The 144,179-nt window shown below is 35.5% G+C and overlaps 1 protein-coding gene across 1 annotated transcript; it reads left to right on the top strand.

Moving 5' to 3' along the window:
- The first annotated feature begins 23,652 nt into the window (after positions 1–23,652).
- On the top strand, positions 23,653–133,597 carry Rerg (RAS like estrogen regulated growth inhibitor). Its single transcript, XM_076852700.1, has 5 exons — positions 23,653–23,733; positions 27,147–27,319; positions 122,280–122,336; positions 131,621–131,694; positions 133,190–133,597. The coding sequence occupies exons 2-5, from the start codon at positions 27,259–27,261 to the stop codon at positions 133,595–133,597; spliced, it is 600 nt and encodes a 199-aa protein (XP_076708815.1). The 5' UTR covers positions 23,653–23,733; positions 27,147–27,258.
- The last annotated feature ends 10,582 nt before the right edge of the window (positions 133,598–144,179 follow it).

Raw genomic sequence — 144,179 nt, 5'->3', positions numbered from 1 at the left:
TCTTATGCTGTAAACAACGTATTTATGAGAGTTTATCTGGTCATTGGATAAATTTCTGACTGAGTTTTCATGTTGCAATACTCTGGTACAGAGGCAGGAAGCAATGTATCTTTGGAATAAAGGATCAGTAACAAGAAAGAATATTTAAAAATGAAAAATCATAAAAAATAATGGAAGTATCCACCAATCAGCCCCTCTCTCTCTTTCTCTCTCTCTCTCTCTCTCTCTCTCTCACACACACACACACAAACACACATACACACACACACACACACACAACTTGCTACCGAGTAAAGAGTACAAAGAATTGCACAGAAATACTTATTGAGGACCTGCCACAACCCTGTTGGTTTCCTGTTGATGAGAAGTGAGAAATTGGATCTCAAAATGCTGAATGAGTTTTGACAAGCTTGTGAACTATGTCAGAGAATCAAGGTGGCAACTATTTAGATGGAATTGCACTAGGAAAGCTGAAACTAAAACTAAAGCTATTTAGTTTCTAATTAGATGGAGACACAGGATTATGGGTACTGGTGTTTCACGGGCATGCAAGAAGTGCTCTGAGTGGAGGACTCCCGTGGATAAGGATCCCTGCCCATAGTGATGCTTATGACACTTAAAAAGGACATAGATCTTTAATTGAAGGATACTTGCCTTCCACATACAATACACAGATGTAAAGTTTACGATTATTAAATAATCATATACAAACATATTGTGATTTTTTTCTGTTTCTTTTTATATTAACAGTACTTATAGAATGGTTATGAATTTCATATAAAAAATGTAACATTTCTTGATTTCCTGAAATCAATTTAAATACAACTCTATGCTCCTACACTAAATCCTTAACATTCCTCAGAATTGTGCAAAGGTCCTGAGGTTTTATGAAAGGTAAATATTTGAGAAAGCTCTTCTAGAATGGGATCCACATTGGTCTCTGCTCAGATGCCTGCTGGTTCTAAGCTCTCACAATCCTTTAAAGTTTTGGAGCTCCTTTGGAGACTGTGTTTATGGTGAAATTCAGATGTGAAAAGCCCCTGTCTCCTTCCCCAGGGTCCTATCAGAAAGCAGAGCAAGTCTCCTTCCTCTTGCCCATTGGGCTCCATCGTCTTTCCACCTGGGGAGATGCTGGGTCCCTTCTTTTCTTTCTGTCCCCTGCCCTCCTTACATTTTACCCACAAAGATGATTCTTTCCTCCATGTCCTAGAAGCACATGTAAGAATCTTTTTAATAATTTTAGGCTTTTATAAAACACAAACATGATTAGCCTCATGTAGTTCCTACCATCTACCAGTTCAGTCACAAACTACCAGCTTGTTTGTGGAAGAAGATGACTTGCCATGGTTGCATCGTAGATAGAGAAAGGGAGAACACTGCATGCTCAACACACCAGCAGGTCCAGAAATGCTTGGTGAGAATAGGAGAAGTGGAAGGGACATGCCATCAGCTCATCTGGACCCTATGACAATAATATTTGACTCAAGGTCTGTGTATTTTTATGAATCCGCTCATAATAACCATCACTATAGCCCTTACCCTTTAAGTATTTTTTTATTGTTTTGTTTTGTTTTGGTTGGGTTTTTTGAGGTTAAGGGTAGGGATGACAGATAAAGGAATCATTCCAAGGACAGCCGAGGTGAGTTTTAGAGAAGGAATGGGAAGGCCACAGAGAGGTCATATATCCCGTTACTGCTACTCAGGCCCCAAGATGCTGTTACCATGGCTGTGAGATTGGAAAGCTTGCTTGTATTTTTCTTCTTTAGCGATTCCTTTTCAGGAGATAAATGGTAAAAAAAAAATAAGAGTGAAGTGATAGATAGAATACATAGAATAGAAAAGATTATAAAATTAGAGGATGTCAGAAAAGCAATGTTGTAATCTTTCCAAATCTTGTAAAAACAAAACATGAGCTCTCTTATAGACTCTTCCTCCTCCCTCTTCTTTCTCTCTTTTTCTCTTCTTCATTCCTGTCCTCCTACATGCACACACACACATGCACACACATAAAACATATTTTCTTAACCTGTACAATTCTAAATGCATTCTGTACAATTCATGCTGTTGTTGTAACAAAATCAATCAAATTGAACAGATGTAAGGGCTCAACATCTCTGAATTTTGTTGTATTATTTTTTAGACAGATAGATTGGCATATTTACTCTATGTAGAAGAGAAAAATAACCCTAACATTGACAAAAAGCCAAATGTGATTGCAGGAAAAGCAGCCCTTCAGTTGATCCTTAACAAGGCATTTTCTCTTTGGTATATATTGAACCACAACAATCAAACTGAGATAAATCCAAATTGATTTTAATTTATCTTCATTTTTTTTTAATTAGAAGGAGAATTTCCAACAGATTGCACTCAGAAAAATGTGTAACATTATCATTATAAAAACATTCTATTTCTGTTCCTTGTGATATTTGCTTTTCCTAATGCAAATGGATTCATTAATCTCCCTGAACAATCATTTTGAAGAAAGTTCTTATACAAAGTGTGAAATGAATGATGTGTAAATAAAGGCAAGTAATTTCATTATAAATGGTAAAGAAATTTAGGAACAAATCAATAGGGCCTAAGACTGTTATTGAGAATCATGATCCGTGGTGGGCCAAAAAAGCATTTACATTTAAGCACTATAATATAGATTCATTTGAATTCAAACAGCAATTCAAATAACGTAATTGACAAAAGCCATGGTGGTTGACGATGTTGTGATGAGGAAATTGATCAGGTAGGTGGGTAAGGAGTAGGTGCATATAGTTGGATCGTGTGGAAAGAGAACATCAGTGGGAGGGAGGGTAAATTATCACCTAAGAGAACTGAAGTTGTGGAGTTGATGTTTATGCACTTTTTACAGGAAATTTTAGGCAGTTTATAGAGAATATATAACATATGCCAGGGCATTGATTTTTAAAACTACTTGTGATAAAAGGCTGGCTTCCCCCCACTTTCTTTTCTTTTCTTATTGTTTTCTTTCCTGTCATGTTTCCCCTTCCTTCCTCTCTCTTTCCTTCTTTCTTTTCTTCTTACTTTCCCATGCTATTATGGACTGTTTCTTCTGAAAAGACAATAAGAATAAATTACTAGCAAAATGAAATAAAAGCAAGCTGTCCATTCCCTTTTCAGGGATGGTGGGATGCCAGGGCAATGACAAATTGCTCTCGATGCATACCTTCTGTATTTATTCTGTCATGGGCTGTGCTTTAAGTAGCACTCCAACATTCATACATGGATTAAAATAAAAGAAAACCAAGCAAGCAAATGAAAAAGAATCCATAGAACCCAGCCAGCCACATGTTAGAATAGGAGGTGCCAGAATAGGCTGTGGTTCCGAATGACATCACTCTGCCACCCTAGCCTCTTCTTACCACAGACCTAGAAAAGTAACAGCCAAGAAGAGCAATGGTCTTCCATTCAGAGAAATGGGAGCTACAAGAGTGACCTGGGCTGATGGGATTGGGAAAGGAGCCGGACTGAATATAGGGTTAAAGTGTTCAGGTAAATGAGATTCAGTCTTAGAAGCTGAATGAGACCAACTAACCAAAAGTGACAGAGAACAAGGGGGATCAGGCTGAAATATTGCTCAGGGAGACACTACTTAAGAGTAAACAGTTTAGCAACTTAAGAGTAAATAGTTTAGCAACTATTCAAAAAAGGAAAACCTGCTTTATGTTAAAACCCTGTGTGATGTGACACCTTGATTAAATGTTTATGTAATCAATACAGTGGCTTTTATGTTGAAGATTGAAAAGGGGCAACCATAGATATAAGGAAACCAATTAGGGATTATTGTAGTGTGGTCTGGGTAAAAGATGAGTGTGCCCTGGACAAGAGTTAAATAATGATGATGGATAGATGAGGATGCTACATATTTTGCAGTCAGAATGAAGAGGGCTTGTTAAAATAGTAGACATGTGGTGGGTGGAGAATGGAGCACTGTTGGTTTTCTGGCTTTGGAGAGTGGGTGGATGGAGGATCTTGTCAGGGCATGGGGAGAGCTTGAAGGAATATCAGATCAGAGCTGAGAGGAGACTAGAATCAAGTGTTGGGTGTGTTAAGTTAGAGATGCCTACAAAGTATCCAAGTAGATGATAAGTGGTTAGCAACATATTTAATTCCAGAGCTCAGAGGAGAAGTCTGGGCTTAATATACAACTGCAACCATTATTTGCAGTTAGAAGGCAGCTTAATAACTTTTTTCAACTTATCTCTAACTCCTTTCTGTTCAATAATTCTTTCTCTCCCCCTAAATAGGGAACTGTCATGGCTTTTCACATCAGTATCAGGCAAATAAAAATCCATGATTGTTTCTAAGTTAGTAAAATTCTAAATGCTCATCCAAATTGGAACCTCTCATCTCCTTTAGTTCTCCTATATTGGACTCTGAGCCTATAGAGAGCTTTAGCTCTCCGTCTTCCAGTAGTTCGTGATGATTCTTGAGTCTTGGCAGGATTCCCAGGGGCTTAAGGGACACAGGAGAAGTAACTGATGAGATATAAATGTGGCTTTGGTGCCCTCCAAGTAGGGCAAAAGTGAGCAGCTAGTGCATTTCTAATTCTTTGCAGAGTCACCCCACCCTTGGCAGAAAGACTTTCTGAGAAGGACATCTTTCAAGATAGCTCTTTGAGACTACACTTATATCCTAGAAAACACACATTTATCCTGAATCTGGTCACTTGGCCACACTGCTTTTTGACAAGGCAGCATATCACAGTGGAAGTGCATGGCAGAGGAGAACTTTTCATCTCACTGTGGCTGGGAAGCAAGAGAGATGAAGGGACCAGGATCCCAATATCCCCTTCAGGGGCATGTCCCCAGGGACAGATCTTATTTCCATTAAGTCCCACCTTTTAAAGTCCCTACCACTTCCCAATAGGCCAGTGGCCTGGCCTTTAACATGGGGACCTTTGAAGGACATAGCAATAGCATAGTATTGTATTGCACCTCAGCTTTGGGGATCTCTGCCCCTGAACTGGGAAAAGTTCAGTTATGATAGTTATATGAACGCAGGACTCATCTGCTCAGGTAACTACAGGGCTTCCTGAGAACATGGAAGAAGCAAGAGAGAAAAGAAAAGAAGATCTCACCTAAGGGCTCTAAGAGGCTCCAATATTTGTAGGTAAGATGCAGGAAAAATCCAGGTGCAGTGGCACTTGCCTGTAATTCCAGCAGCTCATGAAGCTGAGGCAGGAGGATTGTGTGTTCAAGGCCAGCCTCAGCAAAAGCAAGACAGTAAACAAATTAGTGAGACCCTGTCTCTAAATAAAATACAAATTAGGGCTGAGAATGTGATTCAGTGGTTAAGTGCCCCTGAATTCAATCCCTGGTACCAAAAAAAAAAAAAAAAAAAAAAAAAAGCAGGAAAAAAATTGCGGAGGAGTTTAGGATGAGATGAGCATAGGGATAAGGAAAGAAATATATGGTTGGTATCACAGCATTTTGAAGAGAAAAAGTCAAAGCAGCAGCATGCTGGATTCTTCTCTACCAGAGAAATTTGCTTCTGTTGCTGTCATATCTCAACAGAGGTAGATCCATTAGTTAGTGTGGAAATGTACTATAATTTTATAATGAAATTGAAAACATTGGGTTTTTTTTTTTGTTTGTTTGTTTGTTTTGGTACCAAGTATTAACCCCAGTGGCACTTAACCTCTGAGCCACATTACCCAGTCTTTTTTATTTCTTACTCAGAGACAGGGTCGCACCAAGTTGCTTAGGGCCTCACTAAGTTACTGAGGATAAATTTGAACTTGGGATCCTCCTCTCCATTTATGAATCAAAACATAATAAACTAGTCTTTTCGATACAAGTAAGTTGCTTTTATTGCAGTTAATTAGTAACAAAGTGTTACAAATGGAAACAACCATAATTCAAATTTAAAGTTTTGCAGGGCAAGGAGGAGAATTGAAATGAAAACAAAAACAAAAACGGAAAACTACTAAGAGAGCCACCAGTCATTATTTTCCCTCTCATATCAAAATGTTAGAATGTTGCTGGCTTTTTATTTGGTTTGAAAGTTGACATTTGAGCTGAAGCAACTGTTTCTAGGCTGAAGTAGAATAAGCATATTGTATGCTGACATTTTTTGATGTCCAAATAAGTTTAAGATGAATAATTTTAGAAATGTCTGTTTGGCTTCAGTGAATACATAAATTAATTAATTTTAAGAATATATGGAAAGTCAGATTTATATTTTACCACCTGAATTCCAAACAGGACATCAAGGAATGTGGTATAACTTAGCGTAACCTCATGTGCACTACAATTGTGTTTTTAATTACAAACGTTGTTTTGACTTCATAGCTGTTCAAGTTATTTTAACTTCTAATGGGGGCAACTATTATACACATAAGTTTAAAGGAAAATTTACATCTGTTTAGTTGCATTCTATTCCTTAAAAGGATTGAGAGTAAGAAAAAAACTTGAACAATAGGCATCAGTGGAACAGCCTTTATTGTCTGTGAAGCTATTTTTTCATTAAAAGATAACTTCTAGCATTTTCTAAACTGTAGTAACTACTTTAAATATTGGAAACTAGAAATTTCAACTAATGCACCAACTGTTTTTGTATGCAGTGGTAATTAGGACTTTGCAAAATAGGAAAGGGGCTTTTGGGCATAAAGATACGTTTTCTTGATTAAACAAACTGGTAATTATTTCCATTTAAAACTATTTTAAGTTGTTTGCACCTGCTTTCCTGTTTGTGCAAATCAGTTCTGGTCACGGTAAAGCCTGATCTAACAGGATAGCTGGTATAAAAATTACTAATGATTTGCTTCAATAAACATGAACAGGAAAAAAATGATTCTTATTTTCTTTCAATCTTTAATCATAGGAATTCACATTTGCAACTTCATTATCCTTTGTTCTGAAGTCACTCACTTGCCGATCATACATCTTGGATTATTTTTGCAGATTTTCTACATGTGTGCTGCACTGGGACCAGTCACCCAGAAAACCTGGCTAGACTTTCAGTCTTGGGAGAGCAGATCCAAGCACAAGTGGTGAATTTGAAGGGAGGGCTAGTTAGTACTTAGCCAACCTGGATGATTCAACTGCCAGGAAACAGGAGGCAGAACCAGGTCAAATAGTTGCTTATTGACAGTGGGCCCAAGGGTCAATGTTCCCTAAAGTTTCCAGGAGTCAATACAATTTCAAGCCAGAGGAAGTCAAGAAAGATATCCTTGCAGGCTCCACGCAGCCAAAGAACAGTGTGAGTGGAAAGGTCAGCAAAAAAATTCTCCAAACTGGCAGTTCTTAAGGGGCTGAGATGTCTTCAGATCACTTTGTTGTAGTTTTGCTTACATTTTAAAATTTGCACAAGTAATTACAACACACATAATAAAATATTCTAAAGTTATAAATGGGTATATGATGAAGGGGAAGTCCCTCTTCAGTCCTTAGTTCTCTTCTCAGAAGAAACCACTGTACCAGCAGTATGTTCTTCCAGAGATGTTCTGTGTATGCATGAATACATGTCAGCACAATTTTAAAATAGACACACTGCATCATATGGGTTTACCCCTTCATTTCCATTCAACAATGCACACTTTGGTCCATTTCTTATGAACACAGAAAGATTTTATTTATTCCTTTTAATGGCTTCTGTTGCATTTTCATCCTGGTGATTAGGGCCCTCAGCTTAACTCTATTTATCTAACTTGATCTACTTAAAGCAGCTTTTTCTTACATTAAAGTTAGATCATATACATTAAGCATCTAAAAAATACCTGACATAGATTCAGTTCTTCTACTTCTATTTGTGTGTCATTGAGGAAGTAAATTTCTCTAAGCCTAGTTTTCTTATCTGTATAATGGAGATACTATCTACCTCACTGATATAGGCAACACGGTTGGCTGTATTTTAACTCTCTTTCAAAGTAGAGTTATTTCTAGCAAAAGGCTGATCATCTAGGGACTATATTTCCTATCTCTGTTTATATTAAGTGTTACAATTTTTCCAAATTTTGCCAAAAAAAGGAAGAGAAATTGTAGTAATGCATCAATTTCAGGCAAAAGCAATTAAAATACCAACTATATAATAAATTATATAATTTGGATAAATATTAAATAAGGCAAAGTAAGAAAAGTATTAAGACATTGTAAAGCTAAGCAAATGGTATCTATTATTATTAATATTATAACCCAAACTATATGTAGCTTTCCATGTGAATAACCTCTAGTTTTCCTTATACCAACTTTTATAAGCACTCAATACTTGGTGACAAGTTCCAAAGTCAAATGTAAGTCACAGAAGCATTAAGGAACAATATAGATTTTAATCGGGAAATAAAAGAGTGAATTTATATTGCATAATTTGCCGCAAAAAAAATTTAGTAATAATCTCTACTATTTTTTCTTCTTCAACAGGGATTCTTTAGCTACTAATCAATAGGTGTTTTTCTTTCTTAATGTTTTTCCCAGAAATCTTTTAAATTTCTTCTAATGTTCCATCAAATTCAGATTTATCCAAAACTTAGTTGATCTCACCTAAAGAATTACTCAGATAAACTGAGCCTACCTTCCTTAAAAGAAAATTTATCAACACCATTGAGATTTACCTTGCCTGGGGGCCTCAGTTCTTATTTGACCTTCTTAGCAAAATATTCACTCAACAAAAGTAGAGTCTATACCTAGAAGGGGATTTATAAGAAAAATAATCCCTCCCTTCTTATTAATTTCATTGGAATTATCAAGGGGATTCTTACCTGACTCCTAGTTGCATTGAGGAGATGAACTCAGGACAGACTTCACTCTCCAACTAGAAGCCATGTCTTGGAGAAGACTCCGAGGCAAGCCTTCAATCACCCTATTCAAGCACCTGCCAACTTGCCCACCTCCTAGGCCACAGCTGCCCTTTTGAGACTCACTCTGCATCTGCTTCTGGTTGGGTCATATTAGCTGTTTTCAATAGAATGTAGTTTGTGGACTCTGTCCTTGTATATGCTGGATTTGGTCGCAACACACTACTTTTGCCTTTCCTGTTATGAGGAGGTTTTGCTTTTGTTTACTCATTCATATTCACCCGTCTAAGCTTCTTCACTAAAGTTCAACTGCAGAGCCTACTCACTCCACTGAACCCTGGAACACTTTATTTCTGTCCTATCCCCTGGAAACCACCAGCACTCTTTGCGTATATTTTATTAGTCTTAGTTCTTTCCATGAAGTTATCAGTCAACTAAAGGACAACGTATCCTGTTCTACCAATACGCTGTACCACACAAAATGCACTGGAGAAATACCACACCGTGTCTGTGACTGACCACAGGGCAAGTGTGGAGAACTTGTGAAACTTTAACACTTACTACTTGTTTAATAACTGATTGTACCAATATACTGTAAATGATTCAGCTGATGAAACGTGCCTGAATTTTTCCCTGAAGGATCCTTATAGTGCCAACATAGTGCCTTAGATATGTTAGAGACTCAATGTATATTAATGAATAAATGGTATAAATAACTTAGAAGCAAAATATTAAATGGCTAAACATATGTTTTCCAAAACAAAATCTAATTTTGTTACTTAGGAAAGTATTACTAATACTTGATAATAACTACCTTTGTAAAATTAGACAATATACCCTTTGAGGATCAGCTTCCCCTCTAAAATGAAAGTGAAAGGATGAAAATATCACAGAAGTGCTACCTCGATGTTGGAGGTTATTGCTTTTTTCTATATTGGCAATAGAGATTGACATTCTAGAAGAATATTAATCATCTGCATAAGTGTCTATTGCATTATATGAAAAGTGTTAGGTCTCAGTCACAAATTCACCAGAGCTCATCCCCTGGAATGTGCCCTTGATGCACTGAGCACAAAGGAAATCATGTATTTCCATTTCTCAACCTTTAAAATGAGAATAGTGCATGACTATGTGCTAGTTAGATTATATATGACATATGACAAACAGTTCAGGAGTCCCTAACTTACTATGTATAATTTCATTCATCCTAAGACTTTTCTTGCCCATAGAGCGGGAGAGTGATAAAAGAAACTAGAAATTTGATCAGTCTGATTTTCATCTCTGTTCATATTTTAAACTTCGTGTTTTATATCAAAAGGTAGAAAATTATTTTATGAGAATTTATGGCTATGTCACAATAAGCCCTACTATGATATATAAATATACTGTACTAATAAAAACATTAAAAGTAAAATGTAAACTACCAAGAGAAAAAACTCACCAAATTAAAAAAAAAGAGAGAGAGAGAAAATTAAGAGATTTCTCCCCAAGAAAACAACAAAACTAAACAAATTGAAAAACCAACTTTATGGAGTATGTCTACTGCAGGGCTGACAACTCAAAATTAAGTAGTTCTGTATTCTGTTCTTGCTGTTAACATATCTTTGCTATTAATCCTCTAAATAAACTATTCCCTGAACTGAAAATAACACAAGTATGTTGTCACAAAATATTAAAAGGAAAATCCTGTAAAGCAGCAGTCAGCAGTTATTATTCATATAGGCATAATAGAGGATAGATACATCCATGGCTTAATAATTACCTACAGAGTGAAGGTCACATCACTATAACGGGCAGGTTTAGCTCAATAGGCAATGTCTTCCAGAGAGCATCCAAACCTCATGTCCTTCTTAACTTACCAAGGCTGCTAGAGAGTTTTACACCAGTGAAAAGTTTCCCTAATAGAAGGCACTATTTTAGTCAACATTTTCACTGCTGTGACCAAAATACCTGAAAAGAACAGTTTTAGAGGAGAAGAAGTATTTTTGGCACTCAGTTTCAGAGGTCTCAATCTGTAGACCACTGACTCTTGCTCTGTGCCCTGAGATGAGGCAGAACACCATGGCAGAAGGGTGTGGTGGAGGAAAGCAGCCCAGGACTTGGCAACCAGGAAGTAGAGAGAGAGCTACTCACCAGAAACAAAATGTATACCCCAAAGGCACGCCCCCAATGACCTACCTTCTCTAGCCATAACCTACCTGCCTATAGTTAACCACCCAGTTATCCTATTCAAGTGAGTTAATGCACGGATTAGGCTAAGGCTCTCATAACCCAATCATTTCACCTCTAAAATTGTTTTCATTATCTCAAACATGAGCTTTTGGTGGACATCTCATATCTGAACTATAATAGGGACTAAGGAAACCTCCCTAATACACAAGAGAGTGAAAGCTGGGTGGAAAGGAACACCTTGGTCCCCAGAGATGAAAGTTTGTTCTCTATGGAATGTTTCGAAGCAATGAAAAATGATGAAAGCCAAACTCTTGAAAGTTACTTGAAAGTTGGTGATCCAGAAGCATTGAATTATGATTTGGATGAAGTGTCCCCCGGAGACATAAGCCTTTGGTCCCCAGTGCAGCAAAGGTCAGAGGTGGGACTTTTTGGAAGTGATTGGATCAGGAGGGCTCTGACCTTATCAGTGGAATAACAATTTCATGGCATTATTTTGAGGTGGTCAAAACTGTGAGAGATGGGGTCTAGTTAAAGGAGTGGTCCTTGGGGCCTGCCTATGGAGATTACATGTTGTCCCTGGTCAGTCCCTTCCCCGGCTTCCCTGCTGCTGTGGCTTGAGCAGCTTTGCTCTTCTATGCTCTCTGCCATGATGTAGTGCCTTGCCCCAGACTCAAGCCAGCCAACCATGGATTGAAAATTCTGAAACCATGAGTCAAAATAAATTTTTCCTCCTCTAGGTTGTTTTTTTTTTCAGGTATTTTGTCACAGTGACAAAAAGGTGACTAATACATATAGTTTATGTGAAATAAGAGGCAGCGTGCAAAGCCAAGCCTCTGGACAGAGGCTATCAGAACCCGACTCCAATATAGGTTGGAGGATTGAGCACTCTAACCAACCACTGAGATCATCTGCAGACTCTCATAATGTCTGTAGGTCTAATGATGATCTCACAGGTCTATATTTTGAGTAAATCAATGGTCCTATGTTAATAGTGCCTTCTCCTAAAAAAAGGTGGACTTACTAAAGTATGCCATAAAGTGGGAGCAATCTGGGAATAATCATATCACATACACATCATGTATATAGCATTTTTGTGTCTATGGAAAGTTTGGAAATAATGGAAATAATGGTGGTCTTTGGGGATTAAAACTGGTGAAATCTGTATTCGTGCAATAATGAACATAAGAAGAAATCAATAGATTCTCTGTAATTGGATGGATGAAAAAATTTTGAAAAGCATTTTAACTCTAAACTGGATTAGGGGTTTGATTGTAATTTGGGACCAAGCTGCCTAATCAAATTTATTGTTATCTTCTCCAGGCAAAGAAAGCAGAAGCAAAATGAAGATAAAAGGAGAAATTGGGTCCTCTTTCCTGGATGTTTGATAGATTTTAGATATATAGAGAAATCCTTGCCGTTGAATGTGTGCAAATGATACAAATTTCTCAACTTGATGAGTAAAAATGTAAAAACGTAACTAAAAATTATGAAGAAGGAAATATAACTTTCTATGATCTACTCCAGGAAAAATATTTCTTTGTACCATTTTTATATTATTTAGAGTCCTAGTAAATGTTATTTTAACTCTGCAGATATACAAGAAAGAGAGTGATCTGAATGGGAAATACAAATATTTTGGTCACAGAAAATTGATGTACACCATGAAAATTTAATAAATAGACATCTTGAAGTCTATACTTGAATCTCTTGTCGATTTGAGCAATGCATATCAGCTGAGTTCAATCAATTTGGAGAACTAATTCCTGAAAGCCAGGCTATGATTTATTGTAAGGTCAAAAGATACTCCATTTGACTTTTGCTTCTGCTTGTCTTTTGGTCTCTGATTCTTACTTCTACATTTTGACTTTCATAAAAACTACCCCTCTGCCCTTCAGCCACTTCACAACTTTCTAGGATTTAATACCTATGTATTTTCGACTTGGCTTAGTCTGGCAGGTCTGTATAGGCCCTGTCGTTTCTAAGTTTCTCTGGTTGGAGTGAATGGTTAATGACCATTAGGCAAACATTTCTATAGATTTTTGTGGTGTCTTATAAGAGAAGATCAGGTATGCATTCCTCTTCTCTTTGGCCAGCTGAAATCAGCACACTGGAAAGCCTCAAGCTGGTCTCTTCTAGTTGTGCCTTAACCATGTGATGCACAGCAAAAACATTTTAAAATACTTGCAAATTTTTAAATATAGTTTGGATAAGAGGTCTGCTAACTTAATTGGCAGAATCTTAAAACATGATTAGGTGGGGTTTACCTACCTTACATCTTCTGAGGAAGTTCTTTGACTTGAGAGTTTATGATGGAAAAAATATGTAATCTGTGAATGACTGTATTATGGTGCAAACTCAGGGATAATGGCCTAAATTCGCATATGCTACACAGTCGTCTTTTGACATTATTGTATAATTCAACCCAGTTAGAGAACCAGTAAAAGCCTTTAGTGGCAGTTTGGAAGAGAATGAGCTCTCTGCTCATTTGTTCCAGATTTTTTTATATATACAATCCATATTCTATTGACACCTCTTTGCTGGTCCAAGGTTATTCTCGTTCCAGTCTCAGTTGTAACAATCATGACTGTACATTAGAATTGGAGACTTCTCCACTCTTATTAGCTAAAAGCTCCTTTCAATTATAGTTCTTCAGGGTACTATAATATAAGGAAAATTGAGTTCTTCCAATGTTTTTGGTAAAAACCTAGAAATAGCTTTATATCTGTTTATGTATTTTGCCCATCTCTGTAATTTTGAGCTCTGGATATGTTTTAAAATTTAATTGAAAATGTTTGTATTTGTTTTTCAATAAGCTCCAGCAGTGTTATCTCCTTATATTACCACATAGCTTAATGTAAAAGGAAAAATAGAAAGAAACTATATGTGAAACGCACAAGAGGGTACCAACAGCAAGGCAACTAACATTGACTGCACTGAATCTAGTTTAATCCCTTTGTGTAGCTAGCCCGGTGGTGGCACTAATATGCCATGGACCCCCAATGATTGACAGCAGCATGGCTCCCATTCTCAGTTACTGAGTGTGACATGAATGACAGCATCTTTTAATTTACTTTCATGCCTTCCCATCATCACCCTTCATAAACAAGCTGGCTAAAATATTATTCACAGTCACCAGAGAAAAGCATATGAGGCATTTTGGCATGTTCATTTAAGATACATAACTGTACAATCCAACCATTTTACATTTTTGCACTGATGATTTTGCTACAGATGGACCAATTTTCCTTGACAAGCTTTCTCAGCCATCTCCAGAATACATGTACTAATTTTATAGCTGATTTTCTAAAGGATAATATGATTTTTAGTTTCCAACTAGCATAATATGTATATCTTCATCATAAGATAAACTAAATGAAACAGACTGAAACATTACCAGTAAGGCTAACATCCCCATCTACCAACACCAACTCCATCAGTTCCCGGGAAGCTTTTTTATTTTTTTGTTCAAGCATTTACTATGGAGTTGTGTATGTCTCCACATAGAAATTATATAGGTCTTCTTATCTAAGTGGCATCAGATTTTACACACTGCACCTTGTTTATGTGTTGGAGATATTTTCATGTTGGCATATACAGATTTACTGTATTATTAAAAATAATGGCTAATATTTCTAAATTAAAAATATACTCTTTGGATTGTTAAAAAATTAAATAAGTTATGCTTGGTACATAGTCCCTAATACCATGACACAGTTGAAGAAGATGAAGTACATTTATAAGTAGTGATGAGATCTCTAAATAGTGAATGGAAAAAAGAACAATTTATAATCCAATATGCACATTTTTTTAGTATAATTATGGATGTGTGGGTGCATGTGTATATATGTGTGAATACATAGACAAAGGCAGAAGAATATACCCTAAACTCTTAAAGGGATTGGTTTTACTTGGATGTTGGCTTTAGATTTTGGTGTTTGTATGCGTTTTCATCTTTTGTTAATGTCTTATTTTATACATTTTTTACATTTTAGAGAGACTTATCCAGGGACAGCTAACCAGATGAAATATTAAAATAGATGTTACTATGTGTTTATTTATGTGTAATTATCCATGGATTACACATATTTTGTTGTATTTATTTTATTTGACAGTACTGACAATGAGTTAAGCTCCCTCTCTGTGTCAGGCACTATGATAAAACGTGAGTAAATCATGGGCAAAACTGTACCGGTTTCTACCTTCTACAATCTTGCTTGAGTTTGCCGCTGATCTGCATCAGTTGCTGGCTGTTGTTAAACTTTGGAATTTTTTTAGCCAATAAAATATTCTTAAGCTGTCAAGCTCTACTCAGCCACTTTCCTACTGCATCATTGGCTCACTCCAGACCAGAGTTGTACCAACTGGAATCATTAAATCACCTTTTCACTGGCAAAAGAATGGTTTCTTCTTTAAATCCATGATGGATCCAATCCCAAGATGAAAAGTTACCCTGGTTCATACGGTTTCTTAACCTTTTTAACTATAGGTGATAAATCAGATTTTGTAAAGTTTAAAAAAACTGTTCCAGTTTGAAATTGCTTTCATGTTATCATTAAGGCAAATTTAGGAAGTAGAAAACCACATAAACTTTTCTATATAAATAAATTTAGCTTTTCACATTAACCCTGTGGTAGATTGAATTATATTTTCAATGTTATTTCAGGTCCACAAATTTTCAAGACCTTGGAAATGTGTTTCTAATTTCCTGACAGTTTATTATGTAAAGAACACCCAATATAATCTGACCAGTTTTAACTGCCAATAAAATCTATTATTCCATTTGAATTGACTTTTTCAGGATTCCAGATTATATAACTACAGTGTTTATATAACTCTAGTGGTTACCACATTGAATTTACTTGTTGCTGTTTCTACCTCTTTCTCCCTTGCACACTATGAACACACACACACACACACACACACACACACACACACACACACAGAGTATTTGTGAAACTGTTGTACTGCCCACTTAAAAATCATTAAAAGCAATATCAATAACAATTCAAAAATAAATCCAATTCTACTAGGAAAATCTAATCTTTGGTGGTCTGGAAAAATAGTTTAGACAGAGAAGACTCCTGAGAGGTAAATTACATTCAGGGATTAAGGCTGAAAGATCTGTTCAACTAGAAACTTGCTTTTGTAGCATGGGGCATATGCTTTCTTCTCCCTTTCCTAATAAATGGGACTGCAATTATTACCATCTTGCTTACCCTGGGGTGAGGTGGGGAAGGATCCAAGATGAGAATCTGTGCAGAAGAGACATGGAATTCTAGGCACAGGTTACATTTCTCTAAATGTAATTGTTCCTGGTGTTTTTGTCATGCTCAGGTCAGCACCAAATGGGAAAATGAGAATGGTAAAGGAGAATGGAGACAACCAACCGAGGCCAAGCCAAAATAAATCTTACTGAGAGAGATGAACTCCATTGCAAGATAAAAGTAGTGGAGCACAGTAATTACAGATATGTTTGTGTGTGTGTGTATGTGTGTGTGTGTGTGTGTGTGTGTGTGTGTACTAACTTCCATGTACATAATGGTATTGAATGGCACTTAACTGCAGAATTTCTTCTTTGCTTTGGTTAGAGTTTGTAAGTTTATATAACACATTGTTTTCCTTTTTAAAAAATTTTCAGTTTATCTGTGTTCTATTATTTAAAGTGTTTTTTTCTTTTGTAAAAAACACAGTTACATCAATTTTAATCCAGACTGATATATTCTCTTAATTGGAATATTTAGTACATCTACACCAAATTTCATTATTGAAATAGTTGGATTTAAGTCTATTTTATTTTTTTTTTGTCAATTTCCTCCTTTATTCATCCTTTGTTGCTTTTTTAGTATTGATGAAATATTTCTACTTCAGTTGTTTCATTTATTTACTTTATTTTTTAGACTTTTGGATTATTGTAGTATTTTCCTAGAAATTGCAAAATGCCTTCTTTAATTAACAGGCCATCTTAAATTAGTAATTTTAACACATCCCAAACTGTGTAAGAAACTTATAACAGCATAAATTTAAATATATCTCTTACTTTGTTTGCTAATATGGTATGTTTTACTTCCAAGTGTTATTTATATCCACAAGGTGTTTTAATGCTTGTGGCTTTCAATGATCAATATTTATTTATTTTAACCTGGATGTTTACACTAGGTGGCATTACAATTGCTAATATTTTGCTTCCATTTAGAATTATTTTCCTTTTTAAAAAAATTGTTCTGATCTCAAATTTTGTCTGAGAATGATTTATTTCAAGAAATAGAAAATAAATGACATTTAAAAATGTCATTCCATTGTCTCCTGTCTTCCATAGTTTATGTTGAGAGTTTATTATTTGTTCTATTGTTTCTTCCTCAAAGATGATGTATTTTTTTTGTTTTCATGGTTATTTTTAATATTTTCTACCTTGATTAGTATCTGTAAGTTGAGAGTGATGTTTCTAAGTGTAGTTTTCTCTTTTTGCTTTTGAGTTCATAAAGCTTCTTGAATTGGAGAACTGCTATCTTTCATCAGTTTGCCAAATTTTCAGTCATTGTTTTGTCAGCATTACTTTTATTTCTCTATTTCTTCTCTTTTTAGAACACCAATTGTATGTGTGTTATACCAATTGATCATATTCTATATTTATTATTGCTGTTTTGGTCCTTTACTCTTTATTTTTCTCTGTGGTTTCCTCTAGATATTTTCCAACAATATATCATTGAATTTACTAATTCTGTCTTCTAATCTCATAAATTCACTAAATAAGTTCTTAATTTCTTAATTTCAGATATAATATTTATAGTCTAAGGTTTTTATTTGATCATTTTTATACATTCCATTTCTCTGTTGAAATACTCCAAATAGATGAACATATGATAATTTATACTTTTTAATCTATTTTTGTCCTTTATTTTCTCTGTTGGCTTTAGCATAATAAGATAATGCTAGAAACTTTGAAGGTCTTATTTATTTATTCCAGTATCTAATCTTTTGCCTACTTCTATTGATTTTTTTTAATTTCTTGATTATTGGTATTTTTGTGCTGATTTCCAGTAATTTTTATTGTATTATTTACTGAATGTTTGTGTGCATTCTCAATGTTTGTATTTTGTTGCTGTAACTTCCAGAGTCACTGAATTTACATATAGATTCTTTGTTTTTTTAAGTATTTTGTAAGCATATATTTTGATTGTTCATTGAATCTTCCAATATGTTTTGTGCTTTGCAATTGTTTGTGGTAAACAAAAGTAACCATGTATATACAAAAAAAAATGATGCCTAATGGTTCTGATTTTGAAAATTAAAATTTAAAGTAATTAAGTCATAACATTTTGAAATTCAATTTAAAATTTTCAAATAGTAAAAGTCTATAATTTTTGTATTTCCTAATGCATTTTTTAAAAATTTGTTCCTATTAGTTATACATGATAGTAGAATGGATAGGTTATTTACAAAAGTAATTTAGGTTGAATGAAGTTATAAGGATGTACACAGACCAACAGAATTGATGTCCTTACAAAGCAAGATAACAGAAAGCAGCCTTCTCTCTGGACTCTCACAAAAAAAGTTGTACTGGGAGCACAGAATAAAATTAAAGCTACCTACAAACAAGAGAAAAATGCCTCAGGATGTAACCAACTTTGTCAGCACCTTAATTTTGGACTTCTTAGCTTCCAGAAGCCATCCATCCTGTGGCATTTTATTATGGCAGCCTCAGCAGACTATTACAGTGTACTTGATAACATAAATGATAGTTATAGACACTCTGGATCATGTCATCTTTTTCAAGAGTGTTGAGTTTTGCTTTGACAGGCAGATAACTTGCTGGTGGATTAGAGTGTTCAAGGTCTTATTTTAGTCTCTATTATGGATGAGGAATATGTTTAGGATTTACCCTTAATCCTAGGGCATAACCCTTATTCCTAAGGCATGGCCCTCATTCTTAGAATGTGGTCTTTTTGCAGTTACAGACAAATGCCCAGGATGTTTACAAAGTTTTCCAAGCACTGGCTAGGCTGCAACTCCACTGTCTTTCCAGCCTTCCAAGATCTCTGGAACAATCTAACTTTCAGACTCCAGACAGCTGCTGTTCTATTAGGTGTCCCAGAGACTTATTATACAACATGCTGCCTGGAAATTTGGCAAAGTTCAGATGCATTTTCCTGAAAATATCTGGGGGTTTCTGTGACTATCCTTTCTGCCATTTTTACCTTCTGAACCCAGCTGTCTTAGAAGCCCTTAGTTGTAATCTTTTACTGTTATTTGGTATCTACCTTCATGGGTGATGCCCCCAAAGAGAAAATTTGAGTGTATGTTGTGCTAACTTAAGTACATTCCATCAGGGCTTGTAGCTCTGCCTTGGTGGTTTTTTAATGCTACCAAAAGACTATTTTTGGTATTTTGATTATGTTTTATAGTTAGTCCCAGTAAGCAGGAAGTCCAATAATAGGTAAAACAAGACTTGCCTTTGCCTAATATCTAACTAAATAAACAATAACAACCATAAATACCCACCCAACAGCAACAAAATAAGAAAAAAAGTGCCTTTTTTTGGCCATAAAACTTTAAAATTAATCTTTGGAAATAATCAACCATAGTGTAGACATCCCTGTTTTCCAGAAGTAGTACTAATGTCTAATCAAATCTTGAATATTCTTCCTCACCAACTGAGAATGCCTCCATATCTGGAGTCATGTGAACCAAGCAACTATGTTATCGTTTTTCCAACTGAAGGAGAGGCAATAGTGAGTAGTTATAACAGGAATGGCTGAAAGTAAAAGGCTCCAAGAATGAATGGGGAAGCAACCTCAGACCTGAGGAAATCTTTCCTTTGTGGTCCTTACAGTAACTGACCCTGACTGTTTGTTCTAAATCCTAGGCAAGGTCTGTGGTACAACTTCAGAGGGAAAGCAGAGCATGTAACCTATAATAGAGGCTGCACAGAGACTCAGATGACCTGTATCCTGTATCTTCTCATCTCATAAGACAGCAGGCAGAATGCAATGCTTACCTTCAAAATATCACTTCATGGAGAAAATGCACAGGTCTCAGGCAAGGTAGAAATGGAACCGTGCAGAATTCATATAATATATATCATTGTAAATGTGATTTCAAAAAAGAAATCACATAATAATACGAAAACACGCTATGCATAAAAAAAGGAGGAAAGGATAATTGTATGAGAAGTAAGCTAATTGCAAAATAAATTTAAAACAATAAGAAGAAAAGAAACAGGTATTCTAAAGTATACAACAGGGCCTTCTTGAAAGCACTATTTCATGAGGAAATCCAGGGATGAATCATAATAAAGCACCAATAATAGAAAAACCATGGTAGAAGAATTAATTAAATGAATCTGTTCCAGTTAAGTAGAAGACTAAATTTAAATTACTTTGGGTAGGAGAGTTTTAAATGAAATGCAAATGTTGTAAATCTTGACAATGAGCAAATAGTACCTAAGTGAAAATACAGAGGAGGTAAGAAAAAGTCAGAAGCATAATAAGAAATATAATTTCCTCTTTTAAATAGCAAGAAGTCCTTTGATATTGAGTAAAACAAATATGTGTGTTTAAGCATAATGAATTCAGATCCGGTTTTATGTAATAATTTTGCCTTGAAAAATCATTAGGATGAATTATCTCATGAGATGAGTACACAGCTGAAGTTCAGCCATTGTTTTTAAAGATTCATTTTAATTTCTCTATCTCCTACTTAGCTAAGTGTATTTTAAAATTAAAAATGGCATTTGCAGTATAATAGCACTTAGCATATCTGTAAGACATTTAACTATCTGTTAATATGTTTATGTCCTACATTGTCTAGAATGATGCTACCCCTTATGTTAATGATGGGCTCTGGATAGTGTGATTTGTGGGGGATGATTTTCTACTTTGTGTTTTTTTTCCTCCTGTTTGAAGTGTTTATAATGAATATGATTATCTTCTGTACACACCCATACAGTCACACACAGTTTCAGTTTTCTAATGTGTTTTGGGATTTACTCCCTCTCCATCTACTACTTTGTGTTAGAAATTTTAGCATAAGCTTGAAGCGAAGAGACTGACAAGATCTCTCCCCAGTAGGCATACATTATGAAATCATAAGTGTGAAGTGTACTCTGCCCTTTTTACTGATCCATGGGGCAGGTGATGCCAAGGAGGTCGCTGCTTTTTGCGGCTTTTGAGATAAAGGAGCAGTTCCACGAAATATAGAACACATATAGAAGAGATAATATAATGTGTGTCATGCTGCAATATAGCAACTTGATCTTTCTCAGTGCAAGAACTGCAGGTATGCATGACAATGGTGGAGACAGGAGCCCTGGCATATATGGGTTAAGCATGAAAATGAAGAGAAACAAGATTTCCTGACAACTGTTCAAATAGAACCTGACTTGGGCCTTTTTCAATAATTATCTCTTAGATAAGAGTGGTGAGAGGGCTGGGGATATAGCTCAGTTGGTAGAGTGCTTGCCTAGCATGCACAAGGCCCTGGGTTCAATCCCTAGTACCACACACACACACACACACACACACACAAAAAAAAATATATATATATATATATACACACACACACACACACACACACACATATGAATTGTAATGCATTCTGTTGTCATATATAACAAATTAAAATTTAAAAAATACTATAATGGTGGCTATAAGACATTATGGATTTGTTAAAACCTGTAGAATTATACAACACAAAGAATAAATCTTAAAATTATAGACATTAGTTAATAATAATGAGTAGAACTACTGTTATACTACTGTCATGTATAATTAAAACAAATTAAAAAATTTAAAAATGAGATTAATAAAAAAAGAGTGGAAAATGGAAATCTCAACTTAAGTCATTGTAAAATTATATACATATGTGCATATATATATATGTATATTTAAATTGTGTGTAGGATATACAGTATGCATAATATATTATACATAAATATATATTTAATATATTAAATATTTAAATGTGTTAAATTGCGTATAGTATATAGAATATATTCAAAACTAACCTTCCTTGGAACTAATCAACCATAGTATTGATATTACTATTAATATATAGATATTATATGCAGTATATGTATATTCATGAATATTTTTATTAAATACTGTTATGAATACAAGATTCAATGTGGGAAGAAGATAAAGGTGAATCTTGAACACATTAACACCACAAAATTCCATGCAATTGAAATTCTATAAAATTCTATATAATCTGCATGGGCAATTGTTTTTCCATTTCAGGGTTCAAAGATCTAATGTGCCCTGAGACATTTAAAATATCTATCTTGCAAATTTTAGACCCATCTATTCAATTCTTACTGGATATTCTGTCCCAAATTCAGCCCATAAACAATTCACATGTATCCTGCTACAAACTCATTCTTTTCATTCATCAAACAATTACTTTTTTGAATACCCACTATATGCCAGGCTCTACAGAAAATGCTGGGGGTAAACTAGGAATTAGGATACTCATAGAGGAGTGATGTTTGAACTTTCAGAGAAATCCTTGCTCAACTAGACAATCCCTACTTCTAGCACACATCCAGCCACTTAATTCAACCTGGTTCCCAGCTTGGGGCTGCAGTGATTTTTCCAGGCAGAACCAACTTTGGAAACTGCCTCCATAGTTACCTCCCTTTCATCATTGACATTCTTTAGATTGTTCAATTAGCCTTGGGCCCCTGTCTGCTCATATCGCAGTAGTTTTCTGGAAGCCACCTGGTACCTTGGTAAGAATGCCCACATTTGGAATGATAAAAACAAACAAAACAAAATGACAATAACAACAAAGACCGGTAACATAGGTGTTTCTTGCTCCTTTGCTTACAAATTTCATCATCTTTGGGAAATTATTTAACCTCTCTGAAGCTGAGTCCCCCTTCTCATCTGTGAAGAGCTAGCAACTACAATACTAGTGCTTACCTCAAGGGAGGCTGTAAATATTAAATGAGTTGAAGAATGCAAAAACAGGTCTAGGATAGCATATTACTTTTTTGTTAGGTTTTCAGCATGGTGGGGTATGACTCCAAGACAAATCTTATAACACTGGTGTTGTGTGGATGGTGGAAAGCTTTGGAACTTTCTTAGATATAGAAATATGAATTTATCTTTGAATTCAGCATTTATGTCTTTCCAAGCATCTCTCAGCTTCCAATCCAGCCTGGATTTTCTTCCAGTCATTTACTAGCCTTCGACTATTTTTTTTTTTTCCTTTTCTTTTTCTTTTTTTTAATCTTCTCCTTTAGTTTTCACTCTGATATTATGGGGATAAGTAAGTATATTTCCAAGGAATATTGTGAAAATCATTTGAAGAAAAAAGGAATAGAAAACACCACGTAGTGACGCTTTCATACGCAAGGTTTTAATTCAGGAAAGTCGGTCTGCCAGAGCCTGGAGGCCTGGAACTGAGCAAAGGAGAGAAGCCAGCCTTGGGTGCAGTACTTTAAAGGCGGCATCTCAGGCTGTCAAGCTCGGGAGGCAGCAGTGCGGGAGGAGCCAGCCCCAGGCTCCAGCAGGGGGCGCCAAAGCGCCTCACTGCAGCATCCTGGCCGTGGAGCGCAGCGGCCTCAGCCGGGCAGTGCTCGCGTCCTGCCGCAGTCTCTCCGCCGCTAGTCCCAGCAAGCTCTAGGCAGGCGACCCCCGCTGCCTGGCCACCCACACTTGCTACTGTTGCTTCTTCCACCCGGGATCGCAGCTTGGCAAGTCCGAAACGCAGCCTGCAGCCTGGGCGGGTCAGCGCGGGAGGGCCTCGCGGTCTTAGGGGACCGACTACGAACTTGCAAAGGACCGCCGCTCTCCCGGCCTGGAGAGTGTGAACAGGTGAGTGTCACGCACGTGTCTAGGATGCTCATTCGGACGATTCCCTGCAGACCCGTTTTAAGTCCTGAGCCCTCGGCCTCTGGGTCAGTTCTCCTAGTCACTGGGTCTTTGTAGGGTGTCTTTGGAGTTCGCTAAGAGATGGGAACGCCAGCACCCAGGCTTGACAGCACTCTCTGAGCTGAGACTGGGAATGTCCTTTTGATATAAGTGACATTTTTACTCTCTAGTTTGAAAGCCAGTGACCTTCAGTCCACAAGGAGCTTGTCTATGGGTGCAGGATACCTGTTGATTTCAGAGTAACGCCATAGCCAAGGGGCTTGCACAATTATCCTTGTTGCTGTGGGTGCTGCGTGGTGATAAGATAAGGGAAAATTCCTAGTAATGGAACCAGGAAAACTTGATTTCAAAACCAGAGAAGGATTGGCTCAAAGAGAGGAGAATCTCATTCCCACGACCGGACTAGGTTCTTTGCTCCCTTTAAACAGCTGCACTTAGTTAGAAAAATGATTATAAAGATGCTCCCCCCTTCTCTCCCCCCACGCCCCTGAAGAGGAAGTAGAAAGCATGAACCTTGGTAAGTATAGTCTTAGGAATCGTTTACAAGGAATGAAACCTTTTCATAAATAAATAAATAAGGTTCTAGTGACTAATGTCATAGGTCTAAATAGAGTCTGAGCACCTCCAGAGTAGCTGCTTTTGTTTATATATGCTCAATGTAAGTGTGGAATGGATCAATGAATGCATTAGTAATAATACAGAATTTGGAGCTAGGTTTTGCTTTATATTCTCTAAATTTTCTGTTAATTCGTGTTTGTGGGGGACTACACCTTTAATTTGAATATTTAGGACTTTACCTTTAGGACTGATAAGAATTGTAAGTTTTGTCCCTGCTAAAGCACTACCTACCCACATAAGAAGTGAAGGGCAACTTCTAGCCATAGTCAGAATATTTCTGTACAACATTAGAAAAAAAAACAAACTGTTTTCTTAGATCCATGTTATGGAAGGCCTCAAATTATGAGCTTTTGAACATGAGAATCTTGGCAGCAGATTCTTTATTAAAACAATTTATACATTTATCTTTGTTTTCTATCTTGTCAAATGTAACTTTTCATATTTTCATGAGAGAAATAAAATGAACAATCTATGTCAGTTTTGTGTCTTCCTTTAAAGTGATTTTTTTTTGTTCTAACTATACATAAGGTTGATAATAACCAGCTGTAGCTTTATTTGGTTATAAATGGAAAAAAATAACCCACATAATTTTTCTTTCATATGTGAAAGTCCTATGCCTCTGAGGCCATTTGGGAGTTACTGAAGTATGTGACATTAAAAAAAAAAAACTTGGTTGATGGGATTTATGAAGCATTAATCAAATGGACAATTATGTGTCTCTTATATACTTGAGAATAAGCCATTTTTGTGTGGAATAGTCAATTATTTTTATGCAAGTTTTTGGCACTTGTATGTTTCAAAGAAATGCTAACCAGAAACTATTCTCACCTAGAGTTTTTATAGTTAATATTTCTTAATATATTCTGCTTCTGTGATGAAGCACTGAACCTGAAACACAGAGGCCTTTTCTTAATGAATACATGTAAAATGACGAATAAAGAAATCCTTTTATCTTTAGCCAAAAGTATGGGACTGGACAAATTGCAGATGTTTAAGCTTTTGGGTTTTGTACTATTAATGATTACTAAGATTTTTTCATTTGAAAATGAAGTAAACAATAGCTAATGTTAATAGCTTCACTCAGAGAAAGCTCTGGCACTTTGGAAATCAGCAAATACAAAAATTGTTAGGTACAACTTGATGGCTTCAGTGAATAATGTAAAAACAAATATGTTTATGTTGTTTCTTTGTGGAAATAGTTTTTCAGAAGGATTTTTCACTTTTTCTCTCTCTTCAGTTCTTTTTAAAACTTGTAGATGAATAAATGCTGGAAGGAGAAGTTAACACATTTATATTTGTTTCAAGGGTACAATTATAGACTGGAAAATGGGTACATTGTGGACTGTTATGACTAAGTTTAACACAGACAAACTTGAAGTTTAGTATTTGTGTTGAAATCATTGGTTGCAGAAGTTCTGAGTGGGGAAGTTTGCAATACATGTAAAAGATGTGAGCCCTACTGTGAGTGACTGGGCTATTGTACAACTGTGGCATGCAGATAATGGAGAGCAAACCTCTCAGAGAACTTTGCTCTGTCAGTTTCTCAGGTCCCATGTCAAGTAGTGAATACAGTGGAGGCCACAGTGGAGTGATTGAACAGCCAGAGCCACAGGGGAATAGTACATATGGTGAAAGGGGAAGGTGAAAGTCAAAACATTATAAACAAGAAATATCCCATGCTGGAGATCCCACAAAGAGCTGGATAAACATGCTGGAAAGTAGAAGCCTGGAATGGGGCAAAGCATTCTAACAGATGCTAGGCTACTTGAAGAGTTCCAAGGAAAAGAAAAAAAATAGACTTGTTTTGAGCTACTTCATAGACAAAAGTAAGGACATGTGAGAAGAAGTGATAGAAAGCAGATTGGAGGTCGGTAGAAGAAAGATAGTTCTAATTGAAATGGAACAGTTTTTAGATGTAATGAACCCACCTTCCATTGCTGAAAGTAGTAAATCAGGCACAGGATGATTATCTGGACATGCAGACTCTTGCAGTGACTAAAAGATCCCTTTGGCTGTCCTCCCAAGGATCTTTCCAAGTTTACATGTCCTTGGTGGTAAGAACCTAGATGTATTCCAAAGCACCAACCTATATAAAATGTGCTTACACTCTATACAATGTCACATGCCAAGTGTTAGGACAATATTAGAACTAATTTGTTAAGGGTGCCACAAAAAAGAATTTGGAGCATGGTATTTATCTTTTCTCTCTTTCTCTCTCTCTCTCTTTCTTTCTTTCTTCTTTTTGTACTTTTTATTGACTTCATAAACATATATTTCTTATACAACTTGACCATGTGATCTAATGTAAACTGAGATAAAATTTAACCCTGAAATGGAAAATTGAATTGTGTGGCAATGAAGTTGATCATTTATTCATAGAATAAATGTTACTCAAACCAAAGGGAAATAAAGAGCTCCCAGATGACTCCATCTGTGTGCTGGATACTTACAGATGGATGACAAACACACATATTCAGTACTTCAAGTGTTTGACTGCCAAGAAACAATGATATTGAGTATGTAAATGCACCTGTTGGATCAAATGGATTCAAATTCAATCCACCATTAACTAGTTGAGCAGCTTATAAGTCGATTACTATGGCACTCTCATGGGATGGGGATGAAGATAAATTTAGAAAATGTTGGTAAAGTGAATGTGACTGGCATAGAGTAGATATTTAATAAATATTAATTCGTTTTCCAGTCACTTATGAATTTTCAAATCTCTTTTGTCTAAGGACTGTGAATTCTTCCAAGACTTACAATGATACAGTGAATCCAGAGACTGGGACCAAAAACATTTGCTCAGCTCTTTAGTTTTAACAACAGTAAGGTCTACCATCACCCATCATGGCTAAAAGTGCAGAGGTCAAGCTGGCAGTATTTGGGAGAGCAGGAGTGGGCAAGTCAGGTAAGACTCTTGTTGTGGTTGTTGTATGTATATGTGTTTGGGCGTGCGCATGTGTGTATTTGCTACTGCTTCTTATGATTGGACAAGTGGGTGGTAGGCATTTCTCATATTCTCACTGGCTGTTCTTTTATATGAATTTCTTTTTCTTTATCTGTAATTCTTATGTTGTGTAAATGACTGTATGTATGTACCGTTTTTCTTAATAATAAAGTAGTTTTGCTGATAATATATAAAGAAATGGATATATCATAGTTCTTGGTATTCCGAGAGAGGATATTAAATGAACTCCAAAAAAATCAGATTGTGGAAATTGAAAAATACATTTGCTCTTTACTCTCTGTGAGAGCCTAAGGGGTCAGTTTTCTATCTCATTCATTTTGATATTCTCAGAAAACAGTGTAATGTCAAGGATGTGTTCAGTACTTAATAACTGGTGTTGAATGAATATATATTTATGAGAAACAAAATTACATTATGGTCCAACACTTTTAAGCTAGAGGAGGACGCTGAGACAACCATTGCCAATGCTCTGGGATGAATTTTAATTAGTAAATTTTGGCTTGCATTAATAATTCAAAGGCTTTTTTATTCCCCGCCAGAGAAAAGGTTTCCATACCTTTAAGATTACGGGTGAAATGTTGGAATCAAGAAATGTAACTGATATTCAATTTGTACACAATGTTTTAAATTTTATAATAAAAATATACTAACAGAAATGTTGCTAAAATATCAGGAAAACATGGCTTCTCAGAGACCGACTTGGTCTCTTATTGGAGGAAGGAGCCATATTTGACTTTGCACACAGAGTTTCTGGATCTCAGGAAAGGACTCAAACAGGGATCTAGTGAGTACATGTTTGTAGAGGGAAACCCATTTGGAAATAAACTGGTAATCCATGCAGCAGGTAATCCACATGATCTCAAGTACACACACACACATAAGCATATTTCAATTCCATGACTGAATTCTCTTTCCTGACTTACTCTCTAGTTATTTTCAGCAGTCATCTTCCCTATTATAACTCTTATTCTCAATTTTTCTTTTAATTTTCTCATGAGCTTTTGCTTCCACCATGCTTTTCTTCTACTTGCTATTTGCTTTCGCCCTTGGCAGAATCCGAGCTAGGAAAATAGTTGGTGAGGCTAAGAAACTGCCAGCATTCACAAGATTGAAGATAGTTAAACCCCTTCCTCTTAATCTCCACGTTTCCTAATGGTGTGAGAACCTGGCTTCTGTAGCTGTCAGAAGGATCTGGAGAATGGAGGCAAAGGGACAGGAACATGGGACAGGCCTGTGCTGCCAACTACAGCTTGTCTAAGTCCTTGTGAATGAAGGGCTGGGCCCCGGGCTGGCCATGTATTATTTCTTCATTCCACACATATCATAAACAGTAAGGGAAAGGGATTTTTTTAAAAGCCTCATATCACCTATTAAAATAAACTCCACATGGTTTAAAAATATAAATCAGCTGGAAGAACCACTTGATTCTGTGTATACCCATTCCTTTCCCATCTTCCCCATCAGGAAGCACGTGCTACCTCCCTCTATTAAGGCTGATCCATCAAGCCTGAAGTATGACCCCAGCTTTTCTGTCGTTCCATGAATTGTTTCAATTATTCCTGTCATTCTCTCCTAACCTGTTTCCCCTGAGCATGACTCTGTCCACTGTGCCATCTTTGTCTTTTTCTCAAGTGAACTTTTTCCCATCTCCAATTCATTATTTAAAACATAGCAATCTTGAAAAAGTCACCACTGGTCAATACTCAACAAAACTGATGAACGTTTTCTAGTCTGATCTATTTAGTCTTTCTACCGTATAATACAACCACTCTTCTCTCCCTTCCCAAACTCCAAGGCTGCCTGCTTCTTGGCTTTCTGCTCCCTCTCTTTGCCCCTAACAGCTGCCTTCATGGGTTGTTCTTCATCTGCCTTTAGGAAACTGGGTCTTTGCATGCATCCTCTTGTCTTCTTAGTCCATGAGCTATCTCTCTGGATGATTCCTCACAACCATAGCCAAAAATAACACCTGCACCCAGAAGACAACTTCTGCTGATTAGTTTTATTTGATGTAAAATGCTGAGGTTTAAATTGCTCGCCAAGTCCTTTATCAGCTCGAAAATTGTGATTCTTAGTAAACGAACCTTGACCACCTTTTATACATTCACCATTTTCATTTGGGTGAAAATGACAATAATAGACTTCGTACCTTCAACAATTGCCTTTTTTGTCTGCCACCTGTAGAGACCTTGTTTCCATATTTCAACATCAGGCTGTTTGCTTGAGACCTGTCACCACACCTCACATTTGAAAAGTACCACCAGTTTGACTCGCACATGGGAGAAAACTTTTCCTATAGTTCAGTGCCAACAACCTCAGACTATTTCATACCTATCAATTTTGAAAATAGATGGTAGCAGTACTGAATTCATGTTTATTTTTATTTATTTGTAATATGGCTCTATCTTGTCTCTGCCTAGTTATTGTCCCACACTGTCACTTTTCTACTGTAAAGGCTAACTATATCAGTCTCATAAGTAATGTTTGCATTTTTAAGTCTGCAAGAAATTATTCCTGTTGCAATGTACTGCAACTCCTTAGTTACTCATCTCCCTCCCAAGATTGGCCATGATCTTCCCCTGGGCCCTCACAATTTAATTTCTCCCCAAATGGTGTAGGAAGCATCCCTAAGAGAGCGAGCTTGAGATCTTGGGCTGGTAGAAACTGAGCATCTCTGATTTGACTTGGATCTGTGAGAATTGTTTCTAAGGCTTCAAGTCTTACTTGTCCCCCTCCTCTTTTCTCCATACTAAGTTCCAAATTGGTATTTGGGGATTATAAGACCATATTGTCCATTTGCTAATTAATAGTTAGTTGAATAACTGCCATCAATAACATGAGCTCTAGAATCACATGGTATTTGACTCACAGTTTTATGCTTTATTAACTGTCTGAATTTGGCAACTTGTGGCAAGTTACTTCTCAATTTCTTCAGTTATAAAAAGTATATAGTAGTGCCTATGTCAGTTATTAGGATCAAATGAATTCCATACAAGTGTTTTGGCACATAGCAAATGCTCAACTACTAACTTGTATTAGTATAATGTTTCCAAGTATGCTTATTTTAATTTAGAAGTTCTCTGATTAACAAGTATAATCAAAGATATATTCAAGTGGGCATTTTGGTTTTCACAAAAGAAAGTTTATAAGATAAAAAAAAAACAACTTTATCTTTACTTAGCATACCATCAATGTGCTTGCATGCGCACACACACACATACATTTTTCTCTCTTTCTTGAATTCAAAGTCTGGTTAATGTCAATTACAGCTTGGCCACTGATGATTATAATGATCCTTTTTTTGTGGCTTATGTTCAATCTTGGAAAAATAGCCAGAAATATGTTAGTGTCATCAATAAATTAACACCCTTAAATTGGAAAGTGCTTCTGGTATGTATTAGCTGACTTCCTAAGCCATGTGATAGATGGGCCCTCTCTGTTTAAAACAGAATTTAACATTAAGCAGAACTTTTTGGTTGACAGGTTGACCACAGAAGTGTCAGCAGAGGCAAAATTTACTAAGGTGCTAACCATTAAGGAGGACTGATAAAACATGTGAGGGGTGTGCATGTGTATAATATGTGTGTGGCAGTATTTATATGGTCTACTGTAAATGTTCGGTTCTTCCTTCTGTCTAGTTTCACCTTGCAGTTCCATCTTCAAGTGAGCTTGCTGGCTGAGAGGCAGTATAGTGAGCACTGTGGGGGTGCTGCATAGTGTAGGACAGGGTTTTCATCTTCTTCTACCCCACAGGGTAAACACTGACCTTCACTGACTGAGGGCAAAGCTCTGATAATGTGGCATGCAGGCTTACTTATGTGCATCAGCCTGTATTTTGACAGGCTCCAAGTAATTAAAGCGATAAGAGTTGCCAATAAACCTGGAATGCACACATTTTTTTTTTTATTTAAGTGCTTCCTGTATTCATACTATTCAAGTTTGTAGTAAGTGTAGGAAGGCCTGATAGAAAAAAACAACTGAAATTTTAAATTTAGTTTCACAGTTGACATTCTCATTTTAGAATTGAAATTTCGTGTGCCATTGCAAAAATATGTTTCTTGAAAGGGCTAGTCTCAAAGTTAATTGAGTAATGCTATCCTCTAATTCAAAAACTAATTGATGCACTCACCCATGAAAGCTCAAGTTCATACACTCAGATTGTTGGACTATAAATTGGGTGCCCAATAAAACAAACTTGTGATATATTTTTCCCTTGGCATGAAGAGAAATAGTTTAATTTTTCCTCAATTTTTTGGACCATTTTCTTGTTCTTGCCTGCTGTTCCCCTCACTCTCAATTATATAAAAAAATTAAGTTTTTTTCAATTTATTTTCAAATAAGACAGCCTTAATTCTGATTTTAAATGTGAATTTCCCAATAAGTACCAAAAAACCTGTTATAATATATGTGTACCTCATGACAGATATATTTATGAGATCGCATATATATTAAATCAAACCCAGAAATATCAATAGTATTTTGCGAAGTCAGGTTTCTTATATAATAATTTTTTATGTTTTAAAACTTAAGTAGTTCTACCCCAGTTCTTTCCCCTCCTTTAGACTTTATGGTGCAGTACAATGCTTCTTAATTAGTGCTTTCAAAGTATTTATAGTAGAAGAGAAGGATCCAGAGAGCTTTGGGGATGTCCACGTCTCATAATCATGTGATTATTTTGTGAATTTTATTATTTATGTAAAACATATGCAAAATTTAATATTAATCCATAATATTGTTTGAATATAAAAGCAATTGCTTCCTGCCCAGTGAATAAAATGAATTCTTTATGTGTGCTCAAGATGGAGACCAGAACACTGATGAGCACCCTAGACCTGTTTTGGCCTCTCCAGGTCCCAATCATCTTGTCAAGTTTGAGGACATTATTTTCTAAGATTATATAATCTCTTTTTCTTTATCATCAATCATGGCTTTTGAAGTTTTCGTTTTTGACAAATAATTATTGTGTTCATCATCAAATGATCAGAACAGGCTAATTAACATATCCATAACCTTAAATATTTGTCATTTCTTTATGATTAGGACATGTGAAATCTTCCTTGAGATATCCTGAGATCTGTAATACATTAACTTATTAATAGGTCAACAATAAATCGATTAAAGTCACCAGGATGTGCCATAGCTTGTCAGAACTTATTCCTCCTGTTTGAGACTTCCTATCCTTTGACCAAAGTCTCCCCTTACCCCATCCACTCCCATCCCCCACTCTGGTAAACATCATTCTACTGTCTACTTCTATGAATTTGGCTTTTGTAGATTCCTCATATAAGTGAGATCATATGGTATTTGTCTCTGTGCCTGGCTTATTTCCTTAGTTAAAGTCTGCTAGTTCATCTGTATTGTTGCAAATCACAAAATTTCCTGTTTTTCATAAAGCTGAGTAGCATTCTGGTATGTGTGTGTGGGTGTGTATGAGTGTATGTGTGCATGTGTGTGTGCACACATGCATGTTTTCTTTATTTTCCCAGTGATAGCCACTTTGGTTATGTCCTGGTATAGATGTAAGATTATATAATCTTAATGGTAATTTTTAAAAAATGTTAGTCAAGTGTCCTAGCCCCTGGAAATGTGTGTGTGTGTGTGTGTGTGTGTGTGTGTGCGCGCGCCCGTGCATGCGAAGAAGTTTTCCCTAGTTGGTTTTCTAAATTGAAGGATTGCCAGAAATAAGGTCCATTGATTCCTTGTGAAGTTGTTGGTTACAGGAATAGTTAGTTTTTAAAGGATCAGAGCAAAGGAGGGCAACTATGCTTGGGATGTTTTGCTGAGACTAGAAAAAAAATTGTCTTTTTGTTGTCATAAAATAAGGCAATATGGTTACTTTGGTTTCCTAAAATTTATCTTTCTTTACCTGCACATGGAAAAACCAAGAAGAAGCAAATGGCCTAGATGAGATAATTGCTATTTGTTTTGTCCACCCCAAGGGCAATAAAATGGCATTTTCAAATTGCAGATGCCTATAGATAGTGTTAAAGACAGACCTCTAAGTATTTTATCCATTATTGTGGATCTTTCTTGCATGTCCAGCAAGAAAAACAGAGATGAAGAATTGAGGTTAAGAGGATTGGGAAAAGAAAAGAGATGAAATTAAATTAAAATTAGTTGTTAATTGGTGACATGTTAAATATTTTTAGATTGTCAATAATCAATTTTCAGTTAAAGCTTTTCTGTTAAGAATTGTCACAGCTGGCTGAGGGTATAGTATGATGGTAGAGTACTTTGTATTTGCATGTGTGAGACCTTGGGTTCAATCCCCAGCCCTGGGGGAAAAAGAAGCACTATCTTAATTGAAAATAAATAAATACATACATACTTTAAAAATGTCCTGATGGGGCTTGGGGATGTGGTTCAGTGGTAGAGCACCGGCTGGACATGTACACGGGCTTGAGTTCACTCCCCAGCCCTGCAAACAAATGAACAAACAAAAATGTTATGATGGGGGGAAGGGTGGGAGGCTGGTACGAAAAGGAAAAATTAAAAACAAATAAAAAGAAAAATATGTGAGAGAAATAATACTAGAGAACAAAATGAAACAAAGCAAAAAATGCTTTTTCAAAGTCAAAAGGATATATTTCTATCTCTGCTTTTTCAGTTTTAATATATTATTAAAATTTGATGGTCATTTATTTGTATTTGATGACTAATTTATTCATTAAAACATTATTTCTGTAGTTAAATATCCTGCATCTATTGATTCCATTTTGTGTGTTTGTTTTTATTTTTTTATTTTCAGTTATACATGACAGTAGAATATACATACATAGAGTATAACTTATTCTATTTAGGTTCCCACTCTTGTGATTGTACATGATGTGGAGTGCCCTGGTCATGTATACAAACACAAGGCTAGGAAAGTTATGACCAATTAATTCTACTGTCTCTCCTATTCCTTTCCCGCTCCCTTTCCTTTGTTTCCATTTGTCTAATCTAATGGACTTCTATTCTTCCCCTCCCTACTCTCCCTTGTTGTAGGTTAGCATCCACGAATCAGAGAGAACATTCAGCCTTTGGCTTTTTGGGATTGGCTTATTTCACTTAGCATGATATTCTCCAGTATCATCCATTCACTGGCAAATGCCATAATTTCATTTTTTTCTTTATGGCTGAATAATATTCCACTGTGTATATATACCACATTTTCTTTATTCGTTTGTCCGTTGAAGGACGCCTAGGTTGTTTCCATAGCTTGGCTATTGTGAGTTGGGCTGCTATAAAAATGGATGTGGCTGCATCACTGTTTTTAAGCCCTTTGGGTATAGACAGATTAGTGGGCTTAGCTAGGTCAAATGGTAGTTCCATTCTAAGTTTTCTGAAAAATCTTCATACTTTCCATAGTGGTTGCACCAATTTGCAGTCCCATCAACAACGTACAAGAGTACTTTTTTCCCCCACATCCTCACCAACATTTATTTTCACTTATATTCTGACTGGAGTGAGATGGAATCTCAGTGTAGTTTTAAATTGCATTTCTCTAATTGCTGGAGATGTTGAATGTTTTTTCAAGTTTTTTGACCACTCATGTTACAATCTTCTGTGAAGTATTTGTTCAATTCCTTTGCCCATTATTGATTGGGTTATTTATTTTTCTGGTGTTAAGTTTTTTGAGTTCTTTGTATACCCTGGAGATTAATGCCTTATTTGAGGTACTGGTGGTAAAGATTTTTCTCTCAATCTGTAGAATCTCTATACACATTCTTAATTGTTTTCTTTGTTGTGAAGATGCTTTTCAGTTTGATACCATTCCATTTATTGAATCTTTATTTTATTTCTTATACTTTAGGAGTCTTGTTATGGAATTCGGTTCCTAAGATGACATGTTGGAAAGCTGAGCCTGCTTTTTCTCCTAGTAAGTGCAGGGTCTTTAGTCTAATACCTAGGTCCTTGATTCACTTAGAGTTGAGTTTTGTGCAGATTGAAATAGGGGTTCAGTTTTATTCTATTAAATATGGATTTTCAGTTTTTCCAGCACCATCTGTTGAAGGGGCTATCTTTTCTCCAATGTATATTCATGGCACCTTTGTCTAGGATGAGATAACTGTATTTATGTGGTTGTGTCTCTGTGTTTTCTATTCTGTTCCATTGGACTTCATGTCTGTTTTGCGCCAATACAGTGCTGTTTTTGTTACTGTAGCTCTCTAGGATAACTTAAGATCTGGTACTGTGATGCCTCCTGTATCACTTTGTGTGCTAAGGATTGTTTTGGCTATTGTGGGCCTCTTGTTTTTCCAAATGAATTTCATGATTTGCTTTTCCTATTGATGTGAAGAATGTCATTGGGATCTTTATAGGAACTGCATTAAATCTGTAGAGTGCTTTTTGTAGAGTGCATTAAATCTGTAGAATGACAATTTTGATAATATTGAGTCTGCCTATCCAAGAACATGGAAGATATTTCTATTTTCTGAGTTCTTCTTCAATTTCTTTCTGTAGTGTTCTGTAGTTCTCATTGTAAAGGTCTTTTAACTCTTTTGTTAGATTGATTCCCAAATATTTTATTTTCTTTGAGGCTTATGTAAAGGGGATGGTTTTTCTCATTTCTCTTTCAGTTGATATATCCTTGGTATATAGAAATGCAGTTGATTTATTGGTATTGATTTTAAACCATGCTACTTTGCTGAATTCATTTATGAGTTCTAGGAACTTTCTAGTAGAGTCTTTTGGGTCTAGAAAAGACCCTATTTGCAAATAGGAATATTTTGAGCTTTTTTTCCTATTCATATCCCTTTAATTTCTTTCTTTTGTCTAATTGTTCTGGCTAGGGTTTTGAGAACTATGTTGATAGGAGTGGTGAAAGAGGGCATCCCTGTCTTGTTCCAGTTTTTAGAGGAAATGTTTTCAGTTTTTCTCCATTTAGAATGATGTTGGCCTTGGGTTTAGCCTATACAGCTTTTACAATGTTAAGGTATGTTCCTATTATTCTCTAGTTTTTCTGTTGTTTTGAACATATAGGGGTGCTGAATTTTTGAAAATTCTTTTTCTGCATCTATTGAGATAATCATGTGATTCTTATCTTTAAGTCTACTGATGTGGTGAATTATGTTTATTGATTTCCATATGTTGAATGAATCTTGAATCCCTGGGATGAACCCCACTTGATTATGGGGTTATTGATATATTATTATATCCCTATTTGCCCATGCCATTATTCTGTATTTACTTAATATACTTTTGTATGTGATTTGAGAATTTTTATTGAGAATTTTTGCATCAATGTTCAACAGGGATATTGGTCTGAACTTTTTTTTTCCTTGGTGAATCATTGTCTGGTTTTGGTATCAAAGTGATGCTAGCTTCATAGAATGAGTTTGAAAGGGTTTCTTCCTTTTCTATTTCATGGAATATTTGTGTAAGTTCTTCTTTGAAAGGTCTTGTAGAGCTCGACTGGGAATCATCTGATCCTTAGCTTTTCTTTGTTGGTAGACTTCTAATAGTGTGTTCAATTTCATTTAAATGAAATTGAAGACACTATTAGAAATTGATTTGAATTTGAAATTGATTAGTTTAAATTTTCTGTTCTCTTGATTCAATTTGAGTAGTTCATATGTCTCTAGAAATTTGTTGATGTCTTCAAGATTTTCTGTTTTATTGGATTATAGATTTTTAAAGTAGCTTTTGATTATCCTCAGTATTTCATTAGTATCCATGGTGATATTTCCTTTTTCATTGCAAATTTTAGTAATTTGGGTTTTCTCTGTCTTTTCTTTTGTTAGTTTGGCTAAGGGTTTATCAATTTTGTTTATATTTTCAAAGAATAGTGGTTCCATTTTGATCTTGACTTTTTTCTAGGCAACTGACAAGAACTAACGTTAAGGGGAGTGAAATAAATTTTAAATCATCTCTGTAATTTCCCTTTTTATTCCTGGTATTTCTCCAACTTACAGGTTTGGGGAAATCAGCCAAATTTCAAGGTCGTACTGGCCTTGAAGCCAAAATTCCAGTGCAGATGCATGTCTGTTGCCATAGCTGCCTTTGAAAATTGATGTAGTTTCAGAAAAACAACCATAGCTTCTTTCACCCCATTAAAAATAAGAGTGTTATATTGTAAAGGCAAAGCAGTCTGAAATAGGTAATTTCTGCATGAATAAACAGATATGCAAAACTTATATGCATATGTATGAGAGACACCTATTATACAGAGCCTTGGATAGATCACCTTGATGGCCGGTGCTAGGTTCAGGGTTAGAATCCTAGTTTATGACTGTGCAAAGCTATGGCAACTTTTATACTAAATATTTTCATTTTGTATCATGCAGTTCTTTTCCACTTCCTTTTAAACATTTTCTGCCAGGAATGAGATGACCATTGGAATTTTATAAGAACCCTGTAAAACCTGATGTTATGTTTTATAAGAAATCCAGTAATCAGTGAACAACGAATGCATGGCAAAAGCCTCTGGAAGTACCAGACGTGTTGTCAATGATGACTTTTTGCACTTAAGGCCTTCCAGAAAATTAAATGTGGCCCACCCACATTATCCTGAGTAATCTCCTTTACTCTGGATAATGTGGGTGGCATTATCTACAACTACATCTACAAATTACTTCATATTATCGCCTACATTAGTGTTGAATGCAGGCATACTACAGCCCAGCCAAATTAACACATGAAACTATTGCAACAACTCTTCCTGTCGGTTGCTTTAACTTCTTTGGAACCAAAGACTTTTTAGCTTCTCCTCATGGACATTAACTTTCACAGTTTAGAGTCACATAGACATGATAAATCTCTCTTCTTATACAGCCCCTCACATACTTGGAGATAATTAGCATGCCTTCACTCAGGCCTGAGTTTTTTCTTCCTAGTCTAGGGACAAATAGTTACTTCATTTTCTGCAAAGAGATCCTGGTTTCTAGTAACAGCACTCTTCTCCCTGATTCACTCCACCATGCACTCTGTGATGTGTGGGGCCAGGAATGGAGCACAGTCATTGCAGAGGTGGTTCACTCAGAACACATCAGAGCAGAGCTGTGATTTGGCTTCTAGACACTGCTGCTAAGGCATCCTAAGGTCACTGCTGCTTTCAGGGTGACAGGGGATAAGATGCTGGCCCATGGAGAGAGTTTATTGCAAATGAAGGCTTTGGGGCTTGCTGTTTTGTTTTGGTGTGTCCTTTTTGGTTTTTTAATATATGCTATTGCTGAGCCAAATATTCCCAAACCTATACCTAAACAGGGTGTGAGTGTTTAGCCCAGGTGTAGAAGTTTATTTTCATCCTCTTAAATATTGTTTTGTTAGATTTAATCAGTTCTTCTGGCCTGTCAGGAGCCTGTTGGATCCACATATGTTTTTCCCCTCCCTGCTTTCTGTCATCTGGAAGTTTGTTCACTTTGGAACATTATAGAACTTTGATGCTCTTAAATCATAGAATTTTCTATTTTCCCATATTACTTAACTCATTAAAATGAGAAATCCCATTTTTAAAATAACTTATAGCTTATATGGGTTTAAAAAAAAAGCATAGGTCTTTGAGTCTTGGTGTAGGGACATAAACACCATGACACATTATTCCCATGTTTATTAAATAACTTCTGTTTAGGACACATACCATAAAAAATGATATGGGAGGAAGTCTCACAGTAATAATCTATTATTTTTTATTGTCTTTTATATCTCTTGTTTCTGTGTTACATGTTTTTCTTACAACTCAAGGTACATTGCTACATAAATTTTTTATAGTTTTCAAACATTGTTGGCTCAAACATCATTTATATACAGAAACTCATTTTCCACATATTTATTCCAAGATCTGTACTTATTTATACTTCTGTACTGAAATAGATGCATTCATAGATTCAGACCTGCTACTACAAATTAGAGCAGAGTGTGGGCTAGTTTTCTTTATTGGGTTATGGCAATCAATGAAACTTCACCATGCCTCACAATCACCTGGAAGGTTTGTTAGGCTCTGTGTTTCAGAACACTACTTCCAGGGGTACTGACTCAGTAAACACTTCTAGACCCAAGCATTTCAGATAAGGGATACTCAATATGTACCAAATTTTGTAGGTCTGTAATGGGGCCAGAGGATTCATGTTTCTAATGGTTCCCTGGGTGATGCTGATGCCAGTCTAGGGCCCACACTTTAGGAATCCTTACATTGTTTGATTATTTGCTAAGTATTCAATTTCCATTTGCAAAAAAAAAAAAAAAAAGTTCCAACTTCAAAAAAAAGTATCACATATGTAGTATGTAGTTGTTTATGAGTTGTGTGTGATAGACACTGTCAGGTACTGTTGAAGGTACAGATGATAAAGTGATAAATAAAAGAGACACATACTCTGCTCTGTGGTGTTAACTTTATAGGGTGGGAGTAGAAAAAGTGTGTTGAAAATTACTCTGTGAGGCAGATTAAATGTGAGGCTTTTTTGTATTTCTTTAAAATTAGGACTTCTCATTTACATCATAGTAGGGTAAATACTATTTTTTTAAGTGTCCACCACAACATCTGTGACATTTTGAACTTTGAATTTAAGATGATTCTCTGAGCTGTTTGGCAGTAGTGGAGTGGGTTGGGCTGATCTGCAGTGGTAAGTGGCTGAAATAAAACATGTAGTCTGACTAGAATACAGGGTAACCACACCTACTCTGAAAATCTGAACCTGAAATGCTCTGAAATTTTAAACTTTTTAAGTTCTGATAAAGGTGCTCAAATTGTTTCCAATTTGGGAACACTTCAGATTTTAGATTTTTCAGATTAGGGAGGCTAAACTGATAAAGTCTATACAAAATCTGAGGAATTATAAACCTGAAACACTTCTAGACTTAAGCATTTCAGATAAGGGATACTCAATATGTACCAAATTTTTTACTAACAGAAGCTAAGCAGACCACCTAGAAATTGAACCCATAACCTTGAGTTTATTAACAGCATTCTCCATAGAGTTAAGTCTTATGTAGAACTAAAAGTAACAGAGTTGTTCTTTTCTCAATAGTGGAAAAAAATTTTTTTAATTGCTCTTTGATAAGTGATGTTTATAAAACTTATGCAATAGTTGAGTAGAAGAAACTACAGTGTTGAGAAAAGTTCATGGATTTCCGCTGTTTTAGGTGAAAGATAATGTCTTTTTCTCAATGATGCGTTTCCTGTTGTTTAAAAATATTTTTAAAAGTTCTCTTTTGTTTTGTGCCATTGGATAGTAACATAATAGGTAAAGCCAAAATAAAAAAAATTAAAGTAAAAATGGCAAATATTTATTTGTCTGAAAAGTAACTAACTTCTTTTTGCATTTAGAGCCCCATAAATCACCACTGAACCTAAGAGCTAAGCCAGCTTTCTAGTCATTTGGCAACACATGTTAACTTAAATGTTTTAAAGGAAAACTCAGCTGCACATGGTAATAGGAATAATGCTTATCTCTTCCAATGCCTGGAACTTTTTTCCATTCCAATATTTTATATCTTGAATCTATTTTTTATCAGTATTCCAAAAGAGGTGAATTCAGGAACATAGTACATTTAAATTCTTGAGCCCAAAATATAACTCATAATTTTTTATGTCTCCCATTTATCAATTTATAAATATTTATGAAAATCCTATTACGTTCCCAAGTCTTCTGCTCTCTCCTCCATAACCTCTACTGTAAGCCCAATAAAATGCAGATGTTTATAGAGGAACTCCAAAGCACCATGTAAAATTGTCCTTGTCCTCATACCACAGTGTTTTGAGGGACTGTATGGCTTATGATTAAAAATCAGCTAGTAATAGTTTTTGTTCAGCCAAATGAGAGATTTTTACAACTTTTCATCTTCAATTGAGAGAGAGAGAGAGAGAGAGAGCGCAAAGAGACACAAGGAAGCTTTTGGAGGGGATTGATACCCTAATTGTAGCGATGAAATCACTGGCATATGCCTATGTCCAAACTTATCTAATTGTAAATATTAAGTGTATTTAGTTGTAAAAATTAAATGTAATTTTTGTATATAAATTATACTTTAACAAAGTTATATAAGAAAAGGCAAAGGAACAAAAAAAATGATAAAAAGAAGGGAAAGGAAGTAAATGGTGTTAGAGAGGTAGAGAACTTTGTGAGGCTTGTTGACTCAGTCACAGGAAAGGCCCCTTCAAAGTTTTGTGGGGCCAGCTCTTCAACCTCTACCTCCCTCAGTGGCAGGAGCAGGGGTTTGGAATCAGGCCATGATCAACTGGTCAGTTAACTTTAGTGAACCCTCTTCTCTTCTTAGGTAAAATGCCAAATGAAAAAAGCATTTGTTTGTAAGGGCTGTTGTGGACCCAAACCACACTGAGATATAGTATTAATTAACAAATATAATAATGAGGTAATGTTTGGATATCATTTACTATCAGCAAACCACTTCTTATAGGACTTTATAGCTGTGAACTTCCACAACACTCCAGGCCTTCATCCTATTTTTATCCCTTCTCTGCCCATGAGTAGGTTGAGTTCCAGTTGAGTGAATTAGGAACATGCCCAGGATCATAAGGTAGTGATGGGATTTTGGCAGAGTTAGGATTCAAACTCAGACAATTTGGCTCTAGTGTCTGCTTTTATCCCCAGTATTCTAAAAATTTCTTTTAAAATGCATAACTGTAGGGGATCAACGAATGTGTTCTTCCCCTCTGTCTCCCTCTTTCTCTGAGGAACACTCATTTAGATTAAATAGTATCTATGAAAATTCTTTACTTCACTTGAACATTGCTAGAGAAAAATAAGGAACCTGACCAGAAGAAACTGTAATTAAACTACCAAAAGATCTTACAGTCTTAAATTTTTATTCAACTCAGTTTTAAAAATAGTATTCCTATTCCAAATTCTGTCTATGATTTCATGCTGAAACCTCTTACTTGGTTCTCATGGCCCAGCAGTATGTGAAAGAGGTGTTAAGAGAGGAGGATGGAAATTGTAAAGACGAAAAAGTAGAACTTTTAATAAGTAAAAAATGTGCAGTGTGTTAAGTATCCTTACTGGAAAGGGAGGATATATTAAAATTTGACCTGGAAGAGCCCCAGAAGCAAAACTCAGAAGCTTTTGAAAGCACAAAACTCCCAACATTTCAACATTAAGGAAAATATATGGTGAAGTCAACATTTTTAAATGATGATATGTGTTGAAAATATTGGATTGCAAAAAACTTCTTCATTATTCATCACAATAGAAGGGTGATTTTTTTTTTCTTTTCGCTGAAATACAAGATGTTCTTGTGAACCAAATAGATGGAAGAATCAAGCTCCTACACAGGGCAAAATGCCAGAAGTCTTCAAACATGTTATGAAGGCAGATTGGTTAGGATTGGATCCCATCAGATAACTGGAGATCTTTTATCTTCTATGAATAATTCATGATTAATTATTGCTGGAGGTTTGTAGGTCAGTAAATTTTGTTAAAACCATGATGCTTCTTATAAAAGCAAGGGGCCACTGTCATTTATTGTTGCTGATAATTTTTTGATTCTATTATTGGTTATTCAAAATTACAGTATGATGTCTTTTTTTTAAATAAATGATTGACATACACAGCATTTTTAAAAATATAATTATTTTTTAGTTTTAAGTGGACACAATATCTTTATTTTACATTTATGTGGTGCTGAGGATCAAACTCAGTGCCTCAAGCATGCTGGGCAAGCACTCTACCACTGAGCCACAACCCCAGCCCCAAGATGCACAGCTTTGATGGCAAAGTAGAAACTCTATTACATCATTTTCTTGGGTCGTCTTTTTCAGATTCAGAAGAATAGAAGTTTTCTTCAGTGCAAATTAAGAAAGCCCTCAAATTAACCATCATTGAGACAACATAAGCTATTGTAAATGTGTTTTATTGAAAGCATCATGAAACAATATTTTAAAAGTTGTCTCTACGTAATGTAGCATTACCATAGTTTGCAATAAGTCCATATTTTTGTCTTATTTGTCATCTACAGAATATTCATTATATTTTATCAAACACCTTTGTCTCTTGGATCAGCCAAGATTATTAATAGACAGACATGTCTCTTGTTATAATATCATTTCTACTATTAGTATGTTTTGTTTCTAAAATACATTAGTTTGAATGAACCAAAATCACAACACTAAAAAAATTTTTTAATAGGTAAAGAATTTTATTTTAGTAAATGCAGACATACTAAATAAAACAAAGGGATTGTCAAGAAATATCAAGTTCATTTTAATCTTGGAATGCTATATTTATAAAAGTGTATTAACACAGGTAACAATAAAATCGAACTACCCAGGTTCTAATGATACTAACCTAGCTACTAGTTTAAATTATTTGATTTTCAGATCTCTACTGTTATATGATGAATGTGTGTGTGTGTGTTTTGACTTAAATTGCTACTCCAGAAAATCAGAACCTAAACCATCTGTGAATTGTAATGTTTTCAAGACTTTAAATGTGTAGAAAGTTTTGAGATAATAAAAAATTTATTATTTAGTCTTATGTTTAGCTTTTCCCTCTGCACATGGCAAACACTAGTCTAGAATATAATATTTGATACAATGTATAAACTCTAGAAACAACAGCAACTGAAATACTTCAAAACAGCTACACTGTGGGTGGTGTGATAAGGAGAAATGGTGAGACAGGTAACATTACAAGATTTGAGGACCATTCACCAAGAAATGTAGATGTGCTTTGGAAGCTGAAGGAGACAGGGAAATTAGCCCTGTCCTGGCATGTCCAGAGAGATCCTTAAGACCTACATTAGATTTCTCACCACAGAACTGCATTGTATTTTTTTAATAGTTTGTGATAACTTAGATTCTTATGCATGAGAACTGAGCATGGCTCCCAAAAGCTTTGATTTCATACTTATGTCTAAATTAGTAAGGGAAGATACTACAGAGAATGGATATATTCTATACAGAATAAGGTGTCTGTATCTGTACACACTCCTTACCCTGAGGTTCAAATTAGCCTTTGGAATCCCAAGCAGACTTGGGGCTCACCAAATGGAACCAACATCCTGGAATTATAGTTAATTTCCAAAATTTAGGGGATCACATTGAGCTGTCACTAGAGTGAGGCACAGCTTGTTTAGAGCTGAGTCCTCCCATTTAATCTGTTGGTTAAGAAAAGGATGCTGTGACAGCTGTACACATGAGAGAAGAGGTCACTGAAGGTGCTTTAAACTGTGTGGATTTATCAATGAAAACTCTGGCAGAGCCAGAACCCAAACCCAGGTGTGCTTACGCCAAATGCCAGTTCTTTCCAGTTTCAGGCCCTGCTCAGACTTTTCCAGTTGAGAAAAGCTCAATCTCAGCCATTCAGTAATATCAGTCAGAGAACCCAAATGTCTCCCACTTGTTGCACATTGAACTGTGATTTATGATATTCTCACTGGTTTCCAAAAGAGGCTGCATTTTATGATACCATAATTATAATAATTTTACAGTCCAGTAGCCAGACTTCTTGGATGCAAATCCTGGCTCCACTGCTTCCTGGCTGTACTAGAACACATGAGTTATGAAGGGAGATGTGTGTGTGCGTGCGTGTGTGTGTGTGTGTGTGTGTGTGTGTGTGTTTTGATCTATGCAAAAACTCCAGATTAGTGTTTGACATGTTGTAGGTGCTCAAAAAATATTTGAAGAGTAAAAGCCTGCCTCAAGTTGTTATTGTAAGTACTAAGCGGAATAATCCATGAAAATACTTGAGAACAGTGCCTCACACCTAATAAATGCTCAGTCATTGTTAGCTATTATTATGTACAGGATAGATGCCCCTGCATCTGTGACTGAATAGACCTGTGTTCCCTTGAGATGCCAACCATCAGAAGGTTTGCTTATTTTATGATCAGAACCTTCTCTTGTTCCTGGCTTTTCTCCCCTCTCATTCCTGCCTAGGGCTATTTTGTTTCAGTAGTGGCAATTAAGAAGGATTAGACAGTATTTATAAAATATAAGCTATGCTATGAATACTTAAGAATAGCCTTTCCATTCCAGTATAATTATGTATAAAATACCTAGTTTTAAATGAATTGCTGACAGTGATTCAGGAATCATTACTACTTCTAAAGGTCTTTTAAAATGACTTCTCATCCCAGAGAGGTGGCATGGGCTCTGTTTTTAATGTTAATTGAATGCTCCCCAATCACTAACAGTTTCCTTCTTGCTTTTGTGTTTACTTGAGTTGGCTGAGCATATTTTTGTGCAAGGTTCAGTCTTCGGAGCAGAAGACCTCGTTGACTTTCACACCAGGGCTTTGAACTTGACCACTGTTGCTAGTATGAAGCCCCAGCCCAGGTTGCATGTGTTTGAAATACTTCCTCAGGGGCAAAGAATGATTAAGACAAGGTGTCATTTTCTAGCATGTTTATGCCAACCTTGTAATAAGCTGACAATGTTAATTATCTCAGTTTAGGAAACCAGGGTCATCTCTTCAGTCAGAAAAACTGTGCCTGGGCAGAAGGAAAAGCTGTGCCTTTCATCTTTTTATATAAATAAAAGTGCTGCAACCACTTCATTCCATGGGACTGGGCAGGGTTTTCAGTCCTATATATCTCTATTACTGGGCTGCTTTCTCATTGCACTTAAAAAAATAAATGCTTTTCAGCAAATTCTTGGCTAGATAAGCCTAAATCATGCTAACTTATGGAAGGATACAATTCTGTTCTCAACTTGTAAGTGGCCCAAAGGAGAGAAGGAAGTCTTTGGAATATATTCTTCAGGTGGTCAATGGTCTTCGGTTTGCGGGTGCTGTGTTGCATGGGGCATATGTGCAATCTGCGGACTGTAACAGGTGGATTGTTTTGTTCTTTTCACGTGCTTGTCCATGTAGCTTGTAAAGTATCTCAAGGTACACAGAGCCGTCCAATGGAGTGGCTCTTCACTTTAAGTCGTTGGCATATTTGATTCAAACCATGAATTGGAAATAGGAAAATCATATGGGAACTGATACGTGAGGCTTCTGGTAAGCAGGATGACATATTAGCAATGAAGGTATTGAGTGATGCAACTTCTAGGTATCTGCTAGTATTGGTTTTGTGCCATATGACAGCTAATACTGATTCCTTCCCACCTTCCTGTACTGATTTTCTTTTGACCTCTGTTCAGTTTATATAACACAAATAAATTCTGATGGGTTTGGGTAATTAATGGAACCAACAAGGAAAAAGAAAAAATAAATAAAAACAGCCAACCTTGCTGTGTATTAAGAAGTAAGTGGAAATTTTTCATGACAGGTTACAGAACCATTCATGGAGTGAGGTAAAGGCCACCTACTTAGGAAGAAAATGAGTGGGCACAATAGATGGATTAACAATGGCCTCTCTCTGTTACTCCCACTCTCTGTTTCCTAATCAGGCACCCTATGCATTCTGAGCAGCTGCACTGTGCATAAGGGGGAAAGAGATGTAGGGTGTTTGCTCCTCATTTTATTTTGGCACCCTAGCCATGTTGGACCTTACCCAAAACAACACTCCTGGAGGCATTGTGGAAATCTCAACTCTACCATCATCTCTAGGTGTCTAATCAGAATCTTCTCATGTCAGCAGTTATTTAATTAGCCATGACTTTACTGATATTCACAAGGGATTTTCCCAAGCCACTTTGCAAGCATTAATTTGACAGGTTCTTTAACTTTCTGGGTAATAGATTAAACCTTTCCATATGATGTATGTTGGAAGATAATATATGCAGATATTAACAAAACAAAACTCTCAATTGCTGATGGATATGGGGTGAACCCTTGATATAAGCTACCCTGTGTCATTTGGCAAACTGCAAATTGATTTTTCAGAAAGAGGGGATATTGAGATGGTTGTGGAAATAGCACCTAGAAAACATGACATCCCCAGGAAGAATTTCTCTGTGGATTTCATCAAGTTCTCAGTGGTCAGACACAATCAGTTCAACATCCTGCAGCAACCAGAGGGTAAAAAATGGACACAGCATGAGATAAATCCTGCGGCTGTCAACAGAACTGCTCTTAACCGACAAAGAAAATAGAACTGTTTTCTTGGCAACTAAGAACTGGACATCATGTTAAGCATTCTTGGAAGAGATGGGCTCCAGGCTTTTAAACAACACCAAGGCTATATATACAATGCATGAATTTGAGATAATGGAATGCTAGTAAAAGAGGAGCATTCACAGTAGAGAGTGCACTGAATGCGAAGCTTCAGGAAAGTCGGATTGCTTCTAACTTTTTTGTTGTTGTTTCAATTAAAACATTCAATTTCATAAAACTGATATTTAAAAGCACATGTTCTAAGAGGAGAATGTATATATTTTGAGAATGGGGAGCAGCAGACAATATGTGAAATGGTAGGAAAAAAAGTGTTTCAAGAGATCAGTTTCTAGTGACTTCCAAATGATCATTTATGATCATTCTTTAATGTCTTTGCCTTGGCCCAACAGCAAGTCCTGGAATGTGTTGTTGAAGGAAGTCCATGTTTGTTATTTAGAGTCCAGCCTATGAATGTGTGCCATACAAACATGCAAACTCCAGCTGCGCAAAGTCTCCTTTCCACCCTTTAGCATAGGATTTAACATAATCCCCTGAAGGTTTTCAAAACAGGAAAATAATCCTAAATCTTTGCACCGATTTTGTGAGTCATTGTTTTGATTATTCTTGTAAATGTTCTTACTTTTTCCCCCTCTTGCAGGCAAAGTGAGACTTCAGGTTCAAATCCTTTTGTGGGGAGGAGTGGGAAAGTAGAGAGGAAAAGGAAAAGAAACCAAACTTCTTTTCACAGATTCGCTTTTTTTTATAAGGTACTAATAATCAGAATTATTCACTGCCATTGAAATCCAGAAATAGGAGAACATAGAGTAAATGATAGCCTAAGTGGTTTTAGGCTGATTTTTCTCAATTGCAATTCTATTTACAATTTATCTTACTTATCTTTTCTTTCCAAATTAGACTTAGAGTCAAAATGCCATGTGATCAGGAGCATTTCTCAACTCAAAGTTCAGCACTCTTTCTGCTGTATTAAATGGTCATGTCATGACCCATGTACATTCCTAAAATCATCATTTTAGGCTTGTTTTTCTTTGAAGAAAATGGAAAAGGAACCTCCACTGTGGGGAGCATGGAATGGTGCAGAGTTTGTGACATTTTTTCCCACAATGTTCAGAGAGGCAAGTATAAATTCTCTAATAAAAGGAACTCGGGTTCCTTGGAGAAGTGTTTGTTTCAAAAGGCCGAGCATCTTTTGGTGTCAGAAAGTGTCACGAGAGAAAAAGAGAATGGAGGCATGTGTATCAACCTATAAGAACTCCCAGAGGCCAGTGTTGGAACAATCTGAACAAAGAACAATACAAAGTCAAGAATATGGATTAGAACCCACAGAAGGAAATACATATCCCATATGAATAAATAGCAACTGAACAATGTAAGAAAGGGGAAAGAAATAATATGTCTTCCTTTGAAAACAATTCAAATTACTAAATATAGAATGAATGCAGGAAATAGAATAGTAGAACACCAGAGTCATAGTCGCTGCAGTCGACCATCAACGAATTTGGTGGGCGAAATTTAAGCAGAAACTGGATACTGGCATAGCCTCAAAGTATCTCCCTTTAAAGAAACACTTATTAATTGGGAAGATACCATGTTAGCAAAAACTAACAGCTGCTATCACTTGGAATGAGGCTTATGGGCATGAGAATGTGATGCCGTGAGAGGAGCACACCACCCTTGTGACAGGCTTTCCCAGGTGCCACTTCCATCTAATCATGTGTTACCATCAGACACACCCAAAGTAAAGAGCATTCTGAAAAAAGGCTGCTTGGGACTCTTAAAGTGTCAAGGTCATTAAAAACAAGGAAAGACTGAGAACTGAAAAGAGATTGGAGGAGACCAAGGAAACAGGACGATGAAATACAACATGGGATTCTAGATCAGATCCTGGAAGAAAACAAACCAAAACAGTAAAACAAAAATGACAACAACAATAACAAAATGACATTATTGGTGGACCCAAATAAGATCTGCACTTTGTTTAATAGTATTATATCAATGTTAATTTCTTAGTTTTGATAATTACATGATGGCTACATGAGATGTTAACATTATGTGTATCTGGGGTGAAGGGTATATGGAACTCTGAGAACTATTTTTACAGATCTTTTGTCAGTCTAAAATTGTCTAAAAATAAAAGATATTGCATAGACCATATTTTTTAATCTATCTTTCAACACTAAAATATAAATGAGTGTAAGGCACCTAGGTCAGTGTCAAGATAGCTGCTTTCAATAAAACTTGGCATTTGTTTGCTCAACAGCAACTCAGCAGTCACTGGGTCAATCACCATGTTAGCCTCATGAATTTAGCAGCTAACAAGTCAAGCAGGTCCTGACAGGTCCATAAATGCCAGGATAAGGGAATGACATGAACCTATGGGAAAACACAGAGGCAACACTTAACTTAGCCTGCCAGGAATTTAGAGGGCAGTCAGAGATTACAGAGCTGAAAATGAGCATGAATTAGCAAAGCTGGGATTTATGGAGAGGAGATTAGGGATAGGAATGTATTTCATGAAGAAAAAAAACCCAACAACACAGTAGGAGTAGAAGCTAGAAAAAAACATTGGACTTCTGAAAAAAGAACAAATAGTTAACTTGCCTGGATCCTGAAGTTCAATGGGAGGATGGAGAGAGATGAAGCTGGAAAGATGAGCAAAGACTAGATTATGTTAAGAAGTTTGTGACAACATAAGTGTAAAGGGCTTGAATCGGGGTTTGATGTTATCAGTTTTATATTTTGGTAAAATAATCTCTGACTTTCCTTACGAGAAATAGATTATATGGGGGGAATGGGACAGGGACAGAGCAATCACTGTTCCAGCAGTTTCAGCAAGGGATGACATAGCCCGGACACTTTGGCAAGTGCTTTAAAGAGAAAGGGGACAGATTTGAGAAGTCTCAGGAAGATATAATCCACAGAAGCTAATGCTTGATGCAATGAGAATGATGAACATTTAGAATATTCACTTCCACATCTGGAATCTGTTAGTCATTTTATTCTATGCATGCCTCCATGCTCTCTGGGACAGCAGTGGCCTCTCACTGATACATAATTGTCTAAAGATCTGTGGTGATGCTTATATGGGTGTGACAGACACACCCTAACATGGCCCCTAAGGAGTCTGGTCCCCTCTCCTTGAATTCAGGCACAATGTGTAATTTGCTTCTAACCAATAGAAAATAACAAGGGTGATGGTATGCCATGTCTGTAATTAAGTCACATTATATAAGGCTGTCTAGCAGATGGAAGTGAGACCTCTCTTTCTCTCTGAGGAAGTAAATTACCATCCCCTGAGAGGGCTATGTGGTAAGGAATGGTGGGCAAACTCTAGGAGCTGACAGCCAGCCCAAGAATAGAACAACCTCACGGAACTGAATGCTGCCGACAGCCTGAAGAAGTTTGGAAATAGATCTTCCCATGTCAAGCCTCTGATGAGATCACAGTTCCGTCCAAACCCTACACTGCTCTGAGCAAATTTCCTCACTCATAGAAACTGTGAGATGATGAAAGGTGCTGTTTGGAGCCACTAAGTTTGTGACGAGAGAATGAATCCACTTGTTCCACATACCTCTGTTCTTCACTCTTTGCTATTTCCCATGTTTACCTCTGACCATCATCATGCTCTGAAACCAGGGCCCTTCTTTTTACCTATCTTTTAGGTTTTCAGCACTTAACCTGGATATTCCCAATACTGAAATTCTCTCTTTGGCTTTATTTCTCAGAGCTGGGTTGACTTACAAATTAAGGAACACCTTTACCATCTAGAACTATGATGTATATGTAACCTATTGCCAATAATATTTGCTTTCAAATACTGGAGCACCTCAAAAGTGCTTCCCACTGTGTAAAGCCTAAGGACCCATCATAGATCCCAGCTGGCTCCGATACTCTGCTGCGTGCCACAGCCTGCGGACCTAAGGTGCTTTAGGTTTCTGTTTCAGCCTCTTCGTCTACTTTAATTCTTCTGTTTCTTTGAACCCCTCTTTACTTCCATTCTTAAGTCAGTCTTTAATATGAGACCTCAACTTTTTGCTACTGTAGTGTTACTAAGAAAAAATATACTTTTATTTAGTACTAGGTAATAGAGAGTGGATTATGAAAACAGCGTATGTACAGAGTCTAAGAAATAATGCAGGTTTTTTTAATTTCAAGCTGCTTGGTTTGACCCCTTGCTGATATAGGTGATAATTAGGAGGCTCTGGCCTTTGGCTTTTTCATGACTTTTTGAGGACAGATTCACCAAGCTCTTTACTTCTTGGTTCTCACTTTTACTAAAAGTCGTATAAATTCTTTTCCCAGAAGACTAATCTTTCTAATCCTCCAGTTATATAACCATTTATTCCACGAGTGTTTACTTACCACTTATTCTATCTATTATTGTCAGTCTCTGTTTAGGATTCTGGGAATATGATAATTTAACAAGTATAACAAGTGGAATTTGCTTTCTAAAGGTAGAGACATAATAAGGAAATTAATACTTATAATGCATAATATGTCTGATAGGATAGCTATAATAGAAAAAAAAAGTTGGAAATAGAAACAGAGTAGTAAGGGTTGCAATTTTAACCAGTATAGTCAGAACATTTTTCAGTGAGAAGACTGAATTTAAGGAAAGGTCTGAAGAGAGCAAACCACGTGGCTATATGGGCCAAGAGTATTCCATGCAAAGGAAACAGCAAGTGCAAAGGGTCTGCCAGGAGGAAGGCCAGTATAGCAGGATGAAGTGGAGCAGAATGGAAAAAGGGGAAAATGTCATAATTTCTTCTTGAGTGTTGAAATCATATAGATCTATATAGGTCACTGCAAATACTTTTGACTCCTACTACAATAAGCTGGAAAGCCGTTGGAATATTTTAAAGAGTGACTCACATTTTACAGCCATCACTCTAATTTCTGTGCTAAAAATTCAATGTGGTGTGGGCTTATAGGAGAGAGATTAAAAACATGTAGAAACCGATGCATTGCTTAGGAGGTTATTATAATAATTCATGTAGGACACTGCAGATATAGAACTTTTCCATCATCACAGACGGTTCTACTGGACTTATGCAGAGGATGGGCAATATGGGATTCCTTGCTTTTTCTGGACACTGGTGTAAAGAAACTAAGGGATCTGATCTCTCCTTACTATGAGAGGACATGAGGTCTGGGTCATTCCTTAACTATCAGTGGAGAACAGAAAGCTATTGAAAGGACAGTAGATTCTCCTTTTTTTTTTTTTCAATCAGAATATCTCTAAGGGATGGCTTTTTGAGGATGAGCAAATAAACTCATATTACTAAACAGCATTATATGCTAAATACAATATTAATATGCTTTTGGTATAAGCATACACTGTGTCCTAAATACACTTAGGGTTTTTTTTTTCATTTAAACTATGTTCACATTAATTATGTAAAATATGTCTTCATTTCTAGGTAAAGTCAAAGTTCAGAGAAGATAAAGGACATGCCCAGAGTAGGAGTCAATGATAGAGCAAGAACTGATTCCAAGTATCATTCCTTTTCATCCTGTACTTTATTCTGCTTCCTCTCTGGACATTTCTTCATGCATGATGATCAAAGAAGAATGCTAATAGATTAGAAATCTGTGTGTGTTTGTATAACTCCCTGAATATATCTTAGAGACATGGTGACCTTCTCTAAGTAACAGTGGTTACCCAAGCTTGGGTCTTTGGGCAGGATGTGCTTTCTTATTCTTTGTCAGAAGCTGATTCTCTGAGAGCATGAAAGATAAATATCCCTTCACCAAAGAGGCATAGAAGCTAGCCATGTGAGAAAAAGAAAACATGGGTGGAAATACATGGGCCTGGTTCTGGATGGGGACAGTAAGCAGAAGTTGGGGTCTTGACGTTATTACTAATTCGTTTTGTGACTTTGGGAAGACAAGCCATCTCACTGTATATCTGTTTCTAACCCTTAAAATAAGAATACTGCCTGCCTAGGGATCATTCTAATTTTAGAACTTTATATATAAAACAATTTAGTATCCTCTTTTCTTATTTACTCTGATGAGAAGAAATTCTCTTGGTTCTTATATAACAGCTATTTGTTCATTTCCTGATGATGCAGAAGAGAGTAATATGTAATCTTATAAAATTATGATAAAGATTCTCTTCAATATAATTCACCTAGTACAACTCAATAAAGGTCTCCGAGCACTTGACTTTGCTGATAAAAATGGCCAAATGAAGAAGAAAGGCAGCAAATATGTATGACCTTAATTTACATTTGTACCTGTCAGTATTAAACTTCAGTTAACAATGTTGTGGACGGTCCTTGGAGGGAAAACAAATTAGCACTAATGTTAAGACCTTGGGCCTGAAGATCGTGCTGGCTTCCAGTCCAGCCAGGCATGAAGTCTGCAGCAAGACAGTCAGCATGTGGTTGGGGAGGTGCTGCAGTTAATCTCAGGCACATCATAAGCTTTGCTGGCTGACGAAAGTGGCATCTTTTACTCAGTATTCATCACTGTACCTTGATCCTACTTGTTGACTAGGGAGCTGGTTCTGCCACCCCTCAGAGGTCAATTTTTTATTATCTACTCTTTCCTTCCCACCCCCTCAAAAATTATCTTGGTCATAATTCCCAGTTTAGCTGGGGTAGTAGAAAGGTTTTGTTCAAGATTAAAAGTCCTAATTATCTCTGTAGGAGTCTTAATTGAAACCAAGCTTTTCCCTGTGCTAATTTTTTTTCTGACGGGAAGAATAAGAGGAAGACACCCAAGTTCTCCTCCATTTTCTGCTTAATGGTGAAGTTAACAAGAAGCTTTCCCTAAGTATTATTCATTGACTGGGATCATTTTGGCTGTCCCCAGGGCCATCGACTCTTCCCAGCTGCTCCATTAATCTCTGGGAAATCCCCAGCACCACGACTGTCACTGTATAATTAAATGCTTTGTTATTTTCTTCATGGTCCTGTACTTTGGCAGCTTATTTTCATTAATAGCAGGGCCTGTTCTTTGTTATATATTCCATATGGCTGTGAAGAAGACGCTTCCGATGTTTCTTCTGTTTTATTTTTTTCTTCTGAATTAAGGAGTTTTCTTCTTTTCCTCTTTCTCCTCCTATTTTCCTTCTTCCTCTCTTCCTTTTCTTTGTTTTCACCTTCTCCTACCTCTTTTTCTTCTCATCTTTTTCTTCCTCATCTCTGATTCAAATCCACGTTCTCTAAATGATTTATTAGATAATAATTTATCAACAATTTTTATTTTATTCCTAATCTCTTCTGAGTAAGGAAAAAGATTTAAAACATTAGAATTGAATATGTGTTTCTCTTTTCTTTTTCCACCTCACTAAGGTTAATCTTTGGCTTGAGTGCATGGTCCAGAAAACATCCAGATGGCATAAATTGCTATAAATGATAAGTAAGAAGAACAGATGTTTCATTTCTTGATGTTGTCAACATACTCGTCATTTCTTAATCAACAAAGACCATAACCTGATACTACAGGAAGGTAGTTCAAAAGTGTTATTTTTACCCAGAGTAAAAATTTCCCTTCAGATACCAATTGCTGTTCAAAGATGACACCACTCCTTCCATGCAGGTAGGAGAGGTTTATTGACACTAAATGGGATTTCTCCATCTGATGGCATGTGGTAGCATCTCTGCTAGGTCTAGGGGAGGAAGGATTCTGAGACCACATGGTCACTGTGCTCTGAATTGAACTGCATGCTCCCTAAGGAGCCTTCCCACCCATTTTTGCAACCTTCATCTATTAGTTTTCAGCTTTGAGTGCATATTGCAATTATAAGAGTTTTCGAAAACCTTGATGTGTAGTCCACACCCAAGACTGATGTGAGGGTTGATTTCTATGGAGACAGAACACTGGTCTTGTAAAACTAAAGCAGAAAATGATGATGAGAAAAGCCTGAGGGTTCCCACTAGGGGACAAGTTATTGCACAGTTATTAGTTGGTACCTGCCAAGTGACATCATTTTATTAAAGGAGTCCTTGTGCCTAGGTGTGATGACTCATGCCTGTCATCCCAGTGAATCAGGAGGCTGGGCAGGAAGATAGCAAGTTTGAGGCCAGCCTCAGCAATTTAGCAAGACCCTGTCCCCAAATTTTAAAATAGAATGAAAAGGTCTTTGGGTGTAGCTTGATGATAAAGTGCCCCTGAGTACAATCTCCAGTGCCAAAACCAAAAAAGAGGCAGTATGGTGGAGTGTGATGGCTTTTATGCTCCTCACCTCTGCTGCACACTCCCTCAATGCCCATGCCTTCACAGTAGATGATCCAGTGTTCATATTCTCAGTCACACTTCCATAATTTTGCACACATTTTTCATTCTAACCACAAGAATCCCCTTGACTGATTTGTTAGCAAAGTCCTGTTTATCCATCATGGCTAAGCTCAGTTTCTACCTGTGGAGCCTTCTTCAAGTCACCCAAACAGACCTCAGCACTCTTTTAGTAACTTTCCTCCCACACTGGTGCCTGCCTTGAAAGGGGTAAAATGTATACTGGGGTTAAAGTCCATCTGTTACCATCTGGTTAGTAAGGATAGGAATGAAATCCTTCTGTTTCATATTCCAATACTCTGCATAGTACATGGAACCAAGTAGTCAATAAATATATCTCTAATGAATGAACTAATGAGTTCTTTTCATATCTTACTCTCTCTCTCACATACTATTTATATGTATATATATGTATTACATAGTATGTGAGGATAAGTAAAATATATATATACACACACACATATATATGTGTGTATATATATATACCATACACATCTGAGTTACTATCAGGAGTCAGAAGTGAGAGAGGAACTTTGAGTATTAGTCCTGCAAAGACCGAGAAGTGAAGCTTAGAAGAACAATCAAATGTTATTAGTCTTTAAAGGAAAAGTACTTTGATTTTTCTTTTCTTTCTTTCTTTTCTTTTCTTTCTTCCTTCTTTTAATTTTTTTTTTGTTTTGGTTTTTGAGGATTCAAAATTTAATTCACTGAACTGAATTGAATTGCAGGTTTCCTGGGAACCTTTCTTACCCTTTGACTGTCAACCCATTTGCGCATCCTTGAATTGCCTGAAGGTTTAAAAGCATCTCAATATCTCAGGCCACTCTCTAATGTCCGTTAACTGTGCCATTTTTAACCAAACTTCAGGTATTAGCATTGCTCAAGTTTCCCTAGTGATTTGAGGAAGAAGCCAAAATGGAGAGCCATTGACCAGACAGAATTTAGCTTAGGTCCTTGCCACAGTAAGACCTAAAAGTCTGCTTTAATTACCTAACTGAACCTTTCAATCATTATCCAACTCCCTTACCATTGCTAAAGAATGAGAGCAAATCATAGTGTTTCCTAAATACTGAATTAATCAGTCTTACAAGTCTTCAAAACAGACAGGAGCAGCTGATTTGTAGCTTCAGGGAATGAGTCTTTGTTATTACTATTTTTCTTGTAAGCTCATCTTTGCTGTCAAACAAATATATTATGTTCTTAGAGTGGTAAGATAACTCTAAAACTACTGTGGCAGAAAAGGTAGTTTCAGGGAGGAAATAGAGTGACCATTCAGGGGTCTTGCTACCCCATCAAAGCATAGAGGTGATTTGATTCCTTGTGTGGACACAGTTTTGCATTCCCCAAAACTGCTGTTCTGAACTTACTTGTTGATGTCAATGTAGAACTACACAGCACTCTTATAAAGGGAAGAATCTTTGTAGATCAAGATAATTTGAAGATGGGGAAGTGAAAAAGTAGAAAGAATAAGGTAGAGGACCATTCTTAACTCCATCCTGCCAAACTGAAGGAATACTCATTTTTAACCAAACTTCAGAACCTATGGATTCAGGTTGAAACGTGCAAGACCAATATGCTGCTGACTGCTTCTGGAACATTTGCATACCTTATAGGGAAGCTTTCAAGAGCTCATCTTTCAGCAGTGTTCCTTGAGGGGGTGGAAAGGATGTTCCCTATAGATTGGCACTGATGAGTATCATTAAGCAGGTGACTGCTCATGGCTCAGGAGTGCATTACCACAGAGGAAGCAGTTTAACTCTTTTCTCTTCACAGATGTTTAACATAGTGCCTTGTGCTCTGTGTGCCTAAGACCCATACATTATAAGATAGATGCTATTTATATTGATTGTCTATTGCTGCATAATAAATTACTGCAAATGTAGTGACTTGACACAATACCTATTCATTACCTTGAAGTTTTCCAGGGCCAGATGTCTAGTCTGGACTCGTCTTAGGTGGGTTCTCTGTTGAGGGTCTCAGTCAAGTATTGGGCGGGGTACGTTCTCCCCTAGGGGCTTAACTAGGGCAAAATATCTGCTTCCAAGCTTGATTAGGGTTTTGACGACTTTTTCCCCCCCAGCTTTATGCCCAAAGTCCCCGTTTTCTTTCTGACTGTCAGCCAGGGCCCTCCTTCAACTCCCAGAGATGCCACAGTTTCTTGCCACGGGTCATATCACAAAGAGGCTGCTTACTCCTTCAAAACCAGCTAGGGAAACTCCCTCATTTCTGGCTCACGTAACATACGGTGATCATGAGAGTGGCATCCATTACCTGTGCCATGTCCTATTGGTCACGTGCCAAAACAGGTTTTGCACTCAAGCAGGGGCATGAGGCGAAGGGTTCACATAACCCCTTATTGTAAATCATTATGACACTGCTGTGATCCACACAATATCCTAAATGGGCATTTTACCAAAGTCAATAAATAACTAGAAACAATGCATTGAAGAAAACTTTGTGTGGAGTAAAAGAAAAAAATGGGATCAATGTACTCTGAAACTATGTAGATCTATGATCTTGCTCTAACTGCTTAACTTTGAGATGGTTTTATCTCCTTTAAAATGGGAACAACTAACACCTACGGCAGAGTTGTAAGCACACAACTATGATGCAATTGACAGTTCTTAGAAGTCACTTCATAAATCTTACTTTCTACTAAAAAGATCAACAGAAATAATTTTATTATATCTATTAGGCACCTTTATACTCATAATCAAGTCACAAGATTAAATCCTCCCTCATTTAGCTCAATTTCTGGAATTGTAGCAGCTTATCTGGAAAGAGTATATTAGAACTTGTTTCTCTGGAAAGTATAAACTTGTATAGGCCGGGTCAGCCTGCAGCCAAATCCTCCAGGGCCAGATTGTGTAGAGGGAAAATTAATCAAAGAGAATTACCTTAAACCATAAACCTTTTCTCTTCCTATAAAAAAGGTGAGACACATTTCTCCACATGGAGAGATAATAGCCATAGATTATCAAGGTCAAGATCACAGAATTATATCCTGGCCCATGCTGGTCTTTTTTTAAGAAATGTACTTGAGTTTTGGGTTGTTCAAGGGCAATATTTCAAGAATGTAGACCATATCTCATAAGGAAAGAAACTAAATATTTTGTGCTCTATATTCCAGTTGTTTAAATCTGGCAGAATTTGGGTTCAGTTTATGGAAACCATGGCAACTGCGGGATCATGTGTTTGGGGGGAACAAACATTATATAAACATAGCCATGGAGGGGGGGATTGTGGGCATGTACTCTTCCCTGAGACCTTGCCTGCTTAAATACTGGGGGAATCCAATTTGTGCAGTGCCTAATCTGTTTGGCAAACTACTGGAGCTACTTTTCTGTCAGTTTCCATCAGTGTTATAATAGGTGAAAGGAAAATAAAATTACCATAAAACAGAATGCCCTTCTATATGTCTGCTCCCACTCTTGTGGTATTTCCAATTATATGGTCTAGAAGACCTCTTTCAGCTCAGATTCTGAAAGAACTCCCGAGGATTGGCCTTCTTAAGAAGTACAGGGAAAAAAAATCACATAGTCGCCCACAAACTGACTTGGCAATATGCATTTTTCAAAATTTGTCTCTCACTGCTTCTATGACACACCCTCTGTCATTATGATTTGCTGTCATTAGATGCTATTAAATCCATTCGTTCAAATGCATTGTGTTCCCAGGTTTACAGATTAAAATAATGATTGAGATCTCTGCATTCCTGATAAATGCTTTCATAGCATGTATGGAAAAATAGTTTACTGGATTAAATAATTTCAGATATTATTACATGTATTCTAAAATTTTTTTTATTAGACATTTTCTTTTTTTTCAAGAAGCAAGCTAATTTAGAGAAGCAAAAGACATCTATTGGAGTATAAAGATCTACCCTGCAAAAATAGTCTCATATCCAAAGAAACATCTTCCCTTCCTGTTTGAACTAGGTGCATTCAGAATTATGACTTGTCACTACTGTTCTAATTTATTCAAATTATAAAAAATAAAGAATGTAGGGACTTCAAAAGGATGAGACTCAAATTAATAGAAGCAGAAGTGTGGCTATCTCCTTGTACCCTTTTGGAGACTAGTGGGGTGGATGAGGAAATGGTTTTCAGAGAATTAAGCGATGTGTCTCTTTCCTTCTCCCATTCTTGCTTACCATGGTGTTCTGACTTGGGAGTGTCAATAGTCTGCAGGACCTGGAGGAATAATCATGGTTTAGGATGGGTTTTCATAAATTCACATCACATATTTTATTTTAGAAAGGTCTTCCTTTGTCTTCCTGCAAACAAAAAAAAATGGATGAACAGAGATATCAAGTATTTGCTTACAGGTTCCTTATTCTACTCTTCATGGAAGGTGAAGAGATATATATAGTTCTGACAAGCCTGGGCATTATTCCCATCGGGTTCATGGCAGATTAGCCCTGATACAAGTGAGTTCAGAGTGAATCAGGAAGACCCTTTGCTTTCCACACTATTCATGGGCCTGTATTACAGCTTTGTTTTCCTGGAGTTGAGATCTATAGTGTAATCATTTTTCTAAGATAACAGAAGGCTGGTTATTTACTAATTTTTGCAGTGCTGAGGACTGAACCCAAGGCTTTGTGCATGCTAGGCAAGCACTTTACCACTGAGTCACATCCCTAGCCCAAGGCTGGTAGTTTAAAGAGGAGGAAATATACTAATAGCTTCTTATTTTTTCTGACATCTCAGAATGACAGATTATAAGATAAACATGCTGTAGGCATAAAACTTTACATAACATCTGGGGAAATATTCTTCCTGCTTTAGAAATTGTATACCTAAATGAGAAGTTGGAATTGAATACTATATTTCATGGCTTCATTGATTTCATTGATTTTCTTTCACTAAAAATTGAGAGAAACGCCTGTTTGGGGCTGCCAGACATAAAGACTATTTTTTCAGCAATACATGTGTGTGTGTGTATATATATATATGTTATAGTAAGATGATACAAAATTTTAAGTTTATATTCAAAATTATCTTAACTTGGCATTTACTTTTTCAAATGTTAAACTAAATTGATTAATTTAATTCTCTGCTGTATTGTATGTTTTGCTTATCTCACAGGTTTGTGTTAAAATTTAAATTATAGCATGCATAAGAAGATATTTTCTGCTGGGCACAGTGCTGCACGCCTGTAATCTCAGCAGCTGGGGAGGCTAAGATAGAAGGATCTGGAGTTCAAAGCCAGCCTCAGCCACTTAGGGAGGCCCTAAGCACCTGTCTTAAAATAAAAAATAAAAATGCTGGGGATGTGGCTCAGTGGTAGAGCACCTGTGGGTTTAATTTCCAGTACCTTAAAAAAAATAAGAAGATATTTTCTAAGCCATTAAAGATGATATGATAATGAGTTGCTAGTTGCTATTATTATTATAGTTTGAGGATTCATCACAATTCAGGCCTTACCTCTCAAATATCTTCCATCCTGCCTTTTAAAATGTCTGGGTAGGAATCTCTAATTAATATCTGATAAGTGTTTTGAGACCACCAGGAAGTGAAAGACTACTATTGTTAAGTCAGAATGCAGAGACGGACAGTTTATGTTATGGGATGTTGATGTCACTGTGGAATCCACATGAATGTGTAGAAAGCTCATGCTTTGCAATTTAGCAATTGCAACTGCAGTAGCAATTGGCTTATCTTTTCCCAGAATGCTAGATATCTGTAATGGTTTCAGATGAGAAGAAATAACATATGTACTTCATGATGTAATGTTATAATACTTGATGATTTTTAACTTCTGAAACTCTTCTTAACCAACAGTTGTCCCTGATCCCTTTATGGTGAAGACATATAAGGAGTTACTTGGTGAGGATGGAGAATTCTTTTAGCAAGAAACCCAGAGATCTTTCTCAAACTTGTCTTAATCTGTTATCTCCTGCTGTTGCAGAATAAGACAAACTGGGTAAATTATAGACAGTAGAAATTATTTGGCTCATGCTTCTGGAGTCTGGGAAGTGAGAAACAATGGTGGTGTTTTCTCTGATATGTGAATGCTAACTCACAATAAGTGGGGGAAGGGTAGGGAAAAATAGAACTACTTTGGATTAAACAAAGGGGAATGAAGGGAAGGAAGGAGGAATGAGAATAGGAAAGTTAGTAGAATGAATTGGACATTACTATCCTATGTGCATATATGATTACATGACCAATGTAATTCTACATCATGTACAAGCAGAAGAATGAGAAGTTATACTCCATATATCTGTAATATATCAAAATAGATCTTACTATCATGTATAACTAATGAGAACAATTTTTTTTAAAGTCCCCCCTCCTGATACTGTCACAGTGGCAATGAAATTTCAACCTGAGTTTTAAAGGGGACATTCAATCCAGAGCAAAAATTCATCTGCTACTTGGTTTTTTTCCTGAGATTGCTCATGAAGTGCTATTTAATTCTCCAAAATATAACAGAGAGAAAATGAATTTCCAGATGGCTTCTACTAGTGGTCATAATGCCTCTCTCCCAGGGTTTACTCTCTATATAGCAAAGCTATCTGGAAGTATGTGTGACATCTCTTCTCACCTTCTCTTCTCCATTCTCTATTTTCTTCTCATTTACACAAATGTGCACAGCTACCTCCAGGAGGTTAGTAATTTCCTTTTGTCCTCTATGGGTAAAGAGTAGGTAATAATAAAATCTCACATTTATTGAGCTTCATGATATCCATGAATTGTTCAAAATTATTTACATATATTAATTAATTTTCATAATAGTCCTATAAAACAGCTAAATTCTTCCCACTTAGAGATGAAGAAATTAAGGAAAGGGAGTTTAAGCATCTTCTCCAAGGTTACACAACCAATAAGTAGAAGGGCCAGGATTTCAAACCTAGTACCCCCAATTGCCAAAGCAATACACCATCTCCTTACAATAGCTTATTCTTTACTCATGTAGTCTGCAAAGTCCAGCCGTTAGCAATCTTGATAAATGGGATATCTGTGAATACCAACAAGGGAATGAATCCCATACTAGCTTTTGAATTGAATATGAAATTTCATAAACGTGCTGTAGCGTAGTATTTCACATATTATTTGGATTATTAAGATTTTTCAGGATGAAAAGCCAAGCTTGCTGGCCTCGGGTTTCAGGGTTAAATCCACATGACTGAGTCATTATCAGACTCTTTTGGGGCTTCTACTGTCCTGGGTGGGTTGTAAGCTTTGGTTGGACTGCCATGTTATATGCTAGCTTTAAATGAAACTAGAGTCTCAGTTGCAGAGGTGAACCAAAAACACATTTTTAAACCAATGTGATGTCTGTGTTTGGTTTCTTCTTTTTCAATCCCAGGGGGAGAAAAACAATTGGAAAAATGAATGTCTGGATGCAATAGAATTGCCACTATTAATCATCTGTGCATGTTAAAAGAATAGAGGTTGAGAGCATATGAAATATCTTTACAACTAGAAGCAACCTGACTGTGTGGTCTTCCTCCTAGTTTGGAGAAGAATATTAGAAAACTCGGCTTTCTTCTCACAAAGCTGGCAGCTGCTCCTTCTAGCTCTTACCACATCAGAGGGGAAGAAGCTACATCCCCACAGAATTAGCTGTGAGACTGTCAGATCCACCTCAGAGATTCTTTTTACGAATAGTGGCAGGGAGAGATGAAGGCTCAGAATCCTGTAGCTCCTAGCAGGTAGAAGGGCTCTAGGCTGTCCCTGTTGACTTTAGCCACTGTGACTTCAGTCTCACAGCCTGTGCCTGAAGTTTGAGGACCCTACAGATGATTTATTGGATTTGTCTCATGGGTGTAGTTCTGCATTTGAACACTCTTGCCACAGTTCTCAAAGCTACTGCCTTGCTGGAAGCTTTCTGCTCTTGGGCCTGTGCAGAGACAAGGCTCCTCTGCATGCCAGGGCCTTTGGCATTAGCTCAAGCCTTGTTCTGGGACAAGAAGGTGTGGTTTGGGGAAGGCTCCTGAGGGTGTGAATGGTCCAGGGACTCCTGGGACTCATAGTGGATGTCCCTCATGGATTCATTTCACAGTAGAAGTAGACCTACATCTTTATTTTTGATTTTATAATTTCAGTCTTTCTTCACTTCATTATGTCAGTCCTTTGCAGTAAAATTCCAAGCCCTCGGTTGCCTGTGAAGTGATATTCTTCTCTGTTTGAAAGGGCACTATTACATTATCTTCTCTGGCTTTCTAAGGTTAGAAAAAGTTAAATTTATAGCAAAGAATTATTGCTATCTCACTTTTCTTCTTTCATCTTCCTCCATTAAGTTTTCCCAAAATAGATTCATATGAGTGAATTTGATATGCCTCTTTTTCTTCCTCCTTGTCAAAACTACTAAACTCAATCCACCTGCCTTTCATTCCAGCCTTGGTCTGGTCCCTAACTCTGGTGGTCTGGCTCTAAGCTTGTGAAGTCCTGTTCCATGTGCTTCTCGAAATTTCCAGCTGTGATCTTTTGAAGCTCTTGTTGTGCGGTGGATAAGCTGTGATAAGATATGACTATAACTGGAGCTGCCCACACTATATTCCTCACTGTCTCATTTTGCTTTCTTTGTTGATTGGTAATTTTCTCCATGAAAAGCAGTGAATCACTCTGTTGTGGCTTTCAGGGATGGCAATTGAAGTAAAAAAAAAAAAACCCGCAGGCATTTTCTCACACATCTCTTAATGCCTTGATATTTTTGGATGTTACATGGCAGCCAGCAAATGTTTCCTAACAATTTTGTGGAGAAAGATGTAATCTACATATGGAAGATAATGCATTCAGGGGAATAAGCCAGATACTTTAAAAAGTTTGGGTGCAAATTTCACAAAATCTATACATTTAACTGAAGCTCTGTGGGGTAAGAGATTGCTTTCGATCAAGTAGAGAATTCTCATCCTGGACTTCAACCATGATTGATGGCAAAGACCTTAATGCATTTTTGCATGTCGATTTAGACAGATACAAGCGGTACAAACTCTTTGGTATTGGGACTCAAACTTTATTGGCTTTTGACACTTTTTTATTGTTGTTCTGAACCATTTTTGAGATTTCAAAAAAAGGCATAGCTCATTATATAAAAAGAAAAATATGAATTTAGCTTAGATAGCTAAGAAGGGGCTCCCTTCACCACCAGCCCCCTACAAGCAAACACACTTTTTTGTATCACCCATTCCCCACAACCCATGAACATACATTTTCTGTTGTTCTCTTCTTTCCTTCTTTCTTTTATATCTACTTTCTGATGTTAAAATCTTTGTTTAGCTGGGGCATAGGAAGACAATCTTGTTCCAGGCAACACATCAGCTAGAGAAAATAACGTTACAATGTCAACAGAAACTTTGCTCTAGTTTGGAGCTGACATGTCCCCCAAAGTTCCATGTGGTAGGTGCTTAGTCCCCAGAGAAGAGCTATTGGGAGGCAGGGGAAGCTTTAAGAGGGGGACCTAGTGGGAAGTGTTTGGGTCACTGGAATTATTGCCCTCAACCCTGTTGCCTTCCTCTCTCTCTCTTCCACTCCCTGACCATGAGGTGAGCAGTTTTGCTCTGCCATAGGATCTCTACCATTGCCATCTGGCACCCCCACCTAAAAAGCAATGGCTCTTCTTGATTATGGAACAGACTCTCTAAAACTGTGAACCAACATTTTATCTTTATAAGTAGATTATCTTGGGCATTTGTTACAGTAATAGAAAACTGACTAACACAAACTCTTAGTAACTTAAGAAACCTTTATTCTAGGCACTCACCTCTTATAACTGAGGTAAAAGTAATTGGCTTGATTTTTTTTTAAAGATAATTATAACTCTAGAAGAGTTATACTCTGTCCTGAGTGGGTTGTAGGAAAGATGGTGGGATGAGATGGACATTATTACCCTAGGTACATGTATGACTACTATCTGATCAGAAGAACCTGTTCAGAAAAGCATATTTTTTTCCAAAATGCTAATGGAATGACCCCTTATTGAATCTCTATGTAAACTGAGGAGCTTGGAGGATATGACGGTACCTCCATCCTGGAAGAATGTCTTGGAGGTTTGTAGGAGTCAAGCTGTCCTTTCAGTGTAGTCATTTAACTGATTTGGTCCTCACAATATACTTTATTATCTACATTTTACAAATAAGGAAATTTAGGCCCAAATATAATATGTAATTTGCATTAGGTCACACAGTTGATAAGAAATAAAATTAATATTCGAAAATTTGTCTAACAAATGAAGGGGGAAAAGATAGATATTGTCTTGGGCTCCTTTCTAGATTGTGCATTGATCATTTATAATACTTTATTTTGCCTGGTATTATCCAAATCCATTCATTAATGCCAAGGTCCCAATATTCATATTTTTATTTAGAGACCCAAAGAAATGTGATACCATTTTAAGTGGAATGAGAGGTAACATTTTTCAGTTAGAAGAATGATAGAAATAAGTAAGAAGAATGTAGTTAGCCATTTATAGAGAGTTTAGAGTTACTCTTGAAATTATTTCATTATAGAATCAAGTTCTCCCTACAGCAAAGTGAAAATGGGCAATCTTAAAATATTCCATTATAGCACTTACTTTCTCCTTTCCTGCTCCAAGTCAACAATAAAACTGAGTAAAACTTTGGTCTTCTAGGGTAAGGTTTCAATTTGTTTGGAAAGAAGCTATATAAAAGAGACAAGGAGGGTTATAGTATTGAAAAATCTAAATATGCACATCCAATCCTCCTTTCCCATGTTCTCTGTACTTCTACTTAATGCCATAAATAGAAACATGTGATGTCATAGTTATAAGCAGCAATCTAATAGGTCATACAAGTTGAAAAGAAAGAACCATATGGTTGGGGGAATGAAGGAACTTTGATTGGGCAAAGGGAAGGGAGGGGAGGAGAAGGTTTTGGGGTTAAATCCACATGACTTAGTCATTATCAGACTCTCTTGGGCCCTCTACTGTCCTGAGTGGGTTGTAGGAAAGATGGTGGGATGAGATGGACATTATTACTCTAGGTACATGTATGACTGCACATATGGTATGACCTTCCATCATGTACAACTAGAGAAATGAAAAATCGTGCTGAAGTTGTATACAATGAACCAAAATGCATTCTGCTATCATATATACCTAATTAAAATAAATTAATTAATTAAAAAAAAGAAAAGAGAGAACCAGAGAGATCCCAATTTCGGTTTCTCATTTTGTCTCTAGCTTCATTTGTCTCTAGCTTCCTTATAGGCTTTGCTGATCAAAATATTTTTTTAGAAACTATGTGATAAAAAGATTTTGATAAAAATTAGGAAAATGTATATTTCTGCCACATGCCATAAATTAATGAATTTTAAAATAGAATGTTCAATCATCTAAATAAATAGATAGCAATAAAGATTAATAATTTATAATATATAGAAAATTTCAATTAAATTTCAAGTTTCCCTTTAAAAATAATAGTAGTGGGGGACTTCTGGAAAAGCAGAAAATTGCCCTTCCCAAAAGCCAATGAGAACACTGACAAAAATTGTAAAAATCAACTTTTTAGGACTCTGGAAATAAACCATTGTTCCATAACAACCTGAAAAGTATTTATTCAGGAAAAACTGCTGAAACTCATGAAGAAATGCAGGGCTTGTGACATTTGAATTTGATCCTCTATTATCACTGTTTTTCTAGCTCTGCATTAGCTTTGAAAACTAGCAGCTTTCCAACCATGGCGTCTGGGAAAAACAGCAGTGTTACAGGCGCTGGAAGGGTGGATAGGGCTTGGGACTCCACAAAAGTTTCATCTGCAGAGTCCTGTCACTATGTGACCTATCTCACAGCCTCTGAAAAAGCCCTTTGAAGGTCTTTGTTATTTGATATGGTTCAGAACACCTTCTAAAGGTGAAGCCCTCTCTGCAGGCATTTGTCAAAAACAATCAGTGGTAATTGTTTAACATCAGAGACAAACAAGAGCTGGGTCAGAAATTTAAAAGGAAGATAAAGGAAATGAGATGACCACAGAGGCTTTGAAAAAACTCTGACATGTTCCTGAGGATCTAGAAGGCTGCACTTGTGTGCAAGATTGGATGCATTCTCAGGAATGACATGAAAGGGCTCTAATCTTGAACCTCTGGCTGCCCTTGAGGCCCTAAGCAAGCTGTTAAGTGTCACAGTCAAATTTTTCAAAGACAAACACAGAGAGGGGAACTCAAAATCAGCAAGAGAGAAATTATCCATTATGTATGAAGAATACTTAAGAAGATTGAAACTGACTTCTCCACAGAAGCTATGGAATCCAGAAGGCAGTGGGATGACATATCCAAAATGCTAGAAGAAAAAGGCTGTCATTCAAGAATCCAACATCCAGTAAAACTACACTTTGAAATCAAAAAGGAAATTAAGACATTCTTAAATAAATAAGAACTGAGATGAATAAAAACCTATGTAGGAAGCTGGGATTTTCTAAACCTTCCTTGAATTATCTGCAGAATTTTATTTTATGCCCACAGTCATGTAGTCTAAGAGAAGGTAATAACATTTGGTGTACATGAACTGTAATTTTACTTCCTTTGGTTTTCAGGGAGGTGATTTTGACTTTTAAAAGTGGTTGTTTAGGATAATTTTGTATTTTGAGGGCTTGAGTTGGAAGGAGGCAGAGTGCATGGGAAAGCAGAGCATCTCCTGTGAGAGCTGGAAGTGCTGTCTTTAGTCAAGGGCTTTCATATTGCATAATTCCTCAGGTTTCCTTTAGCTTAGCTTCCAATCACATGTTATGCAAGTATGTTCATTCAGGCTGCAAATCTTTATGTAATAGTTAAGCTAGAAGCTAGCCTCTACACCAATGAATTAGACTTAGCAATTAAAAACTACTGGCCTCTGCATGTTTATAAAATACAGATAATAACAACAATCCTGAAGCCTCCAACTTAAAAAAAAAAAAAGAATGTGTGCTTTAAAAAATAATATTTCATTTTAAAAAACAAAGTTTTTTGTTTGTTTGTTTGTTTTAGAGTAAATTGAGGTCACAGTTAAATTGAGCAAAAATTTCAAAATTCCCATCTACCATTTGGATCCTGCCCTCTGACATCCTACTCTCTCCCCAGGCCTTCCCCATCATCACTTTTCTATTCCACAGCAGGACATTTGTTACCATCAATGAACACTCAATATCATAGTATCACTTAATTTCATAGTTTATGTTAGGATTCACTCTTTCAATATTTATTTTCAGATAATTTAAAGTATTTTATTTAAATAAAATTTCACCCCTTTGTCAAAGTAGAAAATTGCCTGTCCCAAAAACCATTGAAAACACTGACAATAATTGGTAAAATCAACTTTTTAGGACTCTGGAAATAAACCATTGTCCCATAACAACTTGTGTTATTCTCACTTGAAGCAGTTGAATTCAGTTATAAGTGCTAGTTGCATATATGTATTTCTCACTGACTTTGAAATTGGTGGAGTTTTATAATTATTAAAAATACAAAACACTTTGTAAGTTTGGTCTAAGCATCTGATCTCCTGAATCCTGCATTGTAGACCCTGGATTTTAAACACACACACACACACACACACACACACACACACACACACACAACAGAGACATCTTTAATGGATAATGTGTTCCTTCCTTGTATCATTGTTTATGGTGTTTTGGCTTCTGATAATGACCTTTCCTGTTGTCTCTGTTAGGAGGGTGGGTTTATCATTATGAAGATTAGTTTAGTAATGACCAAGAATTAGTGTCACATGATTGCTTGTCTAGAAACTCATAAAAATAAAAAAGATGTAGATACCTGAGAGAAGTATCCCTTGTATTGGGGTTCTCCAGAATAACAAAACCAATAAGATATATAATATTTATAGGAACTGGCTCACACAATTATGAAGCCTGAGTAGTCCCATGATGTGTCACTTGCAATGTGGAAGCCCAGGAAGCTCCAAAGATGATTGTAGATTCTAGTATAAATCTGAAGGCCTCAGAACCAAAAGTACCAAGAAGAGGAAAAGATCAATGTCTACCTTAAGCAGACAGGTAGAAGGAGAAACTTCTGCCTTCTTCATCCTTTGGGCTAATCAGGCCCTCAAAGGATTGGATGGTGCACCTGCATTGGTGAGGTCATCTTTACTCAGTCTATCAATTCAAATGAGGATCTGTCCTGGAAACACCTTCACAGACAAATCTAGGAATAATATTTAGCCAAATATCTGTAAACACTTTGATCCAGTTAGCTAATTTCAATGCATAAAATTAATCATCATACCCTTGTATAGCTACAAGGAACCCTACAGATCTGTCTTGATAGGTTCTTATTGAACCTGTCACGAGGTGAAACTAACAAAGCAAAGCAGAGTTCTCTTGTTTTTCTTCCTTACTTTGGGATCCCTTTGATTAACAACTTTTTCTCAAAAGTTATTAAAATAGTACTATTCTCATACCAAAAAAATATCTTTAATGTATCAGAAACATACACATTTTAATTGGGTATCTGTCTTCCTTCATAACTATCTGCTCATTTATTTAACTTTCATTTCCTACAAGACAGAAAAAGAATGGACCTTTTTAGAAGATCCGCCTCTAGTCTGGGTTCTGTCCTTTACTAGGTACTTAAGAAGATAATAGGAACCTGGATTTTTGTTGCCTCAGTTGCACATTAGGGGAAAAATTAACTGTACATAGTTACAGAGTTTAAGAGACATGGTGCACTTGGAAATGACTTTCTTACCTATCATAGCAATGAAGAAATGCTAGTGTTGTGCTGGTAATGAGGTGGCGTTGAGCTGTTATCACTTCTCATCTGTCATCAAGTGAGAAAACACTCCCCGAGAGTGAAAGCATAGTCTGTGAACATGGACCAGAGAAAACTAAACATCCACCAAAGGGAATATATTGTATCATGACAGCAAGAAGGAGGCCTTGATTTTCTAAGGCTTAGCAATTTCCAAAGAGCACTCACTTCATGTTATCTCATTTTATGTTGGTCATTAAGAAAACAAACCTCTGACTAACAAAGTCCAGACACAAATTATTGGCTCCATTTTGCAAATGAAAAAAACTCTGGGGAGTCAAGGAGCTCCTGAAAGTCTCTGGAACCAACAGGTTTTAGAGCTGGGATGGAACCTGAGTCCTCATAGCAGTACACAATTGCTATGGTGTTGCTCTATTGCTAATAGGGCGAACACATATGGCAGAGACTAAATGGTGCATAGACAAGTCTCTTGATGGAAGCTTCAGGGATACATCCAAATCATTGATATTGAACTTAGGAACAGCTCATAATTGTGGAAGTGTAATTGTTTTAAGGAAGCCAGAAATTGTTCATGTTTCTTTTATAATGGAATATACTATCAAAGTGGAGGCTTGGAGACCAAAGTACCACAGCAAATGGTTAAAAGAATAATTGGTTAATTAGATGAAAAGCAACTACCATAAGCCAGACTTGTATGTATAATGAAGGGGAAACCTGAGTGTAAAGTTGACCTTACTTTCTCTCAGGGGTATAATTTCTAATTATTATTCAACTGTCAAAGGGCAGTCTATAAATCTATGTTACCAATGTGATAGCCTTTTGCCTTGATTTGAACCAAGAATCAATTAAAAATTTAAAATTTTATTTACTTCTAATACCAGAGGGAAAATAAAGAGGGGGAAGCCCCAAAATGTTAAAATTATAAAATATTAAGAAGTCTACAAAAATGTAGGTACACTGGTACAGGTCTATAATACCAGCAACTTGGGAAGCTGGGGCAGGAGGATCATAAATTCAAAGCCAACCTCAGCAATTTAGCAAGACCCTGTCTTAAAATAAAAACTGAAATAAAGGACTAGGGGAAGGCGGGGAAGAAATCTATAAAATATATTTTATTTAGATGTGATTTATATAAATAATAGATGTTGTTGTTGTTATTATTATTATTATTATTATTATTATTATTTTGGTACTAGGTATTAGCCCAGGGGTGCTTAACCACTCAGCCACATCTCCAGCCCTTATTTATTTTTTATTTTGAGACAGGGTTGCGCTTATTTGCTTAGAGCCTTGCTAAGTTACTGAGGCTGTTCTTGAACATGTGATCCTCCTGCCTCAGCCTCTGATCTACTGGGACTACAGGCAGGTGCCACCACACCCAGCTTAAATAGATTATCTTTAAAGTTGAAACCTGCCCTGCTACATATTAAAACCATCTCCTATCCCATCTCCCATCAGAACCAACTCACAACCAACTGTTATCTAAAATATCATTTTAGATAACAAAACACCACAACTCCTACAGAAGACTGATTCTCAGTATGTGATCCCAAGACAAGCAGCATCTTCATCTTAGGCCTCATCCAAGACTTACTGAATCAGAAACTCTAGGGTTGGAGAGTCCAGCAATCTGGGTCTCATAATCCCTTCAGCGGATTCTAATGGTACTGAACTTTTGTGATCCTCTGCTCTAGAATAGAAGGCATGGGGTTAGGGATAGGGCAGAATTTTTCTAAGACAGAACCTAAATCCCTCTATAGAATGAACAAGAAGGTTGAATTCCTCTCAGGACAATGGAGCACAGAGTCACCTTCAACCTAGCCTGTGTCTATACTCAGAAATTCTGGTAGGCCCAGTACCCCAGATGGACTCAGTTGGGAAAGCCAAGTTAAACAAACCCTCAGCGATCTTTACTTGATAAGGAAATCAGTCCTCTGCACCAATGCTGCTTTGCATTATCTCCTTAATAAGATGAGCCTTACTTGTAAGAAATTATATTTTCATTGGTGTTTTGACCTTAGATGATGAATGAGAACATGAGTACTTGTCATAATAGAATCTTAGGTTAGAAAGGTTCTGAAAAGCCAGCCGTTCCAGCCCTTTCTCAGGTGGGGTCGTGGTTGATTACAACATTCTGAACAATAGCAATAACAGTAAAAATACTTTCAAAGCATTTTATCTTTCATAAAGTCATTTTGCATATGTTAACTTACTGTGTATTTCAAATAACATTCATTAGGGAAGGTGGGTGACAGCGGCATCATCATCATCATTATTGTGATCATCAGGAAACTAAAGGCTGAGTCATTTGTGAAAGTCCTAAAGTTAAACTGAGATCAATACTGAAATTCATGTTTCTCATCCTTTCCTCAACATACCTTCGTAAGATCAAGGAATTAGGTTAAATGGGATAAATTGGATTGTCTGATATTTTATTTCTAAAAATTCTCCTTGTAAGCCCAGAGAGTGTTTATTCATTTTCAATATCTTTCAGCCTATCAATTCACCCTAGAATTACAATCCATGCTCCTTGATCCCCTGCCCTCAGCCACTACTCTCCTTCATGACCTCCACCGTGTCTCCTTGTCCAGATAGGCAGCATGCTTTTAAGAAGTAGATAACAATAAAAATGTCTTTGGCATTCCTTCTCAATTTAGAAATGATGGATTCTCATAGAGCTAATTCCTTCTTCACCCTGTTTACACAAAAATGAGTGCTTTGAATGTTCCCAGTAGTGACAATGATTACACACCACCTATATATCCTCCATCAGCCTCCTATAATGAGCTCTACCTGCCAAGTGATCAGAGCAACTCATTATAGTCATGAGGAGAACTTTGATCCAAAGACCCCCATAATTTGTTTCTCTTCCTTCTCTAAAATGTTGGCAGGAGAAATGGAGAGGATAAAGGTTAACAAGTTGCAGAGTAATACTGGGAGGTGAGAGAAAGTTTTGTCATCCCTGGAAACCCAGTTAAGCTTTAGGAAATCTAAAACTGTACTGCACTTGGAGTGTTATAGCTATTATTTTTATATCCTTTGAATCTTCCTGGTACCTACTGCAGGGAACCACGACCCCTGTTTAAAAATACATTTTGCTAGTAAAAGCCTGCCAGAGATATCTGGGTAGGGCTTTTATTTAAAGCTACTTCAGTCACTGCATGCTGCAAATGAAGGTAATTGAATGTGGCAAGTCTTACCACCTTCAACAGCAACTAAATAATTTGCCCAAGGGCAGGGAGTACATAAAATGAGGGAGCCCAGAATTCACATCATCCGCTCTGTGAGTGCCCTTAGGGAAACACAGACTGTATATTTTCTGGAAGTATAGTTTATTATGTTGTTTGAAAATGTTACTCTGAGCAACAGATGTTATTTTTGGAGCCTGAGCAACTTTATTTTAGAAAAAAAAAAACAGTCTTGGCAGAAGTTAAAAGATATTGCTGGCTAGAAGAAGTGGCTGGTATATGGGCTTCCAATCTAGTTTCCTTAGTTGTACTGTGACAGTTTACATGAAGAGGCAGAAGTCAGTTTGCAGACTTGGAATGCAGGCCACCCTGCAGTGACTAATGCAGCCAGGAGAAGCAGCATTTCTCCTCCTGGACTTCACTTTGAAGTGCCAAAGGGAGAAGCAAAATGAATGGGAATCTGATCATGTCCTCAGAATCAATTTGGATTTGGTACAGTTTGTTCCTCCTGTTCATTTAGCTCTGAAGACAAGAGATTTGAAGCCTCAAAGAGAGCCCAATCTTGTGTGCTGAGAGGATTATTTACAATTTGTCCTTACATTAAAATTTTCAGAGTGGCACTTAGCCTTAATGAAGAGAGAACACTCTCCTGGAAAATTTCAATAACACCCTTTTGGATTCTTTCCAGGGGCAACAGGTCAAGTTTCCAGAGGAGATTTGGTTTTATTTTTATTTCATTCTCATACACCTTTGACTATTTTGTACTAATTAACACCTTCTGTGGGTGGCAAATTACTAAGGGAAAGGTAGAGAAGGAAAATTCAATGTGACTGCATGGTAGACCAGATGTGGTCCAAGCCCAGGAAAATATATAACGATACTGTTGGCCTTGGGACAGTGAATCCACAATTCAAGGCAGGGCAACCGATGAGAATTTTACTGCTGACTCCAGTCTGGCAGGTGGGGACACAGAGCGGGGGGATGCTCATTAGTGGTGGTCCAGGACTTCTCATAGGCAGCTGTACTGAAGCAGCAGATGATCAACCTTGGTGGATCCATGTTCTAGGGTTTAGGGTTAAGGGTTCAGGCCTTGCTCATGTCCCTTGGCAGAGAGAAGTAATGAGCTTCATAGAGTGTCAAGATCTCAGAAAAATGCAGTGATGATCCCCTGTGGTGAGCCTCTGTTGTCTTTATGGATGGCTGAAACATTTTGGTGGGTCAATGGAATTCCATAGTTTGGTGAACAGACAATGAGTTTGGAGCTGACTTTCAGAAGCCTGAAAGAGAAGGAAGGACAAATCAAAGCCTCACAGATATTAATGAGCTGCTCATGAGCTGTTAATGAGATGTTAATGAGCTGTTAATGAGTAAAATTTGCCCCAGTAAGGATTGGCTCAGAGATCCATGATCTTTTGGGGTCAGCCTTGATCAACTATGCCACAGGCTGGTCTTAGCTTTGCACTTCTTTAAATGGAGTTGGGTTTCCTAGGCTGCCTTACCTTTTGCATTCCAAGTATGATTGCCAATGTAAGGCAGTGGCAAAAGACTGAAGACCGGGAAGGAGGGAAAACCACATTAGTCCTCTCTTTATCTGCTTCCCATGGTGTCTGCTAGAGTAATTGCATCTTATCTAGAATTCTAACGACCTTAGAAAGCTTTGCATCAATGATCCCTTCTTTCACTTGGCCATCTTTCAGCTTCTTCTGAAAGGCTCCATATGCTAGATCCTGGTGTCCACTTCTTCTATGTTTCCCTCTCAAGTCTAGTGTGACTATAGTTTTTCACTGTTTTCTTCCTATTCCCTGGCTTCTCAGGTCTTCCATCATTTTAAGTCATGACCACCCTCTTTTAAATGCCCTCTGTTTGAAAGACCTACAGTGGTTTCTGTCTTACTGACTAGATCCACTGAGCAGATTTGGAATTGTAGTAGATACCATCTGACTATTAAATGACTTCCTTTCCCCTGTTCCACATTTGTCTAACCCCTACTGGAAGTATTTCCTCTTTCTCACCTAGCTTTTCCTCTTCATATTGAATCTTAAGTGTTTTGATCATCCTCTGTTTCATCTCAAACCTCTATGTTCGTCTTAAAATTAACAGAGGCACCATTTGAAATACAATTCAGGAAAAACGACTCTATCACAAAATGAAATTCCAAATTTTAATCTTCATCCCTTCTTCCCTGTTGCTGGAGCCATCTACCTTCCCTCATATCTACCTTCCCTCACATGTCAATCCTTTTTCTTGTTTTAAACATCAGGCCACCTGGCAGGTTTTGTGTAGTGACACTGTTGGGTTATAATAGCAAAGGAAATTGCTCACGATTTCCATACATTCTGTGATATTTCAACAAAAGATAGAAACCAGGGATCCTCATTAATATAAGCAGGGGATCAAAAGAAAACAGTAGTCATACTGCTTTAACAAAGTTTGTCAAAATTTTTAGCAAAAATCAAGGCTTAACAAGACCATAAAGCTATTGCTAATGGGAAGAATTAAAACTATTCACAGTATGATATTCTAAGGTCCAGTGCAATGCTATAAGGAGGTCTAGGTCCTGTTCTTCACTGTAAATTAGCCATATGATAAAAACCCTACTCATCTTCCTGCAAAATAAGAGAATTAGACTAGATAGAGCCCAGAAACATAAAATTATAACTACAATACATTTTATTGTAGTCTTTATAAAAAAAGTCTTCAGCTTTACTTTCCTTCCTTGAGAACAAAAGAGACTCTCATTAGTATGGATAAATAACAACAAGCAATTTTTTCTGCTCCTCTTTCCTACTCTAGCATCATCATCTATGTTACCCTTTATGTTTTGATCTGTGGCTATGGGTTGCATTACCTAATTACACCTTCCCCTTAAGAGCTGTGCTCTAGCAGTTGGCTCTAAGGACAGGAGAGAAGACTACTGGATTTTTATTTCTGGGGGCACTTCTCAGCCAGAGCTGGCAACAGGCCTTGGTCTAGTTGGTGTCTAACCAGAGATGGCTGTCCTTTCAACCGTGAAATGTGGGTCATTCTGCCCTCACCCTGCCCTCATCCTGTCTAAATACCCTGAAAGCTTTATAAAAGATTCATCTTATTAAAGAACTAATCTCATTTTTTGAATCTCCAATTCAACAATACTTCCTCAGGAAAGCTTTTCATTCCTGTTCCATGTCTAGGTTAGGTTATGTTTCCACAGTGCTTTCTACTTTCTTTACCAAAGGGTGTAGAAACTGGTTTCGGACTGTGTTTGGATTCTGTCTCTGCCAGGTAGTAATTGTGTGAAAGTTACTTAAGCTTCCTAAGGCTTAATGTTTAAAATCAAATGGGAATAATAACAAATGTTTATGTGGAGGATTTCTCATGTGGAACACTTAGAATAGTGTTTGGCATGTGATAAGTGCTCAAAGATATGGTTTGTTGTTATTACTCTGATTATTATTGACATTTGATTCTTTAGTTATATGTCTTCACTACCAGAGGGGAACCTAAATGAAGGCAGAGACTGTATATGTCTTGTGTACAACCATTGTCCAAACTACTAATGCAGGGAGTAATGCAGAATAGGTGCTCATAGGTAAATAATTTGTGAGACTCTCAAATCTCTTCCTAAAGTGAATGTATTTCTAAGAGAATCCGTTTAGTACATCAGTCATTAACACAGAAGGGAGGGGATCTGGCTGGACTCTGAACAAGAAAAATATAAATGTGAAAAGGTGGGAGGTCCAGTCTAAATGGAGACCAGATCTGTTCTCTGTGCAAGGGGCTTTTAGTAACTAGCCTATTATCCCCGAGACTGGCAGTACTTAAAGAGAAGATGAATGTGTTCCAAAGAATACATTTTCATCAACGCTAAGGTTTTCCTTAACATGACCCATACGTGGAGACTTTTATGTGTGACATACTTTATTTATACCAGGGACTGGGAATGTAGCTCATAGATCTATACATTCAGTGATGTCTCTCTGCTTGTTAGAGGCATTATTCTCTAAGGTTTTAATGCTTTTGAGCATACAAGATGTATTTTTCTAATTCAGTTCTTAAATTACTACCTTTAATATGCTGCCATGGGAAAAAATAGATAATTTTTATTTTATTTATTTTTAAAATTACTTGTTTATTTACTTTTAAATGTTTTATTAGTGTATGATAGTTATATATTTTGAGGTTCATTTTGACATAATCATACATACATAGAATATAATTTGCTCCAGATCAGTCTCTAGTACTTCCTCTTTCCTTTTCCTCCTCTCCCCAGTTCCCTTTCTTTACTTCACTGGTCTTCCATTCATTTTTTTACTGATTTTTAATGTGTATAATGTGTGTGTGTGTGTGTGTGTGTGTGTGTGTGTGTGTGTGTGTAAAATTCACTGTGGTATATTCACATAGGTACATAGAATAATTTGATCAATTTCATTCCACTGTTCCTCTCTTTTTCCATCTCTCCTTCCTCTACCTGCCAATCTCCTTCCTCTACTCCACTGATCTCCCTTCTATTTTCATGGTATCCCACCCCTTTTCTTTCCTTAGTTGGCTCTTGCTTCCACATATGCACATGTGAAAGAAAACATTTGACCCTTGACTTTGAGGTTTTTTTCACTAAGCATGATGTTCTCTCCATTTACCACCAAATGCCATAATTCCATTCTTTTTTATGGCTGAGTAAAACTCCACTGTGTCTATCTATCATATTAAAAAAATTTTTTTTAGTTGTTGATGGACCTTTATTTTATTTATTTTTATGTGGCGCTGAGGATTGAACCCAGCGCTTCACACATGCTAGGCAAGTGCTTTTCCACTGTACCACAAACCCAGCCCATATACCATACATTTTTTATCCACTTATCTGTTGATGTGCACCTGGACTGGTTCCATAACTTTTCTATTATGAATTGTGCTGCTATAAACGTTAATGTGTTTGTATCACTTTAGTACGTTGATTTTAGTTTTTTTGAATAAACACCAAAGAATGGGATAGCTGGGTCATAGGGTGATTACATTCCTACTCTTTTGAGGAATCACTGACAATATATGAGTGCACTTTTTCCCCAATATCGTGGCCAGCATTAATTATTATTTGTATTCCTGATGGATACATTCTTACTGGAGTGAGATGAAATCTTAATATAGTTTTGATTTGCTAGGGATGTTGAGTATTTTTTCATGTGTTTAATAGCCATTTGTATTTCTTCTTTTGAGAAATGTCTAAAACTGAATTCTTCATTTTCAATACTCAATATAATGTCTTCAAATGCTGTTGGACAAAGTGTGATCATAATTAATATGACTTCTTCAAATGCAGAGTATTTTATTTCAGTACTTCTTTTAATCATTACAGAAACCCTGTGGGGTAGGTAAGGTGCTGTCATCTTCTATATTTTAGTGATAATAAAATTGAGATTAAAAGGTTAGCATATTTACGGTCACACTCCAAATTCTGCATACCTTCTGTTGTATGATTCCTTTTTGTTTCATTTAGGGACAGAACACTTACAAAGTTTCCAGAAATGTGGGCTTTGAACAGCTATGTTTCAGTGGCATCTGCACATGTTGAGTATCTGCTTCAGTCCTTGTATGCTTCATCCCAACCTGTCAGCTGGCTTGTACCCAGATAGGGTTATTAAGCCCCACAAGGTTCACAGTAGTTAGAACTAAAAATCAGTGAAATAAACACAATCTTAAACTACTTATGTAGTACAGCGTTCATAAAAGGTTTTAAAACAAAAATGATCAAAATGTGTTGTGCGTGTGTGTGTGTGTGTGTGTAAGCACACACTTATGTGAAGAGACTCCATAAATAAAAACTGCTTAGTTACAAAGAACTATTTTAGTGAAACATAAATGGCTATTTGTAGTTTTATACAAAGAGAAATTTGTCATGAATATTTAGTAGTTATGCTCATCTTTTTCTTTTTCCATTTTCCAAAGTTTATGGTGATCTCTAATTCTCTCTTTCTTCTTAGATAAACTGTGAATCTCAAAATTCTCCCCCATTGTCTTAAGCCAAGATCCATTAAATATCCCCTTTGTCATGGAGATAAATTTGGTAGGGAATTTTTGTTGTTTCTTTTATTCTGGATCTGATGTATTTTGGCATCAGTAAGTATAAAGAAGTGTCCAAAATCAATAGCTGAATAAAGAACTTAAAATCCCGAGGAGCCAAATATAAACTTATATATTTACATATATAAACATATATATTTATATACATAAGTGTGTATTTACATACATAAGCACATATTTATGTACATAAATATACATATATTTATACTTTTTTTCTTTTACAATGAAAGTAAAGTGAGTCATCTTTATGTAAGAATTAAAATTTTATTTCTGTATTAGCAAGGCAGAAAATTGTGCAAAAGAGTAAAATATTATCATGTTTGTGTTCAATAAATGATGAATGAGGACCTGTCAAGGATACAAGACACAGCCTGAAATGGTTATCATTGACTACTTCTGAGATAAAAGTAAGGAATGATAGTAATAAATTGCAAACCATTAAACAAAATAATAATGCATGTGTTTCTTGTTGTTATAATAATAAATGAATAGATAAGTCAATGGGGAGAAAGACAAACTGTTCCTTATACTAGAAAATCAACTAATAATTGTAGAAGAAATGAGAGTAAAAAAAATACCATTTAGAACCATCCAAATAATAATTGATTCAGACATAATGGATGCAGAAACTAGTGGATGAAAGTTTGATGAGGATTAGGACATTTACAAAGTCTCAGAGTATCCCTTAAAGATTTCTTCTTAATTAGCTATGGAAAAAATAGTAACTTCAGTGGAGAAACCTCCCAAATGCCACCTTGAAATCAAGTGAATAAATTTGACACCACAAATAAAGGTACAAGCTAGCAACCTGTGCCTTCTAACATGATGCACTAAGAAGGACACAGCCTCACTTCTGTAATGTTTCTATCCCCAAATGCATAATCTGAATCTAATCATGAAGAAATATTAGACAATTGCCTGTCTCTCTTCAAAAATTGTACTCTGCAAAAATGTCAAAGACTGGAAATTGTGTGTGTGTGTGTGTGTGTGTGTGTGTGTGTGTGTAAAAGACTGAGAAACCATTTCAATTGAAAAGAGAGAAAAGATGTAACACTGAAGCACAATGTTTAGCCTTGAATTAGATCCTTTACCAAGTGGAAAAAAATGTAGCTCTAAAGAGATTAATTGGGACAACTGAAGAAATATGATTGTGGACTATAAATGAGATACTATTACCATGTCAGTGACAAATTTTCTGAAATTGATAACGACACTGTTCTTATAACAACTTTATGAAGTTTATATATTGTAGCATTTAGAGGTAAGGACGAATAATGTCTCCAACTTTATTTCAAATGGTAAGAAAATATGCAAATGTAGATAAATGAAGAGAGAGAGAGAGAGAGAGAGAGGGAGGAAGGAGTGAATGATAAAATAAGTGGGACAAACTGTAGGCAATGGGTGGATCTAGATAAATAATCTGAGAGTTATTATGTTTCTATTCTCATAGCTTCTTTCTGTTTGAAAATACAGCCAAAAAGTGACAAAAAATATTGGAAAGAAAAATTCCCCCATCAGTGGAGACAGTCATTTGTGTTTCACTGAAATCAGAAAGACAAGCTCAAGTTCTTGAAATAGGTGACCAGAGGGCTCATCTCCTAGTCCTCCTCAATTATCTTTGTGTGTTTTGGAGCTAAAATTCTGTTTCAATTTTGTTTTCTTTTTTTCTTCTTTAAGTATACAGTAGAAACCAAAAATTATAAATGGCACACTCCATGTAAGTTCAGTTACTTTAGGAACCGGAAGCAGTTGACAAGTCTGAGCACCACATTTTTATAAAACAAGAATATGGTTGTTTCCCAAAAATGGCCATTAATTACATCCTTCATGTCAGTCCCAACTAGTGGGAATTTATATGAAAAATTACTTGCTAGTTCTCAAGCTTCTTGCACGTCCCACTTGACATTTTGGCACAGAAAAACTGGGGGTGGCTGGATTGTAAAATATTTCCCAAAATTACAAAATAGTTTAAAGCTGATACCAGACCTAGAGTCTTATCTGCTGGTTACAAATAGTCATAAGCTATTCTGATAGGCCCTGTGCATCTGCCCTTTGTACAATCTAAGTGGCTTCTTCTACTTTTTCTATTTTCTCCTGCTTTTTTTAAGCCGAAGAGATCTAGAATGCAGAATAGGAAACAGAGTCTACCTACTAAATCAGAGAATTGAGAGAAGGTTCAAGAAAAGAAGCCTCAAGAGAAGACAGGCTGAGATGCTTGACAGAACTGTAGCTAGCTAGCCTTCATTCTCTCATCTGACAACAAGCAACAGATACTTTGCAACAGGTGCTGGTTTAGCCCTTTGTCATGCTTTATCTCATTTAATCCCCTTAATAATTTCTCCAAGGGATAGACACTATTTTTATCTCCATCTTGTAGCTCATATAACTGAAGCTTAGTTAGAGAAGTTAACGAGTGACAAATGAGAGTGGTAGGATTGAAATTTGGACGAAACTCTGCCTGACTTCAGAGTCTAAGTTTGAACCACCCTGTTTTATTGAGTAGGCTGATCGCTCAACTGTACTTCTTTCTCCTGAGGTCTCATGATGCAATGATAATTCCATTCCACTCATGTGTACTTTTTTGCACAGCCTGGTTTAGAAAGAATATACAGACAACTGTTACAAATCCATTCTGAACCCAGCAATTTCATTGACAAGCACACCACAAGTCTGCAAGGCAACAGTGCTTGATACACACAATGTTACCTCTCCCCAAGATGTTGGAGTGAGACTTTTAAATCATCAAAAATAGAGTTTCAATTAACACTGAAAATTTGGTAATTCATGATACAATTTCATAAAAATCAATGTGGTATTTGTAGTCAACTTCTGTATCAAAAAGGGTAAACCTCTATAGTATAATTCTTTTCTTTTTTTAATCTATACCAGAATTCTTAAGTTTAGGTCCAGAGCCACTGAGTCCACTGATAGATTCAGAGGTTCTGTGAAGTTTGGGGAAAATATTCCACCTACATTTTCACTAACTTTTAATATCATTTAGAATGCATTTATTATGAATTTAGAAATAAATCACAGTGTTGTTAGCAATACCTATGACTTTGTCACCAATAGGAATCATGGGTATTTTTAGTCATATAAGTTGCTGATTCTCAAAATGTCATTTATACTCATCAAGGTCTAAGTATGATAATTATTAGACTCAAAAATATACCATATTAAATATGCTAACCATACAATTACTATTTTACCAATTTGTTTTTTAAAATATTTTTTAAAGAGTATGTTAATACTCTTTTAATATTGTAATAGTGGTATTTCAGCATTGTTGGTTTTATTTGCAATTATATACATTATATTATATATATTTAAAAATATTATTATGAGAAGTGGTTCACACACAATGCAAAAATGGTCCATAGCACAAAAATGTTTAAGGATTATACTCTGAACCATAAATTAGTGCCTTAGTTGAATGTCCCGACTTAACAACTGGAGGCTTTCAAAGACTTCTGAGGTATTGCAGTGACCCTGAGTAAGAAAAAGCTTTCTAAATTCTAGAAGATGATTGTTAGATGCTCTCAAGTGCATCCTAACTAGCATTTCCCAATCAGAATATGGAACCCCCCAACACCCACCCACCCCCTAGCTCCTTCAAGGTCCCAATTTCTACCCAGTCCTGTTGCCTGTTCTCCTTCCTCCTCAATTTAATGAAAGCAGCTCTTCTGGGAGGGACTTTAGTGAGACCCTGGTGCACCAGGGAGCTGGGCCTGTGTTAGCAGGCCAGGGGGGTGGACTGGAGCCAAGACTTTTGTGATTCCCTCCACCCTCATTTTCCTGTGGAAACACAGCTCAGAAGGACTATGCTGGAGGGTTGATAAACCTGGCTATATGTTTGCTTTGCTGGAAACTTAAGTTGTCCTTTTATGTGTCATTTTCTCTAATTTCATTTTTTAATCCTTTATTTCCCAACAGGCAGATTCTGGTCACACCTACACAGGTGGCCCCAGGTGTATGCATATTTCTCTGATAGTTACAATGCATCATAGATGCTTACTAGGAAGTGAAAGATGAAAAAACTTAGTGGTGTTGTATTACTTTATATACTCTAATACAATGTAGGCTTTTTTTCTCTTTATTTTTAATTGTTTGCTTTCTATGCTTTAGTAAGCTTTTTCGGTCTAAATATCTTTTATCTGAGTTTTTATATCAATTAATTATTTTATACAGACAATAGTTTCTTTTCCAAGTCTCTTTGTGGAGCAAGGATCAAGGTGGTCTCATGGCAGTGTCTAAATGCCTAAACCCTTGTAATTTATATTTCAAAAACTGAAAATATATGGTGCTACAATTTATTTTAAATTAACTTCTTTGAAGTACTTTCATCCTCTACCAGAACACGCCCATTCTGAATTTCAATATATTTTTAAAAATTCTAATTGTAAACATTCTGTTTATATGATAGTTTTTAAGTCATTGTCTTATGTAAGTAATGCACAGAGATAATGTTTATAAACCTGATTGCTAAGGATTACTGGGGCGAGTTTTAACTTATGTTGATTGCACTGCTTGGCAGGGGGCCAACGAGCTGACACATGTTAGAAGCAGCTGATGAACCACTTTCTGTGGTTTTGGACCATTGGTGAATGCCCATGGTTGCTGCTTATAATTACAATATTTTTCCCATTTTACCAAATTCTCACTATTCAGGCTACATAGCTGTTCAGCCAAATTTTCCTCAAAATGATTCTTCACATTGTTGGCAACATTGTTACCCTTTATTCTTCTTTGAGTGATAGAGTTTGTATATGGCTTCATAATGAAATATGTGAGTTTTTAACAACAGATTTGCCCTTCTAATTGTCTTGGTCTGGCAAATTTTGAAAGGAACTTGCCTTATGTAGATGTCAGTGTGAGGCAGTCCACAACAGGGCCAGCTGGTTGGATCTCAGGGCAATCTGGACAAAACTTCTGTGCTGTTTTGATTGCCAGGGAAACTTGGTGGCTAAACAATAGGCCAAAAGGCAAGTATTAGAAAAATACAATCTGTATTACATTTCCAGCACTTCTTTAACAAAGGTCCATGAGCTAGGTAGCTCAAAAAGCAGAAATGTGTTGTCTTTTGGTTCTGAAGGTTGGATGTTCAAAATTGAGGTGTCAGCTGCTGGTTGTTTCAGAAGACTGTAAGGAAGAATCAGCTCCATCTTTCTCCCAGCTTCTAGTAACCTCAGATGCACTTGTCTTATAGATGCTCTCCTGCCTGTGTCTTCACATCCTCTGTGCTCTATATGTGTCTGTCTCTGTATCCAGAACAGATTTTTTATAAGAACTCAGCCATAATCCATAAGGGTCCATTAAGTCATCTTTGATCATCTGCACATACACTACCTCCAAATAAGCTCATGTGCCTAGACAGGTACTAGGGGTAAGGACTTCAACATCTTTAGGGAGGGCACAATTCAACCTATACTACTCTCTACCTTAGAAAATCTCCAGAGAAGGTAATTCATAGATGTTAGTAAAACTTTAAATGTGACTCGTATAACTTGCCTTTAATTAATGTATTTATTCTAGATGCCTTATCTACATGATAGTAATACACCACAAATGTTCTTTTTCTTTTTTTTTTTAAATATTTTTTTTATTGGTTGTTCAAAACATTACAAAGCTCATGGGTAAATGTTCTTTTTCTATAAGTATGAATGCTCTCCAACTATTCCTGCATTTCCCATGGACTGTGATTCTCTATTATTACCTCATGCAACTCATTGTATTTTTCTGAATCTTATCATTTCCCTTTTGTTTGTAAACACTAGACACTCTTTCTCCTTAAACAAATGTCTAAATATTGGAATAAAGGAACTCTTTTGTAAACATAGTGCATGTCTGGGGCCCTATTATGTGGGAAATTTAATTCAAAATCATTCATTTCAAATCTTCAAAGCTTGTATCTCTGGTTCATGTTTTTCAATATCCAGAACAGTAAAATTCACTGTGGTTACTTGTGTTGCCTAAAAGTAACAGATAATTTTCTAATTTAAAATCGAGCACAATCATAACTCCTTCACTCTTTCTTTCAAGAAAACCTAAGGTAATCTCGGGTGACCCTAAGTCTGGAGAATGGCTGGAAAAGCACTGAAAATAAATGTGTAACAAGTCACATTTTTTCCATTACTTAAGGGAAATTGTGGTGTTAATTTTTTTTTCTTAATCTCTCTACTAAGTGTAAATATATGACTCACTTGAACTACCTCATTCTTGGGCCATAAATATCAGGAGTGAAGACTTAAAAGAGGTCATGTTTGTGCGTGATGAATAAATGCTTGTCTGCACATATTCATTCAACAAGAAAGTAGGATAGAATTTTTCCTAAGTGGCATAACATGAGAGATAGTAGTAAGTATAAGTAAAAAGCTTTCAGTGTAAGAAAAAAGCAATATCGTTTTCTAAGAAACATTTTTATGACAAGGGAACCAGTAATATTTTTCAAATAATAATATAATTGTATTAGGCTTTCATATCTACGAGCATGCATGCTATATCTGGTTCTCCCCCCTCCCCAAAAAAATCTACTAAACTTCAAATTCTATATGAATATGGACTTTTAAAAATGAATTTGTTTATAGCACATTTCGATTTCAAATACATGGGAAACCACAAGGAAGTACCAGCTGGACTGGTTTCTTCCACTCAAGTTATCATCTTAATAAGTCACTGCAACTTGAAAACTTGAATTTACAGCGGCACAAAAGGGACAGTTTCACACACTCTCTATTCTTACAATGGCCCCTACTGTGTGCTACCTGGCTTAGGGAGAACAAAGAAAATATCTGTCTCTAAAAGGTGATTTGCTTCACAGCCCACAGTGTCCAAAACAAGAGTTGTTCTGTTTTTTGCAAGGCTTTCAAAAATGGAAAGGAAACACTATGGGTAATATCTTCAGAAAGTATAAAAAACTCACCTACTACAGTAGAAGGAGCAGAAATGTCCAGATCTAAAGCAGGTTAATTGATGCATTTAGAAGCATTGCACATCAATGTAGAACAGCCAGAAATAATAAACAAAAGGCATTAAATTTCCTTAGCATTGAACTTTCTCCTTCTATAACTTTGCTAATACTGTTTTCTGCTTGCCCTTCTCCTGCTCTATTTGTACAACCTTCTGTACCTTGCTCAGATGGCTCTCCACAATGACTGTGGCCAATATTCCCATTAGCAATGGTATTTAACAGTGCAAAACAAAACAACATCACCCTCTGTATTTTATCATTCTGAGTTCTTTTTCATGTGCTTTGAATTATCTCAGCAGCCCTTTATCTATCTACAATCTTCAGGCAAGAAGGTGGTCTTATAATTAATTTATACCATCATGGTGACAAGCTCAGAACTTTGTACACGGGTACACTCAATATTTACCGTAAAAGAACATTTTTACAATCAAATGGCTCCAGCAATTTAAGAGAGCGGTAACAGTAAGGATAGCATGCAATTCATCAATCCCTTCATAAGGTGGAAAATTCTTACCTAATTTATACAGGAAAAGCAAGCATAATAAAAGTGGAATTCTGGTGACCTAATCACATTAGCTTTCTCTCCTTACAATTGGGGTTGGAGAGGGTTGATGGGGGTTTTCGAGGCTTCCTTAGGAGACTTTCTACATACTGGTAGTGCCCTCTGGTGGATGGTAGCAATTATCTGGTACCATTCAATTCCTAGTTCTAGTTCACCTGAAGAATTTGTACCTTTTACTGTTACCTACCACTTTTTCCCCATCTCATGATGAACAGACTTAACTTTCAAAGTGACTTGAGATGCTACAATCTACATCAACTGTCACGGCTTGTGGTTTGTAAGAAATATCTAAGGTGAATTCAACCAAAGTGCCTATCAGCTTTTACCATTGCCTTCAAAGTCATTAAATTGCCAACATGGGTGCAATTTTGCTGTTGCGTGCAAACACTTGGCTTGGGTGTGTTTATGTAAATGGTTCAAAGCTGTGGACTATGTGTCTGGCCGTCTGCTTCCAAGAAACAAAGGAGAAATAAGCATGTTTTCCATTTAAAAGACATGTGGTTCAAATTGCTTTACTGAGATTGGTTTTTGTTTTCACTTCATTTTATTTTTGATGTTAGTTTTCCACTGTGAAATAAAGTAGGCTTGTTATAGAAGACGCTGAAAATACAAAGGAAAATTCACCCATAGTCATACCGAAGCCAAGACTGATTTTGACTGTAGCCTACCAAGGCAGGCTTTCCTGCAGGGCGTCCTGAGGGAGCAGACGCTAATGGATGGAGGGTGAGCATGTCATTAACCTTTTCCACACAGCTGTTTCCTCTGTTTATAAAGTGCAGTGGTAATATTGCATTGATGCACTGTCATTTTCTCTCTCAAATTAGGTGTGGTAATTGCATAATAATAAGCATTAATTTAGTACAGAATTTCAAAGCCTGACCCTAGAGTTGCCATTTGGTTCCTGGAGAACAGTGATTCCATCAATGCTCAGTTCTTCCCTATAATCTCCCACTGCTCTGCCAGGATTTGTTCTTATAATAATAATAACCACAGTTTATAAGGTTCTTATAACATAAGATAATGCAGTGGTTAAGCGCATAGGCTGATTGAAGATTGAATTTCATTTCTGGCTTTTCCACATAGTGGCTATGATATCTTGGATAAGTGGTTAAATTCTCTGATTCAGGTACCTCCTTTTTGTAAAATAAAGGGCCTGCCCCTACAGGACTTTCAGGATATTAAGTCCCTATAACAAAGCTGGGGAGGTGGAAGGGACTCTATAAATGTCAGTTATTGTTAATATATTTTGATGATATATTAGACATTATACTAAGCTCTTTATTTTTCACTATGCCATCTACCCTTATAACAATCCTATAAATTTGATATTCTTTATTCCTGTTTCAGAGAAAGACAATGAAACAGAGATCCCCAATGACTTGCCCAAGTCACATGGCAAGTTGCCCTGTTGAGACTAAATACAAACTTGAATTTGACAGTCTATAAAGTTTGGGCTTTCTGTCTTATTTTGGAGGTGGTAGGTTAGTTAATGTTTTGTTTGTTTAACAGTAATTCAACTAATAAATGGGCAAATGAACTAAACAGATACTTCTCAAAAGAGGAGAGATATAAACAGCCAACAAATACATGAAAAAAAATGTTCAACACTTTTAGAATCAGGGAAATGAAAATCAAAATTACATGGAGATTTCATTTCACTCCAGTTTGGATGGTAGCCATCAAGAATAAAGAAATAATAAATGCTGGAGAGGATGTAGAGAAAAAGGAACACTTTTGCACTGTGAGTGGGGTTATAAATTATTACAATTACTATGGAAATCAGTGTGGAGGCTCCTCAAAAGACTAGGAATGAAACCATCATATGAGCCAGCTGTACCACTCCTTGGGATCTACTCTAAAGAATTAAAGTCAAAGAGATCATATTATAGTGATACATGTATATCTATATTTACAGCAGCACAATTCATAGTAGCCAAACTATGGAACCAGCATAGGTGCTCATCAGTGGATGAGTGGATAAAGAAAATGTGGTAATATAGACACAGCAGAGTTTTACTTAGCCATAAAGAAGAGTGAAATGATGTCATTTGCAGGAAAATAGATGGAACTTTAGAACATTAAGTTAGGCAAAATAAACCAAACTCAGAAAGTCAAAGGTGCTACATTTTCTCTTATATGTGGAAGCTAGAGAAATAAAATGAAAAGAAAGATGTTTTGGAGGAATCTCATGAAAGTCAAAGTGAGATCAGTAAAGAGAGGAAGGAGACCTGGGGGAAGGAGGAGGAACAGGAAAAAGGAAATCCTGGAGAATGATATTTTCTAAGTTATATTGTTATATTGTATGCATGAACAAATATGTAACAACAAATCCCAACTTCATGTATAATTTTAGTGTACCAACAAAAATATGGGGAAAACTCTAAAATACAAATATAAGACATAAAAATGCACATCATGAGTTAAAAGCTCTCTGAATTTTTACAAATGAAAACACCTGAGTTATTTTCACTATAACTTTACTAGACCCCCCGCAAAACTCCCTTATACCAGTATCCAAGGGTAACCACTAAAGAAACATAGGATGAGGACTGGTATATATACCCCAGGTAATAAAATGCATTCAGCTTTGTGTCCCCTCAACCAAATGGTAGCAACTCTTGGGAACAATGTGTCAAGAAGAAGAGATTCTAAGACCATGGAAAATGCATTGATTAAAATGATAAAAAAAATAGTTGAAAACATTCATGATTTTTAAGAAAGAATGAATAAGCAAATAAGCACGGGCCTGTTTTCCTATCACGACTAAGGACTAAACATCAACAATTGAAGGACTGCTAACAAATTGCATGGAACTATTATCCAAAGGATCAATGTTCATGTGGGGACCAAAATTTTAGTCATTAATATTAGGGTTAGAGCATATGAATATCTTTAAAGCCTCTAAATGCTAATTAAATCAGTAGTTTTAGCAAAAATGACCTTTTCTGATTCATTTCATGTCACTTCACTGTGTCTCTCTCTGCCTTTGGAATCACCGGTTGATTTATCGAGTCATTGCACATAATATTTATTACTTAATAATTAGGGTTAGGGTTAGGTTAGGGCTAAATAACCTGATACAAAGTCTTCTAAGCCTACATGGATAGAAATATTTTCCCAGTGTCTTTGAGTTTGATATTTTTAAAATTTTTTTAGATGTTGATAGACCCTTTATTTTATTCATTTATTTATATATGGTGCTGAGAATTGAACCCAGGACACATGCTAGGCAAGAGCTGTACCACTGAATCACAACTCCAGCCCAAGTTTGGTTCTTGCATCACTCAGCTCCATGTTCTTTCAGAGCAAGAGGTTCCCTATAACAGACAAGTGCTGACATTCTCCTTCATTTCCTGTTTTTTTTTTTTGTTTGTTTGTTTGTTTGTTTTTTAGGTCCTATTCTTTTCCATCTCTACATTATTTTTTTACCCTTCTCATATTCCAATTAGGTCCTTTTGAAAAATCCCCCAAGACTCCAAAATGGCCAGTCTGTCTAGCCTTCTGGGCATCTTTTGATTTTTTTTTTCCAAATCCATAATTCCCTTTTATTTGTTTCTTTTGAATACATCTAAAGCCCTCCCTTCAGGAAAACTTCTCCCTCTGGCTTTTCTCTCTTAGTTCACATGATCTAAGAGTGTATCCTATTCAATTCCTGGGCTGCTAGTCTTCTTTCCACTTTTTCAGTGTTTTCTGGGTCTGATCACCCATTAAGTGCAGAACTCAGATTTCAGATACTGCTCCGTGCTCTATTGAAGGAATTGGATGTACCGTACCTGTGTGTTTTACATGTTTCATGTTCTCTGATTATCATTACCCACCAACCCTCATAGATAATGCTATCCAAGTCCAGAGACTCAGGTTTTTTGTTTTGTAGAGCTTTATGGTTACATGTAACAGTTGGGTTCATCTTGACAAACTCATACATGGATGAAAATTGATTTCAGTTTATGATCCCATTTTTTCCTTCCCTTTCCCCTCCTATCCTCTTTCCCCACTCCCCTTCTCCTTCCTGTAATCTACTAGACTTCCTTTTGCTTATCTAGTAATTTGTATTTCATTAGTTCCTTATGTAATCTTATCCTTTCCTCCCTCTTTCCTTTATTTTACTCTAGCTTCCTCATATGAGAGAAAACTTTCAACCTTTGAGTTTCTGAGTTTGGTTAATTTCACTTAGCATGATATTCTCCATGTCCATCCATTTACTGGTAAATGCCACAATTTCCTTCTTTTTAATGACTGAGTAGAACTTCATTGTATATTACCACAATTTCTTAATCTATTCATCTATTGATGAGCATCTGGGTTGATTCCAAATTTAGCTATTGTGAATTGTGCTGCTATAATCATTGACATAGCTGAATTTCTTAGTATGCCAATTATAGATCTTTTAAAAAATATCCAAGAGTGTGGATAGCTGGGTCACATGGTGGTTCCATCCCTAGTTTTTTGAGGAATCTTCCAACTAGAGTGGTTGTACTAGTCTCAGTTCCACTAGTAATGTGTTAGTGTTCCTTTCTCTCTATAACCTCCGCAGCATTTATTGTTGTTTGTATCCTTGATCTTTGCCATTCTGACTGGAGTAAGATGGGAATCTTAGTGTAGTTTTTTTGATTTGCATTTCCCTGATTGCTAGAGATATTGAACATTTTTTCATATATTAGCTTTTTTGTGTTTCTTCTATTGAAAAGTTTCTGTTTAGTTCTTTTGCCCACTTATTGATTGGTTTATTTGGTTTGGGGGATATTAATTTTTTATTTCTTTGTATATTTTGGATATTAATCCCCTGTTGGAAGAATAGTTGGCTAAGGTTTTCTCCCATTCTATAGGCTCTCTCTTCATGCTCTTAATCATTTCCTTAGCTGTGCAGAAGCTTTTTAGTTTAATGGCATCCAATTTATTGATTGTTGGTTTTATTTCTTGTGCTTAGGAGGTCTCATTAAGGAAATTGATGGCAGCATCTATATTTTAGAGTGTTGATCCTGTGTTTTCTTCTAGCAGTTGTAAGGTTTCTGGTCTAATGCCTAAGTCTTTGATTCATTTTGATTTAAGTTTTGTGCAGGGTGAAAGATTGGGGTCTAATTTCATTTTTCTACACATAGCTATTTAATTTTCCCAGCAGCATGTGTTAAAAAGGCTGTTTTTCTCCAGGATATGTTTTCGGCTCCTTTGTCAAATATCAGATAGCTATAGGTTTGTGGGTTTTTCTCTGTGTCTTCTATGCTATTCCATTGATCTTCATGTCTATTTTGGTGCCAATACTATGCTGTTTTTGTTACTACAGCTCTGTAATATAATTTTGGATCAGCTATTGTGATACCTCCTTCACTTTTCTTGCATACAATTGCTTTGGATATTCTGAGTCTCTTATTCTTCCAAATGAATTTAAGAATTGTTTTTGCTAGTTCTGTGAAGAATGTCATTTGTATTTTGATGGGGATTGCATTGAATTTGTATATTGCTTTTGGTAGTATGGACATTTTGACAATATTAATTCTGCCTATTTAAGAACATGGGATGTTTATCCATCTTATATGGTCTTCTTCAATTTCTTTCTTCAGAGTTCTAAAATTTTCCTTGAAAGCCCTTTTACCTCTTGGTTAGATTAATTCCCAAATTATCTTTCTTTCTTTTCTTTTCTGTTTTTTTTTTTTGAGATTATTGTTAATGGGATGGTTTTCCTGATTTCTTCCTTGACTGAAACACTGTTGGAGTATAGGGAAGCTACTGATTTGTGGGTGTTGATATTGTATCCTGCTGCTTTGCTAAATTAATTTATAAGCTCTAGAAGTCTTCTGGTAGGTTTTTTTTAAATCTTCTAGATATAGGATCATATCATGGGCTAATAGGTATTTTGACTTCTTTTCCTATTTGTATCCCTTGATTTCCTTTTCTTTCCTTATTGCTCTAGCTAGTGACTGGAGGACTATATTGAATAGGAGTAGTGAGAGTGGACAGCCCTGTTTTGTTCCTAAATCTAATGTAAATGCTTGTAGTTTTTCTCCATTTAGTATGATGCTGGCTTTGGGTTTGTCATAAATTGCCTTTACAATGTTGAGGTAAGTTCCTTCAATCCCTAGCTTCTCCAGTATTTTTAATATGAATGGATGTTGGATTTTATCAAAGGACTTTTCTGAATCTATTGAGATGATCATATGATTTTTTTTTGTTCCTAATTCTATTTAAGTGATGAATCACATTTATTGATTTGCGTATGTTGAATCATCCTTGTATCCCTGAAATGAAACCCACTTGATCGTGGTATATTATCTTCTTGATGTGTTTTTGAATGCAGTTTGCTAATATTTTATGATTGTTGCATCTGTGTTCTTGGGAAATTGGTCTGGAGTTTTCTTTCCTTGATATGTCTTTATCCAGTTTTGGTATCAAAGTTATACTAGCTTCATAAAAAAAGTATTTGGGAGTGTTCCCTCTCCTTCAATTTCATGGAATAATGTGAGAAAGACTGGTGTTTGTTCTTCTGTAAACTTCTGGTAGAACACAGCTGAGAATTAATCAGGTCCAGGGCTTCTCTTTTTGGAAGACTTTTAATTGCTGTTTCATTTTTATTATTTAATATTGGTGTTTTAGGATTTCTATATCTTCCTGGTTCAATTTGGGCAGGTCATATGTGTCTAGAAATTTATCCACATCTTCCCGATTTTCCAGTTTATTGGAGTATAAATTTTCAAAATAGGATCTGATAATCCTCTGAATTTCAGAGGAGTCTCTGATGATATCTCCTTTTTCATCCTTGATCTTGTTGATTTTTCCTTTCTCTTCCCACTTTACTTTTGGTTATCTTGGCTAAGGGTTTGTCAATTTATTTATCTTTTCAAGGAAACAACTCTTCATTACATTGGTCCTGTGTATTGTTTTCTTATTTTCAGTTTCATTGATTTCAGCTCTGATTTTAATTATTTCCTGTCTTCTACTGATGTGAGGGTTAGTTTGTTCTTTTTTATCTAAGGCCTTGAGATGGAACATAAGCAAATTTATTTGGGAACTCTGTAATATTTATAATGTTCACACTCAGTGCTATAAATTTGCCTCTTAGGATTGCTCTCATATTGTCCCAGAGATTTTGATATATTATGTATTTGTTCTCATTAATTTCTAAGAATTTCTTGATTTTTGTTCTCATTTCTTCTTTGATCCATTATTAACTTAAAATTATTGTTCAATGTTCTTGTGATTTCTATTATTTTGCTTGCTGTTGATTTCTAGCTTCATCCCATTATGATCTGATTGGATACATAGGATCATATCAATTTTTTATATTTTTTAAGATTTGCTTTGTGGCCTAGAATATGATTTTGGAAAAAGTTCCATGTGCAGCTGAGAAGAAGGTAAATTTGGCTGTTTAGGTGTGATATTCTGTAGAAGTACATTAAGTCCATTTGTTTATAGTGTTGATTAGGTTGGAGATGTCTGTTGATTGTTTGTTTTGATGACCTGTCCATTGGTGATAAGAATGTATTGAAATCGTCTAGTATTGTGTTGGAGTCTATGTGAAATTTAATGTCATGGAGTATTTTTTTCATGTAATTGGGTGCTTTGACATTTGGGTCATAAATGTTTACTATGGTTATGTCTTCTTGTTGGTTGTTCCTTTTACGAGAATGCAATGACCTTCTTTGCAGAGACTAATTTTTTAATCTACAGATATCACAGAAGGATTGGCTCTAATTTAAAATGAACACAAACTCTCCCAAGAAGAAAACAATTGAGTGCTCTTTCTTTGTTCAACACATATGAATTTCTGACCGTCTACTTTATAGTGCACTCAGGCTTTGTCCTTAGTGATAATTCTGGAGTCATATTTTGTTTGATGGTGAATGTTTCTGGACAGTTTATCATATTTTGATGGAAGTGTTCTGGATCAGTGGGCCCAATAACAGATACAGGTTATAGGTGTATGTGTATTTTAAAGCAAATTTTCAATTTTCCCCATATTTTATTAGTGCAAAAGGACATTAATTGATGCCCTCACTGTTTTTAAAAGTAAACATCTGCAGAAGTAGTTATCACATGATACCACTTTTCTTCCCCCTCTGTTTAGTTTGCCTCAGCCTAAGATTGACCCTACATTTACCCATCACATTTGGCTAAGACATAGTTTTAGTGAAGAATGTAATAAAATGCCTTTTTTCAGAAAATAAAGTTTTATAATTGAAATTATGCTCATTGATGGACCTACATTGCAGTCACTTTTGACTTATAATACCAGTTTAATGTCTCATAATTCTATAAACCAAAGCTAACCAGTCTTTCTAGTCAACAGTATAATTGTAAGTTTCACACCACATTTACTAGGAATAGTGAATTTGTTTTATTTAAACAAGATTTGGCATGAAACTCCAGACTAAACTGAAACATGCATAGCTTTATATATATATATATATATATATATATATATATATATATATATATATATATACACATAAACATAGATATATATGTATATATACACATACACTTAATTAAATTAAATCTAGAAGTAGAACACAACTAAAAGCTTTAGAATGCAAAAGAAAGTCCAGATTTAAGAGAGATATAGGTTTTCCATTTAGGAATATTGAATAAAACCCAAATAAAAAATAAAAATAAAGAGAGGACTATAGTGTAATATTTCTAAGTTAATTTGCTTAGGGCTAATCTACATGTTTGCACTGCTTGCAAATTCAAATACCAAGGCAAAATAGCTTCCAATGAAGAGAGCTGGGTGGCTGCTGGCTCAGGAATCCAAGGATTAGCATTCACTCTACTCTTAGCCTGTTAAGGTCAGGGTGGCTGGGTTCCATGCCCTGTGCCTCATAGAAAGTAGTATCTTTACATACATATGGTTTTACTGCACATGGGAAGGATAATAGTGTACCTTGCATGATGGCTTAATGTATGAACTGTCTGATATTCCAAGTCAATGGACCATATTTTAATTTTTAATAAAGCAACATAACTAGGTTATAGGTTAATTTCTCATATAAGCATCAGCCTTACCTGTAAAAAAGAGAATAAAACGCCTGCTTTACCTTGTAAAGATATTGAATAGAAAGAATATATAGGGTGACCATGTAATTCATCATTCAAACCCAAAAATTTTAAAATAAAATGGGTATTATTAAAAATTATGCCAGAAAAAAATGAAGGAAAATAAATCGGACTCAGGTAAATCAGGAGTATAATATAATAATGTAATAGCTATACATAATATATAAATAAAAATATGTATAAATGCAGATTTAAAATAAAATGAGGAACTTAGCATGTTACAATACCTGATATCAATTTATTCATCCTTTACTTTGGACCATTTAAAGTTTATTAAATACTTTTGCATACTTTATGACATTTAACAATCACAGCATTCTTGTAAGATGCATTTACTTGTCTTCATTTTGTAAATAAAAGTGATAGGACTCAGCATTGCTATCTTGCTTTGGATCGTAGGGAGAGTAACAAGGTGGGACTCAATCAGTTCTTGATATTCCAAGTGGAGTACTTTTTTCTACCCTATCTTACAAATTTCTCCTAAAATGTTTATAAACATATTTTCTATGGAACTGTGGGTTCATGTGGCCCAGTGTAAATTTCTCAGTCTGTGGTTTGAAAATTTTTCAAACCACAGGCATGGAAAGTAACTGTACCTCTGTTTTTCTCTATAACAACCCATTCTCAATGCCAAGTTTTATTCTGTTTCCTAGCATGAAACTTAAAAAAAAATAGTAAATTTTCTGTGAATTTAGCCTGGTAATTCAGATTTCTCTTGGTGGACTCGTGGTAAATTCAACCAACTAGAGTCTACTACCACTGTCTCTTCACTCCTGGTGTGAAATCTATGATGGAGGAACTTAGCCCAGGCATTGGAAAATCCTCATCATTTGGTCAGACATAGTCACAACTCTGTGCTGTATCCACTGAGGACTCTAAGCACAACTGCTGTCAAAATCCCATTGGCAGGCTGTAGCACATAGGACTGGCTCCTGCTGGCACACATGTGAACACCTGTTGCACACTGTGAGCCAGGTAGCAAGTATTGGATTCACCTTGGCTACCTTTGGACAGTGGCTCTGTTTGAGGTCCATTTGCCTATCCGTCCCGTGAGAGCTGTTCCTCCTGTTTCTCCTTACTCATAGGGGTTTGGTGAGGGTTCTCAGGACCCAGACAGTCGTGGAGGAGAAGTTTCTTCTTATTCTAAGTCCACCAAATCTAACTAGGGATTCCTTTGCCAGCTTCTTTTCCAGCTCCACATCACTGGTTCGACCTAAGAGGGAGACATCAAAATTTCTCTTGCATGCTTTTTGAAATAGTCCTGTCTTCCTAGCCCAGATGGAGTGCTATGTCAGGCATCTGAGGATGGGAATCGTATGAGGGTTGGGGAAGCAGAGTTCTCTGGCTAGAATCTCATTGTTAATGCCAAGATCATGTGGTATGCTGAAATTCAGGCATAAGTAAATCTTTGGCTTACTTTCCTTGAGGGACATGGAGATCAAGGTACAATGTTAAGAGGAAAGGAGAATGAAAGAAACAAAAAAATTAACCTAAAAAAATATTTAAGAAAATGCTTAGCTGTGTTGTCACTCACATTTTACAACTTTAGGTCATTTTGTTTTAGTCCTGTTTCTATATCACTGTGCAATTAAACTATATTTGGAACACTACTGAATATAACTGGATGTATCATCAGATTTCTGTGATTCACAATTTATTTTCATACATAATGATGACTGATGTTTAAAATGGGTATGTTGCTGTGAATTGACTGTGATTCAGAACCATTTGTTAAAAGCTTGAAAGCCTACATTCACTCTTGCTGTTTCCTCTCCTCCATATTCCCTTGAGCCCACCCCGATTAAGCTGTCATCTATACTAATCCATCAGCAATGATTTTACACAGTAAATCCAATTCTCTGTCCTCATTTTATGTGCAGCATTTGAAAGAACTGATCAATCCCTTCTCCATAGAAAACTTTCTTGTTCAGCTTCTAGGATTCTAAACTCTCCTGGTGGTCCTTCTACTTCACCTTCCTGTCACCCCCACTGGTTTTTACCTCATTAACTCAACTGTTAAAAGTTAGAGGTGACTCATGGCTCAGGGTGCTTCGAGAACTAAACTGGCTCCAAGTGACCTCATCCAGATGGAAGAATATTGTAGGTAAAGTGGTTTTTAGAGAACAGATTGCACACCAGTTTTGAAAAACATAAGTTGGTGATATCTTTTACATGTGCAATGGAGATGCTTAGACACAATAGGATGGAGTTGGGGGTGGAGAACCAGGCTAGGGATACACTATTCTGCAAATATACTCTTCCTAGGTGTGCTTTGCTTTTCTAACCCACACTATGAAGAGTCAGTTCAGAACAATTAGGAAAAAAAGCTGGTTATGTGCTTTTGCTGATACAGTATGAAGATTCATGCCAATGTTTTTCAAAATGTAAACATAACAGATGAAAATACAGTTTGAAAAAATATATGTAAAGTACTGCTATGAATTTTTTTAAATGGTTTAACCACCTAATGGGAGAAACTGGTATTGTCTTTTTCTTGGTGCTCTGTTACTCTCTATCTCTTTTCTCTCCCTTGAGATCTCCAAATTTATTATTATCCATAGAAATGCTAGAAAAAGAAGAAGCAAAATAGAAAGAGAGATTAACTGATAAATCACTGCCAAATAAAACATAATTGATGTTCAAATCATGCCACATGATCTTTATCAATTATATATCCATATTGAGATTGTGATTATCATAAATAAATGAACATAATTTTTTTGGGGGGTGTGCTTACTGGGGATTGAACTCAGGGGCTCTGGGCCACTGAGCCACATCCCCAGCCTTATTATGTATTTTAATTAGAGACAGTGTCTCACTGAATTGCTTAGTGTGCACCTAGCTTTTGCTGAGGCTGGCTTTGAACTCTTGATCCTCCTGCCTCAGCCTCCAGAGTCTGAGCTGCTGGGATTATAGGCATGTATGCCACCCATGCCCATATGTGGGTGGGGGGGGGGTATTTTTTTTTTGCATGGCTGAGCCGAAATAAAAATGATAGTATATTTAAAAGGCAGAAAAAAATCAAAATGCAAGGGAGCTCTGGAGCCTTTCTTATTCTGCAAAATAAATAAACAACAACAACAAAAAAACCAAATTGTGTCCTGAAGTAAAGACCTGGTAAGTCATAACTGCCATCCTTAAAAACAAGGAAAACGCTAAATAAACTTAAAATCAATTACTTTTCTTGGATCAATCATGAAATTGAAGGTTCTGGACAATCCATCAGACCTTGAAATCTGGAAAGAAACAGGAAAATACAGATAATCATATCCAAGATCAGTTTTCCTGGACAGAAGCTGATGGAACTATGAACTGTTTTCTACTTTAAAAATAAGGTGACATTTAAGAAGACTAATAATGTGAGCAGAAAGAAGTTTTATGAAAAAATCAAAAGCACGTGCTATAAATAAGAAAAACACTATAACAGAAATACTTTTGCAGCTCATCAGTAACTTGGACCCAGCAGAGGAAAGAATCCATAAGCTTTAAGATATGATGATAGACCCTCGCCAAAACAAAATGTGAAGGAAAAAGAGATTGAATAAGGCACACTTTCCAGAGTATCCAAGAAGCATAAGATAATATCAAAAGGTATACCACACATATAGTGAGAATACCATAAAGGGAAAAAATTGTTCAGGAGAAATATCTGAAGTAATAACTGAGAATATTCCAAAACTAAGACAGATGCCAAACTGCAGATATAAGAAGCTCAGAGGAAGGTAAATATCAATAAAAATCTACATATAGACATATCATATTAAACAAGAAGGATGAAAGAAAAGGAAGACAAAAAAGTTATCTTGAAGGAAGATGGAATGAGAGGCCTTTCCTAGAGAGGTGCAGGTATAAGAATGATATAGTGGACTTCTCATTTGAAACCAATCAAAAAGAAAATGAAATAAAATAAATATGCAGTGCTGAAGGAAAAAAATCACCAACCTAGAATTGCATATAACACACACAATAAAATCATCCTTCAAAAATGAAGGAAAAAATTCAGATCTGTCTTAAAGAAAAACTAACAATTCATTACTAGCATACCTGCCCTATAAGAAATGAAGAAAAAAAAAACTTCATTGGAGAAGAAAAATTATATAGATCAGAAATTAAAATTGACATAAGAATGGAAAAATGGAGCAGGAATAAATGAAGATAAAATAATACCTTTTGTTTCTTACTCTTTAAAGAATCTCATAGATCATTGTTGTTCAAATAATAATATTAACAATGTATTGGATGATTATAGCATATGAATAAGTAAAATGAATGACGGTAAGGTGGTAAGAACAAGGAGAGAGGAGTAAGAAATATTCTGTTATGAAGTAAACTGTACTATGTGTGAAGCAGTATAGTATTATTCAAAAGTAGACCTAGATTAATTGTAAATGTATACTGCAAACTCTAGTAAAATAATTGCAACAAATAGAAAACAATTAGAAACATGGTAAATATTAATCCAACTATATCAATCATCAATTCACATATGAATTGTCTGCACATCAACTTAAAAATATCGGAGATTGGATTAAACAAACAGGAAAAAAACCTATAGATTTTAAATATAAAGACACAGAGTAAAAGTAAATGAATTGAGAATGGCATACAATCCTAATACCACTCAAGAGTATTAATTTCAGACAAAGTCAACTTGAGAACAAGAAAAATTATCAGGGATAAATAGGGTGTTGTGGCATGAGTATTTGTTTCACCCCAAAATTAGTATGTGGAAATCCTCACTCTTAAGGTGATGGTATTAGGCAATGGGAGTTTTGGGAGGTAATTAGATCATAGGGAAACAAAGCAGTCCTCAGAGAGCTAGACATTTCTTTCTACCATATTGGGACACAGTGATAAGCACCATCTATTAACCAGGAAGGTGAATCTGACGTTACGTTGATGGTGGACTCCCCAGCCTTTAGAACTGTGAGAAATGGAAGTTTCTTGTTTATAAGGCATTGAAATTATGGTGTTTGTCACAACAGCCTGAATGGACTAAGGAAGAGGGGATCACATAATAATAAGAGTTAATTCTTCAAGAAGACATAACATTCTTAAAGAGCACCCAGAAACAAGCATCCAAACATAAGAGGCAAACCACAAGGAGAAATGGTCAAACCCACTCTTGTAACAAGAGAAGACATACCCTGCTTTCTGCAGTTGATAGACCAGGGAGGTAGGAAGAAAGCAGGAAGGATACTGTTGACCTGACCAGCACCATCCATCAACTTCACCTAACTGCCACTTATAGAATGTCAGCAACAGCAGCAGAACCCACATCTTTTCAAGTTCATATGAAATATTCTCCAAGGTAGACCACACTCTAGGCTATAAAACGCATCTAAACAATTTTAAAAGAATACAAATCATTCAAAGTATGTTCTCAGACCACAGTGAAAGTAAACTAGAAATCAATAGCAGAAAGATAGTTGGAAAATCTCCCCCAAATACTGGGAGATTAAAGAAATTACTTCTAAATAACACACAGGACAAAAAAAAGTCTCAAAAGAAATGTTAGAAATATTTTGAAGCAAAAGGAATAAAAATGTACTTTATCAAAATTTATGCCATCCAGTAAGAGCAGTGTTTATAGGGAAGTATGAGAAAATAATAACAATCAATTATCTGAACTTCCAATTTAGAAAAGTTGAAAAAAATGAGAACAATTAAATCAAAAACAAGCAAAAGAAAATAATAATATGATGTTACTCATCATCATCATCATCATCATCAGGGCATAAATCAATGAAATTTTAAATGAGAAATCAATGAATTTGGCAATATTGAAAGCTGGTTCTTTTTAAAGATCAACAAAATTGACAAATCTCTTATCAGGCTAACAAATAAAAAAAGATACAAATTAATATTATGAATCAAAAAGAAATTATTACTAGTGTCCTCTGAACATTAAATTTGTAATAAAGGAGTGCCATAACAACTCTATGCTCACAAATTTGATAATTTAAATGAAATCCAATTTCTTAAAAGATACAAATCAAAACTCACATAGTGTGAAATAGATAACGTAATAAACCTATATGAAATCAGCCTATATGAAAGTGAATCAATAATTTAAAACTTCCTGTCCTAGTCGGCATGAACTGCTGTCACACAGTACTATAGAATGATGGCTTAAACAAGCACACATTTATTTCTCACAATTTTTGATGCTGGTGAGTCGAAATCAAGAGGCTGGGAGACTCGGAGTCTGGTGAAGGCCTCCTTCCAAAGGATTGTCTTTTTCCTCTACCCTCACATGGGGGAAAGGAGTGAAAGAAGTCTGTAGAGACATTTTTAGAAGGGCTTCACACTTACGACCTATTCTCTCCCTGGGGATTTATTTCCTAATACCATCATTTGGAGTTTCTCCACCCACTGATTTTGGGGGAACACATTTAGTCCGTAACAATTTTCCAAGAAGAAAGCAGACAGTTCCCCTGGTGAATCCTACTAAACATTTCAAGAAGAAATGATACAGTTTTCTAGAATTCCCTACAACATTTTTCAGAAAATAGAAGCAGCGGGAACACCTCTTAACTCATGCTATATGGCCAGCATTAACCTAATTCTAAAACAAGACAAAATGTTGCAGAACAGAAAACGGCAAAACTATGTCTTTCATAAACATGGATGCAAAATCCTCCACAAATTATTAGTAAATTTAATCAAACAGTGTATAAAGAGAATTATGCCTCATGCCCATATGGGTTTAATTCCATTATGTGAGGTCAGTTCAATATTCAAAATAATAGAAGAGATGATATCAAATATTCTCACCCCCCAAATAGATAAATGTTTGAGATAATGGATATGACAAATATTTTGATTTTATCATTACACAATGTGTACATGTATCAAAACATCACACTTAACCCACAATTATATACAATAATACATAATTATAATACATAGTATTATAATAAAATGAATATTTTTGTCAATTAAAAACAAAAGAAACCTTAAAAATCAATTATTGTAATTTACCACATCAACAGTGGTAAAGTCTAAAGAAGAAAAATCATATATAAGTTGATATAGAAAAGACTTTACAAAAACACAACACCTGTTCACTCAAAAACTTACGAATAAAGAGGTACTTCATCAAGTTGATATAGAATAGCTACAAACAATATAAAGCTAATATCATACTTAGTGAATAAGAAAATAGATATATTTCTGATAAGATCAGGAAAAGGAAAATACATTCCTCATTCCACCCTGTCCAACCTTGCACCAGAAGCCCTATCTTGTACATTAAGACAAGAAAAGAAAATAAATGTATACAGAGCAGAAGGAAGAAATATAACTTCCTATTTACAGATGATATGATTTTTTATATGAACCCCCTCCAAATTAACACACAACCTCTGCAATTAATAAGGAATTATAGAAATATAATGAGATTCAAGTTTAATATATAAAAGTGTATTGTTTTTCCTAGCAATGAAAAAAAGAAATTTGAAATTAAAATAATACCACTTAAAACAACACAAAGAAAATTAACTGCTTAGGTATAAATATAACAAAATACATAGCAGATTTTTGTGAGATAAATTATAAAACTCTGATAGAAGAAATTAACATCTAAATAAGTGGAATGATATTCCATGTCTATGGTTTGGAAGATTCAATATTGTTAAGATGTCAGTTCTTTGCAGTTTGATGTAAAGATTCAATGCAATTCAAGCAGAATCTCAGCAAGTCAATTTGTAGATAATAATAATCTATAGTTTATGTGTAAAATCTATAGTTTATATGGAAAACCAAGACTGGTGATAACCTAACCAATATTAAAGAAGAGTGAGTTCTGCCTGTCACAAAGACTACCAGACTTCAAGGCTTACTTATAGCAACAAGACAGCATGATTCTTAGGAAAAAAGAGACATGTAACTTAGTGAACAGGTCAAGGAGTTCAGAAATAGACCTACACAAATAATGTCAACTGAAATTTCACCAAGGAGCAAAGGCTATTGACATGGGAAAAGATTTTTTCTTTCTTTCTTCCTTTCTCCTCCTCCTCCTCCTCCTCCTCCTCCTCCTCCTCCCCCTCCCCCTCCCCCTCCCCCTCCTCTCCTCTTCCTCCTCCTCCTCCTCCTTCATGGGGATGGAACCTAGAGGCACTTTACCACTGAACCACACCTCAGTCCTTTTTTTTTTTATTTTGAGACAAGTTCTTACTAAGTTGCTGTGGCTAACCTGAGACTTTCAATCCTCCTGAGTCACTGGGATTACAGGAGTGGGCAACCACACCTAGTAGAAAATGAATTTCTAATCAACAATTTGGTTCTAGAACAAGGGACTGTTCAAGGAGGGGGCAGAGAGAAAGAGGGAGGGAGGGAGGGAGGAAAAGGGAAAGGGAAATGAAGGAGAGGGAAGGGAAAGAGAAGAGAAATAAGGAAAGAAAAGAGAAATATGTTCTTTATAAAAATTAATTAAAATGGATCATACCTAAAGGCAAAATGGAAAACTATAAAAATTTAGATAACAATATAGGAGAAAATATAGGTGACCTTGGTCTTGGTAATGGCTTTTTAAAAGCAGCAACAGAAAAAGATCTTGAAAAAAAATTTAAAAATGGCATATTTGACTTCATTAAAATTAATAACTTCTCTATGAAAAACACTATAAAGAGAATGAGAAGACAAGTCACAGACTGGGTGAACATATTTGCAAAAGACATATTTGATAAAGGACTCATCCAAAACATGCAAATAACTCTTAGAAGTCACCAATAAGAAAATAAATAACTTGACTTTAAAAAGAAAGAGTAAAAGATCTGAACAGATATCTCAGAAGAATATACCAAAAGAATATACCAAAAAATATAGGCCAAATAAGCATTTAAAAAGATGTTCAACTTCATATATAATTAGAAGTTTGCAAAGAAAATAACCATGACAAATACCTCTCTACACACTTATTAGAGTAGTCAAAAACAATACATGAACAACACAAAATTCTGTAGAGAACGTGGAACTACAAAAACTCTGATTCATTGTTGGCAAGACAAAAGTAGAAGACAGTTTTGCAGTCTCTCACAAAACTAAACAGACTCTTGCAATCAACTCCTGAGATTTACCCAAGTAAGTTAAAAACTACAGTCCATTCAAAAATCTGCACAGGGGTGTTTGTAGAAAAATGTTTAGTCACACAACTGGCACAACTTGGAAGCAACCAAAATATCCTTAGTAAGTGAATGGATAAGTAAATTGTGATACATCAGACAATGGGATATTATTCATCACGAAAAAGTAGTGAGCATTAAACCATGAAAAGATATGCAGGAACCTTACACGCATATTACTAAGTGAAAGAAGCTAATCTGAAAGGCCACGTATTGTATGATTCTAACAATACAACATTCTGGAAAAGGTAAAACTATGAAGACAATAAAAGATTGAGGTTACCAGAATTTAGTGGGAGGAAAGAACAAAAGGCAGGGCAGGGAAGGTTTTTAATACAGTGAAACTATCCTGCAGTTTTGGCTACATGTCATTATATGTGTCACAATCCATAGCATATACAGTCTCAAGAAAAAACCTCAAGCTGGGCATGGTAGCTCATGCCTGTAATCCCAGCAACTTGGAAAACTCAGGCACGAGAATCACAAATTCAAAGCCAGTTTTGGTAACTTAGCCAGACCCTGTCTCAAAATAAAAAATAAAAAGTTAACTGTGTAAATACATATATAAATATGGCACACTGAATTTCACATTTATGTGTATCTAGAATGAGCTAATTAAAATATATATTTATATATATGAACAGAAGAAAGATAGAATAGAGGAAAGGAAATGGGAGAGGGAAGGGGGAGGGAAAGACGTACTAGAAACTGAATTGGAGCAAATTATATTCTATGTTTATATAACTATGTCAAAATGAACCAAATATTATGTGTAACTATAATGCACTAATAAAAATGTAAAAATAATAAAAATATAAATGGATGGCATTCTTAGAGTGCCAGGAAGCTCAATCCCCAATACATAAAAAAGTGAATTTTAATATAAACTATAGACATTGCATGATTATGTATCAATGCAGGCTTATCAATCATAACAAATGCACCGCTCTGGTTTGGAATGTGAATAATGGGGGAGGCTGGACATGTGTTGGGTCAGGAAGTATATGGAAATTCTGCATACTTTCTGCTCAATTTTTCTGTAAACTTAAAACAGCACTGTAAATAGTTGTTTTTTCTTTTCTTTTCTTTATTTTTTTATGAGCAAAAGATCTAGCAGACACTTTCCCAAAGAAGATATACAAATGATAAATAATTATAAGAAAAGATTCCCAGTATCAGTTTTCATTAGATAACTGCAAGTCAAAGAAAAAATGTACTAGAATAGCTAAAAATAAAACAAACTTACAATGTTATTATATTTTAATGCTGCCAAGGATGTCTTGTTCATTACCGGTGGAAATGTAAAATAGTACAGCCTCATTGTAAAACATTTTCATAATTTCTTATAAATCTAAAGCTAGTTTTATCTAAGCTAGTACTTGTGCTCCTAAATATTTACCCAATCTGATGATTGATGTCTACAGAAATATCTATATATGAATATTTTATCACCAAAATGTATTGATCCCAAATTGACAGCAACTAAGACATTCTTCAAGTAAGTTATTTATTGGTTAACTAACAGAGAGTGGAATAATCAGAAATAAAAAGAAATAAACCATCAAGCCAGGAAATGACACGGATGAGCCTTAAGTGTGTGTTGCAAAATGAAGGAAGCTAGTTTAAAAGCCTGCACATTTTTTCTAGTTATGATTCAGCACATTTACTAATGGCAGAAGTGAAGGGAAAGCTGTTCAGTTTTAGCACTTTTCCTTTAGTAGTGCTGGGAGAGCTTCTTAACTAGTCCTTCTATTTCCAGTAGTATCCACATCCCCCAGTTCATCTCAGCAGTAAAATAGCAGTGACCTGTATAAACTAAAACAAAGATCATGTCTTTCTGCTTATAATGGCTTCTCATCATTTCAAGAACAATTGGAAATTTTGGCCTGGCTTCTAAACTCTTCATCATGTAGGTACTTTTCTAGCCCACTCACCTGTACTACCTCTCACCTACACCCTTGTTTTGCCAGGTTCTAGTTTTTCATACATTCCATGTCTTTTTATGGGGTTGAAAATGGAGATTTCCTATTGCCAGAGGTTATGACCTCAAATAGAGTCTGTAGGCACAGTCTATTAAACTGTATGTGCCCACATTGATAGGAAGCAAGATCTGGCTGGAGAAAAAGGACTTGCATGAGCAGAGTAGCTTGTAAGATCCAGAGACTGAGTCGAAGAGGCGACTCAGTGAGAATTACACCAGATATTCCTCTGCTTCCTTGGGACACTTAGTCATTCTGAATCACTTTTATGTCCACAATAAAATCTGAATGTTTCCATCTGTCAATTTCTCATATGCTCTAGTAATAAAAGCATAGGAAAAAATTTTTAGACATTAACACCATATGTATTCCGTCTTTCAAAAGAAGCAAAGATTAAAAATTCAAATTTATAATTAAATCCCTTGATAACTTAAAAAAATACTTAATACTTAACAGACAATCCTGTAAAGACATGATGTCTTGGAATGAAATGTTATTTTTAAGAGACATATATTACAAACTATAAATTGTAAAATTAAAAGTACTGGCTTGGGGAATTCAATAATTTCATTTTTATTTGTCACTCTTAAATTAAGGCAATAATAATTTTCAATTTATATGAAACTAGCTTGAAATCTTAGACATGAAACTCATAGCTTTTGATTTATTAAACTTTAGGATACAAAGATAAAACCAAAGCAGCTGATTACCACATTCCAAATTGATTTCCTCTTGTTTCTCCTTTCAACAAAAATTCTGTAAGAAACTATTATCATTCAATCATATAAAAAATCAATTCAAGTTGATTTGTATATTTAATATTAAAACTTTTTCTTGATTTTACATTCTTTGTAAGCATCGCCAAACATGTCAGGAATTATAAGCCATGGTTCTGCCGGGTTTTTTTTTAAATCTTTAAGTTGTCATCTTAAAAGCCAGTTGCCAGCATCAAATTAACATTTGACTTACTATTTCCATAGCAAATAATTCAATTTTCAAGACTTGAGATGTACTGAAGCTAGACACTTCAGCAAGATTTTTAGAAACAAAAGTGTTTCCTAATAATTCTTAGAGATTGCACCATATATTCCTAAGAAGTGTCTTGCACATAGAACTTACATTTATTCTATAACTCTTTCTCAGAGTGGCATTTTTGTCAGAATGCAGAATAAGTCAAAATTTTCATGCTTAAACAAACACAGTAATTTAAAAGCAATCCTCAGACCCCATCTGGAACTAATTTACTTCTCATTTTAACTTCTGGCAGCATAAAGCATGCATTTTTATATTGCATTCATTTTGCATTTCCATTCAATTGCTCAATGTCTATTTTTTATGGGGCTTAAGGGCTTTTAATGTCAGCTTATTTTGACCTTCATGGGGAGTAGCACAATGAGGAAGGTGAGATAAGGGGTGGAGGATGGGGCTTCTTCAGAAAGTACACCTATATAAAAATATTTGTGCACCCTGACTGATCTATTAACTTTGAGGAGTTTAGGTGGAAGGAAACATAGGAAGCAAGGGAGGCAACCTTGAGAGTGCTGGACTAATTCCTCTTCTTTTACTTTACAATGTTTATTTGGGATATCTCAACCATACCCATTACATTTAAAACCCACTAGAAGGTGGCACTCTGGCAAGGATCACTCTTTTCAGCTACAGGGTGTAATGTCTGCTGCCCATAGAACATCACCTGCAAGTGCCTGGTGCATGATAGACAGTCAGTATATACATGTTGAATGTATGATAGATGTACGGATGAATGAAATGATAAAGAATGGATGAATGGTAATTCTCTCCTAATGTTTTCATTAATATCTTAGGCTCAACACATTCAAGTTCAATATCACTTGCTTTTAACTCATTTCCTCATTACATTCTCCTTCAAATAATACCTCTACCTCCAGACTTATTCCATATGGAATGCTAACTTTAATCCTTTTCCCTCAATCTCCATATCAAATCAATTAAAATTTCTGGACCAGATCAAACCCAGTGGTCCTCCTACTCAGAACCTCTTATCTGTTCATAAATCAGAGTAAAATCCAAGCTCCTCAATGTGACATACAAGTTCCTACATATTCTGGGCTCAAAAAATCTTACAACCTGCCCAAACATACCTCCACCACATACTACTCTACCTACCCCAAACCCCATGTGATTCCTAGCTCAATGAGGCTCTCTTTTGTCTAGGCCTTTGAACAGGATTGTTCTCTGCTTGAACTGCTTTTCCTAAATTACCGAGCTTCAATTCATCCAAAGCTGAGCTCACCATTTAGCTCTAATATGAAGTCATTTTGAATATCTTGCCTGTTGAATCTTCTAAGTCTTGCTTTCTTTGGCATTTTGCACAGAGCTCAATAACTATTTATTAATTAAATGAATGCATGTGAAATTCACATATGTGGAGAAGAGAAAGAAAGGAGATCTTACTAGAAATTTTAAAAATGTTAAATTCAGTTATCTATAAATATGTCTAAAACCTGATTTTGTTGTGGTTGTTGTTGTTTTTGGTTTCTGGTTTTTTGTTGTTACTGTTGTTCTGGTTTGGTTTGGTTTAGTTTGATATTTTTGACATCCCGTCTCTAATCCAGTTCATTTCCATTTCCTTTTAGCATAGCTCATTCAGAAAGGGCTTTCAGTTTCCTTTCATGAAGGATTCTGAGGTTTCAAACTGGGATATTCTTGCTCTCAGCCTCTCCAACAAGCCAAAGCTTCAAAGAGCTGTTCTGGCCCCCACAGGGCTGACTAGCTAAGAGCTCAATGCTGGGATCTTCTGGGTTCACTCTTCCCCCAGGGCACAATAGCCCAAGTTTTCTGGAGGAGGCCAGAACAGTTACAAAAAAGAGAGGAAGGACTATTGAAAGGAAAAATTTGTACATAAGGAATGGTTGAAAAAAGACCCAGGCATAAAGTATGAAAGAATACAAGTTTGCTGCCTCTAAACTGGAACATAGAGTTGACACTTCAGAAAGTGCTATTACGATTTTATCTATCATATTTTCTCCTACAAAAAACACAAATTTCCTCCCTCTGAGGCATTAAAATGAGTGCCCACCTACTCCACCCTGCATCTGGCTTTCCTTCATTTACCCAGTCCTTACAAGAAGAATGCTAGGCCTCAAGGCAGGATTTAGATTATTAGATTGTACTCCAAATTACTCACACATCTTTTTATTTTTCCTGGGACATGAAAAGGGACCAAAAACTCCTCAAAAATAGAAAGTATATCTGATTTTCTTTGCTGTCTTTCTCATTGCCAAAATGGTTCCTAAAATTCTAATTTTTTGTTATTTTTTTTGATAAAATGAACTTCTTAATGACTAAGGAAACTACTAATTAGACAGTTGCTTATCACATACTACTTTATATCTACATCATTTTGTATATTTCTTATTTTCCTCATGTGCTGCCTTCTTAAAGACTTTTTGAAGAGAAAAAAAAAAGTTTTATTTATCTTAAAGTTTCCCTTTCCTTTCTTGAAATTCCTATTCTGTGTTGCCATGGCTCTGGTCATGGATATTTTCTCTGTTAAAGAAGAACTCTAGTCACGAACTAAAAATTCTTTTCTCAAAGCATGCTTCTCCATGGGATATATGCTCACAAGGAAAAACAAGTTCAACCATGCAGAATTAAATTGTATTCATAGAAATGTTAACATATAGAGGTAAATATTGTGTATTGGAAAAAGCTTGTGTTTTAAGGTAAATAAAGCTGGGTTCAATTTCAGTTCTGTCATTTAACTGCTCTCTAAGCATAGACAAGTGTATTCATTTTTTTTTTTTTTACTCAGGTTTCTTATGTGTAAAGTAGGAACATTAATTTCTTCTTTTCAGAGTTTTCTTGAGAAATAAATAAGTTTGTAGTCAGTATACAATATATACCTAACTCCCCTTTGGCTATTTAACATTCCATTAGTGTTTTTATTTCAAACAACTAAAACCTACCTAATGGAATTTACCAAGAGAATATACACTGTAATCCAATAGCTAATATGATTAATAAATAGGTACTTTGCTTCACAAAATTAATTCCCCAAGAAACTGTTCACAAATCTAATGTAGGGGGTCTTCTTGTTTTGTGTTTTTTCTGGCAGGCAGACCAGATGAGTATCTCAACCAGACATTGAACCTGAGAAATGGTTGATATATTTTCAAGAAATAGAAATTCCACTTTAAAGACCATGGTTTTCAAACAATATAAACACTCCAGAATACAGACCCCAGTAAAATAGTAAAATTGGAACCAAATAATTTATTCACATTTTAAATGTTTCCTCATTCATTTATCAAATGTATATTGGGCATATATGATTTATCAGCCACTTATGACAACGATGAAGATAAAGATCAGTAAGATTTAATCTCAGACCTCAGATCATTTATAATGGGTAAGACATACAGTAATATAAAAGAATATTTACAAAATAGGTGTATGCCTTCTGTAACAGAGATGAAATGAGTGACAATTCCATGTCACAGAAGGAGCAGTTACTCACATGGCAAGGCCAGGGGAAACTTCAAAGGGGAAAATATACCTCATCACTTACTACGGATAGAGGTACTATCTGGTGAAGAGTAACATTATGTATGAGTCTATTGTATTCTAGTATATTTTCTCCTTTACTTGATTTAGTTTTATTCTATATTACCTACCAATATGTTAACTAAGTATGAGTTTATTTGGAATTTTAAGAGGGCCAAGTTAAACAAAATCAGCCCAAAGGGATTTATGTTGCACCCCAAGTATATAGTGATTTTGTACTATATTTCAAATAATATTTTTATTAAAGTTTACTAATAATTTATTATCAATAATATCACTAAATTAATAATGGTAAATTATTATTGTCATATTCAATAGTGAGACAGTAAAAGTAAATGTTTAGAAGTTTACCTCTAGAAAATCATTTTTTAGACTATACATTTATTTTTAATATTATTTTACTTATATGGATCCTACAAAAAATTCCATATTCAGTGGTTATTTCTTCCCTGATTTGTCACTTTTTATAGTTGTACATGCTGATGGAATTTATATATGCATACTATATATAATTTAACAATATAATTTAGCCAATATCATTCCCCAGTATTTCTTCTTCTCTCCCTACCTCCTACTACTTTCCTGCTCTTTCTTCTACTGATCTTCCTCTGATTTTCTTGAGATCTGCTCCCACCTTTCTTTTCTTTCTTCCTATCTAGCTGCCACATATGAGAGGAAACCTATGACCCTTCACCTTCTGAGTTTAACTTATTTTATTCAACATAATGGTCTCTAGTTCTATCCATTTTCCTACAAATCATTTCATTTTTCTTTGTAGCCAACTAAAACTCCATTGGGTATACATACCACATTTTCTTTATCCATTCATCCATCAATGGGTACACCTAGGCTGGTTCCATAACTTGGCTGTTGCAGATTGTGCCATTATTGATATGGTATGCATGAATCTCCGTAGCACGTTGATTTTAATTCTTTAGGATAAATGCCAAGAAGTAGAATATTTGGGTTATATGGTGGACATGGATATGCACAAATTGCTACACTGTGCTCAATTTAATTCCTCAGGATAAATATCAGCTGGGTCATATGATGCTTCCATGTCTAGTCTTTTCAGATTTCCATACTGATCTCCAGAGTGATTATATTAATTTATAGTCCCACGAACAGTAAAAGTATTCCTTTTTCTCACATCCTTTCCAGTATTTAATATTATTTATATTCTTGATCATTACCATCCTAACTGGTATGAGATGAACTCTCAGTTGTTTTGATTTGCATTTTCCTCATTTCTAACAATTTTGAACATTTTTTCATGTTTCTGTTAACCATTTGTATTTCTTCTTTTGAGAAATGACTGTTTAATTTGTTTTCCCATTTATTAATTGGGCTACTTGATTTTTGGTATCATATTTTTGAGCTCTTTTTTTAAAAAATAATTTTTAGTTGTAGTTGGACACAATACTTTTGATTTTATTTATTGTTATGTGATGCTGAGGATCGAACCCAGCGCCTCACACATGCTAGGCAAGAACACTACCGCTGAGCCACAACCCCAGCTCTAAGTGCTTTATATATTCTAGATGTTTCTCTGTCAAGAGTAGATAGCAAAGATTTTCTCCAATTCTACAGGTTATCTCTTCACATTCTAATTGTTTCCTTTGCTGTGTAGATGCTTTTTAATTTGATGTCATCTCATTTATTAGCTCCTGGCATTATTTCCTCAGCGTTAGGGGTCCTTTGAGAAAGTTATTTCCTTTACTACAGTGTTGACCCTACATTTTCTTGTAGGAGTTGCATAGTTTCTGGTCTAATTTCTAGGTCTTTGATCCATTTTGAGTTGCTTTTTGTGCAGGGTGAGAGCTAAGGGTCTAGTTTCATTCTTCTACATATGGATAACTAGTTTTCCCAGCACCATTTGTTGAAAAGACAAATCTTTTCTCCAAGGTTTTTGGCACTTCTGGGGAGAACAAAGTAAATGTTGATTTGTAAATTTGTGTCTGCAGCTTCTATTCTGTACCATTGGTCTATGTGTCTGTTTTTATGCCAGTATCATGTTACTATAGCTTTTTAGTATAATTTGAAGTCTGGTATTATGATGCCTTCAGCATGGCTTTTTTTGGCTTAGAATTGCTTTGGCTATTCTGAGTCTTTTATACTTCCAAATGAATTTTAGGACTGTTTTTTTCTAGTTCTATGAAGATTGTCATTGGTATTTTAATGAGGATTGCATTGATGATAATAATGATGATGATGATAATAATAATAATAATAGTAATTGATAATAATCTGTGTATTATGTTTGGTAATATGGCCATTTTAACAATATTTATTTTCTGCCTATCCATGAACAGGGGAGGGCTTTCTGTCTTCTGAAGAAATTTATTTCTTTAATATTCAGTGGTTTTCACTGTGGAGGTCTTTCACCTCCTTAGTTAGATTTATTCCTAAGTATTTTTTTTTGAGGATATGGTAAATGGAATTATTTTCCTGATTCCTTTCTCAGCAGATTCATTGTTGTCATATAGGAAAGCTATTGATTTTCTCTTAACTTGTTTTAATTAGTTATACATGACATTAGAATGTTTTTATGCACTTTGATATATCATACATAAATGGGGTATAATTTCTTATTTTTCTGATTGTACATCTTGTAGAATCACATCAGTTATGCAGTCATATGTATATGTACATATATGTAATATATGGAACATAATATAGTTAATAATATCTGTTTCATACTTCTATCCTTCTATTCCCATTTCCCCTCCCCTCCTTTCTTTCACTCCCCAAGTCTTCCCAGCCTTGTTGTAAATTAGCATCCACATATCAGAGAAAACATTTGGCCTTTGTTTTTTGGGGATTGACTTATTTTGCAGCTATTGATTTTTGCACTTTTTTGAGAGATAATTTGGACTTTATGTTTAGCAGGGTTTTTATTCTTTGCTTTTGTAACAAAAAGAATGCTGAGTAAGACAATGTGTCTTTTTTCAAAATGGAAGAATACCTGTGTGTATGTGTATAAAAATGTATAAGCCATATGTAACATTCCTTGTGAACTTTTTCACATTAAGGGTTTAATGATAATAGAGCACCAATAAGACCCCTAAGGTCTCTGGTTCTAAATTCCTCATCTGTGATAAGAGGGGATTGCACTGAGTTAGGGTGATACACTGAAAGACTGTGGATTTTGAGGCCTGAAAGAGTAGGTTTGTATTTTAGGCAAAAATATAAATAATTTCAGTTTTAATCTCTACATTGATAGTCATCCATATCCATATTTATATATTTCATACTATAAGGTAATGGAAAGTAATGAAATATATGCAGATATCTAGCACAATGTCTGACCTAATAGTGGACACTCAGTAAATGATGGTGGATGATAGTAACATCACTGCATTAATTTAAAATTTTTTCCTGTTATAAATTTTACAGTATTTTGAAATTAAGGTTGTGTTCAGTGATGTGAATAAACAATTCCCAAGTGATATTAAACCTTCTCATCTTTCTCTCTTTCATTATTTTTAATGCTTGCTTTATTTATTATGGCACTTTAAGTATAGGTCATAAAATTCAAACTGAAAGAGATTGAGTGTTGATTTTGCAACCTGTGTGGGCTTGGTAATACATACCATTGCTTTATGGGGTTTTTGTTGGTATTAAGGTCAAGCAATTACTATAATAAAATGAAAAAGAAGAAGAGGCAAGGAAGAAGACACTCTTTTTCCTGAATGCATCCTGATTTTGAAAAGTTTCACACTTAGAATATTATGTAAGTTTTTAATAATATCTTCGTGCAGTTTTTAAGTTTCAATATTTCTATTTATTAAAAATTGAGAAATCTGGTTGTAAATTAAAATGAGAAAGATACTTGAGAAAATAAGTAGTAGCTGTATTTACCCCAAACCCTAACAGACTATGGTTATATTAGTATTATTCATGTTTGCCTGCATTTTATATAGAAAAAAAATTTTCTTATTTTTCACAGAATATTTAAAACTATGACAGACTTGTCTTAATGGACAGAATTGTCCATTAAAAAGTATTTTAAAGTTACCTGGTCTTACAACTTAAAACTGTTTTTTTTTGTTTTGTTTTTTCAAATGAAGGTCTCATAGTTTACAAAATACAAAGAATATAAATTACTCAATATAGGTCCATAATAACTTTTCATTATTATATAAGTTAAGAATTGAAAAGCACTGACTTATAGTTTAAATTAAACCAAGAGTTTTCATTTTATGTGTGTTACAAGAATTATAGCAAAATTCAGACGGTATTAATGATGACCAGATTATGAGTTGTGTTTCTTGAAATGTTCCTCATTGAAACAAAAATTCTTTTTCTCTTTTAAAAAATGTGACCTGTCCATTGTAAACACTTCCAACTTAATTTCTCTAATACCACCAACTACTGACCATAACTCCGTAAGTGCATGCTAGTTTTTTCTCTGCCTTAAAATAAGCACTTATCATTGTGTGCACTGTGTTTGGGGATAGATTTGTCATATGCCAATAGAGAGAAAAACAATCCCAGATGTTTAGCAAGTAATTTTTGCTAAAGTATACATTGCTAATCACATTATTTCATAAACTATATAAGTGAAAACTAATGGCACAACAGAATTTTAGAGTATTATCCTAAAAGTTATCATCTGAAAATTCTGTCTATATCTCTCTGAAGTATGGCTTTTAACTTTTTTTTTAGAATGTAAGAATATCAGTGTAAGTTTTAATTTACCATGAAAAACTTATTTCTTTCTAACATATTTATTTACAGAACATATCTAATCAATTTTAATTTAAGCATATTATTTTGATCTTTAAAATTGGCACTTGTGATGCTTCTCTCATCATTATAATCACATCAAGAATATTCTGAGTAACCAGTGCAAATTTGTTAATCTTTAAAATAGCATGGGTATTTTAATGTAGCAATTTTGCCCGTTAGCTCTACTTATGAATAGAATATCATCCCCCTGATTTATGACATTGACTTTTAAAAATATTTCCTTGGATTAAGTTCTCCATACTGAATTTTCCGTTCTACTGGAAACAAACTTTCATTAATAAGGAAATTTATAGTCTAGTAATACTAAAAATGAATCACACGTGATGAAGAGTTATCCAAGTAGGTTATAAATTAAGCAAAAGGAGGAAAATATTCCTCCTTAAGCTTGTCATTAGATATGTTTAACATATTTACTAGAAAAGTATGGGTTTTCAAGGCAGTGGAGAAGAAAAAAATAATTTTAGAATACAGGGAATTAACTGTAACAAACCAAACAGGTCAAACCTTAAAACTCAGGAGAAAAAGACTTTATATCAGACTTGTGGTGGAAGTTAAGATGATCAACGTCATCATTTAACTCAAAACAAAAACTTTGCCCAGCATGGTTGGGAAAGAGAGGGTGTGAATTCAAAAGAAAATTAGACCACTTTTTATAATAATCATTTTAATAAAAAATAGAATTATAATTTGTGTAAGGATCATAGAATAGCTACGATAAAGGATTTCAATTATATATTCTTATAACCTTTCAAGAAAATAGTTATGGAAAGATGGAGAGATGGCATGGTTCTAATGTGAGCTCTTTTGTGTTAATTTTTCTTCTGCTTCTTTAACTGTTAAAGGTGAGTAATCTGTGGCATAAACTGATACATCTTTTTAATCTATTCAATAAGTAGTTTTTAGTCTACCATGTTGGCAAGGATTTGGGGAAAAGATACACTTTCATGTTTTTGTTGGGACTGCAAATTGGTGCAACCACTCTGAAAAGCAGTATGGTGCCTTTTTTACTAAGAATGTAACCACCATATGACCCAACTATCCCACTCCTCAGTATATATCCAAAAGATCTAAACTCAGCATGCTATAGGGATATAGACACATCAATGTTTATAGCAGCATAATTTATAATAGCCAAGCTATGGAACCAGACTAAGTACCCTTCAACAGATGAATGGATAAGAAAATGTATTTATATCCTCAATGGATTATTACTCAGCAATAAAGAAGAAATTATTCAAATGGAATTGGTGACTATCATGTTAAGTGAAATAAGCCAGACCCAGAAAGTCAAAGTTTGAATGTTTTCTCTGATATGAAAAGGCTAGTCTAAAATAAATAAGAGAGAAAACAAATGACTGGGGGATTCCATCAAAATAGAACAAAGAGTTAAGTGGTGGCACATGCCTATAATCCCAGTGGCTCCAGAGGCTGAGGCAGGAGAATCATGAGTTCAAAGCCAGCCTCAGCAACAGCAAGGTGCTAAGCAACTCAGTGAGACCCTGTCTCTAAATAAAATACAAAATAGGGATGGAGATGTGGCTCAGTGGTTGAATGTCCTTCCTTTAATCCCCAGTACCCGCCCCCCAAAAGAAGAAGAAGAAGGAGGAGGAGGAGGAGAAGGAGGAGGAGGAGGAGAATGATGATCACTAGAGTAGCAGAAGTGGATTGAGGGCGAGGGAAGAGGGATGAGATAAAGGAAAAGGAGTGGAATGAATCTGACCTAAGTTTTCTATGTACATATATGAATATACTACAGTGAATCTTGTGTATATTTATGAGACACTAATTTGTTTTAAAAAAACTGTAAATAAATAACAGAAAGATAAGTAGAATGGAATAAAGGAAACAAGGGGAGGGAGAATGCGAGAGTATGGAGGGAAAAACTGAAGACTGAATTAAAGCAAATTATATTCTAAATATTTATGATGAAATGATTCCTAATGTAATGTATAACTAATATGAACAAATAAAAGAATGAAAAAAATAACAAAGAGGAAATCAAGCATAATGATAAAAATAATGATATAGAATCATCTTGGTCGCTTTATTTCTCTCATCATTGGTAGTGGCTGTAGTAGTAGCAGTAGCCCCATAAGGTCAGGGATCTTTGGATTATTCCAAATGCTTAGAGCAAAACACAGCATGGAGAAAGCACTCCATAAGGATTTGGATAAAGCCACAAGGTCAGGGAGAATTGAGAGTGAAGATATATCATGAGATGATTTATGTTTTGACAGAATCTTTGGCTGCTTTGTCAACAGTAGTCTAAGGGGTTGTGAGGGTCGGGAGAAGCAGAGCTGCTGAGGAAGTAACTGGGTGCTAACGGTGAGAACAGACAATGGGAGCCTCAGTGGCTGAGGAGGTGAGACAGAAGGATACATTGCACATGGCTACCATGTTCCGTAGTAAACTTAAAATAAAAATTGGGAATAAACAATACTGATGATGTTTGATGATCACACCAGTAAATGGTGAAATGTCACCTAAGGACCTCAGACACGATTTAAGTAATAATAAAACCTTGAAAAGACATCATGTCCACAGATGTAAAATTATTATTTTTATTCTTTAATAGTTTTAAATTGAAACAATTTTGAAGAACTTAAAAATAAATGCATTTCTCTTTTCTATAAGTAACCTATAAGACATGAAATCATATCTTCAAAGACTGCATAGCTAATATGTCAATTTTTCAGTGTCTTTAAAACATATTTGAAATAGATTTTCTGAAATGCATGATTATATTATTAAAAATAATTATTCACATGTGTCTCTTTTAAAAGAATACTTGAAAATATTTATGGGGATTACCTGGATTAGCCTTTCTGGTTATGTTGTAAAAATGGAGCCAATAACTCAGAAGTCGGTAGGAACAACTTTTTCAGCAACAAACACTATGACTCCATGTTGCATAGAAGCCATGTTCTTACTGACCTAACCCCAGAGCTAGTTTCCTCCTGTGTTATACAAAATTGTAACAAGTTTTTAAATGTGGCTCATCAATTTATGACATAATAAAATAACAACAGAGAAGAACAGGTAGTTTATTAGAGGTGGTTTCAGTGGCTGTAGCCAAAGAAGACAGATGTAATATGTGAAGGAAGAATAAAATTATATATGCACATTCAAAAGCTTTAAAACTTTGAAAGCCCTAGCACTCTGGATTTATTTTGCTTCATCCACTTCACAAAAGTATTGCTGCATAACTGCACAGGCCACTAATCAAGATTCTTAACCAGATCCAGATATTTAAAAATGATGTAATTATGTTCAGTATATTTTATTTTGAAAAGCAAGTGCCTAATACATTTCAGAAAGATTGAGAAATGATTAGCATTTCAATGATTTTGGAATGGGAGAACTTCCAATTTCAGTTATATGAAAATTAGTTAATTTGGTGGCTGAGGCTGTGGCTCAGTGGTAGCGCACTTGCCTGGCATGTGTAAGGCACTGGATTCAATTCTTAGCACTGCATCTAAATAAATAAAATAAACATCTATCAACAACTAAAAAATGTTTTTTTAAAAAAGAAAATTAGTTAATTTTGATATCTCCTTTCTTAAAGATGACAAACAATTATTTTCTCTAGGTTACAGCCTTCATAGTTAAAATTACATATTCTAACAAAAGATGAAACTCTTTGAATCCCATGGGCAGTTATGTTTACTAACACTGCTAATTTTAAAAAGAGAAAAAAAATCTGTCTGTACTTACTACTTCATATATTAAAAAAAAATTAAAATCCCAGTCTCCAGAGAATGGACAGCAACAGACTGTGAACATTGCAGATCAAACCACAGATAGGCTCACTGTGGGAAGGATTATAGGGTCAGTGGCCTTGCTACTTTAGGCTCTGCAGAGATTCAGCTCAAATCCAGCCTCACAGTCTGTAATTAGAAAGGACACTGCTACTTTTAGTCTCCAGTGGCTATGGTCTCTTTTATAAAGTCCTCATTTCAGTTTTCACTGTCATCTCCCACATGAGACACTAGGGTAGCAGACAAAAACCCTGTTATTCCTAAAAGTGACAATAGACAAAGAATGGCAATAATCTTCAACTAATTAGTATTATTTCTTCAAGAGTATCTTCTGGCTACTACATTCAAGGCATTTCAGTAAAAATAAAAATGCACTAATAACCAATATTTTAAAACTAGAAAATGATAGACATTGATTCTTTAGTTAAGGTCAGTGGAATCCCAGGGAGACCATCAAGGGTCTTCAGAGGGCTTGAAAGTCTGTTGTAATTTCATGCCAAATTGTATGTACATGTTTCTAGAAAAAGGATCCAATGTTTTAAGTCCATATTCAAAGCATCTGTGATGACCCCTTTGCAATCTTTCCTAGTATTAACAACCAGTATTAATCAACTCTAATACAAGTATAGGAAAATGTTCAGCATATGTCCCATCAATTTTTAAGGACAATAGAGTCCATATACTCCGAATTTTTTCTCCAACCCATATTCCAGTGAAATATGATTCAGGTGACCTAGGATTTAAAATCAGTTGGATACAATGGATACATTATAATCATTGTAAACAAATTTCCTGAATTCAAATCCTGACTCAGACACTAACTAGTTAGATGAGTGCACCTGAATTAGCCTCTCAGAGCCTCAGTTTCCTTATCTAAAAAAATGGGACATAGTACCTGCCTCGGGGGTGGAATGAGGTTTGAGACATTCCTTCATGTAAAGTGCTTAGCACAGTTCCAGACGTGGCTCTGACTGTATTTCATCAATGTTATTTTGGAGGAGCTTTAATGAATCTTCAGAATTCTTAATTTTGAATATCTGTGTTTTTATAATCTACAATACTAGCTTGTGATCTTTCCATTATAATAAAACTTATGATTCTAACTCATGATTGTCAATCTTTCTTTTATTGGTACATATTAACTCTACAGAATAGTGGATTTCATTCTGGCATATTAGTATATGCATATAATATAATTGGATCAATTTCACTCCTCAATACTCCCCTCCCTTCTATCCACTTTCCCCTACTGTATTGGTCTCCCTTCTACTTTCATAGTATGTATGTATTGGTACTAGGGATTAAGCCCCAGGGACACTAAACCACGGAGCTACATCCTAAACCCGTTTTTTTTTTTTTTTTTTTTTTTTTTTTTTTGAGACAGTGTCTCACTGAGTTGCTTAGGCCCTAGCTACATTGCTGAGGCTGACCCTGAACTTTAAATTCTCCTGTCTCAATCTCCCAAACATCTGGGATTACATGCATGTGCCATATGCCTGGAGAGATCTATTTTTATGTATGTATGTATGCATCTATCTATCTATCTATCTATCTATCTATCTATCTATCATCTTTTTCCTCTAGCTTTCAGAGGAAAGAGAGAAACCACATGATACTGCCTTTCTGAGTCTGGCTTATTTCCCTTAACTGTGTGCTCTCTTAGTTCCATCCATTTTCCTGCAAACGACATAATTTTGTTCACTCTTTATTGGTATTTAAACTTTGGACACCTCTATTTTGATTCTTTTTACCTGAAATCATTGTATTCCTAAAAATTTTGTATGATGAGCATTGTCACATGGTGATATTTTTGTTTTTAACCCTTTGACTGAAGGTACACATCTAAGCTGTTGATTAATGCATAATAAACACATTAAAACATGATTTCAGTTTTAGGCCTCAATATGAAATTGAAAAAGTATTCAAATAAACATAAATTTATTGGGATTATATACACTACAGAAATATTAAATGCATATAAAGTTGTATAAACCTTTTCCCTTTCTTTAGAAGATTAAGAACTCTATCAAACATGCAAATTTGATTGACATGCTGTTCTTTTCTCCCCCCCACAGCTCTTGTAGTGAGATTTCTGACCAAACGATTCATCTGGGAATATGATCCCACCCTCGGTAGGTCAAATTTTGTTTCCTTCTATCATCTTCCATTATGACATTTTAAAGCCCCTTGCAGCTGCTTTGGAAGTGGGATAGTTATCATATCATGCAAAGAATCTCTCTAAGAGGCAAGAGCTGTGTTTCATGTTGTATATGCTTAGAACCCTGCAAGATTTTAACGTGAAAATGAAGAGACTAAGTTAAACCTAAGACACAAGGAAGTGGCAATATGATGCCCCCCCATCAAAAAAGAGCCCCACTCCAATGGGAGAAAAAAACAGGCAAAGCAAATTTGGTGTGGGGTAGAATGGCAAGCTGAAGGCAGTTTAACAGAAAACCCAAAGTTCTAAATACCAATTTGGGGAAAGTGTAAGAATGAACTATGTCCTCCCACCAATTCTTCTCTCCTATGAATCAGACTAAAATGTGTCTAAATAAAGATGCAAAATGTGTGGTCTGTGGATCTTGAAAGTAACAACCATGTTTATGCATAAAGTGTGGGCAGACTATTTCTGAGCTCTTTTGTTTTGGTTTGGTTTTTGTTGTCACTCCAAGGTTACATATGCTCAGCTTAAAGGGGAGCCTTCTATCTCTCTTGTGCCTTATTATTTTCCTTCATTCATTTGACAAATATTTATGAACTGCCTTCTGTGTGTCAGTCATGTTCAGATACTGCAGATAAATTCATTGGCAAAAAGAAGAAAAAGAAAAAAAACCTCTGTTTTTTTTTTCCTGCTAACAGTCCAGTAAAGAAAAGAATCAGTAAGTAAATAGATATATATCAGATAATGCTGTAAAGGAGGACTGAACAGGAAATAATGAATGCTTCTGCAGTTTGTTTTTAATATTTAATTTTTAAGTCTATTCAGTACTTACTTGAATGAGAAGTACAAGGTGAAGACCAAACATTTTTTTCCAAATATTTGAGCAATTTTCCCATAGTTAAATAACTCCTATCTTTCCCACATTACTTTCAGTATTGTCTTCATGTAGTAAATCATTTATGATAGGACACAATTTAGATTCGCTTTTCACATCACATTCAATACTACACTCTTGATATTTGTATGCAATATTTTACTACTCAGCATTACTAAGTAATTTTATTTCCTTACTGTGTTTTATAAAATCATCTTGGCTACTTTCTCCAGTGTATTTTTTTCAGGTCAGTTTTCAAAACTGTCATAATATGATATGATTTTGATTGGAATTGCAATAAAACTATAAATTATTTTTAGAAGATTCATATCTTTATGCTATTCAAGTTTTTAACCTAACATATCTCTCTGCATTTATTCTTCTTCTAGGATTTTTCTTTTAAATATTTTGTTCATCAAAAGTTTTCAACATATTTTTTAAATATAGACACACTAAATTTAAGATTATCTATTTGGATCTAAGAATGCACCTGATTTTTTAAAATTTATTTTTTAATTGTTTTCTTCACTTAAGTAGATACCTGTTGTCTTCTTATATTTTCATTATTTATATAAGTTTACAGAGATTATCTGAGAATCTCAATGATCTATAGGAGTTTTAAAAAATACTAATTATTTTTTATTCTCACACATCTCAATGAAGATGAAATGCTCTAAAAAGGATCTCATAATCATTTTTTGCTCTTGCTCTGAATATGTTCCAGTAACTAACACTATTATTTTTAATTAGTCTTAGGTGGACCATTTTCCTTTTGTTTTATTCATTCTGAAAAACAACTGCTATTAATAGAACCAGCCTGCTTCCATTGCTGGCAATGCAGGCTTCATCAATGAGAATGGCGAGATTTCTCTGAGTGCCCTCGCTCAGCTCTGCTAGGAGAGTACTGTGGCTGCTAAGCAACAAGAGCGCTCTGTCCTAGGACTTCAGGAGTAACAGGTGCATGACTCACTCCCAGATGATGGTTTCCTTTAGATTTCACTCTGGAGACTGGGATTTGTGTGGGTGTGCACACCACTAGAAACCACTAATGTTCTCCCATAACGGAGACTCCAGTTCATTTGATTCAAGAGAAATTAGCATTTCCTGGGCTTAACTTCACAATACTATAGAGAAGACCAGATCCTTTGTTGAAGTCATGGCTATTTTAAAAGTCCAAGACAACCACCAACAGCAATGGCTATATTACAAAGCAAACTGACATAGCTAGGGGAAAAAACAGTCTTGCATTCCGAATTCAGTGTCTTTCTCAGAAACAAGGGACAGCATTTTAAACTTGTAACAGAATTGTTGCTCCATGTAGTTGGAACCCATAAATACCATTCTACATATTAACAAAACTTCAATATTTACTGTTACAAAATAATTCTAGAAAGAAATTGCTTGCTACTGTAGTAGTCCCAAACTTCTAGATGTCAAGCCCACTGGCTTTTGTTTGTTCGTTTTTGTTTTATTTTGTTTCGATTTTTTATGAAGAGGGTCTATCATAAGAATTTCAATTAGAGATGTAAGGGGTAGAAAGTGAAGGGAACTAAATCTACACATATTTAAACTTCTGTTTCACAAAAATGGGAGTTTTTTTTTTAAAAAAAAATAAATAAACCATTTAATCCTTTTCATTGAATGATTTTAGTTTCCCCTTTTTTTTTTTTTTTTTTTTTTTTTTTTTTGCATTTCACAGCAGACCAATAAAATCTTTGTCAAAGGCCAGTAATTGTTTATGAACAAACCACCACTCAATATTTGGGATGTGGCCCATCTAACCAAGAAAACCCCTAAATGGGGATGGCTGCAATATTCCGGTTGTAGACAAACAGAATCCATATTGTACAATCTCAACCAAGAACTGAATTTCTACCTCCAATAGCTAAATTGCCCTCTAAGAATGTGAGTCATAGAAGAGAATACAAACAGAGGCTTAGATTGTCTTCAATTGTATATGTGCCCATGAGTGAGTGAGTGAGTGTGTGTGTGTGTGTGTGTGTGTGTGTGCGCATATGTGTTTGCATGTGTGTTGGAGGCATTTAGATTGGAGAGAGACTGCATCTTGGTACACACACTTCTATGCTGGTGCATAGGAGGCACATTGCATTGTGTTTGAATGGATGGAGGCTCTCTGTATCTGCTTAGTCAAAGGGTAGGATTCAGACCCACTGGTATTTGGATTCCCTATGTGGTTCTTGTTGCCTGCCTTACAGCTCCTTCTGCTTGGAAAGATTTATACAAAGAGAGATACACACCCAGAACAAATTCTCTCAACTGGATACCAAAGCAGAAGTGCTCAGCCAACTCAGAGCACTATATAATACAGCACTGCAGGGAACTTGGAGACTGTTCTTTGACAAATAAGGAAGCAGGTCCAAAGAAGTAAATTTTTATCCAAGATTACTTAGTCAGACCAGCAGTAGAACTGAAGTCAATGCAATTTCCACTCCAAAATAAATAACATTATTAACTGCTGTTGTTTCTGTGCTGCTTAGTGTCCATACTAAGGTGCTGAAATTTGGAAAAAAAAAAAAAAAAAGTACCAACTAAGTTACTGTAAGAGTTAACCACACTCAACATCCCTTTGAGCACCAACTCCTCTCGGAGTATACAAAATATACTTCTACTTATAAAAATGTGACTGAATGCAGGTTTTAAATCATATATCTCACATACACAGTGAAACTAAGATTTTTTAATATGCCTAAATCCATTTTGAAGCTAATATTTGTTTTACAGTAAACAACATTTTGATTCATTTTAGAAGTACCTCCTAAACAATAATCCCCTACCCTTCAAAAATAAAAAATAAAAACAGAGACTCAAATTATCATTTTTGTTAGTAGGAAGAAAATAAAAAGTCTGTTCACCATCCAGACACATTCACATTTTCTCATGTGTTTTAAAATGAACATCAGCATTTATTACAAAAAAAAAAAAAAATAACTTGGTGCATTTTTTCAAAACTATCTCAGAGAAGCTAGCACATACACGTACATTGTTTCGACTCTGTGGCAAGTACTTTCAGAGTTTCACATATAGAGAAAATGGGTTCCTAATGAAAGACACTTAAAGAAAATATGTTCAAAATGGTGTGAAACTGGTATTGGTCTTAGATGAAATCCCCACTGCCACCCACTGCTAAGCCTGTGGCAGACATTCTCTCATTTCCTGCATTTCATCCTTTTTGTTTCAATAACAAACAGCCAAAGAGTCACAGGACTTCATACAATTTTCATTCTATCCTATTTGCCCCCCTGCTGCGGCCTTCTGTGGTTGAAATACATATCCTATTTATCATGGAAGCAACAGAGAAAATTTGCCCTGTCTCTCAGACAATTTTTGGTGCAAAAAAAGATGGACTAGAGCCCAGAATTCTGTTTTCCAGGCTCCAGGGCTGATGCCAGTCTTTTGAAAAGGAAAGTCAGTATAAAGAACAGTGAAGCCGAAAACCAAAGGGCGTGTGACGCTGCCCAGACTTCTCCCTGAGCTTGGGCACCAAAGATGGAAGAAGGGGATCATTGAGAGAACAGTTAGAGACAAGTAGCTGCTGTAAACGGAATTTTAGAGCATTCCATCATACAAAACTAATAATCTCTCATGATAGGAATGGAATATTCTAGAACTGAGAATCAGCATTCATACTGTGTACAGATTGCAAGTTCTAGGAGAATTAAAATAGTACAAAATTCACCTAATCTCATTTTAAAATACTACTTTTGGAAAATACTATGGCAAGGTACATGCCTGTGGTAACCATCATGGCACAGTGCAGATGGCACATACGTTATGTTTGAGGCTAAGTTCATGCTACTTCACTCAGCTTCCTTTCTACAGTTTGTATTTTGGGTAGGAATTTATATTTATGGTAAAATTATGGTCAAAATGCTGCAAAATAGTGGATGAAATGGAAGAAAGGTAGATAGACAAAATAATAATAATAATGATAATAATAATAATAGGAGCACTTGTTCATAGCCTATCCCTGTGGAAGCAGAAACTTTTGCTTGGTTGGTTGGTCATTTATGTAGTTTGATCAAGATAGTAATTATGTTAGTTAAATTCTCTTTTCATTGCACTTTGCCATTCTTGTATATATGAAGCCTTTATATTATTGTTTTATTTGTCCCTGTATACCTTATTCTGACACCCTTGTGCTCCTCTTTCCCATAAGTATATTCTAGTGTGTTTAATACTAAATGTAGGTTTTCTATTACATTCCAAAGCCACTCCAAAGCCAGTCTTCCTGGTCCAAAATCTGACTACTACCACTTATCACCTTTGTGGCCTTCAGCAAATTATTTACTCCTGTTATGTCTCAGTTTCTTTTTCTAAAATGGAGCTAATAGTAATAAACACTTTATGAGATGTTTGTGAAGAGTAAATGAGTTAACATAAATAAAGCATTGAGAACAATTTTTGTTCAAACATTCAGTTTGTGCTATTATATCTATAAAAAATACATTTTTGTCTATTCATTTAAATTTACATGTTTTATTGTATTGCAGGATCTTAGGGTATATGCATATTTAATATTGTTAAATTGCCCTCCAAAATGCTGAGCCAGTCACTCCAATTGCTGATATATGGAAACCTCTCTAGAATCTAACCAAGCATTTCATTATCTAACTTTCTAATTTGGGCCTCCCCTATGGTTGTAATATAATTTTATAAGCTTCCCTCTGATAAGTAACCAGGTACAGCATCATTTTATATACACTTGGTCTTTCTCCTCTGCAAATTTCCTCTTTGTATATTTTGCCTATATTTATTTTCTCCTCATCCATCTTTTTAATTTTTAATTTCTAAATGCTCCTCTATAGTTTAGGTATTTGTCAATTCTGGGTTTTGATGTGGCAAATACTTTCTCCAGGTTTTAGCTTATTTTGTATTGCATAAATTTTTTAAATATAGTCAACTTGTTTATTTTTAGATGGTTTTGTGTGTGTTTTCATATTTAAAATTTATTATTGTTTTAAGTTTACTTTTCAAGTCTAGTTGATTTAAATATTTAATCCATCTGGATTTACTTTTAGTGTATGCTCCAGGGGGTCCATAGAGTGACCTATTCTTTATTGGTTGTTCCCACTACCATCTATGGAACAATGTATTCTTCCCCCCCACACTGTAGTTTGTGGCGCCACCTCAGTCATATACTAAATTCCTATATAAATGAGCATCTATTTAAGGCTTTATGAATTTGCACATTCTGACACTAGTACCACACGGTTTGGGGTAGTATTATTTACTTTGCATTACATCATTTTAGATAAGCTTATTTAGTTCCTCAAAAAGTCTGACCAGACTTTGAGTTTGAATTGCATTAAATTTGAGATCACTCTGAGGGAAGTTTAACATCTTTTAAAAATTGTTGCTCATGCCCTTTTCTTGGCAATTTTCCTATTTATTTGAGTATCTTTGGGGCCTTTTCATGAAATTCTGAACTTTGCTGGTTGTGCTTGTTCTTTATTGTTTCTTAGATATTGTCATTTATTTTACTGCTCTTGGGAATGGTTACTTGTCATTTATATTTCCTATGTGGTTTTTGCTGATATAGAAGAATTTTAGGTGATTCATTCTGTATAGACCTCAAATTCATAGGCTTGATCTTTAAATTCCTTTCCCACCCTTATGATACTGAAAGCTCAGTCCTTGTTTCCATTTCCAATCCAAAATGAGAACAAGTTTTGATATAAAGAAAAAAGTTTTGTTGTTTTGCTAGCAAAGGAGAAGCAGAGGACTCCTGTCCCAGAAGCTGTGATTCTCCCTGCTAGAGGGAATGCAGGGATTTTAAAGGAGGAATAAAAGGTTGGGATCCAAATATTATGAGTAGATAGAATTAATTAGTGTCAATCTGCTGTCCTTGAGAAAGCCATTGTTCCAGTTCCCCTGTCTAGAGTTTGTTTGTTCTTGTGGGCAGTGACATTCTTCCAGGCAGTAAAGGACATGACAGCTTAGCTTGGGACAAGAAAAATGTTCATCTCATTTCCCTTTCCCCCACTGTTAGGGAGGGTAAGGAGAAGAGGAAGAAAAGGAAAAACAATCATGACAGGTTTAAAATAAGTCAATCCTGATCAAGCATCAAGGTTTGTACCCAAAGCATAAAGTGGATTCCCATTACACTTATGTCTCTTATTTATTTTTTCCTATCTTATACTGTCTAGTGTTTTTTTTAAATTTTGTGTGTATTTTTATTTTAATTTGTTTTATATGACAGCAGAATGCCTTACAATGGGATATAGCTCAGTTGGTAGAGTGCTTGCTTCACATGTGCAAAGCACTGGGTTCAATTCCAGCACCACAAAAAAAAAAAAAAAGAATTATCCAGTGTTTGTAGTCCATGTTGGATTATATTTTTGTATAGCACATACTTTCCTTGCTTAAGAGTTTGAAGACCTGTATACTTAGTTCATTTATTTTATGTGTTCTGTGAGGTTTTATATGCAACATTTTTCATGTCAGGGAATTCCTTTTATTATTAGTTTTCTGAATATTTTTAAAAATCTTAAATTGATAATGAGATATAGGGAGGAAAGTATTTTACTTCTTGATAGAGTCAGTCATGTGATTTGTCTTTTTTAGTTCATTAATGTATGAAATTATGTTGATAATATTTAAACACTATTTTCATTCCTGAAATAAATGCTATTTTCATAATATATTTATTAAACCTGTTGAACTCAATTGGATAATATTTTATTTATAATTTTTGAATCTATGTTCAAATATATATTATTATTTTGTTTTATTCTTGTTACTTTCCTACTACTAGTTAATGGAGTCAGAATAATTTCTCATAAAAGGTTATACTTTTTCTCTCATGATATTTTGTATATCTTTTAAAAATTATTCTCTTTTCCTTTTTTTTTTTTTTTTGCTTTATTGAGTTGAATATTTAGCTCACTTTTTCTATATTTTATTGTCTTCTGAAATAAGTGTGTTTACTCACACCTGCCTCCCAGGTCTTCTCACCTCCACCCTGATATATTAGAGTCACATAGAATTGTAACTGTGGACTGCTTTTGGTATAGTTTTGTTATTTTCTTTTATGCCATAGATGTCATAAATCCAGTGTCACTGCTAAGAAGTCCAATGTCAAATTTGAGTCATATCCTTTTGTAGGTGAAGAGCTTTTATTCTCTAAATCTCTTTAGATTTTTTTTTCTTTTCCATTTATATCTTAAATTTCACTGAAATTTAGATTGAAAACTTTTTCCTCACGTATTCCATTAGTCATTCTGATCTGAAGTGTTTCAATGACTCTCATCCAGGGAAATTCTTAGTCATTACAACTTTGAATATTTCCACATCTCTGTGTATTTTGTTCTTCTGTCTTTGAGGTTTATTTTATAAAGAACGGAATTTCTAATTGTATTGACCATACTTCCTATTAAGTTTTCAGCTTCCAGTTTTCTTATTATCACTTCTTATTATCACTTCCTGAGACTTCCTGGGAGATTTCCTCCTTCTGATTTTCATCAGCTGCCAATTATTTACTGATTCCTTTATTTCAGTGGTTCTAGTTTTCCTATAGAGCGCTTGGTTTTTACCTTTGGTTTTCACTTATGTGATGAGGGTTACATTCAAGCTTACCTAATCTTCTTACACCTGCTAAGTTCTCTTCACCCCCCCTCACAGCTTGGGTACCACTCTGCTCTTGACCCACCTCAGCTGATACTGAGTAGCTACTGTATCCTGCTTTGAAAAGGCAACACAAATGAGAGAAATCGGCATTGTTCCTTTTCTCTTCCAAGCTTCCCAGCCCTCCTTTAATTTGGGTTACTGTTCCTTGTCAACTACCAACACGGGGTCCCACCTGTCTATTGCTGCCCCAAGTGTTTGCCATGTTTTACATCATTTGGTAAGATCTAGCCACCTCCTTCTAATATCTATTGGGTTGAGGTTTAGAAAGAAAATATTAGTTTCTGATTGTATGTAACTTTGTTAGGAAAATAAATTAACAGAGCTTTACAGAAACTGGACATTTAGGGGCATCATGACCAAATCCATTTTGTGGAAAACCACCTTGTCATTCTAGAAAATAGAAGCCTCAGTTTATTGAGATAGGAAGAGCACTATAGAGAAATGACCTCAAAATGGAATAAAATGGAACCTTAAGAGGAGCAGAGGATCAAAGAAACAAAGAGAGCTCCCACATTCTATGCCCTGAAGTAGTGGCTCATTAGAAATTATGCTGGAGCTCTGTGAGTACAAAGATGCTACATTCTTGCACATTAATTCTTTGCTTCTCTAGCCTGCACAATCCCCTGTACTACAAGACAGATATGCTGTTCCATGCCTAATTTCTCATTTTAAGGATCAAATTAAATCTTGTATTTATTTACCTGTTTGTCTTCTTTATTTGCTCATTCTCTCAGAATCAACCTACCGACACCAAGCAACCATCGATGACGAAGTTGTTTCCATGGAGATCCTTGATACTGCTGGTCAGGTGAATAGAAATTGAACTAAAATATTTTCTGCATCAGATAAAAAAAATGCAAGCATAATGTGCACAAAATTGAGGCATGTCATTCAAGTAACTTTTGCATAACTAAAAACTTATTTCTACAATTTTATATGTTAACACATTTCTAGGAGCCTGTGTATAATGTTTATGTAAACTTCCCTGTGCTTCAAGAAGGTTTTGAAAATACTGTAATATTCATATATTGTCCAGGTTGGAATCTCCCACCTGTTTGGTGGCTTAGCAGGATAATAAGAAGTTTTCATGGTCAAATGTATTTTGAAATGCTTAGATATACTTAAACAAGTGCCTTTACTGACAGTTTGCAGAGGTTTTATATGCTAATATGCAAGGTAACCCTTTAAGAGAAAGTATATAGTATATATTGACTTCTCTGGCCATATATAAATTTGACTGTATGCTTCAAAATGCTTTATTTTGGAACTCTCTCCTGAAATATTTTCTTTGTAAATCTAATTTGAGGTCAGTTTGATCTGAAATGATGAAATGATTCATAGATAGGTTTAATGCTTTTTAAAAATTGATTTTAGTTTTTTAAATACATGAGAGCGGAATGCATTACAATTCTTATTACACATATAGAGCACAATTTTTCATATCTTTGTATAGAAATGACCAGTGGGATGAGTTAAGAAACTGGAGTTTTCCATGGTCCTTTGTCAATAATCTGTGGCTCCAACAAGACTTGAATTGAAGAGTTTAATCCATGAAATGTTCTTGAAATAAATTTCACACATTTACTTATCATCTCCACCTCCTTATGCTCTGACCTTTACACTCTGAGCCTACTGAGAGAGGCCACAGCCTCCAGAAACCACTTGAACCTTAAAAGGCAATGCTTTCTCAAATTATAGGTATACCTTCCCCTGAAGAATCACTTCAATAAGTTTCCATCATTATTGGTACTATGTGACATATTTGGGGTATTGGCATAGGGGGGAAACAAAGGCCCACCTTAAAGTTGGACTCTTTCTTTCCATAATTGTCTTCAATGAGAAAGGAGATTAAAACACACAAAGAAACCAAAAAAGGGAGAGGGTACATCTTGCTGAATTTTGGCTCTAATTCTGATACCTAAATATTGGGGTAACAACCACTTGTCTATTATTAATTTATTAATTTTCAATTGTGATGAGAAAAAGTCTCAATAGCAATATGCTCAACCAAGGGTATAATTTATTAATAGCTCTTGTGATTATAAAAGTAAGAATATAGCAAGAAAAATTTAAAAGTAGAAATTTAGTCTATGAGTTAGAAACTTTTCAATTGCCTGAAGTATCTTGATATGAGTAAGGAATGCTCCTAGTCCAAACTCAGTGAGAAAGTAAACTTGGGAAGGCAGACAACCAAGACATTTAACAAAAGCAAGTGATCAAGGGGTTATTATCAGCATCAGCAGTGTCTATACATTGTGATCACCTTCAAGTTTCTGAGCTGCTGTTTTTTTCTTGGCCTACAGGAAGATACCATTCAGAGAGAAGGGCACATGCGATGGGGGGAAGGCTTTGTGCTGGTCTATGATATTACTGACCGAGGAAGTTTTGAGGAAGTGCTACCACTGAAGAACATCCTAGACGAGATCAAAAAGCCCAAGAATGTGACTTTAATCTTGGTTGGAAACAAAGCTGATTTGGACCACTCCAGACAAGTGAGTACAGAAGAAGGGGAGAAGCTGGCCACAGAATTAGCATGTGCTTTCTATGAGTGTTCTGCCTGCACTGGAGAAGGGAACATCACAGAGATCTTCTATGAGTTATGTCGAGAGGTACGTCGCCGGAGGATGGTGCAGGGCAAGACGAGGAGACGCAGCTCCACCACACATGTCAAGCAGGCCATCAACAAGATGCTCACCAAAATCAGTAGTTAGGCCGCTCTGGTCTTTCAGAAGCACTGCAGAGGTGGGTTGGGTCATTGGAAATTGTGCCCTTCTTTTTTCCTTCCAAAAATGAAATGAAATACCCCACTCCTTGTTTTGACTATGGGAATTGTCTGGCTTCTCATTATTCCCCACCTTCCATATGTTGGGGGTTTTAGAGTGTCTTGTGCAGTTTCAAAGCTGACAATTATTCCCTTTCCTGCTTGCATAGGATCCACTCCGCTACAGCTTGAAGATGTAGCTACCAGAAATTGAGAAATGGCTGGGCTCGTATTCAGCTATTTTTTGGCATCTCCACATTGCTTAAACAAGTTAGTCTTTTCAGAGGCATTTTAAATTAAATTTTAAATTCCATTTCTTGTCAAAGATTACCAATGATCATCATAAATGTCTAAGATAGCAGAAAATAAAGTAAAAAACACCAGAAGGACAGCTGAACTGTTGGAGCTAAGACTAGAACTCCAGTTCCTTTTTGAAGTGAGGATTTTCTGAATTATCTTAAATCACTGAGTTTTTCTTTAACCCTGCAATTTGTTCTTACCTTGAAACATGAACTTATGAAGGTTTTTCACTGTAATAGAGTTCATTTCAATTTGAGTTGATTCTCTCAATGACATATTAACCATTATGCCCTGATTCTTCTTGCTTGGCTTATACACCTCTGTAATAACAGAGGCAGCAAGACCCACTATTCAAATCTTGATAAAGCTTTCTCCTCAAACCCAAGGTGATGTAAAACATTAGCAATCTTTTCACCAAATTCTAATTTCATTGCATGCATGTAGGAGTTAGTCTTAGAGATACCTGATTGTTTCTCACTCTGTTTATCACCTTAGCAGAAAGACAATAATCCAAACAACAGGGTAATTAGGAATGGAGCTTAAACACCCCTCTGTAGGGAAGCCAAGGCTCTGTGCCAGCCACATCAGAAAAAGAAGCATCTGCTTCATTAAGATGACCACATGACTTCTTTAAAATTTTAGGTAAATTAATTCACTTAGAAGAATTCAGAAAAGAACAGATGATTTGAGTTCATTATATCTGAATAAATGTGCATAAAACAGATTCTTATATTATAAAAGTACAGCCTATAACTAACAAGGCTTTATAACTCTCTTCTCCCTCTTATGCCCCCATATATCAACATTTGGGCACTTTATTTTAGAAGAAAATATATATCTTTTACATATGTATGTATTTGTAAATGCATAGATATATGTATAAAATTTGTAAGTGTTGGAAGCTTTAGTTCACCATGTATTTGGACAACTTGGTGTAACTGACTTTATTTTATGTGACTATAATAAAAAGCATAATTTTCAAATTTTGGCAGTCTTTCTTATAATAAAAACATGAAACATTTTGTAATTTTAGGAGACACTTGAGGGAGCAATTGAATTGAGACTTGAAAAATCAAGTAAGCCCTATTTTTAAAATTTAGCTCCTGTTGATAATTATAGCTGCTACTTTTAGAGTGCTTAGGTGCTATTTTAGGCATGTTATATATTATTCCCCCAAATCATGACAATCACCCTATGAAAGAGTATTACAATGATCACAGTTAAAGACAAAGAGTCATAAGGGGAACAAAGTAATGCAGCTGCATCTACACAGAATTTAGTGGGTAGAACCAGGATTTGAACTCAGAGGGTCAAAGACTCAGACTGTACAGTCCACACTACTACCCACTATGTAGTTCTTACCATTGAACTGTAGGTATGAAGATAAAGGAATATATATATATATATATCATATACACAATTCAATACAAGTTTGTCAACTGGATGGTGTCAGACCTGAACTTTAAGGAATATATAAGAAAAATTTAAGAAAGAAAAATGGTGAAAATATCGTAGGCAAAGAATATTGTAGGCACATTTCATGGAGACATGAAAGTTGATGGTAAGTGTGAGAATTTAAAGGAATTTATATGGCCACATATGTAATTTTTAGGGGGAAAAAGAGAGGATATCAGAAGAGAAGAATAGAAAGAAAAGGAGTAAAGGAATAGGAAATAAGAATAAAATGCCAAAAATTCATATTCTTGCAAGCAATTACCTATTAAAGGACTAAGTTAGAAAACTCAGCTGTGATTCATTTTTAGTAATGTCCATTTAGACAATGTAAAGGGAAAGGATGCAGAAAAATTACTTTGAAAATTTGGTACCTTCTATATTTATAATCTCTTCCATTCTCTCATATTTATGTTTGGAAATATAGCTCTCTCAGCTCCTATTAAAATCAAGCTCCTAGGGAGACAGTAAAATACTTGTGTGTCATCTTCCAGTAAAAAAAAATCTAAGAAAGTTAAATACACAGCCAGCAACACCAGTAATTACCCTAGACATATGAATTCAAATCCAGACCTGTTAAAAATCCTAGAACCACTGACATAAGTTCCAACTGGTGATTATAGAAGAACATGAGATTACATAAACATAAATTAGCTATTTCCCTCATGCCCAGGCTTCTCCACAGAGAAAGGTCACAAAGAGGTTAATATTATTAGTAATTTGGAAACTGAGTCACATTTTCATGAGTGCCAATGATGCAAGAAGATTCATCTAGTAAAGAGTAGGGATAGGGTTTATTTTCAGCATTAAAAGCATATCATACTAGACATGATGGTATAATAGGTGCCACATTTACTCTTACGTATCAAACAACTAGGACAAACAGATGAAATATATGTAACAATGGTATTTAAACATTGAATAATAAGCAATAAAGAACTGAGAAAAATACCTCTGATTTCACCAGTAGCCAAGTAGCAGGTTCTAGAAAGCAATATTGTGAAGAAATACTCAAATAGATCATGGTGGTCTCACTGAGTTGAAGAAACAAAAATTAGAACTTCAGGAGGCCAAGGTCTTAAGATCTGTAGGATATCATGTCTGAAGGAAGGGATCTTAACAGAGAAAAAAACCCTACAGATGTGTGAAAGGGTTCCTTCAGCCTTTGACTAAATATGGATGAATGCATGATGAGAGGAAATTACTTAAGGTTGAAATAAGAAACATAGAAAAGTAGTAGGTCAAATTTCAGGTAAACCATACATAGGACTGGGAATAGTTTACCAGCCACACTGAAAAGACCTTGTAATATATAAGTAGTACACATGACATTCAAAGGGATATTGTAAGTATTTGAGTGTATACTTTCCCTAGATCAAGATGCTAAGTATTAACAAAGTTTTAAAAAGCCTGAAATTGATGAAGCTGAGTTCAAGTAACTTGATTTCAAGCTAGAAAAAAAAATCCAACATACTATATAAAATTATACAAAATAAATTCTGTACCCAACAAGGTTAAAAATTATGATGGTTGGCCTCCAGTCAAAAATTATTATGCACACAAAGAAACAGGAAAATATGTCCCATAAGTAGGATAATAGTCAATCAATAGAATCAGATTATGAATGGCAGATGATGTCATTACCAAAGAAGGAAAATGAAATAGCTATTACAAATATATTCCATATGTTCAAGAAAGTAAGGAAAGACATGAACATAGTCAGGATATAAATGAAAGATATAAACATGTCCCAAATATAACTTCTGTATGAAATGATAATACACTGAGTATGATGAACATCAGATTATATCCTGAGAAAATGACCAGTCAGCCTGATGAAACAGCAATAGAAATCATCCAAAGGCTACAAGAAACAAACAAAAAAAAATTTAAAAAGACAAAAATGAGCACAGCATCGGTGATTTCTGGGATAAAATTGAACAGTCTAATGCATAGATAATTGAACTACAAGAAGTAGAGGAGATGATAGTAGGACCAAAAAAAAAAAAAACTTTAAGAAAAAAGTAATTACTAAAAATCATTCCAAATCCATAAGCCCTCAAACCCAAAAAACTCAAAAAACACCCAAAGAGTAAAACAGAAAGAAAACAATATGGTACATCAAAATCAAATTGCTGAAAGATATTGATAAAGAGAAAGTTTTAAAAGCAATGTAAGGGGAAAAGTACACATCACATCCAGTAGAACAAAGATAAGGCTGATTTCTCTCCCAAAACTATGCAAGCCAGAATGCATTGGAAAAACATATTTCAATTATTGGGAAAATACCTTACTGTGCTATTTCAAGTGAAAATATCTTTCAATAATAAATGTAAAATTAAGACCATTTTATATGATAAAAAGATCTGCCAAATGCCAGCAGATTTGTACTGCTAGAAAGGTTAAAGGATTTTTTAGGCAGAAAGAAATTATACCAGGTGGAAATATAAATCTACACACAGAATGAATAGTACTTGAAATATAATAGCTGTCCTAACCAGAAACTGGCAGCCCAGTGGGCTCTCATAGGACACCTGCTATGAAGCCATTTGGATGGGTAAGCCTCCTGAAACCTACTTAAAACAAATGTTCAATGTCTAAGCATAAGTTTTCATTTTGCATCTTTCCAGTATTCATGAAGTATCAATATTTTACTTTAAAATACTAGTTTTACTTAAATTATCTTTGCTTTTGTTTCACTTCAGGCTGAAGTACATCCAGCCATTACAAATGAAATCTGTCATTTTGTTCCCTGTGAGTTAAAGAAAAAAAATATTTTTCCTTAAGAAACTACAGGTGAGTGTAGGAAGCTTTTTGAGTTTGGGCTGTTTTCATATATATGTATACATTTATTCTATACATGTCATATGAGAAAAGAAAATAACTTGGTTTACTCTGTGAATGAGTATTTTTTTTAAGGCTGAAAGCCTCATTGTAACCTAGGGAAATTCTTGATGAGGGCTTCTTAATATTCCTTTACGATTTGTGAGATCCTATGAACATTGTCATGGAAAATTTTGTTCTATCATTATCTCCATCTTCTCTGAGTTTGGGGAAGTAAAAGGCTTACCAGCAAAAGCAAGGTAGTTCATTGAAACAAATAAAGGATGCTGATTGCATCTACTTCCTGGGCTTTGGAGTCAATCTTTGTACCAGTAGTGTTCAACTTAAAATTTATGCTCCTAACATTCACTGCTAAATTGGAATGCTGGATGCAGTTTCCCTGGAAAGCAAAGTTGTAAATCATATCTAAGCGTCCCTGCCAGTCCATGGCAGTCTATTGCATCTAACAGCATATTTCTTTGGGGAATACAATAAACATAACATTTCAGAAAGTGCAAATATCCTGTCAACATTTCCTCACCTGTTCTTCTGTATCTATCCCACATATTCTGGTAGCCCTTCCGTGAATCCCTGGCTATAAATCTTCTTAACAGTATAAGTCAAATTAGGGATTTAAAATAAACACATCTAGCTGGCAATATTTCAAACATTAAGGAAAACATTTTATGCATAATAGGAGGGGTTTTAGTACATAAACAAAGCAAGCACACCTAACCCCTCAGATATATTCCTATGTACTGCCCATAAACAAACAACAGAAAAATGGGAAATAATGATTATTTAATTCACCAGCATTTGTCTTAGTGACTTTCTTATTTTTTATTTTACTATTAAAAAATAAAAGGTGGTGCAGTGATAGGGAAAGACAAGATTCTTAAATAAATTTGGAAAGGACTGGATTGACTCAAGTAAAGCAAGTTTCTAAACTTTGACTTCACTAGGTTAATGAATGTGGTCAGTAAGAGGGGCTCAGTTAGTATAGTATTGCCTATACTTACTTGACTATGGTGGTGCCTCTGCAGGACTAGTGGACTATGAACTATGTTTTGGGGATAATACTTTCATCTTATCTTCAAAGGGTCTCTGCTATGATTTGGACATGATTTGAGTGTATCTCCAGAGGTTCATGTGCTGGAGGCTAAATCCTCCATGTGGCAATATAGAGAGGTTCTGGAACCTTTAAGAGGTGAGACCTAATGAAAGGTCATTAGGTCATTGGTGGAGCACCTCAGAAGGGATTTATATTTCTCAGGGGACCCAGTTTAGTCCCTGAAAAAGTAAATTGTTGTAAAGAGAGAGAGACAGAACCTGGCCCCTGTATCTCTCTTGCTCCTTGTTTAGCCATGAAATCCTTTCACACACTCCCCCATGATGCCATCTGCCATATTGGGATGTGGTCAGAGGCCCTCACCTGAGGCTGAACAGATAGGGCCACCTGATCTTGAGTTTTCAGCCCTCAAAACTGTGAGCTAAATAGATCGCTTTTCTTCATAAATTACCCAGTTTCAGGTATTCTGGCAAGCAACAGAAAATGATGATAATCTCTTCCACATCATGAAGGTTTTTCTTGAAAAATACCAGATATGGAGAATTATCTGGTCCTCAGGAAGTTTCTTTTGTACCATGTGCTGTCCATTTAGAATGCTGCTGCTCTACTCCAATAACATAAGCCATGTATGGAAATTAAAATTTTCTATTTATTAGACCATCAAATGACTATTAACTGCTTAAATTTAAATTACTTAAATTTAGGGGCTGGGTATATAGGTCAGTTTGTAGAGTGCTTACCAAGCATGCATAAGGCCCTGGGTTCAATCCCCTAGTACCACCAAAAAAAAAAAAAAAAAAATTACTTAAATTTAAAATGTCTACATTGGAAAATAAAAGAAACAGTGAATTTATTTTAGTATGTTTTATTTAACCTACTATCTCAAAATATTATCACTATAAAACATAAGAAGTATAAAAATTATTAATTCATGAGCTATTTCACATTCTTTTGCATCGAATTTTTGAAATCCAATGTGTACTTCATTCTTTTTTTTCCCTTTTTTAAAAAATTGATTTTATTTTATTTATTTTATTTTATTTTTTTTAATATTTATTTTTTTTTTAGTTTTAGGTAGACTTAAAACACGTTTCAATTTCAACCATGCATATTTCAAATGCTCCTATGTGTGGCTAGTAGTTACCGCACTGGCTGGTGCAGCTTTAGACTATTATACCATATACTGAGACATTATCTTTTATTTTAAACAAATCCAGTCACTAAAAATTTTAAATTTGAATCTGGGAATTTTACAGTATTCTTAGAAATCACATAATACAATTCTCTGAATTCTATAACAATATAATGAAATAGCGATAGAATTGGGATACAGGTCTCTTGATGGCTAGGTTATATGCACCTGGCCCTGATATACCATACTGTTTAAAATTTTTTCATTAAAATCTGAATTTATAAGAAGAATTTCTAACTTTATTTTAAAAATGATTACTAGAGAATTACTCTTAAAAATCGAATACTTCCAGAAAACTGAACACAGGAGCTTTACAAAAATTCAACTTGCAAACACATTTTTCAGACTATATCCACAGCAGAAAGTGATGCCACATTCTTGTTTTTTAGTGCCAACATAAAATCAGGGCATATTTTGTAGATTAAATAGCAATTCTTTTTTTGGCGGTGGCGGAGGCAGGGGACGGATTCCAGGGATGGAACCCAGGGGTGTGTAACTATTGAACCACATCCACAACCCATTTTTATTTTTTATTTTTCAGACAGGGTCTCACTAAGTTGCTCAGGGCTTTCCTAAGTTGCTGAGGCTGGATTTGAACTTGTCATCCTCCTGCCTGAGGCCTCCCAAGCTGCTAGGATTATAGCCATGTGCTACCATACACAGCTAAAAGCAATTCTTGTCTACTGCTATATTTACATTGTATGAAAATGCAGCACAAACATATAATAAATTCAGGTTCTTCAACAAAATTAGTGACATACTAGTTCTTCATTTCTCTCAAGAGAATTGGGGTCCACGTTCAATTTATCTGCTTAGCTTTCACCCCGAAGCCCAATGATATCACTTACAACTTGAATTGTAAAATTCAATTTTTAAAAAATTTTTCCATTAAACCCATTAGGACCTTGGGAAAAATATAAATATTAAAATATTAAAATGCTAGTAGATGAATAAGCTAATTAAGATTTAATTAGCTACACATTTATTAAAACCACTTTCCCAGAGAAGATTGGAATATTTCACATGTGTTTTGACTTTTTGCTAAAAGTAGGTCTCTAATTTGCTAGTTTAGATCTATTACTCTAAATTCTAGCAGTAATAAATATTATGCATCCAAGTGTGTACCAAATGAAAGCTATTTTGGTTAGAAACGCCATACAATCAAAGGATAGGTGAGAACAAGGCAGGGGAAGCTCTATTTTTCACAGACAATGACAAATAAGCAAACAAGAAATATGCTTGTTTGGTAATTTTCCCAGTTGACATAAATTAACAGTGAATCAACATCCTGTCTTTAGCTACCACCTTGGCTATAAACAATCCATTAAAATCACAGTTAAAGTGGAGAACAGAAATTATGCTAGACAAATATATGATGCTGCTAAATGATCTAATTGTGATCATAAAACACTATGAGCAATTAGAACAAAATAAAACTCTTCTTCCACCCACTGTAATTACTAGGCACCAACCATAAACCACAAACCATACTGCTGTCTCTGAATGCTGCTTAGCATAAAACTAGGTTACACACCACACTGCAAACCTGCCAGGTGTTTCCTCCATGTGGCAGTTTGTGTCCTTACCAAAGAGTAAGGTGGAAAAACTGAACCTACGAATAAGTAGTCCTTATTGCCAGTGTGGTAATCTTTTACTAGATTACAGAGGACTAGACTATGGTGGATAAAATCTTTGGGGAAGACATTAAGAGTAAATCATTGTATCCCATCTCTACTCCAAGCTTATGTATGACCAGAGGACCGTAAGACTGCCTCTTGGTTCTGTTGAAACTGGCTGCTCTGTTTCCTGTGGCAATGTGTCTCAAAATCCAGTCCATGGAACATTTTCCATAGTCATCTGGGAAGCTTGTATAATACTTGAATCCCAGTTTCACTCCAGAACCACTAAATCAGAATATTCAGGTGTGAAATCTGGAAACTGGCACTCCAACAAGCTAGGTGATGATTATGGACATCAGAGTGTGACCGCTTCTGCAGTAGAGCCAAAGAGACAGAAAGAGAAACCTTTGTCAACCCTATTTTCTGAAAAACGTATGGTTCTTAATAGGATTGGAATCATCTCTAAATTGTAACATTTTTTGGCCATCCAACAAACCTTCACATTCCCATGCCACAGCCAGGATTCTCCAAGGCTCTTAAATTTAGAAGAGGTTTGATGAAATATATGGTTAATCAGTATAGATCCTAGAGGTGGAATGAAATTAAGTTTAAAACAAAGCTTCTCTTCTTCAGCTTCATACTTACATACCTGTTTAACTAAAAAAAGGTATAAAGAACTCTGGCCATCATCATTCATTTGAGAATGCCAAAGTCTCCTTAGTCTTCTTGCTATTTTGTATTCCAGAACAGATATTTCTTTTAAATAACCTTGGCATTAATTTGTCAGATTCCTTTAATGGTAAATCCTCATGTCAATTGGGCATAACCACATTGAAGGTATAAGAGGAAGGAGATTAATACACTAATTTCTGATTAATTTCTAAAGAGGTCAGCTTCTCCCAGCAGCTGTAGATAGAAAACCAGCCAAACAACCTTAATGATGCTTCATGGGAAAATCATCTCTATATTTAAAATCATCTTCTTGGATGATATTTGTTATTTCAAAACTATTTTTTTAGTTTTATTGATTTTATTTTTTAAATACACAATAGCAGATGTATTGCAATTCTTATTACACATATAGAGTATAATTTTTCATATCTTTGTATATAGAGTATGTTCATGCCAACTCATGCCTTTATACATGTACTTTGTGTTTTTTTTTTGCATTACAATTCTTATTACACATATATACCACAATTTTTCATATCTCTGTTTATATATAAAGTATGTTGACACCCAATTCGTGTCTTCATACATGTACTTTGGATAATGATGTCCATCAAATTCCATCATCCTTGCTAATCCCCTGCCCCCTCCCTTTCCCTCCCACCCCTCTTTTCTATCTAGAATTCATTTAATCCTCCCTTGCTCCCCCTCCCTACTCCACTATGAGTCAGCCTCCTTATATCAGAGAAAACATTCGGCATTTATTTTTTAGGTGTTGGCTAACTTCACTTAGCATTGTCTTCTTCAGTGCCATCCATTTATTTACCTTCAAATGCCATGATTTTATTCTCTTTTAGTGCTGAGTTAAATTCCATTGTGTATATATGCCACATTTTTTATCCATTCATCCACTGAAGGGCATCTACGTTGGCTCTACAGTTTAGCTATTATGAATTGTGCTATTTTTATGATTAGGGAAATAGCCTGGCAGTGATTATTCTATTACCTGTGCCTAGAACACTATTTCTAAATCTGCGCCTTTAGAGACTCGAGTGTTTCTACCCAAGTTCATTTTTAGAAAACTATCTTTAAAAAATAAAATAATGCAGCGAATACTTCATATTAAAGGTATTGTTAATTCCCATAACAACAAAATTCAAACAAGGAAAAAAATTAGAACACACATTCAGTGATAAGGGGTTTGTTAAAAGACATAGTCTAGGTAAATAAGTGTTATATAAACATTGCAATATTATTTTTAAAAAAATTTAAATATTGGACAGTACTTATGAGATTCTTTAAGAAGCATAATAGGATACAAATTATGAGATGAAAAACTCAAGTAAAAAACATGCATAAAAAGAATAAATACTGAAAGAATAAAATGCCAGTGTGGTAATCTTTTACT

Source organism: Callospermophilus lateralis, chromosome 4, assembly GCF_048772815.1.
Source record: "Callospermophilus lateralis isolate mCalLat2 chromosome 4, mCalLat2.hap1, whole genome shotgun sequence".
NCBI classification, from domain to species: domain Eukaryota; kingdom Metazoa; phylum Chordata; class Mammalia; order Rodentia; family Sciuridae; genus Callospermophilus; species Callospermophilus lateralis.
This window is presented reverse-complemented; position numbering and strand designations above follow the sequence as displayed.

Excerpts from the sequence above, each read along its gene's own strand:
- Rerg (XM_076852700.1), top strand. The coding sequence starts at position 27,259 with ATGGCTAAAAGTGCAGAGGTCAAGCTGGCAGTATTTGGGAGAGCAGGA. Across the intron at positions 27,320-122,279 it reads AGCAGGAGTGGGCAAGTCAG|CTCTTGTAGTGAGATTTCTG; the intron begins GTAAGACTCTTG and ends TCCCCCCCACAG. Across the intron at positions 122,337-131,620 it reads GGAATATGATCCCACCCTCG|AATCAACCTACCGACACCAA; the intron begins GTAGGTCAAATT and ends TCATTCTCTCAG.